The sequence below is a fragment of the Rosa chinensis genome, chromosome 1 (assembly GCF_002994745.2).
Source record: "Rosa chinensis cultivar Old Blush chromosome 1, RchiOBHm-V2, whole genome shotgun sequence".
NCBI classification, from domain to species: Eukaryota; Viridiplantae; Streptophyta; class Magnoliopsida; order Rosales; family Rosaceae; genus Rosa; species Rosa chinensis.
This window is the reverse complement of record NC_037088.1, coordinates 63571192-63690083: the sequence shown is the minus strand read 5'-3', so window position 1 is coordinate 63690083 and position 118892 is coordinate 63571192. Positions and strand designations below refer to the sequence as shown.

General features: G+C 36.9%; 5 protein-coding genes and 6 long non-coding RNA genes across 34 annotated transcripts; 8 read left to right on the top strand and 3 right to left on the bottom strand.

Moving 5' to 3' along the window:
• Positions 1-11051: 11051 nt before the first annotated feature.
• On the bottom strand, positions 11052-13648 carry LOC121050964. The gene is made up of 2 exons (XM_040512600.1): positions 12358-13648; positions 11052-11410 (listed from the first exon to the last, which is right to left on the bottom strand). Exons 1-2 carry the CDS (start codon positions 13609-13611, stop codon positions 11204-11206), a joined length of 1461 nt encoding a protein of 486 aa, XP_040368534.1. The 5' UTR covers positions 13612-13648; the 3' UTR covers positions 11052-11203.
• Positions 13649-19394: 5746 nt separating this feature from the next.
• Positions 19395-23944, top strand: LOC112171931 (DUF21 domain-containing protein At4g14240-like). Its single transcript, XM_040508208.1, has 5 exons — positions 19395-19399; positions 22384-22552; positions 22790-22855; positions 23178-23245; positions 23908-23944. Exons 1-5 carry the CDS (start codon positions 19395-19397, stop codon positions 23942-23944), a joined length of 345 nt encoding a protein of 114 aa, XP_040364142.1.
• A 2266-nt stretch (positions 23945-26210) lies between these two features.
• LOC112189131 lies at positions 26211-28824 on the bottom strand. 2 transcript variants are annotated; one of them, XR_002931740.2, is made up of 4 exons: positions 28798-28818; positions 28130-28240; positions 27787-27863; positions 27669-27683 (listed from the first exon to the last, which is right to left on the bottom strand). It is a non-coding gene; the product is annotated as an uncharacterized LOC112189131 (long non-coding RNA). The 2 variants fall into 2 exon arrangements; XR_005800457.1 differs by lacking the exons at positions 27669-27683; positions 27787-27863 and adding an exon at positions 26211-26248 and having other exon boundaries at positions 28798-28824.
• Positions 28825-29569: 745 nt separating this feature from the next.
• Positions 29570-31368, bottom strand: LOC121050971. The gene is made up of 3 exons (XR_005804587.1): positions 30961-31368; positions 30234-30402; positions 29570-29646 (listed from the first exon to the last, which is right to left on the bottom strand). It is a non-coding gene; the product is annotated as an uncharacterized LOC121050971 (long non-coding RNA).
• Positions 31369-48184: 16816 nt separating this feature from the next.
• Positions 48185-50948, top strand: LOC121051057. Its single transcript, XR_005804974.1, has 3 exons — positions 48185-48553; positions 49903-50032; positions 50843-50948. It is a non-coding gene; the product is annotated as an uncharacterized LOC121051057 (long non-coding RNA).
• A 15743-nt stretch (positions 50949-66691) lies between these two features.
• Positions 66692-67241, top strand: LOC121051079. The gene is made up of 2 exons (XR_005805060.1): positions 66692-66965; positions 67092-67241. It is a non-coding gene; the product is annotated as an uncharacterized LOC121051079 (long non-coding RNA).
• A 12607-nt stretch (positions 67242-79848) lies between these two features.
• On the top strand, positions 79849-81645 carry LOC121051122. The gene is made up of 2 exons (XM_040513125.1): positions 79849-79999; positions 81269-81645. Exons 1-2 carry the CDS (start codon positions 79910-79912, stop codon positions 81479-81481), a joined length of 303 nt encoding a protein of 100 aa, XP_040369059.1. The 5' UTR covers positions 79849-79909; the 3' UTR covers positions 81482-81645.
• A 1304-nt stretch (positions 81646-82949) lies between these two features.
• Positions 82950-89183, top strand: LOC112180488. Of its 12 annotated transcripts, XR_002928326.2 has the most exons (8): positions 82950-83096; positions 85685-85757; positions 86889-86974; positions 87245-87360; positions 88137-88182; positions 88265-88348; positions 88438-88521; positions 88883-89183. It is a non-coding gene; the product is annotated as an uncharacterized LOC112180488 (long non-coding RNA). The 12 variants fall into 12 exon arrangements; XR_005805361.1 differs by lacking the exon at positions 88137-88182 and having other exon boundaries at positions 88303-88348; XR_005805362.1 differs by lacking the exon at positions 88137-88182.
• A 6562-nt stretch (positions 89184-95745) lies between these two features.
• On the top strand, positions 95746-97672 carry LOC112171911 (putative F-box protein At3g25750). The gene is made up of 2 exons (XM_024309051.2): positions 95746-95840; positions 96531-97672. The coding sequence occupies exons 1-2, from the start codon at positions 95825-95827 to the stop codon at positions 97670-97672; spliced, it is 1158 nt and encodes a 385-aa protein (XP_024164819.1). The 5' UTR covers positions 95746-95824.
• A 2928-nt stretch (positions 97673-100600) lies between these two features.
• LOC121051159 lies at positions 100601-102389 on the top strand. Its single transcript, XM_040513197.1, has 2 exons — positions 100601-100744; positions 102013-102389. The coding sequence occupies exons 1-2, from the start codon at positions 100655-100657 to the stop codon at positions 102223-102225; spliced, it is 303 nt and encodes a 100-aa protein (XP_040369131.1). The 5' UTR covers positions 100601-100654; the 3' UTR covers positions 102226-102389.
• Positions 102390-103693: 1304 nt separating this feature from the next.
• On the top strand, positions 103694-109932 carry LOC112188310. Of its 12 annotated transcripts, XR_005805379.1 has the most exons (8): positions 103694-103840; positions 106427-106499; positions 107628-107713; positions 107984-108099; positions 108876-108921; positions 109004-109087; positions 109177-109260; positions 109622-109932. It is a non-coding gene; the product is annotated as an uncharacterized LOC112188310 (long non-coding RNA). The 12 variants fall into 12 exon arrangements; XR_005805378.1 differs by lacking the exon at positions 108876-108921 and having other exon boundaries at positions 109042-109087; XR_005805380.1 differs by lacking the exon at positions 108876-108921.
• The last annotated feature ends 8960 nt before the right edge of the window (positions 109933-118892 follow it).

Genomic DNA, 118892 nt, shown 5'->3' with positions numbered 1-118892 from the left:
ATATTCCAATATTTGCAGAAAATAAAAGGAATTTAAAATACATGAAAACAACAACTTTAATTCACAAAAACTTACGTGATGGTTCTTGGCTTGAGGACACTCGCGTGTTAGAGCAGACGTGTTTTTTTCTTTCTGGGCTGTCTGTTCTTTGGGCTTTCCTCTTTTTTTTTCTTTTTTTTTTCTTTCTCTCTCTTTTTTTTCTTCTTTCTTTCTCTTTTTTCTGGGCTCCCCGGGTCCCCTCTCCTTTTTTTTTTTCTTGGGCCGGGTCCCCTCATTTTTCTTTTTTTTCTTCTTTCTTTTCCTTCGGTCTTCCTCTTCTTTCTTTCTTTCCTCTGTTCTTTTCTGCTGCATGGGTGTGGGTGAGTTTTCTTCTTTTCTGCTGTGGACTGGATCGTTGTGCAGGCTGGTGCGTGGGCGTGGACTGGTGCGCAGGTGTGCAGCAGGTGGGGATGCTGGGCGAATGGCTACAGTGTACAGCAAGCAGAAGGTAGAGAGCGCAGGGGCGCGCGCAGGGAGCAGGTAGCGGTCTTGCGAGGAGTAGGCGAGCTGGGCAGGGCTGCGGTGCTGGGCAGCAGGGAGGTTGGCTGGCTGTTGAGATCTGCAAGGCGCGGGGCTGCTGGGCAGCAGGGGGAGATGTGCTGCACGGGCTGGAGGCCGGTGGAGTTGACGGCAGTTTTCTTGGTGAGGGTTTTTTTTTTTTTTTTCGGCTAGGGGCTGATAACGTATTGTAGGAGAATGGAATTGTGTCTATTATTGATAATAGGAGCCCTTTAAATAGGGAGTTACAAGGTACCTCAAAAGGTAATAGAATCTGATTACAATTGAATACCTAGAACACATTCCTATTACAACTCTAAACCCTAGTTTATAGAGGCACACATTATGTCGATATCTTTCAACAACTCTACTATTATTATTATTTTCTCGCTTCATTCCTGAATAGTCACTAGATTTTTCGGTTATGTATAACTTTAGTATAGCATGTAAGTTATATGATCTCAATCAGCTTGAAGTCACCTAAATCGATATTTACAGGCAATATAATCATTTTTAGACTCCACCATCTATTGGTACTAGGACAAAGAGACCAAGTTTTGTTATCTGACGGACTAGCACGGCGGGGGGAGTGTTTTTTTCTTTTTGGTACGAAAAGAGCACGGCCGCATAGTTATCATCATTGTTACATGTCTTCTTTTTGTTCATTTGGGCTGTAATGCACTTTTTAATGTATTGGGCCTCCAGTTTTGGATTCATTAGTCTCATGTATGTGGCCATCCAGGTACTTTATTGGGCTGTCAGTTTGCTTCAGTTGGAGCCGACCCATTATGCACTATGTAATATATTCATTATATGCTTCTATATTTCCTGTAGCCCCATTCACTATAGCCCTACATAATGTATAATGGGGACTGAAATTTGCACACCCAATTTTACATTCTACACACTCCTTGTGTTGCTTTTACCAAATCACTCCTATACTTTTATGTCTCATCCTCTCCCTTCCACAGCCTACAACTAAAACTCTCTCTCTCTCTCTTTCTCTCTCTCTCTCTAATCCAAATCTCAGACCCCACAGCAATGGCAGTTAGCCCACTCAACTCAACCCTCCTCCGATTACTCCAGCGTCGTTGACGTCGTTGGCCCCACCGTCTCCAAGTTTAAAGTCAGCGATGTTGTTTGCTCTGTCGCCCCCTCGGGTCTTTTGCTCAGTTCATCGTCGCCGATCAGTCAAAGTTTAACAATGGTGATTACAATTGAGTTGAATTTGATTGCGGAAATTTTAGGTGTTTGAAGGTTTGGAGTGCCTGAGGGGTATGTATATGTGTGCTGATTCATTATATACTTTTTGGTTAATGATTCCATCACAAAAATCAATTTCATACAAGACATCAGACACATGATATGTAGCTTGCAAGGATCAACAACAAGAAGCAAACAAATTGGTACGATAAAGAGAGAAAAGTATGTTTACTAACTGGTGTTTTTAGTTTTTTCAACACTCTCTGGAGCATATATTTCCTTTAGATTGGTTGTTGGTGCATCCAAGCCTACTTTAATTGTTGAAAGGCAATGACAGATCAGGATAAACTAATGTATACACATCTTGAGCTGGTAGTTTAAAGAGAGAAATCAAAAGCTAAAGATATTTACGTCTCTCAGAGCTCACACATTTTGTTTCAACTTGTTCCTTTACTTCACTGCAACCAGATGCCTGAATTGTGCCCTCAAACGCAGAATCAGTCGACCCAGGCACAACTACTGAACCTTCTACTGTCTGCTCCATAGCAGCCTTCTTCGAAACTTCAACTGACTCTACTGAAGCATCAAAAATCAGTTTCCAATAATGGAACAAGAAAGGTTCTTAGTTTGGGTGTCTTCTCTCCCTTATCCCAGCTCGTTTGCAACTCATTTGCACCTAATTCATCCACAAGCTCCTTCGAACGATCCATCTCCAAGGCGTTATCATTCTCATGATTGCCCAGAGGCTTCTCTTGTTCAAAGGTGGGAGTTGGAGGAGCCAATGGCTCTGTGGAGCTGTCAACAAATCCATCTGGTAATGAATCCACTTCAGGAAGCTGATTTGCTTATGGGATCTCCATTTTAACCTATAATCATCATCATTCTGGGTTACGCATGTGGATGGAGAGAGAGAGTCTGAGTGAGAGAGAGAGAGAGAGAGAGAGAGAGAGAGAGAGAGAGAGAGAGAGAGAAATATCATGAATTGATAAGAAATATTAAAAAAAAAAAAGGAAAACGGTGTGTAGAATGTAAAATTGGGTGTGCAAATTTCAACTCCCTATATAATATGGGAGTGAAATCTCCCTAATTTGTATTCCACACTTTCTTTTTCCTTCTTTGGTCAAAATTTTTAGAAAAAGAAAAAATTTAAGTTACCAAAAAATAAAACATAGTGTGGATTGTAAAACAAAGAATGTGAATTTCAATAAGCATAGATCAATAGTACTCGGCTAACTGAAGTTTCCTTACTGTAAAAGTTATTGAAATTTCTAATGAAGTTTAATTAATGACCAATAATTAGAATCTAAAAAAACACAAATACGTAATAATCTGAGATTACTGAATAAATTTTCATTAGTATAAACGCCACTTTACTTACTTTTAGTATTTCTATGCCTAGCTCAATTCAACTATATTCGTCTTCCACATCTTCAATTTTTCATGATTACTAAATTAAAAGTCAAAAGCCTTAACTTTATTGATTGCTAATTAACTTTATAATCACAATTTGAGAGAAACTCCTCTTTTGTTTTTTTTTTGTTTGCACAATGCAAAAGTGTTCCTTTTTCATTTTTTTTTAATTAAATAAACAACTCAAATGCTACAATTAGTTTCTCGTAAGTCGAACTCACAAACTCTCACTTACGAAGGAAAAACTACGTCACTAGACCAAATGGTAGTGAACCAGCGTTCTTCTTTTTTCTTATTCTATTTACATATATTTTAATTCGATATTCTACTATTTGCTACAATAAATGTCGACTATTTTTTAGACTAAATTTTGTTACTCTTATTAGTTTTTCAATACAGTTATATTATTGAGTTTTTCTATTGAGACCTCCATATTTGCTCATTTGACCTCTCATGCTCTTTATATCTGCTATTTACTTTTTAAAAAGTAAAATTTTCTATCTAAACCTCTTTCAAATACATAACTTAACGCTACTTATAAATGGAATGTTCCAAGCATTAAAGATGAGTTTGTTTAAGGAAAACTGAAATTGAAAGAGAATTGAGTCGTGCTTTCATTGATAATGGGGGCCTCTTTATGTAGAGGATTACAAGACATAGAATCAGAGTTGTACAAAGAAAGATAATCGTACAATTAATCGGATATCTATGAATATCTCCGACAATATATCTAATTCATAACCCTATTACAACTAGGTCAAGTAACCTAGAGTTTGGGCCAGACACATATTCTGGATTTACTTGAACACTCCCCCTTGTGTCCCCCAAACGTGGTGCTCCTCTCGTTGCCTCATTAAAAACCTTGCCGAGTAACAAAAACCCTGTGAGACAAAAATAACCTCGTTCGAAAGGGAAAAAGAGCACAACACACGCTTCACGTTTCAAGACCATACATGTAGATGTCTGCATCTCCCCCTGATGACTACGGTCATGGGAGTTCGGATAACTTCCGCAAACGATGCTACAAACATGTTTCTCGAAAGGGGAATTTAGGCAATGACTTAGTAAGCAAGTCTGTCATATTGTCCTCAGATCGAACCTAGTTCGCTTTGATCTTGAGGAGTGTCAGTTGTTGCTGATTATGCTTGGTGTTGTCGCTTTTGATGTAGCCTTGTTTCATTTGTTCAAAACAAGCAGCATTATCCTATACACTCGTAGGCTCATCTGTGGTAGACTTCAAACCACAATTGTTCGAACATACGTAACTATGGATCCAATCTATATACATTCACGAACCACTTCGTGAAGAGCAATAATCTCTGCATTGTTCGAAGATATAGCAACTAGAGTCTATTCTGTAGACCTCCAAGATATCACGGTCTTTACCCATGGTGAACACTTAACCAGTTTGTGAATGAACTTTGTATGGGTCCGAGAGATACCCAATATCAGCAAAATCTTCCAAAACATATGTCGTTTTGGAATGGGGATAGTGGACGCAGGCCACTATTGGCGGCATTCCTGGTGTGTGATGGGTCCGAATCCATCATCTTTCTGTAAAGATAGAACAAGCCCATATCAATCGTACATCTCAAGTACCAAAAGATATCTTTTACACAAATTTAATGGTGTCGCGTTGACGCAGAGTTATATCTTAGCTAACAAGTTTACTGCAAATGAGATGTCTGGTCTTATGCATTGAGCAAAGTACAATAATGCTCATATTGTACTTAAGTAAGACACTTCTGCCTCTAGCACATCTTCGTCATCATCCTTTGGACGAAGAATACCCTTTTCAGGATCAAGACTACTGACGATCATAGGGGTGCTAGAAGGCTTGACCTTGTCAAAATGCCTAAGCATCTATCAACACGATGCTCAAGTTTCAAACCAAGAAATAATCGTGTTCTCTCAAAATCCTTCATCTCAAACTCGGATTTCAAGTGTTCAGCGTTTTCCCTTAACTCTTTAAGGGCTTCCAATGAAAATCATGTCCAACATGAACCGCAATAGAATCCGAAACTTGTTATGGAAATGAGTGGGCATATCCCTTCCTAATCAAGTAGTCACTTTAGTGAGCGTGTCAACCTTATTGTAAATGCACTCCATGGTCTAGAGCCACTTGACTTGGGTAAATGAAGTTCACCATGAACCTTCATATATATTCTGTATCTATATCCTTATAAAGATACGTAGTGACCACATTTGTAAGTTGCATATTCAGTTATTCGGAAACTACCAAACTGACAAGGTAATGGAGTGCAACGACATCCATTACGAGAGAATATGTCTCATCTAGTCGATTCCAGGACGTTTTGTGAGAGCCTTGTGCCATAAGGCTAGATTACCATCTGTTTTTCTCATCACACTTTCTAACGAAGACCTATTAGTCTACAGGTTTTATATCAGGAAGTGTTGGCATCACCGGCTCAAAAACCGTCCTCTTCGTTAGAGAATTCAACTTAACCTATATCGCATCTTTCGATTTAGGCCAAATTTCTCTACGTTGGCATTCATTCATCAACGGAGTGTGGTTCGATATCATCGGACTCAACAAACTCATGCGCAACGAAATACGCAACTACATCATCAATTATGATAGAGTTTCTATCTCACGTCTCATGTACACTAGTGTAATTTTCAAAGAGCTCTATATTCTCAGGAATAGGTTATGACGTTGAGGCGTCCCCCAATGATAACCATAATCCGAAAGATACTCATGAGACGGATTTTGAGTTTTGATGATCAAATGATTGGAATGTGCCAAAGTACCATTCAAACCCACGGACCTCCCACTCATCCTAGCTGGGGCCATGGCCTATAACGCTAGAGTGTCACTCTCTTTGGCATTGGCGCCATGCCTACATCTGTGTAGGGTGGCGCTACGTCATCTCGTAAGGACGTCCTTCTTGTTGGCATATTTGCAGCAGATATGTGATTATGTGTGATCTCGTCACTTTAATAGGGATTGAGATGAGACATAGTGGGGACAGATCACGACAATTCCTGTCGTTCCTGCTGAACATTCCTGTTCTTATTTCCCCCTAACGACGGGAAGACTATCTCATCAAAATGACATCCGCAAATCTAGTGGTAAGGAGATCGCCTAGCAAGGGCATTAAGTGGCGGACGATTGTTGGAGTCTCAAATCCAACTGAGTTGCTCATTCGTCTGTAAGGACCCATCATGGAGCACTGTGGCAGCGCAATGGGCACATAACTGGCACATTCAAAGATGCGTAAGTACGATACTTGTACCCAGCCTCTAGCTGTAACACGGAGGTAGATTGAGTGGCGGTGGGTCGTGGATGAATTAGCATAGCTGCGTGCGATAACGCGTCACCCCAAACGAATATAAGGAGATTGGTGCGCATTACCAATGTCCAGACTACCATCGTAGTCATTTCAGTGAGACCATTTGGGTGTGTTCATGGGAATATGATGTCCAACATCAGTCCTAATGTAATAACCATCGAAAGTCTTCGATGTAAACTCTCTAGCATAGTCAAATTCAATTGACTGAATATGATGATTCGGGGAGTGGGCCCGTTGTCATATGATATGTTAGGAGTGTAATGTAAGCAGCATTTATAGGTGGACAATGGCACAATACGTGACTAGCGTGTTTGCATGTCAACCAACATCATGAGATATTTAAACGTCCGCAGGTTGGTTGAATCAGTCCACAGAATCCCCATGGATTCTATGTAAGAACAGAATGAGTATTTTCTTATCCTTTGCATAGGACGGTCTTAGTCCTAATTTCCCTAAGGAACGGGCTTTGTAAAACGAGCGAGAGGCTTTAGAAGCAACCAATGATAATTTTGGTTGGGCCTGAGCGTTTGAAACGCTATTTGAAGCAAAATTGGTAATTGCAACATCACCTAGGGCATCATCACCATGATGTACGCTATCTATGGCGTCATGGATAAGGACCCTGCCAGCCCTAGGCTGGTGGAGGATGGCGGTGGCGGTGACACTTAGTCTAGGAATATATCAACTTTTGATTATTACTTCATTTCGCTAAAAAGAAAGGATGTCCATGTGAAGTCTTTAGTAGACGGATCATCTTATCAGGACCAGAATGACTATCCTGTCGTAACAAAGCCAATATGTGTCTAAATCCATGAGATATTCTCTCATGACTTTATTAGATTTAATAGCTCGAATAATGATATAGAGTCCACTAGAGAGACACATAAAGTTCTCTAAGATGCGCCTTTATTCGTAATCATTAGAGGTATTGCAAAAGAACTCATTTCCGTTCTCTACATGCGTTTTCGCATGGAATCCGTTGGCTATTCATAGGTGCTATTTTCCCTATGAGCGTAGAGAGTTTTTTGTGACAGCAATCAAGTTGCCATTTGGCAGGGGGAACTTGGGTTATTCCGTGACCTTGAATTAATATTGATGACCCAGCCATCTTAGTCACAAAGTAATATGCTCATAATCAAAATGGAGTCATAATGAAAAGAACTTGAAAATTTTATTCATAAGCCAACGGAGCACATCATTGTCTCTTAACCATTAGAAGAATCTAATCCAAATGCTAGCTAATGCAAAACAAAGGTAGTCGTTTGACTTCTTTTGGTAACTCCAAAATAAATATGACCAGGTGAGTAGAGAGATGTCGGTGGAGCAAAGCTCACTTAAGTTCCACTTATCTCAAAATCTTCCTAGACATAATACTTATTTTGGATGAGCCTATGTGAAGAAAAACTAAACCAATGACATTTACTACAAAGTATATGGCAATTGCCTATTACATCTCTTGGAAAAATAAAGATTTAAACAGAATTGGCGATCTATTGCTCATTTAATTATTTTTATTTAACTTTATCTTATATGTCGGCCGCTTCATAAAAACATTTGGTTTAGTTTACACGATGACTCTCTATCCCTTGTTTCATGATCTTGTAATTCTAATGAGAAGACCATTATCTAATATTTGTTTTATTGCATCATAATTTTGTTCTTATATAATCCACAAGTAATTTTGACTGCATTATCTTTTGAATCTTTTTTTTTTTTCTTCAAAAGCCTTCATGAACAAATAAAATCATAAATGAGATTTGAAAATGGAAATGAATAATTAAAGTAATATAAAGCTGTGGAGAGAGAAAAAAAATTCTTCATATTTTATTGTCTGTAACAGTCTTTTCATATAAGAACATATAGGTCATTTAATAATTAAAAAATGATGGAGCTTTAGTAAGTAGATTAGGAGGTTCTAATAGAATCTCTCTATATTATCGCGTCAATGTAACCAAATGCTTTAATAATGAGCTAAAGCCGTAATATTAACTGTCAAATACGTTGACGATTTTTTATCATAATCTTTGTTTGTGAAATAAAATAAAGGGTTTATTCTCGCAGGTCCTGAAACTCTTGAAAACGGCGTCGTATGAGTTTATTGTATAGGCATCGGTCTCTTCTCTTCTTCCCAGCTGCACAAACAGGAATCATCAAAACAAATGGCACCATCTTCATCCATTTCTCTACTGCCATAACCTCCACGAAATTCAGATTACCCTATCTTTAGTATATCCTACAAGACTGGGAATCTCAAGACTGAGCTTCTTCATGGGGGCCATGAATCAGAGTTGAAATCTGCAATGAGAAGAAGAATGATGAGTTTTCTTAACATATTAGAAAATGATTACAGCATGGTTTTCACCGCCAAAAGAACATTAGCTTTCAAACTGGTAGCAGAATCTTACCAGTACAAAACTAGTAGAAAGCTTCTGTCAGTTTATGACTATGAGAGTGAGGTAGTGGAATCAATGATTAACAGCTCGGTAAAGAGAGGCGCTCAGGTCATGTCAGTAGAGTTTTCATGGCCAAGGCTGAGGATTCAGTCGGAAAAATTGAGGAAGATGATAGGGAGTAAGAAGAAGAAGAAAAAGAAAAGAGGGGTTTTTGTCTTCCCAGTACATTGCTACATTCTGGAGTTACAGGTTCTAGATATCCTTATATATGGATGATTATAGTTTATAGTGCACGAGAATGGGTGGCATGTCTTTGTTGATACTTGTGCTTTAAGACCGAAGGATATGGATCGCTTCGGCCCCTCTCTTTTTCAACCAGATTTCCTCACTTCTTTCTTCGACAAGGTACTTGACGGGGAAAACCTATCTGGCTTTGCATATGCCTCTTTTTTTCTCTTCTTCTTTTTTTTTCGTGATTATTATCATGTCCTAAAATCATGCTTGATTTTTCTCAAAGGTAAGAAAAATAACTAAATAAGACAATATATTCATTACATAATAATTGCGACCGTAACAAAGAGCCAAAGGACTTGGAAAAGCGCACCGAGGATATGAGGAATTTGCTACATTTTTTAGAGATGGTGAGTAATTGGAAGAAGATGAAAAAGCGAAACGAAGGAATCTCCTTTCTCTGTTAGGTATTCTTGGTAATTGACTACTTGTTATTCTTGGTAATTGATCGACTACTTGTATAGGGCTTCTTGATTACCACAAATTAGGGATTGATGTGATACACATTTATACAAGCGTAGATAGAGAATTATTATGTCCGAATTTATGGTATCACAGGGTTAGTGACTAACCCACAATCCTTGGTAATCGAAAATAAAAACACTTAGCATGTAAAAGAAAAATAAAATAAACAAAAATTCTACTCTAAGGCCCCATATACTACTACTCGTGTAGCAACTGAATGCATGTCCCTTTTCTGGAACCATCCTAGAGAATGAGCTGTAGGTTAGCCAGCTTCATTTTCTTCATTTCCAATTGGAGTTGAGGACCATTATCAATGAAGTCAACTCGAGAGCCTAAGTTGTAGGCTACCATGAGACAAAAGATCTTCTTTCTAAAAGATCTTCCTATAATTCTTCCATGCACCGCCGCACCGGTTGTACAAGTGAATTAGCAGATTTCAGTTTTTGATACTTATTGAAAATTCTTCTATACACTGACGGTCCAAGTGACCAAACACTGATGATCTCAAACCCTTGATATTTATAATCAACTTTTTTTGTATTTCATATAATCCAACCATCATTCATGTTGGTGAAAGTGCACGTTAGTATTCTGAATCATCTCCCGATATTCATAGACAACCTATTTTTCAATAACAAAAATATTTAATTGATGTTTTCTAGCCATTAATTTCTATAGTTAATATCTATTGGTAAATGTGCACGTTGGTGCAATGGATATTGTCTCAAGATCTTCTTTCTAAGAGATTTTATTTACTATTATATGTCCAAGGTCCAATATTGAAATAATTTCAGATGTTTTCCTTCAATTTGTCTGGAGAGGATTGTATGCACTGACAGTGCAAGTGCACTGACGGTTAATAACAATCACTCATCTAATCCACTCATTTATATATTTTAATATCAAAAAAATTACATCCATTCATATTACAAGTACCATGCACTGACAGTGCATGGAATACACTCCCTTGTCAGTGTCATCAAACAATTCGAAATGCCTCGACTTTTTTAGAACAAGTCCGATTCAAATAGCAATAATTCTAAGCACTTCTTTTTACATAGTTTCGGAAACCCAATGACTCGTATGGATATGTAGAATGCAGGATTTCCAATCCTAGCAGGAAAAGGAGGGAATAACGGATACTCAATTTAAAAAGTTAAAAACAAAGTTGAATTTGAGACTGTGACAACCACGGTCAGTATCACGGAGGTCGTCAATTTGGGTGGGTTGTTCACAGAAGTACTTAGTGTTGATTTACTCAGAGAAGGTCTATTGTACTCCACAAGATTATGCACCACGAGATCTAATTCTGAAGCTGATGTGATAATGATTCGAGGGCAAGTACAGATATTCAAATTTCATTGTGTGGTGTTGGTATGAGGAAGGATCGATCATGCAAAGTTATTGACCAAAAGCACAAGTACTGCAGCAAATTAAGTCAACATATAATGCAGAGATTCATACAATGATACATGATGGTTCATTAGGAGGGTGAGATGACAATTCTCTTCTTAAAAAGAGCAAAATAAATAAATGTCTTCTTCTAATTTAGATGAAGCCGTGAGTTCCTTGTGTTCCTCGTCTCTGCGGTCAGATGTTACCTGTAAATTTTGATTTACAACTCACACTGGTACTGAAGTGAGCAAACAATTCTTGCTTGGAAAAGTAGCATCCGCAGAATTTGCACTGGATGAGTTGCTGCTCAGATCTGCAACGAGGATTGATAGATAAGTGATGATTGAAGAGTTCTATATCGGGAAAGTAGCGTCCGCAGCTTTTGCAGATTGCACGCTCCTCCTGCCCAACAAACATACAAACTCATCATTAACCCACGAATAAAACCAAAAAACTAGAAAGGGATAACAGCAAGATTAATCAGAGAGCGTAATCTGCATCTGATAGTGTTAATAACTGTATTGACCACCACCAAAAGTGCATTGCTCATTCCTAAAATAAGATAGTTTTTTTCTCTCCATAGTTCAATGATAATTAGCAACAGCAGCTAAATGAATAGAGAATTCCCTTTCTAAAGATAAGGATCAATGAGGATAGATCAAGGTCGCCTCCCATGGATGTCCATAATCTACCATTAAACTAGCCCAAATGCCAATACTAAATAGCAATTGGAAGAATAAATAAAGCCATCAGAGCTAGGAAGACACTTCCCACAATCTTTACTATTGCTAGATGGAACCATTGTTGCAAAAGTCTGAGTAATCTCCGTCCTTCCTTAGAGCTGATAGTTTTAGTAATGGGCAATTAGGCAAACAAAGATTAGATAACAAATTCATATAGAGCTGTACAAGTCTTGAAAGAACTTGCTTACAGCAAGTGTTTCTTATTGCAAGGTACCCTATCATATTTTCGCTTACTTCTCTTCTTTTTAGGAGTATTTTCATATTAATCCCATAGTAACTATTTACTCTCAACTATTACATTTCATCTAACAACAGAGGCCCCCAGACCTAGCCTTCCTTCAATCAATATTCAAAAAGCTTAACTTAATTTGTTGACTACCTAACAAACTCAAACTACAAGGCAATGAAATAATGAAGAGAACAACTTCTAATTGAACCTGGTTTGACAAAGTTTTACTCTGCATAGTTACCCCAGAAAAATATATACCAACCACAGAACAATATATACCTAATGTAATGCTTGATTAAGATATTACTTACTCTTGTACAGAAAGTAAGACAAATCATGACACATGGAATGCGCATTATCAAGCATAGAGAACTTACACGATGCCGGTGATGGAGTGGAAGCACAGCTAAACCGCACACATATGTAGATATGGGAGAAGCTTCCTCAGACCAGTAGTGGTATTCAAAGGTGCGCCAACCCAGTGTTTTGGCAGAAAAGGATGTACCATTCGAGTTGGAGGGGTAAAACACACGGAAATATGGATCATCACCACAACTGCTGGTATGAGTGTCAGGACTAGCAGCAGATTTCGAAAAGGAATATTCGAATGTGAAGAAAACCCCACGCATCTTATCAAAAATCCACCAATCCAAGAACACAAAGCATACTTTTTGACCTCCAAGATGGATGAAGCTGACTGAGCAGTCATCAAATTTAATATCCACCTCTATGGTTGCTATAAGCTCGAGAGCGAGATCATTGGACAGGTTCATGTGGAAGACTAGTATATCGTTCCCACAGGAGGAAAATAATATCTTATGATTATCCACCTCCAAGTCCAAAACCAAAACCTGCAGAAAGGGAAGGGAATTGGGGTCATTATAATCGTACAGTTTAGGGCCGTCATGACGAAGACGAAGTTCATTCCATGGTCGGGTAGGCTCCGCCACGTCAAAGCAGTAGGCCGGAGTATCCCAAGCAGAGATCAAGAACTTGGTGCCCACAACTGCGCAGGAGAGGAGACCACCACATTCGATAATCGGATGATCCGGAAGAGCGGCCCATGATCCGGTTTGGGGGTCAAATACCTCAAAGGACGAGGAGCTGGGGAAGTCTTCTTCAGGCTTTAATTCGAGAGCGTACAGTTTACCCTCGATCTCCATCAGCTGGGGAAGATATTTTGGTGATTGAAATTCCGGAAAACCATGATCACGAGCTTTAGCTTTGGGTTTGTTGGCTTTGCGTTTGATGAACTTGGGCTTATCTCGCCAGGTGTCCAACACGTAGACCTTGGAAGTCGGATGTATTTGTGGAAGTTGAAGTCCGCCGGCCAAAACAATCTGAGATCCAAACACACCGAAACCCATCTCGTAGGGAACGTCGTTGCCTTGAAGAAAATCAACTTCTCGCAGGATATCGTCTTGGACTTTGGTTGGTGGAGATCCCATAGCTTTGGTTGGTGGAGATCTGGAGAAAGAGATGGTAATCGGAGTATCGGAAAAGGAGAGCAAGTCGGTCAAGTTGATGGCCTGGACACTGTAACACTGTGTAAGCACGCTCTCGTCCTTATATCTCTCCATGCTACATATGTACAGCGACTTGGTCGAGACCCAATCCGCCTCAGCCTCCATGGCTTTCGATAACCCCTTTCCTTACCCTAAATCTCGATTTTCCCTGCAATGCTAGTATTTATAACCATGCAAACGTTTTGCATTGGGCCGCCAGGTGTGGCCCAAACTTCACAATCCTTATTAAAAAAAGGCATTCTAATAAAAGCCTAAAACAAAGGAGGACAACAAGCTACTGTCATGATGCTTATACGATCAAGCATCTATTCATGAAAATGTACGCATACTAATTAGTTGTTAATTGATCAATTTCTGTCATGTGTTGTAGGTATGTGGGAGAAAGGATTTTTCATGAGAGATAACTATCCCGAAGATCAGAACAGAATAATTCATCGAGTACATAATGTCAGTGGCTATTGATCAAGTGCATGTCTCCAAGAGACCAAGACATTTGAATATACTGTAGATTTGAATATATAGAGTTAAATCTTATTTGAATGTCCTACGACTGTACGTGGATCATCCTTGTGAATCAAGCTGTTGCTGTAGAAATATGAGCAATGCTAGAAAGACCTTTTTCTTTTCTGTTACACTTGCATTATGTGTGATTTAAGGTCCCCTTATTACATTGTAAGCCATCTTTATTGATAGTTAATTCCCAGTTTGCTCCTATCGTGTTCATGAGTAAAGTAAGACACTAAAACTAAGACGTGTCTGCCTTGCAGTTCATTTTTTTTACTTTATCAGTTAAGGGCCTGATTAAGTACATCAAATAATGTAGTCGGGTTGCGACGATGAACGTACAACTGAATTGAATCCTAATGTTTCTCAACACTATGATTCATACTTTTCACCCACTTGAACAAAGCTAAAGAACTTTTCTAAAATTGATCAATCGGCGTAGCTTTAACATATCACAAATTTCCTCTGCTAGCTAGGTTTTATTTTTCTTCAGTTGTCATCATTTTGCTTACATGATCTGTAAAAGAAAGATTAATGCGAACGCAACAGAGAGCCTAAGGACTTGCAGGAATTACCATTAACCCTTTCCTGATCCAACTAGGAAACTGCTCTACATCCACTTGCATTACTGTCTTCTCCACTCAATTATCTAGATATTTTGTGTCTAAAGTACATTATAATCTAGTTAATTATCTCTTTGATTTTCAGCCACATGTTTGACTAGTTAGGTTAATATGGTACCCCAAATGTCGTGAAATTTTGATATATTTCTTTTATGCTAGTTAACAAGTGATCTGGAAAGTTTCACCTTGTTTCGATGTACAATATAGGGTTAACTAGTTGTAAAATCAAGAAACTAGATATGAAAATATCAAGCTGAAACGGTTTTTTCATCTGTTCTCGTTCATGCTTCATTGCCATTGCAATTCAATCTAAACAAATCAAGTTGTGTTTATGATTGTGGTGTGTTACAACTTACAAATCATGTCAGAAGCCCAAATTCTAACAACGAGGGCATCAAGAGTTTGCTAGATTTTCAGAAAGGTGAAAAATTGAGGAGAATGAAAAACAAGCTATGAACAAATTGTGAAGCAAAACAAATTGATCTAGTTTTCTCTGTTTGCTATCTTTGGTAATTGTACAGGCTTCTGATTACACAAATGTGGAAAATTCCCCCTTCTATACTACTCACTATTAAGCTAAGACTAACTGATTTCACTAACTACTCCTATAGCAATTTAGCAACAGAACGCGTGTCAACCAATCTGGAGAAGATGAGCTATAGGATTAGCCTTAGCTAGCTTCATCTTCTTTATTCCTTGTCTCTGCGGTCAAATATCACCTGTAAAATTGGATTACAACTCACGTTGCTTTCGAAGTGAGCATACAATTGTTGATGGGAAAAGTTGCATCCGCAGAATTTGCACTGGACGAGTCGTTGCTCAGATCTGCAACACTCACTGATAGATAATGAGAATTCAATTTTTTATTTATTGCTAAAGCAGAATTGGCAACTTTTGCAGCGGAAGGGTTCCTGCTGCTGCTCCTCCTGCTCAGCAAACATACATATTCATCATCAACCCACGAATAAAACCAACGACAACTAGAAAGTGATAACAGTAAGGTTAGTCAGAGAGCGCAATCTGCATCTGATAGTGTAATGTATTGACCACCACCAAAAGGGCATTGCTTATTCCTAAAACAAGATAGTTTGTTTCTCTCCATAGTTCGGTCATAAGCAGCAGCGGCAGCTAAATGGATAGAGAATACCCATTCCAATGATAAGGATCAATGAGGATGGATCAAGGTCGCTGATTCCAAGGATGTCCATAATCTACCATTAAACTAGCCCAAATGCCAATACTAAATAGCAATTGGAAGAATAAATAAAGCCATCAGAGCTAGGACGACACCTTCCACAGTCTTTACCATTGCTAAGAAGAACCATTTTTGCAAAAGTCTATATATGTGTGTGTGTGTGTGGAAGTCAGCTTGATTGATTCGAATCATGTAAAGTAGCTTTAGGATAGGGTTATCTCCATCTTTCCTTGGTGCTGATAGTTTTTGTAATGGGCAATTAGGCAAATGAAGATTAGATAACAGATTCATATAATTGAAACTGTACATGTCTTGAAAGAACTTGCATGCTTACGCCAAGTGTTTCTTATTGCAAGGTACCCTATCTTATTTTTGCTTAGTTGACTCTTCTTTTTAGGTATATTTTCATATTAATCCATAATAGTTATTTACTCTCAACTATTACATTTCATCTAACAACAGACCCTAGACCTAGCCTGCCTTCAATCAATATCCGAAAAGCTTAACTTTGCTGACTACCTAACAAACTCAAACTATAAGGTAATGAAATAATGAAGAGAACAACTTCTAATTGAACCTGGTTTGACAAAGTTTTACTCTGCATAGTTACCCCAGAAAAATATATACGAAGCACAGAACAATATATACCTGATGTAACGCTTCATTAAGACATTACTTACCCTTGAACAGAAAGTAAGACAAATCATGACACATCATGGAATGCGCATCATGCCATCATTAAGTACTAGAGAACTTACACGGTGACTGTGATGGAGTGGGAGCGCAGCTAACCCGCACAAGTCTGTACACATGGGAAAAGCTTCCTCAGACCAGTGGTATTCAAAGGTGCGCCAACCCAGGGTTTTGGCAGAGAAGGATCTCCCATTCGAGTTGGAGGGGTAAAACAGACGGAGATATGGATCATCACCACAACTGCTGGAACGAGTGTCAGGACTAGCAGCAGATTTCGAAAAAGAATATTCGAATGTAAAGAAAACCCCACGCATCTTATGAAAAATCCACCGATCCAGAACACAAAGCATACTTTTTAACCTCCAATATGGGCAAAACTGATTGAGGGGGGATCAAATTTAATATCCAACTTAATGGTTGCTACAAGCTCGAGAACAAGATCATTGGACAGGTTCATGTAAAAGACTCGTATAATGTTCCCACCACTGGAGAAAAACAATATCTTACCACTATCTTCCTCCAAAACATCCAAAAAGGGAAGGGCACCGGACTCATCATCAGAATTTGACAGTTGTTGATCGCGGTCATGATGAACCGAGAGTTCATTCCATGGTCGGCTAGGCTCCGCTACGTCAAAGCAGTAGACCGGAGTATCCAAGCCAGAGATCAAGATCTTGGTGCTGACAACTGCACAAGAGAGGATATCACCGCATTCGATAATAGGGGGAGGATGATCCGGAAGGGCGGCCCATGATCCGGTTTGGGGGTCAAATACCTCAAAGGACGAGGACGAGGAGCTGGGGAAGTCTTCTTCAGGCTGTAAGTCGAGAGCGTACAGTTTACCCTCAATCTCCATCAGCTGGGGAAGACGTTTTGGTGATTGAAATTCCGGAATTCCATTATCACGAGCTTTGGGTTTGTTGGCTTTGCGTTTGATGAACTTGGGCTTACCTCGCAAGGTGTCCAACCCGTAGACCTTGGAAGTCGGATGTCGATGTGGACGTTCTAGTCCGCCGGCCAAAACAATCTGAGATCCAAACACACACCAAAACCCATATCGTAGGGAACGTCGTTCCCTGGAAGAAAATAAACTTCTCGCAGAATATGGTCTTGGTCTTGGTCATGGCTCGTTGCTATTGGAGATCTCATAGATTCGGCTGGTGGAGATCTGGAAAAAGATATGGTAATCGGCGTATCGGAAAAGGAGAGCAAGTCGGTCAAGTTGAGGGCCTGGACACTGTAACAATGTGAAAACCCGAGCTCGTCCCTATATCTCTCCTTGCTACAAATATACAGCGACTTGGTCGAGACCCAATCCGCCTCAGCCGCCATGGCTTTCGAATTCCAACTCTCAGACCCTAAACCCCTTTCCTTACTCTAAATCTCGATTTTCCCTGCATGCTAGTAGCATTTCTAACCATGCAAACGTTTTTGGCTTACACATTACAAGTCATATAAGAGACCACATCATACCTTTTGAGATTAGTAATTGAGTATAACATTTTGATCATCTATAGCTAGCTACTTCACACCAAAGGCTCGAAGTCTTCCCGATCGCAATGAAGCCATTTTTTTGTTTTTCAATATACATATCTTTGCCTCTATTTCATAAAGTTGAAAGTCTTGGAACTATTTAAAGAACATGCCTTTTTAGTGAGGGATTTTTTTTTTTGGGTCATTTTAAGGGATTGCTTATTAGACCAACTTTTAATGTGATTTTCAGATTGATTAGAGTTGCCTAATCACCTATTGGATAAACTGACTAGAATTACTGGGAGATTATTTTCAGTTCAGTATTGTTTGTAAATCATAGTATTGCATATCAGAGGATAATAAAATCCACCGAGCTATAAGGCAGTGTTGTCATCCTCCTCCAAGAATTCCCCTTTTATGCATTTATATATGGAATACTATCATATGAGATAAAGACACATTTTGAAATGAAATTCATGTTTGCAAGAAACTAGTTTGTTTTCACATATGCAGCATAAAAGTTAAACGAACAATTATTTGTTAAACATCTTCTTGGAACATGCATATCTTATTGCTGAGTGGTGAGAAAGTAAGATCTGCTCATTAAACAAACTTTTGATGTTCAGCATTATACTCTTATTCTCAGTGACAGATTTTATGAGCATGTTCTAAATTGCTCAACCAATTCTCTCCTTCCCTCTCTGATCTCTCCCCGCCTGAGTTATGAACCTCTTCGAGTCTCTCCCGACTCGGCGACTCAAGCAGACCTGAAGTACTCCCACGGCACACAACTCACGCGCGCGCCTCTCCATCCAGCAGGTCATCGTCAATGCCGTCAGATCTGCCCCATTCCCGATTGATGTTTCTGTACCTTTAAAGGAGATCCTGCATGCGAGTTCCGCTTCAGTTTCAATTGTTCGATAGTTGGTGTTGGTCTTGCAGTTTGGGGTGATTGATTCGGTTGAAAGTCAAAAGTTAAGAAGGTGAAGTTCAGTCCTGGCAATGAAACCTTCTACTTTGAGGCAAAACTCTAAATTTTGTTTTTAATTTTTTATTATTTTTTTTATTGAATAGTTTTGCAATAATATGATTATTAAGGGTCAATAATATGATTATTATGGAGCAATAATATGATTATTGGGTATTAGTAGGGGCAATAAAATCGGACGACGGAATCCGGCATTTGGTAGCCTGATTTCGGTCACCTGTTGCCGTAGCCGGCCACCAGCCACCGGAGTTCGGCGAGGTCTCCAATGAGTTCTTTCTCTAAGTGACAAAGAAGGAGAGGGCAAAATTGTCCTAAAAATAAATAAATAATTAATTAATTGGGTATTAGGGCAAAATATATATAAACTATTTGGTAAGTGGGCAATCTCATAAGATGTGTGGGTAAACCGTAAATGAGGTTAGTATAGCTCAAAATTGGGTAAATGGACATTTTATTTTTCCAATTATTTAAGATTAGTTACTTAATTAGTCTGTAATTTCTGGTAATGTTTTATTTTTGAAATTATGAACCAGTTTTTTTGTTTTAATTATTTAAGGTTAGTTACTTAATTAGTCAGTAATTTTTGGTAATGTTTTATTTTTGAAATTATGAATGGATAAATTAATTATAAAAGATTTTCTTTATTTAATACATTCAAAAGATATTCTTTATTTAAAACATTGAAAAGAAAAATCAAATCTCACTGCAAGTTGATCATTGATTATTTGATTTCATTTAGAGAACATTTGATATTAATAATGTATGTCCCTAATAAGCTTAAAATTTTGGCTCCGCCCTGCTCATGTTGATCATAGAGGAGGGAAAAACCCTCACTTTTGGCGCGCGCACACACATATATATATATATATATATATATATATATATATATATATATTTTACATTTTTGCCACATCTTTGGTGGCATTGGCTCGGCCAACAATAATTAACGACCAGAAGCATTTGAGAGATACGCAAATTAGGAATTAGGAATAGAAAAGGGATGGGTCCATCATGTGATTCATGTCATGGATCTAATTACAGGAACGTACTCCTTGTGAGAATTGAAGAGATATATTACGTGATACAAACTAACCTATGTGATCATTGATCTCATAAAAAATATTTCAATTTCAGTTGTACGTATCGTCCAGCTAATTGAATGTCCGAATTCATCGAATTACAAGTAGTGATGTTATTTATTTAATTATTTTTGAGAAAAGGATTGCTAACATAGTAATGGGTTTGAATTAAATTTCCATGCCAACTTATTTGACCCTATTTGAGTGTAGATAATAGAGCTAGCAGTGTCCTACTAATCTCGTTTTTATTTCTTAACTATATTATGCATACTAAATAGATGGAGTTAGTGATAACATTAAATTCACTGCTACTAATCTCGTTTTTATTTCTTAACTATATTATGCATGCTAAATAGATGGAGTTAGTGATAACATTAAATTTTGATACTCTTCTGAATGTACATCATGTTACTTTAGCATACCAGACACGCTTTATAAAAATAAATTTTTTTATCAACATTAGTTTAGAATAACAGACATGTTTTTATTTCTTAACTTTGTCATGCATACTAAATAGATGGAGTTAGACAGTTAGTTATAACATTAAATATTGATTTTCTTCTTAACATACACCATGTTACTTTAGCATAACAGATACGTTGTATATAAATGAAAAGTTTAACGATGTTATAAAAGTAATGTTTTATTTATAAATAATACAAAAATATAGGTTTCATATAAGATAAAACAAAAAGATGGCATAAAAGGAAGGGATGCAAATTCTAAATGTGCTATTTCTGTTGAGTAACGGACACGATCAGTTATACATAATACATGTGACTCGTGTCTTTGGTTTAGTTAAACTTGACGGGACATCATCAAACTAAACAAATCTGACTTTAGAAAGGGAAGTGGCATCTTTTGTAATTATTGCTCACTTAAGAGTAGAGTCCTATAAAAAGACACTTCGCAGGTAGGGATTAAGAATGTGAGAGGGAGGACAACAGCGAATCACGTCTCGCGCGTTTGATTAAAACGACATTCAAACTGGGGGCCTTGGCTTTTCTATTACAACTTTATTAGCTCCATTAGAAAGCCACGTAACACCAGTTACCGCTAGTTGAAATTTAAACACCGTGCACTTCTCAGTGGAAACCAAGAATCCCAAATATATGTCCAAGCTCCCCATTATATTCATCCATTTGGAATGAATTGTAGACCTAATGGGCCCCACCGACGTGGCCAATTAACATCCTTCTCAAGAATTGCTTACTTTTTGTTGACCATGAATTGAACGTTAACGTAATTGTTTTGCCGCCATGGTGAAACAAGCCGGGTTTAATATTATTTTCGCTGTGAAAATATCTCCATACCCCAGGGCCCAGCTTCATTGAAGTCATCTGCCTCTCGATATCTCTTTCTCCTTACAGCTGATTAAAAGCAGAGAGAGCAAACCAATGCAATCCCGGCATCAATCTGGTATTTTGGCATCTGGGATGAGGCTTACAGCTAATAACTTGTATGGGTTGGCATCAATCAAAACCACGAAAAATAACTTGCTTGGGCTCCTTCTCTCTGGTCTTTTTATTTTTTTTATTACTGTTGTGCTACTGCTACTGGCTATCGTGCCGCTTCGAACCCATTCGATGAAACCCAATCGTCCCGTCGGTTTGATCGATTTTGAGTCCTTGATCTTACTCTGAAGAAGAAGAAGAAGAAGAAGAAGAAGAAGAAGAAGAAGAAGAAGAATCACCCAGACAGACACTGAGAAAGTTTTAAGTTTGCTTTGCTACCATTTGTGGACGCATGTCAATGTCATCTTCTTCGAAACCAAGCATCAATTCGATCTGAATTGGATCCTTCTGCTGTAAATTTAGGATCTTTGAATACCTGTTCATGAATTACATTGGATTTTATTTTTATTTTTCAGGCCCTTCCTTTGTACCTTGATGAAATCTTTCACCCTGTTGTTGCCGTTTTGATGTCTGTAACATTTGTTCTAATCTTCAGAGAGGTATCTCGATTGAGATGCAATGGGATATTATTGGGATTGCGATTGACTTGTGACTTGCCATTCACAAGCTATATGCTCAAGATATGTATGGGCTTTCTGTTGACTTGTTCGCATTCTGATGATCATCTGCTATCCAGTATCGCCTACCCAATTGCAAAAGTAATGCTCATAGCCTTGCACTAGCTAGACCTCAGTTTCTGCTTTATTAATTGATTTTTGGTTATTGGACATTTTAGTATTGCACCTAGTCACCTACACTCAAATTACTTGTTACAAGGCAATGATCTTTTTTTTTTCTTTTTCATTCTATATCCGGTGATAATTCTGTATTTGCACTCATAATTATGTTTCTTTATCACTAAAATCAGAGTAAGCTATCAGAGTAAGCAGTGTATTCATCTAGGCTCTAGGGTTTCAGATTATAATACTATTTCTTTAAATTCATGGTTTCAGGTTCTTGATCTTGTACTTGGACATGGAGATGATTTGTTCAGGCGAGCACAGTCGAAAGCCCTCGTCTCTATTCACGACCTTGAGGTGAGCAATTTAAATTGACAGTTTGGATGGCATGCCACCACTTGCAATTTCTCATATTTTGTTCATATTTCTAATTTCTTTTGGTGAAGAAAAATGTTTATGTAAATAGTCTACGACTGGTTGTTCGGGTTGAATGTGACTTCTGATTAGTGAGTGGCTGCTGAAAATGCCGGAACAGATATTCTGGTTCTCATGGTTTCCTATTCTTCCTTGACATACTATTTCTGTCCATTGTAGGCTGGAAAGGGAGGTGAACTAACACATGACAACGATTACAGTGGAGCGCTAGATTTAACTGAAAAGGTGCCTAATGATTTCAAACAAGTGTTCTATACTTGAGTGATTATAAATTCTTTATTGCATCTTCCATATCTATATTGGGTTGTTCATGCCTGTGGTCCTTAGTATTATACTATCAACCTTTTAGTTCCTTTCATGGTCAAGTGCATTCACGGTGTACTTTGTTTGTTTCTGATATTGCTTTGAACATATTTTAATGCTAGTTTCCAAGGTACCTTAGTTTTAATTACATGTTTCAGTTATCTTCATGCAATTTTAAGCATTGTGATAAACTCTCTTTAATCTGTGAAGTGTTCCTAATAATAAAGCATCTTTCAATTTACAGACTGCCAAGGAGGCTATGACACCTATTGAATCAAGATTGTGCTTGGATGTTGATTCAAATTTAGACTGGTACGTCTTTCGTTGGCCTTGTTTGGTTTTAATATATGCTGGAAGTGATCTGGTTTTCTTCCTTCCACTAATAAGGACATTTCTTAATTTTTATTGAGCAGAGTATAGTAGAAAGTTAAGAAATGAGAAGGAATTGTTATGTTCATATGGTAGCAGTTTAGATGTGTCTTTCTTTTCTGCTTTATAGGGAAAAGACTTTATAAGAGTGGTATAAAGAAAGACAAATATATATAATCACACTTGTCCACCTACACTTGCGCACATAATCAAGCAGAATGTGTAAGTAGATCACATTATATGCTGGAAGAATTAACATGACCTAAAAATCTGGACTTTAAGTGGGTTTTTTTATTCTATTTGATGTGCTACTGCTGGTCTTTGCATATTCTTCTTTCTCTTATTTGCTTATGCGCAATGGCCCTCGATTCCTGCACGCACCACAAACATCCTCTTCTTGTGCTCGATTCGATACCAGTAAAAGTTCAAGGATTTTCAGTTTTCAATTTGATTATCAGTTTTTGTTGAACTCGAATTGAATTTGCTTTTTTTTTTTTTTGCTGTTTTGTATAATTGGTCTTGTTCAATCTAGGTGGGTGGTTTTTAAATATATAGTTCCTTTTACTAATTTATAGTTTTTTTCTTTTTTCTTTTTGTGATCTAAGGCCGTGGAAAACTGAAGTTATCTTAAAGAAAAACTGAAGTTATCTTAAAGAAAGTAGTCATTGCACTTGGCAAGAGTGTAGCTGGAGGTATCAAAGAGTAAGGTTTGAGCTTCTTTTTCTTCTAATAACCTGAAATGGTTTATTTCAGTTGTGACTATGGATTTTGAGGGTCTGATTATTACAGAAGCTATTTGAAGAGTATAAGAAATTATAGAGGGATTTTATAGTAGGTTGGGAGAAGCCCAATGTGTTTATGAATGTCCCTATTTGACATCCAACTATATTGTTCTGTTGTCAAAGCTTGCTGTTCTTTTTTTTCTTTTTCATGTTGCATACATAAATATGCTACAAGGTGATCTACTGATCTACAATGTGATCTTTGGGTTGTCAAAGAATGCATCTAGGTCCTAGATTTGGCCCAGTCTAATCATTAAGAGTCGAGGACCTTAGGTGGGGATGCACACAAACATGATAGTTTATAGGTCCTAGATTTGGCCCAGTCGTATTCTTTTGTACATTTGGAAATGAAGTTCAGAGTATGGCATAGGAATGGAGGTGTCAACAAGTGGTGACATCTATAGCTATGAAATCCTGCTATTTGAGATGCTTATAGGCAAGAGATTGATATATGACGTGTTTAAAGACGGCCTGAACTTGCATAAATTTGTCAAATAAGGCTTTGGCCTCCTTATCCTATTGGATGGTGATCAGAGCTGAGTCTTCTAGCAATCCCAGGTAATCACTTCGTCTTGATTTTCTATCTCCAATAAAATACTATTCGTTCACCCAATTTTTAGGAGTTGTGTGTTTAATTTGTTGTCTTTTATCAGCCAGCTTTTGAGCAAGCAGCACTTGGAGCCTATTATTGAAGAGGAGCTTTTGAACAAGCACATGGACACTATTGAAGAGGACATGTAGAACAAGAAACTTTGAACTATGTCATTTTTTTTGTTTACTGATAATCTGATATTAGTGTGCTTTGTTTAGTGTACGACTGGCTTTGATTAACCAACAAGATGCTACCAGTCTACTTTGTTCTTGGAATTTTATGATCTGTACCTAAAATTATGCCTGACCGAAGACTCAGCTCTGATCAAGATGCTACCAGTGGACTTTGTTTGTGGGATTTTATGATTTATACCAATTTTGAATGCTATGGAAACTTTCTAAGTATATCAGTCTTTATTCATTTGAAATTCAGCTTCAGCCAACCATTCAATTACGCTGCTCAATCCCATCACCTCCTTGAGCTCCATATTATTGCCCCACATGAGCTATATGACTGACAAGTTGATGAAACCTGGTTCTGCCCATACCTTGAGAGTTTAAGTTTCAACATTTGGATGTGAGCATTAAATTTCAATTGCAAACTAGAATAATGATTTCAAATTTCTTTTCAACCAAGAAAAATCTATCAGTGCAAGTGAAGATTGAAAAACTAGCGCACAGTAGAATGAATCATTCATGACATATAACTCATAATACATACGAAGTAGTTAGTCCGCAAGGTACATAATGTATTAGAGACCTTCAAATGAACAAATACGGTTAGAAACTCACAAACAAGCCCTACACATGATATATCACAAAACAATGAATGACCATGCCACTATGACTGTTTGGTATGGCTGTGCAGATACAATGAAATAATTGTGTTACCGCATTGCAGGAAATGTGTAAAGGATGAATATACTAGACTCAATTTTAAGACGAAAGCATAAAAATGAAACAGAACAGATGGCATAGCAGCTCCTGTTAAACATCCAAACTACTATCTACTGCTAAGCACCCAAAACTATCCAACAGAACAAATGGCCAGTAGCAGCACTTGTCAAAAATATGCAATGACCTAAGTAATTACAAACTCGTACAGGATGGAGCTTAATTAGAATGCTAATCCCATTCCAGATATGCTAGTATTGCTTATATCAAATGAACATTTTAAGCGGAAATCTCTTCGGTAGGGCATGGTGAATTGAATTCATCTGATACAACAACAAACAATTATGCTCCACAGATGATACTAGCAGTCAAAAATGTGAATTCCCATCAACATTCTGGGTCAGTAGGGCATCAACCAAAGATCTGAATACTAGTGATTCTAACAGAAGGTTTCGAATAAAACAGTCTTGTGTTTTCATATCATGCCAGGAATGTCTTCAGTACTTGCTAGCTTTACAATTTTCCCTGTCTAGCAGTTGAGTTGGAGGCTCTTCCTCTTTTTGGACTTCATCAACATCTTTGGGGTTCAAGAAGCTCGGTTGGTTGGTTGGTTGAAGAAAGGAGCTGTGGCCCAGATCCTATCGGTAATCACAACCTGGTTCTGGCTCTCAGTAATATGCTGTATATCAAAGCAAAAAAAGATCAATATGTGAGTCTTAACTTCAAACTCTAAGAGCAACTTTTTGAATGAGATACATACTAAGACGATGAAGTTAAAGTAGAAGCTTCCACCATTCAAGTGTGACAATAAACAAACTTGTAAAGTTGTAAGAGAAAGGATAACTACAAACCTAACTAAAAAGCCTGTGAACCTTGCCATTGCTCCATGAAATGAACTTTGAGCAAGCAGCGTCCAGTATACATTTAACCTAGAAAAAAATTGCATGTATTGACTAGCTTCTTAGGTGAAATACCTATTCTTAGTACTTTTCTTGTGTTATTTTACGAGTATTCCCATCCACCTAGCTAACAATTAACCTACAATGAAATTCTGTAATGAAGAGAAAATATGCATCAATGTTTCTAGCTGCATATCTAAATGGAGATGATCATCACTTTTCTAAGTGCCTCGAACAAGAGGTGGTCTTTTCTAGTGTATTTTTTTCTGCACTAATCTCTTAATCTATTTAAAAGGTGGTCTTATCAAAACCAACATAGAAGTGCGCTGAACAGAAAGCAAAAAACTGAAAACAGACAAATGGTACCACAATTTTTTAGGAAATATTGCAATCCTAAGAGAATCCCTTTCCATGACCTCATTAAGTAGATTAAGCAATAGAATGAGAGAGCAGTAGCTACAATATGCGTGTATTGTGTACGCACTACATACTCTGAAATTATCAAACGAGTCAAAATGTCAACTTTTAAGAGCTCCTGGTGCAAAAGTTTCGCTTTTCAATTTCATTTTATTAGCAGCAGCAGTATAGAGCTAACTCCAAATTGGTAAAACAGAAAGTAAAGAACCCACAAGGCTACATGAAAAGCTTGATGAGATGATGCTGAATTCAAATATTGAATAGGGGATTTACTCACCCACTCAAGAGAAAGACGGGAAAATATACAATTACACTAATTGAAAAGAAAAATTAGAACAAATTATAAGAAGGATTAAACAAAGAAGCACCCACAAGGAAGTATAGAAACATTCAATAAAATGAAGCCAAATATAGAGTGTAGCTTACACTTGTACACATCTTGAATAGATGAAACCATTAGCACAACCTCTGTAGGACACATAAATCTTACCAAATTTTCTATCTCCTGTCAGTCTAATTTTGTTTGATATCACTGATATAAACAATTTGGTTCCACTGAGAAAATATATGACTTTCTGACAGCTACCACAATCTGTGCCTATCTACTATTATATAACTCGGACAGATTTTCAGTAAGAAACTATTGTAGACTTCTTTGCTTTCATTATCGCATATGTTCCTACCTATATGGGAAAACAAAACAAAAAATGATGGATCCAGGATTTCATACCTTGAGGGGATAACATTTCCAAAGCTTTCATGTATGAAATCCTCCATTTCCAAGTCTCTTACCATTCCCTGTTCTTTCAACCAAAATTGCCACAAAATCCATAAGAATACAAATCACAATTAAATTGAATACAACCAAATCTTAATAACAAAATGAAAGCTAAGTTCAAACCTGTGGTCCAAAATGCGCTTTTCTGCTTGTGAGGTGGAATTAGCAAGAGATTCTGATAATACTTTCAATTTTTCGACCTGGAATTTAAAAGAGGAGAGTTCAATAGTAATATGGAAAAAGAAGATTGTTCATTATTAACTAAGCACATGCAGTACCCCTCAAAGGAATCACTCAGTTTTCAGATAAATGAATAAAGTACAGCATTTAGATGAACTTTTATAGTATAATTCAAATTTTGTATCTTAATATTTGCCTATTTGGTACTATTTTTATCCATTGCAACCAAGAAATGCTTGTTCTAACGCCCTTTTACTGGATAGCTGAAATGACATCAAACTGGGACCTTTTCAGTGTGCAGCTCAGGTGAGTCCCCATTGTTCAAGGATTTCTTCTTTAGTAACAGAGACACCAACCTGGAACATAGTTGAATTTCTACGAGTGCTGCTTTTAAATTCTGAAAGGAAATTAGAGCTTTCAGTTTTGATGAGTCACAACTTCTTTAGTTAAATAAAGAAATAAATTTATATCAACACAACTGTATCAGGTACAAGTATCACTAATGGGCAAGTTCAACTGCCTGAACCGTACAGGTAGTTTAGCACAACTGAAACATACTGAACCCAAAGACTCCATTCACATTTTTTTCCTTCCTTGAAAAATTATCTGAGACCATGTTTGAGAAAACTGATTGAACATGGTCCACTATTAAAAAAAAAAGGACCAACAGAAGTGCTTAGTTGTGAATAAAGAGATAAAATACAGCAAGCAAAAATGTATGTTGTGCCTTTTGATGTGATAAATGGGAGCACCTAATATTAAATGGTTATTACAGAGGCATAGAAAAATCGGAAGACAAATTAGAACAAGCATGCACACAGAAATCGGGTGCCTTACTAAAATGGAAATTCAGTTAGATCATGTATAAAAATTATCTTAAACAACATTTGTGCAGTACGGATCTGTTTATATGGATTTTATGCTTATTTGCCTAAGCAGGAAAATCAAGTATACCTCTACCGTTGCATATTTTTGCTGTCTCCAATGAATTGTTACAACTTCCACTTAAAGGCTGCTGCAGTGTCATCAGTATATCAAGTTCCTCCCTTATGCTGCAGGCTTCAGCATCTATTCTGAGGGCATAAGGTCATAAAACCACGAGCAAAAGATTAGGCGAAAGGTTGACCAGAGCATATACCACACTCAAATATCAATGCAGACCGTTTAAGAATCAAAACATGTAGCTGGAAATGTCAAGCATTCATTAAAATGAGGTCAAATAGAGTATATCCAAACAAAGTTATTGATATACAATATATTCCATAATGAAGAACATAATAGCTAAACAGAGAAAAAGGCAAACCAAGAAACCATTAGCACAACCTCTGTAGGACACAAATCTTACCAAATTTTCTATCTCCTGTCAGTCTAATTTTGTTCGATATCACTGATATAAACAATTTGGTTCCACTGAGAAAATATATGACTTTCTGACAGCTACCACAATCTGTGCCTATCTACTGTTATATAACTCGGACAGTTTTTCAGTAAGAAACTATTGTAGACTTCTTTGCTTTCATTATCGCCTATGTTCCTACCTATATGGGAAAACAAAAACAAAAATGATGGATCCAGGATTTCATACCTTGAGGGGATAACATTTCCAAAGCTTTCATGTATGAAATCCTCCATTTCCAAGTCTCTTACCATTCCCTGTTCTTTCAACCAAAATTGCCACAAAATCCATAAGAATACAAATCACAATTAAATTGATTACAACCAAATCTTAATAACAAAATGAAAGCTAAGTTGAAAAAATTAACTTTGGAACAGTTTGAGCTGCTTTAGAAAAGCTTTATCAACCTGAAATCAGATTACACTGTTACTGACAACACAACCCTAACAAATTCTGAGAAACAACCCATATAGTAATAGTTAGTAAATGTTAAACTATGAATAAAATGAAAGTACAATTGAGTAACTAAAAAGAAGGACTCATGATTTCAGGTTTTTCCATTCAAAACCAAAAAATAAATAAGTGTATGACCAAAATGGCATTCAGTAGTAAGTTGAAAAAAAGAAAAAAAAGAAAAGAAGAAGGAGGTAATTTGATACCAGCGCTGCGTAAGTTACTCTATTTTTTAATCTATAATAAGAAAATACACTAGTGTATAGGGACACATCTTCTGTTTAACAACAATGAGGAAATTAAAACCCCCCCTATTTTTTTTTGCAGGTTGTTTTGAGGAATTGCAGGTATCTGAGGTGAAGTAGCAACCTGAAAACTTTGCCAATCGACCTGAAAGCTTAACATGCATAACCAGAGAATCTAACAAGCTCACTAAAAAAATTGGGAAAAAACTTCCCCTAAACCAGTTTCAGAAAATTAACCACCCCTGATATATGAAGATACAAGATACAACTAAAAGGAGCTTTCAACTATATCTTACAATCTCAAATTCTAATGCTCCAATCCAAGCCTCCAAGGCTATAAAACGTAAGTTGACCTTATTTTTACTGTCCTCCAAAGCTGCTTGCTACTGAATAACTTGAAACTTATTATAAGAAGTCCAAGAAGTCCATGCAATCAAAGTTCTAGATTAACCTAAAACTACCATCCTGCCAACAAATGAAAAACATTCAGTATCATCCATCATTTTTTCAAGTTTGAACTGATTTGGAGTCCAAATCATGACCTCTCAAGAAAACAAATATAATCCTAACACTTCAGCTAAGAACACTAGAATTCCAATGTGAGTAGAAGTATCAAAAATCATTACCAGTATCCCAATATAAATAATATGAAACCAAGATATCCTCTTTGCAAAATCAAACATATGAGCAAACCTGAAAGTTTCTTTAGAATGGAAATTTCATCATAATCAAGAATAGTTGAGAGCAAAATTGCACACCATAGTATAAAAGCACAAGCTCTTAACAATCTAATACCGGAATAACTAACTACAACCCACAGCAATCCAAACTTCAATTCTCAATAAAACTATGAGCAAGTGGATGAAATACAAGTAAATTGAAATTGGGTACTTGAGTGATCATGAGTTTTATATACATTGCCCAGCGAAATTAGAATTCAATGGAACTGAAGCAAGGGGCTTTCACAAACAAAATATTACAAAAACAGGTGATAATAGGAGAGGGAGAGAGAGAGAGAGGTACCTCGTGCAGAGTGTTGTAGTTTGCAGGATGAAAAAAAGTGGGTGGGGATTGTTTGAGAAAAGAACCAGACAGTTATTTGATTATCGTCGTCGGAGAACTCAGGCACCACGTATACGTAATTCTAATGTTGTCGGATTTTGTAACAACCCAGACTAAAAAGAAGAGAAAGTTTTGATTGAGAGAGAGGAGCAGTATTGGAGATGCACGCGGAGGTCGTTTGAGAGAGAGAGAGAGGCAGACTTGACTGGGTTTTGGATTGAGAGAGTGATTAGCACCCAACAACGTACAACCCATTTGCATTTGGATTGAATTGAATTATTGTTGGATAGGTAGAGGAAGAAGCGAAGCGCTCGGCTATAGTAGCCAAGTCCGATGAAAACCCGCTCTCTTCCTCGATGCACATGCCTTAATCCTTCTTCCTTAAAAGCCCCCTCTGGTAACAACAGGAATAACAGTTTCATCTTTCCTGTCCTATGCGAGTTGACGGGGTCAATCTAACAGAAAACCTGACGGCATTTGTTGGTCTACAAATGCATTGGTTCATTGCAGCCTACTCCGCTATGGAATTCAAGAAAACTTGAAGCTGGACTTTTGAAACGCTACTGGACGATTTCGAAGACGACGAGGTCTTGGTGCAACTTTTCTTGGGAAGCAAGTCCTGGAGTAATTAAGGATTCAAGATATGTTTGACGTATTTGATTAATCGTTTAAGTTTTAAACACTCGTGGTCATTTCTAAAAAAATTGGACGCATACGAGAATAATAGTGAGGATCGAGTAGATATATCTGTCATAATCAGAGCTCTATAACGTATACATTTCTTCATGGCCATATTAATCTGATTTAGGAGAAGAGAAGACGGAGGAGGCCATAGTCATATAGAAATTCATACAGGTTCGAGTAGATATATCTCTCCTAAATTAGTGTACGTATGTGACTTAAATTCACCTCGATCTATAACGTATACATTTCTTCTCAATCTCAGGCTGATCTAGTTAAGTTGTAAATATGATTATTTTGGGGCAGCAACCCACAGATGCAGGCTAGGCTAGCCGGTTCTGCCAACAGCAGACTCTCTATATATGTATGGGGTCCAATTTCTTTACTTTTTTTTTTAAAGACGTACAAATAAATATATCCTCAGCTTTACAGGATATCATGGAAGAGTCGCTATTATTAATTCCATAACAAGTGAAGCAGAGAGTGTGAGGGAGTCGGCACCCAGAAATTGCAGGGTTAATTTAGGAAACCATTTGAAAAGCACAAATTCTAAGACTGCAAAGCAATCTTTTCACTGTTACAAGATCAAAATGCCATAAATTAGGCCACCTCCAATAAGGAGGTCTAGAGGGCCAAAAGCTATAATTTAGCCCTTATTTAAGCTCCAATAGCAAGTTTTAGAAGGGCCATGAAAATGCCATCGGGCTGGTGAAAGGGCTATGTTTAGCCCTTTGGCTAGCCTAGTCCAGAATTTGTGGTCCCAGCAGCAGACCCAAGGAGCTAGCAAGACATATTTTGATGGGAAGAAGAGGGAAGCTCTTGAAAGGCTAAGGGCACGTGAGTTGTTTCTTAATTCCGCCACAACATCCAACTACTACTATCCACGTATGGCAACCGAAGACGACTATCATCCACGTATGACATCCGAAGATGACGAATAGTTTGGTTATTTTATCAATTCGGTCAATCTTTTCTTAATAAATTGTTCAAGTTATGTAGAAATGTAGAGACTCGGCTTCTCTGCTTGGATTCTCTTTGCTATAATCTGCTTGGATATCATTAAGTTGGATAAATCAAGTGGTAGGTACAGAGTTGTTTAATTTGAAGAAACTCACAGTCATGATCTTGTAATATAAGAGTGTGCTCACAGTTACTTGGTCAGTAACATGGTCAGTTACGTGACCAGTTACAGTTACTTGGTTAGTGACAGTGACATGGTCAGTTACGTGACCAGTTACATGACCAGTTACAGTTACTTGGTCAGTTACGTGATCAGTTACAGTTACTTGGTTAGTGACATGACCAGTTATATGACCAGTTACAGTTACTTGGTTAGTGACATGGTCAGTGACATAATTTAAAAATATAAAATACTTGAAAGTGCTAAAATTTAGCCCTTGCCTTACTAGAGATGGTTCACTATTTCAAGAATAAAAAATAATATTTCTGGGGCTAAATTATAGCCCTGGCCCCAATATAGCCCTTTCCTACTGGAGATAGCCTTAACTTTGTATCCTTGTTCATTACTTTTTCACCTTTTGGGATGAAGACAAGAAACAATATTAGAAAAAATCGGTTCCATTCAACTAAATGTGTAGTTCTAGAGGTCTAATCTATTACAATTTACAAACTAACAATATCAAGTTTGTCCAAAAAAAAAAAGATCAAGTAAACTATTTGACCAACTTGAAGTGAAATTTGCTTTTTACTATACGAAAGGGTTAATCTCTGATGAAGTATAACGAAGCACTTGCATTTCTGTACAATTTTTTTTTACCAGAATTTGATTTGTTAGATTTTCACTATGGAAGCTATAAAATTGGTAATTTAGTAACTTCTCATGACAAAAGAAGAGATATAAAGTTAAGGGCGGAATACTAAAAATCTCAGATCATGCCTTGAGAAGTGAATCATAATGATACTAACAAATTACTATAAGATTAATTTACAAACACCCCTACAACTCCCTAAATCAATTTTATCCCTCCAAAACCGAAGAAGTCGACCGTATAAATATATTGATCGCCTAAGATTGGTAGGTAAAGAGAAAGTATCTTTTTGAAGTACCTTTGTATTTTCTCCTTAAGCTCTTGATCCTACTAGAGTCTAGAGTAAACCCTAATCGTAGAAGCTCTTCTTTGTGGTCAGTCAGAGTTGACCTGCGCGCGCACCGAGCTTTCATGAAAGTAATACTACATACAGAGGTCAGGGGCGGATTCATATATAGGCCCACTTAGGCACTTGCCTAGGCTGTGTTTTTTGTTCTTTACCCTGAGTTATATATATTGGCTGAAGGAAGCCATGAAAAAATGGCAGAAAAAGGCAAAACCCAGAATTTGGGGAAGAATATGACTGAAACGTGATCATTTTTTTTTTATAACTTTGATACCAACTCAAAACGAGGTCGTTTTAAGACTAAATAAAGAAGAAGAAAAAAGGGCTAAATACTGGTTACTACCCTGTGGTTTAGGTCTAAAATCAATTCAGTCCTTGGACTTCTAATTTCATTAAAAACACCTCTGTACTTTCAATTTTGATTTAATAGGTCCAATTCATTAATATTCTGTTATGAGTTCAAGTTATAGTTGGATTATTTGTTCAAAAACTATTTATTTGATAGATTTCTAATAGTAGCACTCACTCCAAAATTGACTTTGCTGGCCTGTTGAGTCACAAATTACTTACGCAATTGTGCCCCATAATTATGAAAATTGATTTGTCTTCCATGCTATTTTACTTTTTTTAATCCATTTCCTTTTATTTGTAGGAAACCTTGCATTGAGAATAAAATGACTATTTGAGGCTTGAAATGTGGAGATTTGAAGCTAGGGGAAGAAGACATGGAGATTGGAAGAAAATTGCAAATCGACTTTTCCGGCGATTTTTCCGGCGACTTTTTCGGCAAACTTTTCCGGCGAGCCGCCACTCATGGAGGGTCTTTTCTCCAGCAAAGGAGGACCATGGTGGTGAGAATCTCCCATCACTTGAAATTCAAATATCTCCTTACACCTTGTCCTTTTATCACCTTGCCAATTTGGGACCATTTGGGGGACAATGGTGTAAGAGCATCTCTTGCACACTTGGGGACCAAAGATGACACACCTAGCTGATCAAAAAGAGGCCAAAGACCAATTATTCAGAATTCTTGACTCCATTCAATCATCTTCATCCTATCCAAGATCCATTTTTCTCTCTAGAGAAGACACCACCATTTCCACCACTAAAACCACCATCTCCACCTCTAAAACCTCCATTTCCACCACTACAACCTTCATTTCCTCCACCATTCAACACCACAACTCATCTTAGAGATCCCAAATTTCACTATTCTTACCGATATCAAGAGCTTGGAGCAAGGAGAAGGAGGTGACTACCACCACATCATGTTCTTGGAGACCCATCTCCACCACCTCTTCCGGCATCATCAATAGTCACCCTTTACTCTCTATCTCTTTATGTATTTGATGTTTAATAGAATGTTGAAGCTTGTGTATCTAGCTATGTGTGAGTAGTGAACTAGTTGGGGCTAGGGTTGAAAGCCCTAGCCAAACTTGCTTGGATTGATGCTTTTGTTTATAAATTGATGAAAATTCATGTTGTCATTCTCACATGCTAAGTCAATAGTTGAATGCATTACTTAGACCTAATCAATTTGAGTTATGTGTTTGCCATGACATGAAGTTTTTCCTAGAGATTGATTACCTCTAGGCAAAAAGGGAGCATGAAAGCACACCATGTGTGCATGTGAGGGTAGTGAGCTAAAATCACCTAGAGATAGGATTGGTTTGCTTGCTTGGTTACCTAAACTCTAAGCTTTATGCATTTAGGGGCAAATGATTGAGACCTATCCGGTAATTGAATTTGTCTCTAGATAGTTAGCTCTAGACTTATCCGGTTAGAGTTAATAAAATTAAAGGGGTTTAAGCCTTAGTAGTCCTATCCGGATGCTAAGAGGGTAGTTGGACAATTAGCTTTGCATCATTCATATTCAATTGCTTTAATGCTTGCAAGGGAGGCAAAAGGTGAAACCCGATGCCCTAACTCCCATCCATTTGATAACAACTTGTTTTGTTTAGGTTAGTTTATATTACTTGCTTTCATTGTTTCAATTTGAATAGAAACCAATCTCAAAATCAAAATCAAATCTCTACACACCATCTTGCACATACTCACCATGAACTTTGGTTCACTTGTGAGCCTTTGTTTGTGATTGTACATTTGCATATTCTTCTAGTTTTTCCTTAGGTTTTCCCTAGCTAGGAAAGGATTTACCAATCCTCGTGGGTTCGACATCCTTACTTAATCCCCTATTCTATAACTTGTACCTCTTGCACTTGAGGGTGGCTTTAATGCTAACATGGCCTCCTCAACATCACATCATAAATCATAGGCCATATATGAGCCACATTAACAAATCAAATAACTCAATTGTCGGAAGACTAACAAATTGGACCTATTAGAACAAAATTGAAGGTGCAGGGGTGTTCTTGATGAAATTAGAAGTTTAGGGATTGAATTGATTTTAGACCCAAACTACAGGGTAGTAGTCAGTATTTAGCCCAAAAAAAAATCTTACGCACAGTTCAAATAGGAGTACGAGTTAGAAGATGTCGATTAGTCTTCGACCGACATCGTTCTCCCAAGTCCCAAATTCCCAATGTTGGAGAAGAGCTTCCATATCTCTCTTTATATTGGCAATTGAAATTGAAAATTTGAAAGCAATTTTGTTCTTTCGATCATTGACAATCAAGTAAGTCTTCTTTTTTTTTTTTTTTTTTTTTGCCTTTCTTGGGTCGTGATGTTTGAATGTTTGATGATGAATCGATGATGCTTTGATTCCTATAATTACATAGGTACTGAAATACTGACCATATTTATGCTATTGAATTTGATTCATGTAATTATATAGCTACTGACCATGTTTGCTTTGATGATGAATCGATTTTGATTCCTATAATTACATACCGACTGACCATATTTTATATTTATGCTAGTGAATTTCATCAAATTATGCTACTAAACTTTGACACAATACATTTATGCTATTGATATTCATCAAATTAGAATTCGTTCATCCATTTGTATGTATTTTATTGTTTTATGGCAATATCTTTTATGCGTAAAATTCAATGATAACAGTTATGAAGAGATATTTTAAAAAAGTGTCGAGACCAGAGGAGACTTCAACTTCTACGAAGAACAATGTTGATAGTGAAAGCTCAAAGAAAAATGAACTTGAAGCAATTTTGGATAATCTTCCTTCAGACCCTGCACGTCAAAAACGTATCTTGGATTATGATCCAAATATTCGTGATCAAGTTCGACGGCGTTATTTGCTTAAGGGTCCTTGTCAGTCTCGAAACCATGAGTTTCCCCAAAAGGTAATAAGTGGAACAAAACGACGTTTTGTCCCTTCTTGGTTTGATGAACATCCATAATGGTTAGAGTATAGCATAGAAAATGATGCTGTGTTTTTTTTTATGGAGTTAGTATTTTCAAATGACTTCAATTCTTATTTATAAACATAATTTTTCACCTTTTTTTTCATATCTTATTAACTTTGTTTGAATCTTGCCTTACCTAAGAAAATTTTGTGGATCCGCCACTGACAGAGGGTACGATAGCATTCTGTTTAATGATAACATTAATATTTGAGCCTGGGATATGATGCGATAACACTATTCATTTACTTATCGGTGATAGCAGGCATGGGTTTAGCAAACCCAGAAACTGCCCAAATTATACATGTTATTGGTATCCAACATTAAGAAGCTTTTGAGAGTTTGGTCCAGACTCTATTGGTCCAGCATTAAGAAACTCTGGTAAAAGCTATGTACCAGGCACAGATTGCTTTCTAATACCCAACAACAAGGCTTAACTCTCAAAGTTGTTACCTTTCTAGCTTTTTTCTTCTCTGTATCTCTTACCCAGAAACAAGAATGACTTTTCCTTTCTCTACTTTCTAGCTCTCTCTCTCGCGCTCTCGTCGGGTACCTCTTTGGCATCAGTCCTGTTCCTTTGTCTGTGACTATTCAAGACTCTCAAAGGTAAAAGATCTCATCTGATCCTTAGGCTTGAATTCAGGGGCGGATTCATATATAGGCCAGCTTAGGCACTTGCCTAGGCTGTGTTTTTTGTTCTTTACCCTGAGTTATATATGTTGGCTGAAGGAAGCCATGAAAAAATGGCAGAAAAATGCAAAACCCAGAATTTGGGGAAGAATAGGACTGAAACGTGATCATTTATTTTTTTTAAAACTTTGATACCAACTCAAAACGAGGTCGTTTTAAGACTAAATCAGGAAGAAGAAAAAAACCTTACGCACAGTTCAAATAGGAGTACGAGTTAGAAGACGTCGATTAGTCTTCGACCTACATCGCTCTCCCAAGTCCCAAATTCCCAATGTTGGAGACAGGGCCGGTCTTGAGGTTTTTGATGCCCCGGGAAAAAAAAAATTTGGTGCCTAACTACCCATATATATATATATATATATTTATATGTAAAACAGTACAACTTTAAACGATAAACATTCGAGCACAGAACAATAAAACAAGGATTGCGATGTAGCAATTGTAAAGACGTATGCATTAACATATCAACCTGCAACTTCTGACTTCCAATTAATGCATCTAAAGATGCTATGTTTGTAGAGAAAGAGAGCAAAAAAGAAAATAAAATAAAGAAAAAAAAATTCCATTGTACGGGAAAAAAAGTCAATCTTCTAGTGTTCAGTATAGATTGAACCTGTAATTAACTGATTAAGAATGTTGAAAGCTGCAAATTGAACATCAGCGGTGATAGTATAGTCGAGATTTTGAGATTACAGGCTCAAAAATTTATAATAGTTGTTAGAATAATCAACAAATACCACAAAATGCCAGTAATAGAACTTATAATGTCCAAAATTTCAACGAATTTAAAAATTGAAGAACACCCACCATAAAACAAAAAAAATAATTTAAAGAACACCCAATTTAACTATACCTATTTTGATCGATCTCTATTGCAGCCTGAATCGATGCAATGCCAAAAATTGTGTCTGATCACCGTAGAAGAAGAGAAAAATATAGGAGAGAAAGATTGAGAGGAGGTGACAGATGATGAAAATAAATTGCTTGATTGAATAACCATTGAAACCCCAATATTTCAAGAGAAATTTGTTTGTTTTTAAAGTTTTAGAGAGAGTTAAGAGACTCTTGAAATTCGTCTGCTATAATTGTGTGTACAATTCTCAAAGTGAGGAGAGGAGAAGAGAAGACATTGCGTTTGGGAACAAAGCAATTTTTTTTTTTTGGTTTACCCGTCGACATATACTATATATAATTTTATATATATATAACCTTATTTAAAAAAAAAAATATTGTGCCCCCTTCTCACTTGGGCCCTGGGCCATCGCCAAGCCCGCCCTTGGGCCAGGCCGGCCCTAGTTGGAGAAGAGCTTCCATATCTCTCTTTCTATTGGCAATTGAAATTGAAAATTTGAAAGCAATTTTGTTCTTTCGATCATTGACAATCAAGTAAGTCTTCTTCTTCTTTTTTTTTTTTTTTTGCCTTTCTTGGGTCGTGATGTTTGAATGTTTGATGATGAATCGATGATGCTTTGATTCCTATAATTACATAGGTACTGAACTACTGACCATATTTATGCTATTGAATTTGATTCATATAATTATATAGCTACTGACCACGTTTGCTTTGATGATGAATTGATTTTGATTCCTATAATTACATACCTACTGACCATATTTTATATTTATGCTAGTGAATTTCATCAAATTATGCTACTAAACTTTGACACAATACATTTATGCTACTGATATTCATCAAATTAGAATTCGTTCATCCATTTGTATGTATTTTATTGTTTTATGGCAATATCTTTTATGCGTAAAATTCAATGATAACAGCTATGAAGAGATATTTTAAAAAAGTGTCGAGACCAGAGGAGACTTCAACTTCTACAAAGAACAATGTTGATAGTGAAAACTCAAAGAAAAATGAACTTGAAGCAATTTTGGATAATCTTCCTTCAGACCTTGCACGTCAAAAACGTATCTTGGATTATGATCCAAATATTCGTGATCAAGTTCGACGACGTTATTTGCTTAAGGGTCCTTGTCAGTCTCGAAACCATGAGTTTCCCCAAACGGTAATAAGTGGAACAAAACGACGTTTTGTCCCTTCTTGGTTTCATGAACATCCTGAATGGTTAGAGTATAGCATAGAAAATGATGCTGTGTTTTTTTTATGGAGTTAGTATTTTCAAATGACTTCAATTCTTATTTATAAACATAATTTTTCACCTTTTTTTGTCATATCTTATTAACTTAGTTTGAATATTACCTTACCTAAGAAAATTTTCTCGATCAGCCACTGACAGAGGGTACGATAGCGTTCTGTTTAATGATAACATTAATATTTGAGCCAGGGATTTGATGCGATAACACTATTCATTTCCCTATCGATGATAGCAGGCATGGGTTTAGCAAACCCAGAAACTGCCCAAGTTATACATGTTATTGGTATCCAGCATTCAGAAGCTTTTGAGAGTTTGGTCCAGACTCTATTGGTCCAGCATTAAGAAACTCTGGTAAAAGCTATGTACCAGGCACAGATTCCTTTCTAATACCCAACAACAAGGCTTAACTCTCAAAGTTGTTACCTTTCTAGCTTTTTTGTTCTCTGTATCTCTTACCCAGCAACAAGAATGGCTTTTCCTTTCTCTACTTTCTAGCTCTCTCTCTCGCGCTCTCGTCGGGTACCTCTTTGGCATCAGTCCTGTTCCTTTGTCTGTGACTATTCAAGACTCTCAAAGGTAAAAGATCTCATCTAATCCTTAGGCTTGAATTCAGGGGCGAATTCATATATAGGCCAGCTTAGGCACTTGCCTAGGCTGTGTTTTTTGTTCTTTACCCTGAGTTATATATGTTGGTTGAAGTAAGCCATGAAAAAATGGCAGAAAAATGCAAAACCCAGAATTTGGGGAAGAATATGACTGAAACGTGATCATTTTTTTTAAAAAACTTTGATACCAACTCAAAACGAGTTCGTTTTAAGACTAAATAAGGAAGAAAAAAAAAACCTTACACACAGTTCAAATAGGAGTACGAGTTAGAAGACGTCGATTAGTCTTCGACCTACATCGTTCTCACAAGTCCCAAATTCCCAATGTTGGAGAAGAGCTTCCATATCTCTCTTTATATTGGCAATTGAAATTGAAAATTTGAAAGCAATTTTGTTCTTTCGATCATTGATAATCAAGTAAGTCTTCTTCTTCTTCTTCTTTTTTTTTTTGCCTTTCTTGGGTCGTGATGTTTGAATGTTTGATGATGAATCGATGATGCTTTGATTCCTATAATTACATAGGTACTGAACTACTGACCATATTTATGCTATTGGATTTGATTCATATAATTATATAGCTACTGACCATGTTTGCTTTGATGATGAATCGATTTTGATTCCTATAATTACATACCTACTGACCATATTTTATATTTATGCTAGTGAATTTCATCAAATTATGCTACTAAACTTTGACACAATGCATTTATGCTACTGATATTCATCAAATTAGAATTCGTTCATCCATTGGTATGTATTTTATTGTTTTATGGCAATATCTTTTATGCGTAAAATTCAATGATAACAGTTATGAAGAGATATTTTAAAAAAGTGTCGAGACCATAGGAGACTTCAACTTCTACGAAGAACAATGTTCATAGTGAAAGCTCAAAGAAAAATGAACTTGAACAGTTTTGGATAATCTTCCTTCAGACCCTACACGTCAAAAACGTATCTTGGATTATGATCCAAATATTCGTAATCAAGTTCGACGGCGTTATTTGCTTAAGGGTCCTTGTCAGTCTCAAAACCATGAGTTTCCCCAAACGGTAATAAGTGGAACAAAACGACGTTTTGTCCCTTCTTGGTTTGATGAACATCCTGAATGGTTAGAGTATAGCATAGAAAATGATGCTGTGTTTTTTTTATGGAGTTAGTATTTTCAAATGACTTCAATTCTTATTTATAAACATAATTTTTCACCTTTTTTTTTTCATATCTTATTAACTTAGTTTGAATCTTGCCTTACCTAAGAAAATTTTGTGGATCTGCCACTGACAGAGGGTACGATAACACTCTGTTTAATGATAACATTAATATTTGAGCCTGGGATATGATGCGATAACACTATTCATTTCCTTATCGGTGATAGCAGGCATGGGTTTAGCAAACCCAGAAACTGCCCAAGTTATACATGTTATTGGTATCCAGCATTAAGAAGCTTTTGAGAGTTTGGTCGAAACTCTATTGGTCCAGCATTAAGAAACTCTGGTAAAAGCTATGTACCAGGCACAGACTGCTCTCTAATACCCAACAACAAGGCTTAACTCTCAAAGTTGTTACCTTTCTAGCTTTTTTGTTCTCTGTATCTCTTACCCAGCAACAAGAATGGCTTTTCCTTTCTCTACTTTCTAGCTCTCTCTCTCTCACTCTCGCCAGGTACCTCTTTGGCATCAGTCCTGTTCCTTTGTCTGTGACTATTCAAGACTCTCAAAGGTAAAAGATCTCATCTAATCCTTAGGCTTGGATTCAGGGGCGGATTCATATATAGGCCAGCTTAGGCACTTGCCTAGGCTGTGTTTTTTGTTCTTTACCCTGAGTTATATATGTTGGCTGAAGGAAGCCATGAAAAAATGGCAGAAAAAGGCCAAACCTTGGATTTGGGGAAGAATATGACTGAAACGTGATCATTTTTTTTAAAAAAAAACTTTGATACCAACTCAAAACGAGGTCGTTTTAAGACTAAATAAGGAAGAAAAAAAAAACCTTACGCGCAGTTCAAATAGGAGTACGAGTTAGAAGGCGTCGATTAGTCTTCGACCTACATCGTTCTCCCAAGTCCCAAATTCCCAATGTTGGAGAAGAGCTTCCATATCTCTCTTTATAGTGGCAATTGAAATTGAAAATTTGAAAGCAATTTTGTTCTTTCGATCATTGACAATCAAGTAAGTCTTCTTCTTCTTCTTCTTCTTTTTTACCTTTCTTGGTTCGTGATGTTTGAATGTTTGATGATGAATCGATAATGCTTTGATTCCTATAATTACATAGGTACTGAACTACTGACCATATTTATGCTATTGAATTTGATTCATATAATTATATAGCTACTGACCATGTTTGCTTTGATGATGAATCGATTTTGATTCCTATAATTACATACCTACTGACCATATTTTATATTTATGCTAGTGAATTTCATCAAATTATGCTACTAAACTTTGACACAATACATTTATGCTACTGATATTCATCAAATTAGAATTCGTTCATCCATTTGTATGTATTTTATTGTTTTATGGCAATATCTTTTCTGCGTAAAATTCAATGATAACAGTTATGAAGAGATATTTTAAAAAAGTGTCGAGACCGTAGGAGACTTCAACTTCTACGAAGAACAATGTTCATAGTGAAAGCTCAAAGAAAAATGAACTTGAACAGTTTTGGATAATCTTCCTTCAGACCCTACACGTCAAAAACGTATCTTGGATTATGATCCAAATATTCGTAATCAAGTTCGACGGCGTTATTTGCTTAAGGGTCCTTGTCAGTCTCAAAACCATGAGTTTCCCCAAACGGTAATAAGTGGAACAAAACGACGTTTTGTCCCTTCTTGGTTTGATGAACATCCTGAATGGTTAGAGTATAGCATAGAAAATGATGCTGTGTTTTTTTATGGAGTTAGTATTTTCAAATGACTTCAATTCTTATTTATAAACATAATTTTTCACCTTTTTTTTTCATATCTTATTAACTTAGTTTGAATCTTGCCTTACCTAAGAAAATTTTGTGGATCTGCCACTGACAGAGGGTACGATAACACTCTGTTTAATGATAACATTAATATTTGAGCCTGGGATATGATGCGATAACACTATTCATTTCCTTATCGGTGATAGCAGGCATGGGTTTAGCAAACCCAGAAACTGCCCAAGTTATACATGTTATTGGTATCCAGCATTAAGAAGCTTTTGAGAGTTTGGTCGAAACTCTATTGGTCCAGCATTAAGAAACTCTGGTAAAAGCTATGTACCAGGCACAGACTGCTCTCTAATACCCAACAACAAGGCTTAACTCTCAAAGTTGTTACCTTTCTAGCTTTTTTGTTCTCTGTATCTCTTACCCAGCAACAAGAATGGCTTTTCATTTCTCTACTTTCTAGCTCTCTCTCTCTCACTCTCGCCAGGTACCTCTTTGGCATCAGTCCTGTTCCTTTGTCTGTGACTATTCAAGACTCTCAAAGGTAAAAGATCTCATCTAATCCTTAGGCTTGGATTCAGGGGCGGATTCATATATAGGCCAGCTTAGGCACTTGCCTAGGCTGTGTTTTTTGTTCTTTACCCTGAGTTATATATGTTGGCTGAAGGAAGCCATGAAAAAATGGCAGAAAAAGGCCAAACCTTGGATTTGGGGAAGAATATGACTGAAACGTGATCATTTTTTTTTTTAAAAAACTTTGATACCAACTCAAAACGAGGTCGTTTTAAGACTAAATAAGGAAGAAAAAAAAAACCTTACGCGCAGTTCAAATAGGAGTACGAGTTAGAAGGCGTCGATTAGTCTTCGACCTACATCGTTCTCCCAAGTCCCAAATTCCCAATGTTGGAGAAGAGCTTCCATATCTCTCTTTATATTGGCAATTGAAATTGAAAATTTGAAAGCAATTTTGTTCTTTCGATCACTGACAATCAAGTAAGTCTTCTTCTTCTTCTTCTTCTTTTTTACCTTTCTTGGTTCGTGATGTTTGAATGTTTGATGATGAATCGATAATGCTTTGATTCCTATAATTACATAGGTACTGAACTACTGACCATATTTATGCTATTGAATTTGATTCATATAATTATATAGCTACTGACCATGTTTGCTTTGATGATGAATCGATTTTGATTCCTATAATTACATACCTACTGACCATATTTTATATTTATGCTAGTGAATTTCATCAAATTATGCTACTAAACTTTGACACAATACATTTATGCTACTGATATTCATCAAATTAGAATTTGTTCATCCATTTGTATGTATTTTATTGTTTTATGGCAATATCTTTTATGCGTAAAATTCAATGATAACAGTTATGAAGAGATATTTTAAAAAAGTGTCGAGACCAGAGGAGACTTCAACTTCTACGAAGAACAATGTTGATAGTTATAGCTCAAAGAAAAATGAACTTAAAGCAGTTTTGGATAATCTTCCTTCAGACCCTACACGGCAAAAACGTATCTTGGATTATGATCCAAATATTCGTGATCAAGTTCGACGGCGTTATTTGCTTAAGGGTCCTTGTCAGTCTCGAAACCATGAGTTTCCCCAAACGGTAATAAGTGGAACAAAACGACGTTTTGTCCCTTCTTGGTTTGATGAACATCCTGAATGGTTAGAGTATAGCATAGAAAATGATGCTCTGTTTTTTTTATGGAGTTAGTATTTTCAAATGACTTCAATTCTTATTTATAAACATAATTTTTCACCTTTTTTTTTCATATCTTATTAACTTAGTTTGAATCTTGCCTTACCTAAGAAAATTTTCTGGATCCGCCACTGACAGAGGGTACGATAACATTCTGTTTAATGATAACATTAATATTTGAGCCTGGGATTTGATGCGATAACACTATTCATTTCCTTATCGGTGATAGCAGGCATGGGTTTAGCAAACCCAGAAACTGCCCAAGTTATACATGTTATTGGTATCCAGCATTAAGAAGCTTTTGAGAGTTTGGTCGAAACTCTATTGGTCCAACATTAAGAAACTCTGGTAAAAGCTATGTACCAGGCACAGACTGCTCTCTAATACCCAACAACAAGGCTTAACTTTCAAAGTTGTTACGTTTCTAGCTTTTTTGTTCTCTGTATCTCTTACCCAGCAACAAGAATGGCTTTTCCTTTCTCTACTTTCTAGCTCTCTCTCTCGCTCTCGTCGGGTACCTCTTTGGCATCAGTCCTGTTCCTTTGTCTGTGACTATTCAAGACTCTCAAAGTTAAAAGATCTCATCTAATCCTTAGGCTTGGATTCAGGGGCGGATTCACATATAGGCCAGCTTAGGCACTTGCCTAGGCTGTGTTTTTTGTTCTTTACCCTGAGTTATATATGTTGGCTAAAGGAAGCCATGAAAAAATGGCAGAAAAAGGCAAAACCTTGGATTTGGGGAAGAATATGACTGAAACGTGATGATTTTTTTTTTAAACTTTGATACCAACTCAAAACGAGGTCGTTTTAAGACTAAATAAGGAAGAAAAAAAAACCTTACGCGCAGTTCAAATAGGAGTACCAGTTAGAAGGCGTCGATTAGTCTTCGACCTACATTGTTCTCCCAAGTCCCAAATTCCCAATGTTGGAGAAGAGCTTCCATATCTCTCTTTATATTGGCAATTGAAATTGAAAATTTGAAAGCAATTTTGTTCTTTCGATCATTGATAATCAAGTAAGTCTTCTTCTTTTTTTTTCTTCTTTTTTTTGCCTTTCTTGGGTCGTGATGTTTGAATGTTTGATGATGAATCGATGATGCTTTGATTCCTATAATTACATAGGTACTGAACTACTGACCATATTTATGCTATTGAATTTGATTCATATAATTATATAGCTACTGACCATGTTTGCTTTGATGATGAATCAATTTTGATTCCTATAATTACATACCTACTGACCATATTTTATATTTATGCTAGTGAATTTCATCAAATTATGCTACTAAACTTTGACACAATACATTTATGCTATTGATATTCATCAAATTAGAATTCGTTCATCCATTTGTATGTATTTTATTGTTTTATGGCAATATCTTTTATGCGTAAAATTCAATGATAACAGTTATGAAGAGATATTTTAAAAAAGTGTCGAGACCAGAGGAGACTTCAACTTCTACGAAGAACAATGTTGATAGTGAAAGCTCAAAGAAAAATGAACTTGAAGCAATTTTGGATAATCTTCCTTCAGACCCTGCACGTCAAAAACGTATCTTGGATTATGATCCAAATATTCGTGATCAAGTTCGACGGCGTTATTTGCTTAAGGGTCAGTCTCGAAACCATGAGTTTCCCCAAACGGTAATAAGTGGAACAAAACGACGTTTTGTTCCTTCTTGATTTGATGAACATCCTGAATGGTTAGAGTATAGCATAGAAAATGATGCTGTGTTTTTTTTTATGGAGTTAGTATTTTCAAATGACTTCAATTCTTATTTATAAACATAATTTTTCACCTTTTTTTTTTTCATATCTTATTAACTTAGTTGGAATCTTGCCTTACCTAAGAAAATTTTCTCGATCCGCCAGTGCTTGGATTGAGCTAATCTTGTTGGTCTGAATAGAAACTAAGAGCTAATCTGGTGTGAGAAATTGAGTAGCCTAGTATTTATCCTTATGCTTGGATTGAGCTAATCTTATTGGTCTGAATAGAAACTAAGCGCTAATCGATCAGGTGTGAGAAACTAAAAGCTTGTCAGCTGGCTCTAAACCAAAGTGGAGTCACCACTTGAATCTCTTATTTTACTTTTTACACCAAAGAGGCTAGGGAAAATTCTTTGAAAATAACTAAATTACCCATATTAACACGCCACTGAGCATGGTTGGCTCTAACATAAGGAGTATCACCAGAAGGCACCTTGTGAATAACATGATAAAGCTCATCCTTCTTCCACTATTACGTACCAACTGAAGAAATCAGTTTCATTCATATCTCTAATGTTGTGTGTTTGTTTTTCAGTTAAAAAATGTCGGGCAAGCAAAAAAGCTTCGAGACTGAAGAGACCCAACCGCGCTACACTCGATGCCCGAGTTTACTTGAGGTAAATTCTAAAAGGGTGATAGAATATATGGTCTGTAAATCTTATCCTTAAGTATGTTAAGGGCAGCATGGTAATAGTGCTTATTTTAGTATATAAAGAAAACTTTGCTGTATCAGATAATCCAGTCAAGTCAAAATGTAGGTCCTCAGAACGCAGAGGAAGTTCTTTTCCTTCTTCTTTCTTTTTCTTCTTCCATGGTTGTTAGCATGGCATCAGAGCCATGGCGGCCTGACCATTGCTCCACCGCTACTTCTCCGCTGTAATTCTCCCCATCTTTAGCCACTTTTTGGTTCAATTTAGGGAAATCTAATCAAATAAGCCCCAAAATCCCCCAATTTGTATTCTCAACCCTAGAATTTGCGACCACGGCTACAATCTGATCTGCAATGCCATGGCGACCTCTGACCTCCTGTACGAGCTCCTACGCCTCCCTCTTCGCACTTGACATGATCCAAACGGCGTCGTATTACATCGACACCCTCCATTTTCCACCATACCAGAAGAGAAGAGCTGCCTGGATTCCAATTTCATTTCAAATTCCTATTCCAGTTCCAGTTCCGATGAAGCAAAATCGAAGAGCTTCATAGAGAAATTGGAATCTCAGATCCATGAGCTTTAGATCTCCACACTCTCCATCTCCACCAAGCAAACTGAGCTCCAGACCTCACAGTCTCGCCTCCACAAGCTCATCGCCCTCGAAAACCTCCCCGTCACGGTGACGCGAGCCTCTGGATGTGCTGAGGTCGTGGAGGTACTCGGTGTAGACGCGGATGACCTCCGGTGCTTCGATCTTCTCGACTGAAACCTCGAGCACCATTTTTGCGAAGCTCTTTTCTCTGAAGTCGATGGCAGAAAAGAGAGCAGGAGAGTAGAGTGGTACTGGTGCGGTGAAGGTGGAGCGTTGGATGAGATGACCATTGACTGCTTTGTGCCTGAAGATGAGGATGGACTAGATGAGCTCAGTCTTCAGCATCTGGTTTGAGCTTTGGCTTAAACGCTGCGTTCCATTCTTGGTAAAAATTTTGACTGGTCTTCCTTGAAAGTTCAATTGGTTCAGTAACTTATGGAAAATTAAGTTGGGTATATTGAGTATTATTGTTGTGTGATCTACTCTGCTTATCGATTGCCCCTTATTACCTGATTATCAACTCAGTCTGGTTAGGTGATGGTATTTGGTGTTATAAGGTTGATATGTTGTGCTTTGGTGAAATCTTTTCATATGTTGGTTCGAGATATTCAATTGTCTTGGGTTGGCTGCTTTCTTGATTTGCTTTTTGCATTTCTTCAATCTTCTTTTGTACAATTACCATTGCAACCAATGATGTACAATTACCATTGAATACCATTGAAACCAAGTATGTACAATTACCAAGTCTCCTCTTGCTTTCCTTCAAGACTTTTCTTCCAATTCACTTCTGTACAATTACCAGTCAAAATACCAAGAGATTCCTTTGTTTTTCAGTTCATTATCAGCTTTTCTTTTCCTTCTGTGCAATTACCATTCACAACTTCAAGATCAGAATTCTGTACAATTACCAATCATTTTTCTGTTTGCCTTCTGCACTTTTCATCTTTTTCTTCCAGGCTGAGGCTGTAGACATTTCCTAGGATGGTACTGTCATAATTGTGGAAAGTGATAGAAGATGTAAAGATGTTGGGGTTGTTGAAGGTAAGAAGATGTGGTACAGATATATGGCAATATCTGCTTGTTCTGGAAGACTCTGTACACCTTGGCTGTCTATGGTGATATGGAAATGAAACTGAAGCACAGAATTCCTCTTGCTGATGGTATTTTCACACATGCCAAAGCCGTCAACCCTGCCTAAGCGTTGGTGAAACTGAATGATGATATGGTGATCATGCATTTTAGAATGAAATTGTTACTTGTCATGTGCAAGCAGAGAAGACTGATGTCATACATAGATACACATAAGCTGTGGGTTACATGGAAGAAGCACCAATTCTACCATTTTTCTTTCCAGAGTTCAAGACGCATATTGGTTGAAGATTAACTGTGCATATATTGCGGCTGTTATATCCAATTCTTCAGTATTGAGGTCTTTTAGATTTGGGATTCATGTGTTCCAACCATTATGCTTGGTATCCCAAGCATATGGTTGAGGGGGGATGTTAGGGGCAGCATAGTAATAGTGCTTATTTTAGTGTATAAAGAAAACTTTGCTGTAAAAACTGTAATCAGATAATCCAGTCAAAATGTAGTCCTCAACTTCCTCTGCGTTTTGTTTTCCTTCTTCCTCCTTCCTTCTTCTTTCTTTTTCTTCTTCCATGGTTGAAATTCTAGCAAAGTACACTATATATTGGTAGCTTCCTTTATAAACTAATTTTGTTTTGTTTTTACCAGATCTCTCATTAATGTGGTTGTCAAGGAGTTGGAAATTAGAGGGAGTCTGGCACAGAACCTTCAGCAATATCTCTTGCACGAGGCTAATCAGCGCTTGGACCAAGCATCAGACAAATACAATCGTATGGAGGTGAGGCATTTTTTGCATATGTTGAGTAAAAAGCTACCCATGTAAGCTTCCAATCCTTGTTTTTCATGAATTCGATGAATGATAGGGATACAATGCTTAGAACTACCAAATATACAATGATGTCTAATATTTTGTATTGTGTGTAATTCTTAAAACAATTACTGGAACCTAAGCAAATATACAATGCTAAGAACGACGATCATCAATTATTGTAACTCTTGCCATAGTCAAATTGAGGAAGAGGACAAGCATGGCCTGGGCTTGAAGTACATTTACTAGAGGGGTAACTTTTACAATTGGGTTTAGATGTAATTAGTAGTAATTGTCAAAGAGTATGTTAGGGTAGGTATTTTGTTAATTTTGGTAGTGATTAAAAGCTCAGATATATTAGTCCATGTAATTGGTAATTTTGCTTTTGGTTTTTTTCCTTCTTCCTTCCTTCTTCTACCTCTAGGAAGGTATTGTAAATTCAGGAATATATGCATCACTGCAGCTTACGGCTTCCATTTCCAAGCCAATTGTAAATTCTCAATAGACTCTTCTAGATGAACTATGATTAATCTGATTTTCTTCGAAAAAGAAAAACTATGATTGACCCATCAGGTTAGTTGATCAAATTTTTAAGGCAATTGTGAATTCTCAATAGACTCTTCTAGATGAACTATGATTATGACTATAGCAAGGATCACTGCTAAAAGAAACAAAGGAGAGGAAATTTTCACATTAGGATCATTGCATACTTTATATGTCTGCACAAGTTAGTAATTGATTATGAATGACAAAATTAATGTTTTTCTCTATTATGTGCAGACGTATTATGAAAAATATGAGAAACCATCATTGTTTACAATATGATCCGCAGAGGGCATTTACAGTGTACAATTTCTGGTTGAAGACTCATAAACGGCAGGAAATCATAGAGGGCCATTTCCTCAACCTTGACAGAGTTGTCCCTTGAGGTATTTAGTTATTGCATCGAGAATGACATTGATATGGATGAGTTTTTTAAATATTCAGAAACTCGTAATGAGGTAGAGATGGAAAGGAGAATTCGGAGTGTATTAGGAATCGATGTCGAGATTGGGAGAAGTGGAGATATTAGAAGGAAGTTTGAAAGCAAAAATATGTTTGATCTGTTGCAAGAAGGGGATGAACAGAATCAGGGAGGAGATGGGAATAGTGGTGGTAATGACAGCCACAAAGGGAGTGATCTTTCTATTGCTGTTGAAGAAGTCGGTGACAAATTCCGCAAATTCGTGGATGTAGCCAAAGATGGCAACAAGAACATTGGTTTTGGTGGCAGCGGCGGAGGCGGCAGGAGCAGCGGCGGAGAATTTGTCACTGGCTTCTTCAACAGCAGTAGAAAGATCACTCTCTTCCTGGCTGTTATTACCACCACTATTCCCATCTCCTCCCTGACTCTGTCCATCCCCTTCTTGCAACAGATCAAACATATTTTTCTTTCAAACTTCCCTCTAATATCTCCACTTCCTCCAATCTCGACATCGATTTCTAATACACTCTGAATTCTCCTCTCCATCTCTACCTCATTATGAGTTTCCGGATATTTAAAAAACTCATCCATATCAATGTCATTCTCGATGCAATAACTAAATACCTCAAGGGACAACTCTGTCAAGGTTGAGGAAATGGCAAACAGCAGCAGCGGTGATTTTGGTGGTGGTGGCGGCGGTAGCAGCAGCTGTTTTGGTGGTGGTGGCGGAGGCCCTGCTGTTGTTGGAGCAGACCTAGTGTTGGAGTAGGTTCTAGCAGCGGAGTCCTCAATTATGCCAGGGTCGTCAGAGATGGTGGGAGTGGCAGTGGAGGTTCCTATGAGATCAAGGAGACCAAAAGGGGCAGAAAAAAGCAACAAATATTGTTCAAGTAACTGACGAGAGCCTGCTCCAAAGGGGAAGAGAGAAAAGTGACGAGGAACAGAGAAGAAACGAGGAGGCAGAAGCAAGAGAGGGGCAGAGAAAAGTAATGAGGGAGAACAGGGAAGCTGCTTTGGTATTGGAAATAATGGCCGGCATTGTAGATGTGTCGATGCGATAATTAAGCTTTTCCACTTGTCAAGAGTCGTGCAATCATCCATTATGGACTCCCTATTCGAAATTGAAAGACTACTATTTTATATTTTTTGACCATCGAATGGAGCAAACGGTGCATATTGTATTTTGGTGAAAAACAGAGCATCTTATTATAACAGGTTATGTTGTCTCTCCTTCCCAATCAATTCATTTTCACAATGAATTTGGTTACAGGCCTTTTCAAATTATATAATTTTCCAAAAATTTTATAACCAAACTCTCCTTCATTATTATTGTTTGAACTTCGAATATTTTTTTGATTGAAAGAGGTCAGTCCACTATATTGATTCAGCAAGCAGTACAAAAACGAAACACTCCTATAGGGTCGACAGAAAGAATCGTTTTTCAGAGTACCTTGAGACTCCGATTCTAAAACAAGAACAAGAACCCAATATACCCTCAGTACACCCACCTTTTAGAACAAGTCGGTCAAGTTGATGGCCTGGAGACTGTACCACTGTGTAAACTGATCGAGTACATAATGTCAATGGCTATTGATCAAGTGCATGTCTCCAAGACATTTGAATGTTCTGTAGATTTGAATTTATAGAGTTAGATCTTATTTGAATGTTCTTTGACTGTACGTGGATCATCCTTGTGAATCAAGCTGTTGGAGTAGAAATATCAGCAGTGCTAGAAAGACCTTTTTCTTTTCTGTTATGTACACTTGCATTATGTGTGATTTAAGGCCATTATTACATTGTAAGCCATCTCTATTGATATTTAGTTCCCAGTTTGCTCCTGTCATGTTCATGAGTAAAGTAAGACACTAAAACTAAGACATGTCTGCCTTTCTTATTTTATTTTATTTTTGTTCAAGTAAATCCAGAATATGTGTCTGGCCCAAACTCTAGGTTACTTAACCTAGTTGTAATAGGATTTAGAATTAGAGATATTCTCGGAGATATTTATAGGTATCCGATTAATTGTACGATTATCTTTCCTTATACAACTCTGATTCTATGTCTTGTAATCCTCTATATAAAGAGGCCCCTATTATTAATAAAAGGATGACTCTATTCTTCCAATTTTAATTTTCCTTAAACACGTTATCAGCACGAAAGAAGCTAAAAACCCAAAAATCCTTTTTCCAGTTCGCTGCCATTCGCCGTGCACCTCTCCTGCGCGCTCATGCCCCTATTCCTGCTGCAAGCCTCTGCCGCTACTAGCCTACGCACAAGTTCAGTCGCTTTCCCTTGAAGCACCGCATCCACCTAGCACCTGCTTCGCCATCTGCCCAGACCAGGATTGCAAACCAGTTGCAATCCTAGCTTAGGATTGATAGCATATCTCTGTAGCCCAACATCGCAAGCTAGCGCAGCATACGCCGCAAGCCAGCACGCATGCCAGTAGCACACCGCACCTGCCAGGTACTCCCATAGCACTTGCCCAACGCGCAGCCTGTCAGCAGTAGCCCCGCGCGCCTCTCATCTGCCAGTTTCATCAACTAGGATTGATAGCAGTCTACAATCCTATAACAAGGATCGAAAACCATGGTGCAATCCTACAAATCAGTTCGCCTAAGACTGAAGCTCGTCTGCGATCCTACAAGTCTGTTCGCCTAAGACTGAAGCTCGTCTGCAATCCTACAACGAGGATCGAATACGCTTTACAATCCTAATAGGTATGTTTTACTAAAAGTTTCCGTTTTTGAGTTTTTCTTCTTTTTCTCGGGGACTTGCAAACTTCCTTCTTCTACCCCCCCCCCTTTCTTCATCATAGGGGAGACCTAATTAAGCCGAACTGTGGAGGTTTGTGCTCACTTCAAGCTTGGAGCTTGTTGAGATCTCTAAACTTAGAGTTTGTAGAGAATTTATGATCGACCACTTACGTCATTGTTTCGATCTAATCCAATACCTCTTGGAATTGAATTTCTTGGAAGCGATTACGCTAAGAAATTTTATATATTTTCGTGGTAGCTTTTTCGCTCCGAAACTAACCATTTTTCTTGTTCTCTTTCAGGATGAGTAAACTGAACAAATGTGACTTTGCTCCATTGGGAACAACTGGGTCTGGATATCACAGGTGGGTTCATGATGTCCGCCAGCAACTCTAGGCCGATGGAATTCTGGATACGATTTTCGAGCCTAGCCAAGACGTGCTAATGGTTGATGCCCAAGCTTTGGAAGCAAATAGAGCAGCCTTAGAGGCAAATAAGGCGAAAGCCATCATCCTAATGACTCGTCATATGGATAATTCGCTCCAATACGAGTGTATGAATGAAGAAGACCCGAGAAGGCTGTGGGTCTCACTCGATGAAAGATTTGGCAACGTCCGTGACTCCCTGCTTCCTGACCTAGAAGTGAGATGGCATAGCCTCCGCTTCTGTGATTTCAAGTGGGAAGAACTTCGCATTAAATCCTTAATGGAATTCTATGGTAAAGAGATCATAGATGTGATGTTGATTGAGAAGACTCTCTCTACCTTCTCTGTCTCTGCATTGATGGTTGCTAAGAACTATCGAATCGATGTTACTGCAGGACAGATCACAAGGTTTCATGAGCTTGTTAGACCTATGAATGTCGCTGAAAAGCATGACAAGATCCTTGTGAAGAACTATAATTTGAGATTCGTGGAAACAGAGCATATTCTGGAATCCAATTATAGTCGCGCCTCTAAGAGAGGGCCCCAAGAGAGAAACCCTAATCTTAGGGATACTTCTGGACGTTTTGGACCATATAATCACTCTACTTGGGAAGGTAACTGCCAAAATAGGCGAACACAGAACCGAAGAGGTCAACATGGAAAGAGAGAGGGGGGCAGCGCCTCTGGCCATGTTGGTGGCGCCACCAACACTAAGAGCCATCTAAATGACGTTTTCAAAGCGCCTCAATCAATGGAGTCTGAGCAAAGAGATGTATGTTCTCGATGTGGAGTATCCGGTCATTGGACACACATTTGTAGAGCTCATGAAGAAATTGTCACTGCCTACAAAACATATTGTGAAACAAGAGAAGCTCACTATGTGGAACAAGAAGATCAAGAAGATGATCTAGAGTGAAGGGTTGAAGACTACAAATCTGGCTGGGATCAATAGATCGCCAATTTTGTTTTAGTCTTTATTTTTCCAAGAGATGTAATTGGCAATTGCCATATACTTTGTAGTAAATGTCATTGGATTAGTTTTTCTTCACATAGGCTCATCCAAAATGAGTATGATGTCTAGGAAGGTTTTGAGATAAGTGTTACTTAAGCGAGCTTTACTCCACCGACATCTCTCTACTCACTTGGTCATATTTATTTTGGAGTTACCAAAAGAAGTCAAACGACTACCATTGTTTTTGCATTAGCTAGCATTTGGATTAGATTCTCCTAATGGTTAAGAGACAATGATGTAACTCCGTTTGATTATGAATAAAATTTTGAGTTCTTTTCATGACTCCATTCTGAGCATATTTCTTTGTGACTACGATGGCTGGGCCATCAGTATTAATTCAAATACATGGAATAGCCCAAGTTTCCCTTGCCAAATGACACCTTGATTACTGTCACAGAAACTCTCTGCGCTCCTAGGGCTAATCACACCTATGAATAGCCAAAGGATTCCATGCGTTTCCGGATGTAGAGAACAAAAATGAGTTCTTTTGCAATACCTCTAATGATTGCGAATAAAGGCGCATCTTAGAGAAGTTTATGTGTCTTTCTAGTGGACTCTATATCACTATTCGAGCTATTAAATCCAATAAAGTTATGAGAGATGATCTCTTGGATTTAGACACATAATGGCTTTGTCACGACAGGATAGGTCATCCTAGTGATGATAATCCGTCTACTAAAGACTTCAAACAAACATCCTTTCTTTCAAGCGAAACGAAGCATGAATCAAAAGTTGATTCCTGGACTAAGTGTGACCGCTGCAGCTGCCTTCGGAGCCACAGTTGTCCACCATCAGCCTAGGGCTGGCATAGTCCTTATCCATGACACCATGGATAGCGTACATCATGGTGATGACTCCCCAGGTGATGTTACAATCACCAACTTTGCTTCAAATTGCGTTTCAGACACTTAGGCCCAACCAAAATCCTCATTGGTTGATTCTAAGGCCTCTCGCTCATTTTACAAAGCCTGTTCCTTAGGGAAATTAGGACTGAGACCGTCTTATGCAAATGATATGAAAGTACTCATTCTGTTCTTACATAGAATCCATGGGAATTTGGATTCTATGGACTGATTCAACCAACTTGCGGACGTTTAAATATTTCATGATATTGGTTGACATTGTCCACTTGTAATGCTGCTTATGCTACACTCCTAGCATATATCATATGACAACGGGCTCACTCCCCAAATCATGTTATTCAATCAATTGAATTTGACTATGCTAGCGAGTTTATATCGAAGACTTTCGATGGTTATTACAATGGCACTGATGTTGGACATCATATTCCCATGTGCACACTCAAATGATCTCGCGGAAATGACTACGGTGGTAGTCAGGAAATTGGTAAGGCGCACCAATCTCCTTATACCCATTTGGGGTGATGTAATATCGCATGCAACTATGCTAATCTGTCTACGACCCACCGCCGCTCAATCTACCTTTGCATTACAGCTAGTGACTGGGTACAAGTATCGTACTTACGCATATTTGAATGTGCCATTTATGTGCCAATTGCGCCGCCACAATGCTCTATGATGGGTCCTTATAGAAGAATGGGCAACTACGTTGGATTTGAGACTCTAACAATCGTCAGCCACTTAATACTCTTGCAAGGAGATCTCCTTACCGCTAGATTTGCGGGTTGTCACTTTGATGAGACAGTCTTCCCGTCGTTAGGGGGAGATAAGAACACTGATGTTCAGTAGGAACAACAGGAATTGTAGTGGCCTGTCCCCACTATGTCTCATCTCGATCCCTGTTAAAGTGACGAGATCACACATCTGCTGCAAATATGCTTGCAAAGAAGGACGTCCCTACGAGAGGACGTAGAGCTACCCTACACGGAGGTAGGCATGGCGTCAACACCAAAGAGAGTGGCACTCTTGCGTTACTGGCCATGGCCCCCAGCTAGGATACATGGGAGGCCCGTGGGTTCAAATGATACTTTGGCACAACGCAATCCTTGGATCATCGACACTCATAATCCGTCTCATGAGTATCTTCCGGATTATGGTTATCATTGGGGGACGCCTCAACGTCAGAATCTATTTTTGAGAATATAGAGCTGGGTAAGAAAATTACCCAAAAATCCATCCAATTTTGGCGCGTAGCATGCGGGTTAACACAGTCATATACGGCTGGTACAAATATTGGGTCAGGCTGGCTATTTTGGGTACCATTGTGATAGTTTCAAAAACTTGGGTATAAAAATTTAGAATGAGCCTTACCTCAGGTATTGTTTATATTTTTTTTCCCACATTATAATCTAGTTAATTATCTCTTTGATTTTCAGCCACATGTTTGGCTAGTTAGGTTAATCTGGTACCCTATATAAGGATTAGGTTGTTGTAAAATCAAGAAACTAGATATGAAAATATCAAGCTGAAACTGTTCTTTCATCTGTTCTCATTCATGCTTCATTGCTACTGCAATTCAATCTAAACAAATCAAGTTGTGTTTATGATTGTGGTGTGTTACAAATACATATCAGAAGCCCAAATTCTAACACCAAGGGCATCAAGAGTTTTTGCACTGATTACCACAAATGAGGAAAATTCTGTCTTCTATACTACTCACTATTAAGCTAAGACCAACTGATTTTATTAACTACTCCTATAGCAATTTAGCAACTGAACGCGTGTCAGCCAACCTGTAGAAGATGAGCTATAGGATTAGCTTGTTGTGAATTTGGCTCGTTGATATGCCTAAATTGATTAGGATTCAAGGCAAAACCAGATGGGTAAATGAAGATTAGTGCGCACAGGAATTCTTCTAGTATCCTAATGGGTTTTGGAATAGGAAGAGTTATTCCTATTGATTTAGACCTGGAAGGTAAGTTCTATTCTAGTTAGGAATAGGAAAGCTAGCTCTCTTTCCTTGTTCTAATAGTTTTAGGAATCCTAATGTGACATGTTTGTAACCAGCACCTATAATCTATAAATAGGGTTGCAGGGAGGTCACAAAATGTGTCCTCAGATCAGAGAAGAGATCTCAGAGAGTTCTCAGCTACATATAAACACAGGGGCAGGGAGAGCCAAGGGTGATAGAGAGATCTAGCAAAGAGGTTGGGGATTAGCATAGGGATTTCAATAAGTACTTGTAATCAAGTTGTTATCTCCATAGTGCTAGTGATTCTCAAGAGAGATCACACAGAGGACGTAGGCAAAGTTTTTGTCGAACCTCTATAAAATTCTGTGTTGGTGTGTTGTGGTTTGTCTTGCTGTGATATTTTGCGTCATCATCCTATTACTGTTTGCAGTCATAAGTCTATAAAGAGAAACAAGGTTCTGGGTAAAAGGTGCATATTTACTACAAAGTGGTATCAGAGCTTAGGCTCAAGGTGTTTCTGAAATGGAAGATGACAAGGCAGACACAGGCAGCAATGTGATGCCCATTATGTTGAATGGGAAGGATAACTTCACATTATGGCAGAGGAAGATGAAAAGTGTCCTAATTCTTCAAGGTCTGTAAGAGGCTATTCTCGGGATAGAGAATAAGGCAGCTGATATGGCAGACAAGGTTTGGCAGAAGATGGACAAGAAGGCAAAGAGCTTTATAGAGCTACATCTTGCTGATCATGTATTGGTTCATGTATTGGCTAGTGCCGGTGGGAATATGAACAACAAGGAGACCTGGGATTATCTCGAGAAGGTTTATGCGGGTAAGGTTCATATTGCTGAGAATATGGACAGCAGTAAGACATTGGACAATGTCAAAGAGGTTGACGTGGATAAGCTCTTCTTGAAAGACGAACTCTATAGTCTTCGGATGGAAGAAGGCGGGGTTCTGCAGGGTCATCTAAATAAAATTCAGATTTGTGTTGCCAATTTATCAAAGGTGGATGTGAGGTATAAAGATGAGGAGAAAGCACTTATGCTGCTAAGATCTTTACCAGCTTCATTCAAGCACTTCATCACCAGACTCGTTTCCGGTAAGGATTCTCTCAAGTACGATGAGATTACCGAAGCTATTCAATCTTATTTTAAGATGAGTAGGGAGACCAAAAGCTCTCAAGGAGGCCTTCATGTCAAAGGCAAGGAGACAGGTCAGTTGACGAGTAAGGAGGATAAATTTGGTAACAAGGGTACATCAAAATCCAAGGAAAAATACAAGAAAGGTTGCTTCAAATGTGGTGCTACCAACCACTTGAAAAGAAACTGCAGAGAAGGGAAGATGAAAGCAGCTGCGATGGCAGGGAGTTCAAACACAGCCAATGTAGTCATCAAACAAGATAAAGATGACGGTGAACTCCTTGTGGTAGCAGCCAGCTCCAATGCTTTCAGAAATTGGATTTTGGATACCGGTTGTACATTCCACATGTGTGCAATCCGAGAATGGTTCGACACATATGAGGACAGTAGCAGCGGAGAGGTTTCTAGGGGAGATGACTCACCGTGTAGGATCATAGGTATTGGATCAATGAAAATCAGAATGCATGACGGAGTTGTTAGAACGCTGGAGAATGTCAGATATATTCCTAAGTTAAGGAAGATTTGGGTCTACTTTATGAGGGAGAAATCCGAGGTTTTCACCAAGTTTAAGGAATGGAAAACAGAAGTAGAAAATCTAACAGGCAGAAAAATCAAGTATTTGAGAAGTAATGGTGGTAGTGAATATAGAATGAAAAGGTTCTTACAATTTTGCATGGATGAAGGAATCACAAGACACTTCACGGTGAAGGAGAATCTCCAACAAAACGGAGCTGCTGGAAGGATGAATAAAACTCTCTTGGAGAGAGAAAGAAGCATGCGGTTGCATGCAGGATTACCGAACACATTTTGGGCAGATGCAGTTAACCATGCGTGTTATCGGTCACCATCAAAAGTCTTGGACTTAAAGTGTGCAGAGGAGGTATGGTCTGGAGAACCAGTTGACTATTCTAACGTAAGGGTGTTTGGTTGCAGCGCATATGCTCATATTTCCAACAATGAGCAAACCAAACTCAGGCCAAAGTCATGCAAGTGCATATTTCTCGGTATTGAGAAAGAAGTAGAGGGCTACAAGTTATGGGATATTGTCAGCAAGAAAAGGGTTCTAAGTAGACATGTCATTTTTGATGAGGAGACAATCCCGTTCAATGAAGTCAAGACAAGTGAGGTGATAAAGAAGACTAATGTTGTAGAGAAAGCAACCGAAGTTCCTCTAACCAAAGGGATCATGGAAGAAACTCCAGCTCAGGTGGAGCAAATTGAGCAAGTGGAGCATGATAAAGGGGTTATCGAGGAAGAAGTCTTAGAGCAACAACAACAGTCATTAATACAAGCTCAGGTGGAGCAATTAGCACTGCGAACCTACAACTCGGTTCGTCAGTCACTTGGGCAGGAGTTCCAGAAAAGCATAGCATTGGACAAGTATGCTCTAAGTTTCAGTCCAGAAGATCCAACCACATATCAGGAAGCTATAGCAAATGATGTACGAGAAAGTTGGAAGGGAGCTATTTTAGAACAGATGAAGAAGTCCATACAGAAAGACTTAGTTCAGGAGTCGGTTCCTAAGCCCAAAGAAAGAAATCAGATTGGCTGTAAGTGGGTTTATAGGAAAAAGGAAGGAATGCATGATGAGGAAGCCATGAGATTCAAAGCTCGGGTATTGACCAAGGAGTATTCGCAGAAAGTAAAGGTCGATTATGACCAAATCTCACCAGTGGATAGCTGCGTATATCATCATGTGTTCAAGGATAGTATGGTTTTACTATTACTACTTTATTTGGGTGACGTGTTGACTACATGTCAGGATATGTCTAGAATTCCAAAGTTAAAGACACAACTAGGGAAGGAATTTGACATAAAGGATCTAGAAGCTGCACAGCAGATCCTAGGAGTGAAGATAAGGAGGGACAGAGATGCGGGAAAAATATGGCTGTTATATGAACCCGTGTCTACTCCACCAATAGCACACTACCAGTTGAGTGTGCAGAGATCATCGACGAAGGAGTTAGATGAGATGATGAATGTGTCTTATGCAAGAGTAGTGGGATGTCTTATCTATGCTAGAATCTGCACAAGACCAGGTTTAGCTCAAGCATTGAGCATTGTGTTAAAGTATATGGTGAATCCGGGTAGACGGCATCAGCAAGCAGTAAAGTGTATTCTGTATTACTTGAGAGACACAAATGAGCATGAATCTGTGTTTGAAAGACAACAAGAACAAGCATGCATTGCTGGTCTTAAGGGTTCAGATTTGGCAGGAGACATAGACAAGACAAGACCTGCAACAAGTTATGTTTTTACTTGTGGTGAAGGTTTAGTGAGCTGTAGAGCAACTACGGAATCAGCTACGACGTTGTCTACCACTGAAGTAGATTGCATGGCACTAACAGAAGCTTCCGCAGAGGCATTATGGCTTAATGGATTAATGAGTGAGTTTGGAATTCAACAAGAAGCTGTGATGAAGAATAGGGTCATCAATTTGACAAGGAATCAAGTGTTTCAAGCAGAGACGAAACACGTTGATGTTCGTGGTCATCGCAACGAAGGTTGGGTCAACTCAAGGAAGATAACAAATGAGAAAGTTCATTCAAGGGAGAATGTCTCAGATTGTTTGACCAGGACCATTGCCATGGAGGAGTTCAAGTGTTACTTGAACCTGCTCGATCTTACAGTATGTTGAGATTGAGGTGGAGCACCTCCTCACTTGAGGTGTGTTGAGGCAAGAAGAGTCTTGCCAAGGTGAAGGTTCTTGAAGGTTTCAGGATTACTTCAAGAAGTACAAGATATCCTGGAGGTTGCAGCAATCAGTTTGGTATCAACTCACCAAGGTGGAGATTGTTGTGAATTTGGCTCGTTGATATGCCTAAATTGATTAGGATTCAAGGCAAAACCAGATGGGTAAATGAAGATTAGTGCGCACAGGAATTCTTCTAGTATCCTAAATGGGTTTTGGAATAGGAATAGTTATTCCTATTGATTTAGACCTGGAAGGTAAGTTCTATTCTAGTTAGGAATAGGAAATCTAGCTCTCTTTCCTTGTTCTAATAGTTTTAGGAATCCTAATGTGACATGTTTGTAACCAGCACCTATAATCTATAAATAGGGTTGCAGGGAGGTCACAAAATGTGTCCTCAGATCAGAGAAGAGATCTCAGAGAGTTCTCAGCTACATATAAACACAGGGGCAGGGAGAGCCAAGGGTGATAGAGAGATCTAGCAAAGAGGTTGGGGATTAGCATAGGGATTTCAATAAGTACTTGTAATCAAGTTGTTATCTCCATAGTGTTAGTGATTCTCAAGAGAGATCACACAGAGGACGTAGACAAAGTTTTTGTCGAACCTCTATAAAATTCTGTGTTGGTGTGTTGTGGTTTGTCTTGCTATGATATTTTGCGTCATCATCCAATTACTGTTTGCAGTCATAAGTCTATAAAGAGAAACAAGGTTTTGGGTAAAAGGTGCATATTTACTACATAGCCTTAGCTAGCTTCATCTTATATATTCCTTGTCTCTGCGGTCAAATATGACCTGTAAAATTGGATCTACAACTCAGGCTGCTATTGAAGTGAGCATACAATTCTTGATGGGAAAAGTTGCATCCACAGAATTTGCACTGGACGAGTCGTTGCTCAGATCTGCAACACTCACTGATAGATAAATGAGAATTCAATTTTTTTTTAGCGCTAAAGCAGAATTGGCAACTTTTGCAGCGGAAGGGTCCTTGCTGCTCCTCCTCCTGCTCAACAAACATACTCATCATCAACCCACGAATAAAACCAAAGACAACTAGAAAGGAATAACAGTAAGGTACTAAGGTTAGTCAGAGAGCGCAATCTGCATCTGATAGTGTTAATAATTGTATTGACCACCACAAAAAGGGCATTGCTTTCCTAAAACAAGATAGTTTGTTTCTCTCCATAGTTCGATCATAAGCAGGAGCAGCAGCTAAATGGATAGAGAATTCCCTTTCCAATGGTAATGATCAATGAGGATAGATCAAGGTCGCTGATTCCATGGATGTCCATAATCTACCATTAAACTAGCCCAAATGCCAATACTAAATTGCAATTGGAAGAATAAATAAAGCCATCAGAGCTAGGAAGACACTTCCCACAATCTTTACTATTGCTAGAAGGAACCATTTTTGCAAAAAACTGTGTGTATATACATACTTGTGTGTGTGTGTGTGAAAGTTAGCTTGATTGATTAGAATCATGTAAAATAGCTTTAGGATAGAGTTATGTCCATCTTTCCTTAGTGCTGATAGTTTTTGTAATGGGCAATTAGGCAAATGCAAATTAGATAACAAATTCATATAATTAAAACTGTACAAGTCTTGAAAGGACTTGCTTACGCCAAGTGTTTCTTATTGCAAGGTACGTACCTTATCTTATTGTTGCTTAATTGACTCTTCTCTTTAGGTATATTTTCATATTAATCCCGTAATAACTTTTTACTCTCAACTATTACATTTCATCTAACAACAGACCCTGGACCTAGCCTTCAATCAATATTCAAAAAGCTTAACTTTGTTGACTAGCTAAAACACTCAAACTATAAGGTAATAAAATAATGAAGAGAACAACTTCTAATTGAACCTGGTTTGACAAAGTTTTACTCTGCATAGTTACCCCAGAAAAATATATACGAAGCACAGAACAATATATACCTAATGTAACGCTTGATTAAGACATTATTTACCCTTGAACAGAAAGTAAGACAAATCATGACACATGGAATGCGCATCATCAAGTAAACCAGAGAACTTACACGGTGGCGGTGATGGAGTGGGAGCACAGCTAAACCGAACACTTCTGTAAAGATGGGAGAAGCGTCCTCAGACCAGTAGTGGTATTCAAAGGTGCGCCAACCCAGCTTTTTGGCGGAGAAGGATCTACCATTCGAGTTGGAGGGGTAAAATACACGGAAATATGGATCATCACCCTAAACCGAACACTTCTGTAAAGATGGGAGAAGCGTCCTCAGACCAGTAGTGGTATTCAAAGGTGCGCCAACCCAGCTTTTTGGCGGAGAAGGATCTACCATTCGAGTTGGAGGGGTAAAATACACGGAAATATGGATCATCACCACAACTGTTGGTACGAGTGTCACCACTAGCAGCAGATTTCGAAAAAGAATATTCGAATGTGATCGAAGTAAACCCCACGCATCTTATGAAAAATCCACCAATGCAAAAACACAAAGCATACTTTTTGACCTCCAAGATGGGTAAAACCGATTGAGGAGGGATCAAATTTAATATCCACCTCTATGCTCGCTACAAGCTCGAGAAAAAGATCATAGGACAGGTTCATGTACTAGTCTTCCCACTGGAGAAAAACAATATCTTACTATTATCCTCCTCCAAGTCCAAAACCAAAACCTGCGAAAAGGGAAGGGCAGTTCTTGACCGCGGTAATGACGAACCCAGAGTTCATTCCATGGTCGGGTAGGCTCCGCCACGTCAAAGCAGTAGACCGGAGTCTTACGGCCAGAGATCAAGATCTTGGTGCCCAAAACTGCACAAGAGAGGAGACCACCACATTCCATAGTCGAGGGAGGATGATCCGGAAGAGCGGCCCATGATCCGGTTTGGGGGTCAAATACCTCAAAGGACGAGAAGCAGGAGCAGGATCTGGGGCTGCAGCTGCAGCTGGAGAAGCCTTCTTGAGGCCGTAAGTCGAGAGCGTACAGTTTACCCTCGATCTCCATCAGCTGGGGAAAACGTTTTGGTGATTGAAATTCCGGAAAACCATGATCACGAGCTTTAGCTTTGGGTTTGTTGGCTTTGCGCTTGATGAACTTGGGCCTTACCTCGCAAGGTGTCCAACACATAGACCTTGGAAGTCCGATGTCGTTGCGGAAGTTGAAGTCCGCCGGCCAAAACAATCTGAGATCCAAACACACCGAAACCCATCTCGTGGGGAACGTCGTTGCCTTGAAGAAAATCAACTTCTCGCAGGATATGGTCTTGGACTTTGGTTGGTGGAGATCCCATAGCTTTGATTGGTGGAGATCTGGAAAAAGAGATGGTAATCGGAGTATCGGAAAAGGAGAGCAACTCGGTCAAGTTGATGGCCTGGACACTGTAACACTGTGTACGCACGCTCTTGTCCCTATATTTCTCCATGCAACATATATACAGCGACTTGGTCGAGACCCAATCCGCCTCAGCCTTCATGGCCTTCGAATTCCAACGCTCAGACCCTAAACCCCTTTCCTTATCCTGTGTCTCGATTTTCCCTGCATGCTAGTATTTATAACCATGCAAACGTTTTGCATTGGGCTTCCAGGTGTGGCCCAAACTTCACAATCATAGAAAAAAAGGGATTCAAATAGAGGCCCAAAACAGGACAAGGAGGACAACAAGGCTCAAGTATTCTCTTCCTCAACTTGGTCCTGGTCTTACAGTACTCTCTGCTTCTGGTTTCCGAGGCACAAGAAGTCTCCAAGTAAAACTTATATTTGCGTTTACTATAAGTTTCTACTAAGCTATTCTTCGTATTACAATATCTTTTGTATTATTTATACCTCATCATGCTGCACTAAATTATTGGTTCGCGTTTGGTTTCCAAGAAAAAAAAAAAAATCCTCAAGCTGTTGTCCTGTTGCTCGGAAGGCAAGTACATATGAAAAAAATATCTGTTCATGAAATCGTATACTAATTAGTTGATAATCAATTTCTTTACTGTGGTGCAGGTATGTGGGGGAAGGGTATATCCTATCCCGAAGTTTTCGTGTTTTGATTTGAATGAGTACATGATGTCAATAGCTATTGATCAAGTGCATGTCTCTAGACATTAAAATATCCTGTAGATTTGAATTCATAGAGTTAGATCTTATTTGAATGTTCTATGACTTGTGAATCAAGCTGTTGCTGTCGAAATATGAGCAATGCTAGATAGACCTTATTCTTTTCTGTTATCGATCACATAGTATTATGTGTGATTTAAGGTCACCTAATTACATATAAGCTTGCTATGTTTATTGATATTTAGTAAACTTAGACACTTTATAAAGATATTGACAGCAAAACTCAGTTGAACACATGTATAAGTACACCAGCAAATCAAAGTGAAAATATAAAATGATGGTTCATAATAATAGTGAGATTTATGGCTTTTTCTTCTGAATTAAAAAAAATTCCACACTGAAAGAAAAAGGAAGAGAAGGAACAAGAGGATATGCTGTTTATAAGGCTATTCAGCTCTTTATATAATAAGGAAAGGCATCTCCTTTCATCTGCTTTTTTTCTCCTTTCACCTTGAATGCATGGACAATAAGAGTGGAAGAATCTCTTATGCAAAGAAAGAGCGTTTTCAAGGATCAGATAAGGAGCTGAAAAATACATCTAGCAGCAGAATTGAATGTCCCCGGCCCCAATAAAAACCTGGAAAAGCAGCCGTTGAAGAATGTTCACAGCATAATCCTTTGGATATCCTATTTTCTAGTCACCTGGTTTATTCCATCTCCATCTCTTGAAGCCTTGACCCAAATGGAGCGCTTATATATACAGCTTGCGCCAGACCACCATTGAAACCAGAGGAGTACTATTACAAGCAAGTGAGCAACTGGCTTGAAAACTAGAAGTCGTCAATTAATAAGCAAACCAGTCATAAGGCTCCTCCCTATTGGCAGGCACTGGTGATTGGTGTAACATATAGAGGTTTACAATCACTTTCATTCATGACCTGCCAAAGGAGAGTTGCCCTGCGATTGCTTTAGCTTAATAACCTTGCAACCGCATTCAGTCCAGCAATCCTCGGGTCCTGCGTAATACCCTTCCGACATCGGTTATGTGCTAAGTAGATCCTGGTACTCCTATAATTAAGCATAGATCAATAACGCTTAGCTATTGAAGTTTTTTTTTATTTTTTTATTATTGCACTTATTTGTGACTAAAATGCAATGTAGCTTACCATGTGGTTTTGAACAATGCAGGACATAAGAACAGAAATGGTGTCATGGTGTAATAGATCTAGGAAGAACAAATTCTTATCTTCAACAGTTTGAGTACAAGTGGATAAACCTCATATGCTGTTTACAAAATTTCGGAATTTCCTAATGACATTTAATTAGTGACTGATATCATTTTTTTTTTTGGACTGATATCACTTTTGTAAGATTGTCAAGTAGATTTTTTGGCTTACACATTAAAAGTCATAAAAGTCATATAAGAGACCACATCATACCTTTTTTTTTTTTTTTGTTGAACCTCGATAAAACGAGGATAATTAAGTATAAAAGTCTTCAGGATAGCAATGAAGCCATTTTTTTGTTTTTCAAACATTAAAGTATAGGGGGTATATATTTTTGCCTCTAGTTCATAAAATTGGAACTATTTAATCAATGTGTCTTTTTAGTGAGGGATCTCTTTGTTTTGCCATTTTAAGAGACCGCTTATTAGACTAACTTTTCGATCACATAGCATCATCTCAACCGTTCAATTTTTAGGTCTACATGAGTAGATCACTTCTGTAAATTTTCAGTCCAATTGATAATTGTTGAGGCACCCATAAGTTTGATTTACAATAATAAACATGAACGGTTCATATTAGACAGATTTAGTTCGTCATTTGATTAATCTAATTCGATACCTTAACGGTCATCAATTTGGTTGAAAATTTACATAAGTGATCAATTTATGGAGTCCTAAGAATTGAACGGTCGAGATGTCCATATGTGATCGAAAAATGGGTCTCATAAAGGATCCCTTATAATGACAAAAAACAAAAGATCCCTTAGTGAAAGAGCCCCTTTTAAGAAATTAAGGGAATAATTTCGACAAAATGAATGAGGTACATTATGTTGAAACGTATTTCCACCACATTTTAACACTGTAGACTTTCTAAAGTGACATGCATTCTAGTAATGACGGGTTAAATACAAGATTCTACACGACAGTATGTCACAAATTTCCAGTCAAGATATAATTACCATCTATGCGGACGACCTAATTAAAGAGTGATGTAGTTGATAAATGATTAGAATTACATCCCTTAAATTTTTTTTTGCCCATTTTGTATGGTGGCTCTTAGTCTACCCGATGAAATTCTTGGAAGATAGTAATAGATGGAAATTAAAGAATTACATAATCTTAAGAGCAACTCCACCCGTAGTCAAGAAAAGTCGAGGCATCAACCAGTCAAGTTACTGTTCACTGCCACTAGACATGAGTTTCCACCTGTTTTTTTTCTTGACCTATCAAGACTATTCACTTTTCACTCACTACACCAAAAACCTTAACACACAACACTTTTTGCACAACAAAAAAAAAAAGTGTTGTGTGATGAAGGAAAGTGAATCAGACAACATGTTTACTAAACTTACGTTGTATAAGGTGGTTAAAATTCTGAAGTTTTTATCTAGAAAGTCATTGCACAACGGTTACAAGAATAATCTGTTGTGTGAATCAAAAAAAATATTGCGGCAGATTTCCCTCCTAGATGGACTCAAATTTGGCTCCAAATTGTACCCTAGATGCCACTAAATTGTACAACAGTTTAGTTATTTGTGTTGTAGGAGTATACTTGCAAATCATCATACAATGGTTTTTAATGTGCCGTTGTGCAAGTGAGTGGCAAAATTTGGAGAAGTCTCCAAAATGACATTCATTCTCCTCCCAAAATGAGCAAATTTGGATTCAATGGTTTATCATGCTTGTGAGTTCCTACAACGTAATAAACTATTTCTGTTGTGTGATTAAGAAATGCCTAGCCTCAGCGCCAAAATTGAAATTTTGATTGCACAGGCGGGAAATTTCCATCTTTGTTCCCTCGGCTTTGCTACACTTCAGACAACATATAGAACTTGATATGTTGTCTGAGTAATTAAAAAAAAAATATTAATTCGTGGTGCCTTATACAACTCGAGGGCACCATTACACACACTTCTGTTTTTCAAGTCTAAGAGCAAAACCCCGAGCCTTTCTTCACTTCGAGCAAAATCCCGAGCCTTGCATCTCTCAATCCCACTTTGGCCTTGAGTTTTCAGCTAAAAAACTTCCACACTTCCCCTCTCTCTCATTTCACTTCCCTCTCTGCAATTCTCTGAGTTGCAACCCCTAACCCTCTCTTTTCTTCGATTTCTGATTTTCAAACTTCAAAGAGGTGTGTAATTCTCCTTTCTCCATTATCTCGACTTGAGATTAGGGTTCTTCATACTGGAAAAAGAAAGAAGAGGTTCTTCGATCTGCTAGTTCTGGGTATTGGGAAGAAGAAGTTCATCAAGGAATGTGAAGGCTGGGTTTTCGAAACCTCTAATAGATCTCACGGTTGTCGCTTCTGTCCGGTAAACACCTCTCCATCTTCCTCTCTTTCTATTTATGTGACTCGAGTGATTCTAGGACTAAGGTCGTGAAGTTACAGTTACAATAGGGAGATTTGGATAATTGATTTCTGTTGCTTTGATTCAATTATAGGGTTGAGGCTTCTGGGTAAGTGTTAAGGCTTTAAGTGGAGTCGATTAATTAGTGTTTGATTGATAGATTTATATGGTTTAGTGTTAAAATCTTTTGCTTCTGTGCTAAGCTTGTTTACATTTCTTGATTTGGTCGAAAATTGGGTCTTGAACCCTTTATTGCTTGTTTTTATTCCGAGCCCATAAGACTGAAAAGTTTTCGATTCTGTGCTCAGCTTGTTTACGTTTTCTTGGCCTAGCCTTCTTCTCTCCAATTGCAAAATTCCTTCTCCTTTTAGTGTGAAATTGTGTTATTAAGTCGATTGGGTTCTTGGTTTCAACTGCTTTAGGCTTGAATTTGATTGAATGAACGATTATAGAATTGTATTATCTATGTGATTACTATAATGGAAAGTTTCTTTCTTTTAGCAATTGGGTTCATATATTAGTGGAATATTGACTTGCTTTTCTTGATGACAATGTCATATTGTATTGACCGGTGCAGGTACTGTAGTTGTATGAACTTTCATTTGGAAACTTAGTTTCCAGTAACTAAAGAATTACTTCTTCAAAATTGTTGTGTTTGTGCTGGAACCAAAGTTTAGCTTTTACTGATAATAAGCAAAGGCTTGGAGGAAATGCTATGCTTGTTGATGCAGAACATGCCTTTGATCCAGCATATTCAAAAGCATTGGGAGTAGATGTAGAAAATCTGATTGTCTGCCAGCCTGATCATGGCGAAATGGCACTTGATCGAGAGTAAGATATCTTTAACTATGTGTGTATCCAATGGGAACTATTTAAGTATTTTGGAAGTATTCTTGACGTACTAATTGATTTTGTATCACCTCAGTTGCAGATCGTATGAGCAGATCTGGTGCCATTGATCTTATCAGTGTCTATTCTGTCTCGGCTCTCACTCCACGAGCAGAAATTGAAGTAACTTTTTTTTTTTTTCTGCTGGTAGTTTTGAATGTCAGATATGCGATTGCTCATATAAGTCAAATGACTTTCTGGTCTTTTACATAGGGTGAGATCGGGATGCAACAAATGGGTTTGCAAGCATGCTTTATGAGCCAAGCTTTGCGCAAGAAATGCATCTAAAGCTGGATGTACTCTCATATTCTTGAATCAAATAAGATATAAGGTAGTTTTACTTAGCATTGTTTGTATGACTTCTTTTGCCAATCATACACCTTGGATTTGTTGCCGAGTATGAGTGCCTGGGTCTAGGCACTTGTATCTGAGCCTTGAATTTCAGATATACATGATACATACTTGGATCCATTGCAATCCTTTAGATTGAGTGTCTGGATCCAAGCAATTGAACTCAAGTAGGAAACATCTGTATTTATATATGGGGGCAATTGTTATGATAGGATCCATGGTAATTTTTGCCCCCTAATCACAAGTACTACACTTCCAAAATAATTACCATCATTCATTCATTTTGCAAGATTGGTGTGTATTATGGGAATCCAGAAGTGACATCTAGAGGAATTGCATTAAAGTTCTTTGCCTCAGTTCGCCTGGAAATACGTTCTACAGGGAAAATAAAATCTGTAAGCTTCTCATGCATTAGTTATTTTATAGATCAATGAATTATCTGTTTTGATCTCTTTTCAATTTTGATCTATGCTATTTGTTATCTGAGTTTACTTTTCTATATTAATTAGGTAAAAGGAGACGAGGAAATTGGGGTTCAGGTCCGTGTACGAGTGCAAAAGAGTAAGCTACTTTTAAAAACATCAGAATAATTTCTGCCTCTTTGAGGGATTTTCAAATTTTCTCTGATAGTAAAGCCACACATTGATTGCACTCTTGCTAGAAATTTGAAACTGGTAAAAGGTATCTAGACATCTATTACTGGTATAAAGTTTGATAAATTGTAGTGCCATTCTTAATCGCTTTTGACTAATTTCTCAAATTTCTTTGTCCTGCATCTATACGCTAGTCTAACCGCAGTTGCGAACATGAAAAACCATTGATATAACAGTCAATAATCACTAGATTGCACTAGCATTTCTGACTGAAGTGCAGAGTTTTTGGGCAAAACCTATTGATCCCTTTTGATTCTTCAGATTTGTGAGAACTGCTTTCATCTTTTTTGAAGATATTTTTTTTATCAACTGCAATATCCTGATCTACAGATTTGGTGTGTAGTAAATATTCATGATGCATTTAATCATGTCCATCATTTTAGTAGTTTAGTCAATATTTGTTATGGTTCTAATTGATTCCATGTATAGCAATTCCACGAATGACATTTGTGTTCCCACCTAAATATACTCACTCAAGATATTGGCTTTGGGCAGCAGGTAGGTCATTCTCATCATTTTTCTCCTAAAAAATTATATATATATATATATATATATAGTTGTTTACTAGCTGGTGTGCAATAGAAAATGAATGGGGTTAATCAAACAAGGTGGACTTAATTAAAGAAGTTGAGGCCTATGACATGGAAACTTTTGTGAATGATAAAGTTTGATGAAAATGCACAATCATTCTCAGCTAATGTCACTTTTCTCATCTTCTATAGCCAACTATTCGGTACTTGACCATTAGCCTCCTAAATACATGTTTGCATGCAGGAATCCTCGATGGCCACAGTTTCTCTAAGTCTATCCCTCACACTATAGGATCTTGTTGAAGCATCTATATCTGTAAGGATCTCTAAAGCTGCATTTTTTTTTTATTAAACTATTTTTATTATAACTAGTTTTGGTTTTAATGATGTTATCGCTGGGCCAAAATATGCACTAAAATCTGGAATTTTCTTCATATATATATATATACTCTACTGTAGAGATTTGAATAACAATAGATTGAGTAGGCAAATTCCGCCTTCAATTGGTAGTCTTTCTAATTTTTTCTATCTGGACCTAATTGGCAACAAACTTCAAGGATACATCCCAATCTATAGTGAGGCTACACCGGGTCTTGATATGTTACCATTATGAAGCATTTGTATGTCAACTCTTAGTAGTTTAGAGTTGGTTAGTCAACATTTTCCCATCTGATAAGTTGTTTTCTTTAAATGCAGTCATATAGGAGACAATGCTCTCAGGCGGAATTCAACTCAACTTTTCAGCTCAAAGATGGTTTTGGTGCACTTGTAAGTTTTGTTAAATCGCCTACTTGCTAGAGGGTATTCGCTTTGCTAATTTGTATGGGGAAGTTTATATCTATATGAACTCCTTAGTACACATTTCTTCTTCAAAAAGTATCGCCTTTTCTGCATCTTTTTGTATGGAATACTGGATGATATATTATTGATGTGTAATTGAGTCATGACTCAAGGTAAAACATTAACTTTCTTCCCAATGTTCTTTGTGCTATTTTAATTGTTCATTTATAAATTAGATAGTTCACAATAGTCTTCTAAGTACACCAGAAACTACCTTCTTGAAACTAACAAAAAGCAAAAGCACCTAAGGTGGACAATAGGTACAAAAGAAAGAAATACACTAAAGAAGTAAACAAGAAATATCAAAATGCCAACAACTCAAACTGTTTGCGCGTGTAAGACACATATTAATTATGGCAACTAAAAGACATTTAGTAATACATGTAATGTTGGTGATGAGTTCCATGGCATCTGAAGTCCCACAACTTCTCAATTTGCTCATCATGAATATATCTTCTTTTTCCCTGCAATAAATATGGCTGTTTTGTTTGAATATTATTTATTGGAATAATTGTTGAAGCATGAGTTACAAGTTGTAATTATTTGGCTCTCTGAACTACCATTCATTTGGCAAGTCTTTATTATGTGTGATTTTATTGCAATCTTTATGTGTTTTGGAATCACAAGGTAAATACACTTTGTTTAATCCATTCAGCAGATGCACTCAACTAATGGAAAGTGTTTTATATAAGATTCCATTGAGTTTGGGATAGTTACATGAACTCTATTTTCATTGAATAACTGAATAGTGCTGCTTTGTCTGAATTAATTCATATGGTATTGCTGGTAGAAGTGAGAACAGGAGCAAGGGTAGAAGTTTGGGAGCTTTGGAAAGATTATGAAGTCTCTGCTCGGAAGAACAGTTAAGCGCACCAGATGGTTTGGCATTTTCATATGTGGAATGAGGGGGCTAAGTTTGTCATCAATACATATATCCAGGAGATATTAGAATTATTTTTTGTGTCTTAATGTGTGGATGATTGGGAAATACATCCTTTGTAGTACATTTGATTGTTTAATGTATGAATCAGAGTACTTCAATTGATGAATTGGATTCAAATTTCTTTTCAATATTGATCAGTACCATTATTTAGGTAATAATGGAGCATTAATTTTGCCCAATTATGATCACACAATGATCAGGTAACAATCATACCACACTAGTACTCTATAAGCTGTTGTGTGAGGAGTGATGAAACAACAGAATAATTCTAACTCATGTTGTCTGACAAGCAATCAAACAACAGACCAAACAAGAACTCAGTTGTCCTAATCTAAATCAGACAACAGACAAAATAAAAAAATGCTGTCTGACACACTTAACATACAACAGCTTAAAACTGTAACTGTTGTCTGAAGACAGCGCCTCAACTGCTGCGCAGCTGCGCTTGGCATCTGCCGAGTCATCTGCCGAGCTATCACACAACAGTTATAACACATACCTGTTGTCTGTGTGTTTATCACACAACTGTGTTCCACCGTTGTCTGATTTTTCATCAGACAACGGCTCACTCTACAACGGTGGGTCTCCAAATCCCACAACGGTTTTCTGCCGTTGTCTGATAAGATTTTTGGTGTAGTGACTGTTCATCGATTTTTATTGTTCACTTTTTTCTTGCCATTACAACCCAATATATGCACGTCACGACGAGTTCGTGAAATTTTCGGAGAATTATTCGGATCACCGGGCTATTTTCCGTGGTTGTTCGAACTTTTGGAATTTTGGGAAATTAATTTAAGAAAGAGAAACAGGTGGCGCGATGCTAGCCATCCACCTTTTCCCACCGATTGATCCTAGCCATCATTCATTAATGGGACACATCTATTCACTTTAAACTATGGGAAGAGACAGGAAAATTCAAGAGAGAGAGAGAACTCAGTGCTCTCTGACCAGAGACGCAGGGCGACCCGGCAGGAAACCCGACTGGAAATCGCTCCTCCGGCCACTCTCGCTCAGCTCGCAGACACCATCATCTTCGTCTCGCCGTCGCCAGCAACCCCTTGACCTTGGATCATCCATGCACTGAACGGAAATGGAGAATCGACGGCAAGAAGCAACGACTGCTACGGCTGTTCTGTGGTGTTTTTCGGCGACTCCGGTCACCGATTTGCTTGCATGTGGTATGGAAATTCATCCCCTCGTCATTCTCTACACGTCTGTATAATTAGTTTTTCAATTCGATCGAGTTTTGACGAATGTGTTTCTGGGTTTCTGTTTCCGTTAAGGTTCCTCGCTGCCGGCGACTTCTCCAGCTGCTTCTCCGACTGTGAAGCTTCCTGGTGCTGATGTCACCCACGTTCAGGGCTGGGCCGAGCTGGCAGATGGGTTGGCTGGGCAAGAAAAATGTCAAGCCTTTGGCTTTTTTCTTGGCTTCGGTCAAGAAAGTCAGGATTTTGCCCGGTCAAGAAGCTACCAGTGGAGTTGCGTTTTTCTCCTCCATGGTCACCACCTCAGCTTTTCCTAGCTGGTGACCGGTCAAGAAGCAACCGGTGGACTTGCTCCAAGGTGATACCAACCTATAGGTTAAGATTACAGAGATTATGTCGTCATTACTTACGACAACGCGACAAGTAACGAAGTAACTATTACTCTGGTTATACTTTTCCTCACAATAATTTTTCTATTTTGATATACGAGGGAGAATTACCCTTCTAGTTTATAGCATATTGGCATACACCCTAGCCATAAATCCTTAATCAACAAACTTTAGTAGAATAATAGTAGGGGTGGGGAGATAGTTTTTTTCTCAATGGTAAAGTAGTGGGAAGTTTTTTTGTTCCTCCATGTATATAGCCATTTGATTTTTTTATGTATATTTATCTTCTATTTTATGTATTGATGCTATTGTCCTTGATAATTAATTTTATGTAAAATTTTATAAATATTTCAGGGCTATAATTGAAAAACAAATTAGTTACGAAGAGCAAGCTCTCTTTCCTAAATAATAGTACTAGCGTTGTACCCGTTCGATGGCCGGAGTAATATAATAAGAACTACTTGTGTTTTGTCTCAAAATTCAGCAGCTAAAGAGAATAAAAGTTTGAAAACTATTCTGAGTAATTTTTAGAGTGAAATATATTGTGTTTTTAACCCACATTTTTTTCTTTTCTAATTTTCTTTTATTTGATTTTAGTATTTTACCATAATGACATTTTGGATCATTTTATATGTATTAAATTTATTTTATTTAAAGGGCATATATGACAATCTAAAATTTGCTGAAGCATTTGACATCAAAATTTGACTTCCATTTACAGTAGTAAATTAAGATAAATGAAGTTCTAATATTTTCTATTAGAATGAAAAAAGAAAAAATGCCATGTAGTGAATGAAACGGCCATATGTTTGTCACAGTGGAGGAGCCAAAATTTCATATCAAGCGGGACACTCAGAAGTTGTAGAAAAAAAAAATTGAAATTTAAAATATATACCAACACTTTAATATAAAAATATAAAAAATAAGAATAAAATTGCTGTAAGATTAATATTTTTCTTAAAATTACGTATTTTATTACTAAAATTTATAGCTTTAGATATTTAGACAATGTTTATCATGTTTACACAATTTAATTTTAACTTCTAAAACTATAGAGGAAAGGTGTGTTAATGTTCTCAAAAAGAAAAAAGAAAAAAATAGAAAAACCAACCCTCCTATCTTGCTGACTTTTATCTCTTGAAATTACTAGATTCAATTTCAATCGAAAATTAGCTGCACGCAGCCTTCGACGATATCACACCATAAAGAGTTATCTTGTGTATTCAAATAAGAAAGAATTGTTGATGGTTGAAAGACACATTAGCTTTGATCAGAAGAATGACATGCGTACAACATCAAAATTCATAATTTACAAATTGAATTTTGATGAGTGTAAGTGGACCAAGAAAAACAGTTTAGGTGGTGAAACACTCTTCCTAGGTGATAACTCTTCGTTTTCGGTAATCTCTTCAAGTTTTCCAGGATGTCTACGGAATTGCATATACTTTATTCATGATTATGATTGTTTTAAAAGTACATATGGGCCTCGTGGTCCTAATGATTTTGGTGTGTATGATGTAGAAGATGAAAGCTTTCTATCTATTGACAGCACAAAGGCTTCAATGCTAGTGAAGATGAGTCTTCAACCATCAATCTGGATTTTGCCAACGTTTCAGCTGTGAACTATAAAATTTCTTTGTTTAATCCTACGACCTTACTACTTTCGTTATCAACAATTGTAAACTTTTTCTTTCAACATTGTTTATAACAGACTTTGCATTCATTTTGTTCTTACTTATTTATTGTTTACTACGAAAGTTCAATTCTTTTGTATATAAAGATACTAAGATATTTTGATCATATTCTTGACCCTCCATGATAGAATTTCTAGTTACACCACTTGCCTGAAGTGGCTGCCTCACTTGGCACCCCTCAGAGGCGGCCCTAAGTAACAACTAACAAGAGAGCAATGATAAAGGTAAGAGCCTCTTGAAAGAGGGAAAAAAAAAATCCAACCCGCTTAGGAGGCAATCTGAAACGATCCCTACTTTAACTGAGAAACCCCAACTCAAAATCTTCAAAGGGCGTGGAGAAGAGAAAAGTTTGGCCACCAAAAACACAGAAGGCAAAGAATCTGAAGACCAACACAAGACCAGGCCCAAATCAGGAAAAGAAACAGTGGTCCACCTGTGACAGAAACTGTTTTTCTATAAATAGCCAAGTTGGGATCTAAATCTGACTCCCTCTGCCGGCGGTACTAAAAACTTGCACGACGAGCTAGCAAGCAAGACCTAGTTGAGTTCTAGGGCACAACCTGTTCAACTTTCTGAGGTTTCCAATTATGGATCCACTTCTAGGTATCTTTTTTTTTTTCAACATCTCTTTTCTCATAGATTTTCAAGTCTTTGTTTTGCTCGGGCTCTTCTATTGCAGATAATACATGTTCTAGTTTGTGTTTGCTCTCCAGTGTTATTCCATCTTGATATTGTAAACACACACACACGCACTATTAATTTGAAGAGGATATAGCATATGTTCATCCTTAAGACTGTTCTCGATTGTTTGATTTCCAGTTGCTTGTCTACTTTAGATTGTTTTTGGTTAGTTTACCTATATGCAGGCTGTATTAATTTTTTTTTTTCCATTTCTTCCAGGAGAGGGATTTTGGGTAATAATGTTTTATAAGTTGGCTCACATGAAATTCATTAGTTATATATTTATATGATAAACTCTGGTCAGTGATCTCTTTAATTTTTGTTTACCTTTATTTTGGTTTGTTAGAATGGTTAGAGTTGCCAGCAAGGGCCGACTAGAGTTACTGGGAGATTACTTGCGATTTAGTATTGTCTGTGAATCTTTTTTTTTTTTTTTTTTTTTGAATCAAATCAAAACGATTTCATTAGCTCAAGCTAGAATGGTACATTATATACTTTTTCACTGCCTTGATACAGAGGGCAGATAAGAAAATGTGGTATACATAGGCACCACTCATTAAAGACATCTCATGCTCACTTGTTAAAGCGAGCCTATAAAATATGAAAACTAAGCATAGTAAATAGGCAAAGTTCTAAAACAAAAGACTTAAATTTTCTCCTTGCCCTTTAAACTATGGCTTGGAGGCTTGATAAGATATGCCAGGCAGAGTTCTTGTGCTTCCGCTATTTTCTTTGCTTTGGATGGATTCTTGTTCTTGGAACAAAGAGGCCTTCCGCTTTCCTTCTTTGGTTCAGTTTTCCCTCTTGCATTGCTTCTTTGGGTACCAAAATACTACCCGGAGCCTCCACCATCCCAAGTGATTTAGCAGAGAACTTGGTAGTGAATTCTGACATCTTCAGCTTCTTGTAGGCATGTCTATGCATGTCAGTGTTGTAAACAAGTCAGGTAGCAGTACCTTCAATTTATTCGGGGATGAATACGGGGAGGCTGGCCTGTCCCTTTTGGTGAGCACCACATTGTCAGCTGGCACATTATCCATGTGCAAGAGAGTCATCAGCACTGGAGGAGAACCGGGCCTTTGGATCACGCACCAGGATTGTTTTGTGTCCAGTAGCCAGTTCATTAGAGCCAAAGAAAGCTTTGCTTACAGGAGGTAGGACTGGGGTTTGGAGGCCTTGGAATTTGAATGCTCCATTGACAAACCTGCAATTAGCAAAACCGAAAGAAAGGCTAGGGATTTTTGGCCTTGATAATTAATTTTATGTTAAATTTTATAAATATTTCACGGCTATAATTGTAAAACAAATTAGTTACAAAGAGTTAGCTCTCTTATCTTAATAATAGTACTAGCGTTATACTCGTTCGATGTCTGGAGCAATATGATAGGAACTTGTTGTTTTTTGTCTCAAAATTCACCAACTAAAGAGAATAAAAGTTTGTGCATTTGTTTCTTTTCTAATTTTCTTTTATTTGATTTAGTATTTTAGCATAATGACATTTTGGATCATTTTATATGTATTAAATTTATTTTATTTAAAGGGCATATATGACAATCTAAAATTTGCTGAAGCATTTGACATCAAAATTTGACTTCCATTTACAGTAGTAAATTAAGATAAATGAAGTTCTAATATTTTCTATTAGAATGAAAAAAGAAAAAATGCCATGTAGTGAATGAAACGGCCATATGTTTGTCACAGTGAAGGAGCCAAAATTTCATATCAAGCGGGACACTCAGAAGTTGTAGAAAAAAAAAATTGAAATTTAAAATATATACCAACACTTTAATAAAAAATATATATAAAAAAAGAATAAAATTGCTGTAAGATTAATATTTTTCTTAAAATTACGTATTTTATTACTAAAATTTATAGCTTTAGATATTTAGACAATGTTTATCATGTTGTCATAATTTAATTTTAACTTCTAAAACTATAGAGGAAAGGTGTGTTAAACTGTTAATGTTCTCATAAAGAAAAAAGAAAAAAATAGAAAAACCAATCCTCCTATCTTGCTGATTCGAACCTGGGACCAGTTGCAAAATACTTGCACGCCTTGCCACTCCGCCAAGTTGGCTGGCTTTAAGAGTGGCCAAGTCTAACAAACTTATTCTTTTTTTCATAGAAAAAGCCCATAGAAATCGCATGAACCCAAGCCGAGACGGGAGTCTCTTCATTTTCTTCTTCGTCAAGATTTCTTCAGTAGCAGAGAGTAGCTTCTAGAAGGAAAAAGACCCAGAGCAAATCTTAATTCTGAAAATGGCGGATGGGAAGAAGAAGAAGAAGAACAAGAACAAGAAGGGCAAGAAGGGCAAGAAGCTTCAGACCAAGCAACCCAAAGACTCACAGGTAATTTCAGTTCTTTTGCCCCTGTAAATTCCAGTTGATATTCTTAGTTTTGTTCATCCATGGCATGACATGTGTATATCTGTTTTGAAATGTGGGTGGGTCTTTGCTTCGAGTGGTCTGGGTTGACACATTTCTTTCCATCTTTAAGCATGTAAATGGCTTCTAGAGCTCTGCTACAGTGGGTTAATGGTGTGTAATTTTGATGTTTGGGTGAAATGCTAGAGTAAAATTTGAGTGTGCAGCAATTTCTTTATATTTTGGTAACATAATTCTTGCTAGAGTAGAGCAATCTTGTAAAGTAGAGCGAGATTGACATAATAATGCTATGAACAAGAGCTCTGCTAGTGAATAAGATTGCTCTGATGGGTAATAGATACTGACATGACTCTTGCAAAAGGTGATTAAGGTGAGCTTAATTGTCTCTTGTGTTCACATCCTTGTAAGTCATTGGGGCATCGATCTATGACAAGAAAAAAAATTTCTTGAAGCTCCTCCATTTCATTTTCATGTGAGAGTTACTACTTGTTTGTTGGTAAGGAATGATTGCTAGCTATAGAAAGAGCAAATACTATGCCAAAACAGACTCTTGAACAATTACTAATGATGCTTTGGGCTCTTTGGTGCAACAGAATTGATAAGCTTCGATCTAATGTGTCTAAATCTTCACTGGAGATTGTGGCTCAAACAATGAGCTGGTATGATGAGTTTGTGAAAGCCAATGGGAAGGCTAAAATTCCATCTCTTTAGACAAGGCGTCATTAAGTGGGAGGCTCTGCTGCCAGAAACACTTAAACTGAATGTGGATGGGGCTTCTGTGTGCTGATACTCTAGGAGGGTCTGGAGGCATTGTGGATATTAGAACTAAGCTGGCTCACCATGTCCTTGTGGATATTAGAACTAAGCTAGGTCAACTTCCTCAGGTCACCCTTTGCTATGAACCAAGGCAATCTAACAAGGTTGCTCATTGTTTAGCTATTGTGGTCTTTGAAGCCCATTAAGCCAAGTTTGGTTCATAGCTTTTTTTTCTAATTGCATTTGATCGAAATAAAATTCAGGATGCCATAGCTTTTTATTCTAATTACATTTGATCGAAATAAAATTCAGCTTTGTCTAGCTATTGTATTATATAAACTCTTATTGTGGATTATCCAAAAAAATATAAATTCTTATTGTGGATGTGGGAATTTGGTCCTTGTGTTCTGTAAGGGGAAGCCCTGTTCTTGCTTTTACTTGATATTTATATGTTGATGAGGTACACTTTTTTGACAGGTTAACCAGATACTTTGCAAGCATTGCAGACGCGGGTTCATAACAAGGGAAGACTATGACAATCATTCCGGAGAAGACAACACTTGCACGATGCTTAATGGAGCTGGGTACAACCAGTACAAGAAGAAAGCTAACATGTCACTCGAAAGGAAGAAGAGGCTGGCTGACAAGCAGTTTCAGAAGTCAAAGAAGCTTGAGAGGAACAACATCTAAGTTTGGTGATAGCAGAAATTGAAAAATGTAGTTCAGAGAAGAACATGTCTAGACTATGTTACTTTCTTCAAGGTTTCCAAAGATATGGGTGGATGACCAAGTGTATTAAGAATTTAGTCGCACTTGAGTCCCTGCTGAACTAATATGTTGATTGCATGGCTAAAGGAAATGAATGTTAATTAGGTAGTTCAGTAGCAAATCTTACTTTTTTCTATTCATTTCAAAAGAGTTGTTTGCTACCTATATAAATATAGGCATAGTGAGTATGGTAGGCAACTAAATAAGAGCTGAACAAAATGAATTTCTTTATAAACTCATACATGTCCAGCTTGATATTATTTTTGTGTCATTACGGGAGGATGACCTGCAACTTGTTGTACATTAGCATGAAGATAGAACATGCTGATACAAATGTGGTTAGAAATGTAAAGAAAGACATGCATGAATAGAGAGGTGACGCGCGACTCGCTGAACCAGCCTTTGGATTGGTGTTTGAGTGTTTCCTTTTCTTTGTTGCAGGTAAGCAGACAGAGTTATGTCACCATCTAGTATGGCCTCTAAGGTCATAAGGAGGGGTGTTCAGTTCAAGATGAGTTGGGGAAGGAGGGACGAGAGAGTGGTGTTGGCGATGTTACTGAATTCAATTCTAGTGATCCATTTGCCCCTCAATTGTTGCAACAACCAAGGAGGAGGATGATCCTCATGGGGCTTGGATGGAGGAGCAGCCTAGAAGAAGTCCTAAGAAACAAGAGAGACTAGTTGGTGCCCCTGTAATAATTAATATGAAGCTTGATACATTAGTTTCAAGCACAACCTCAATTGCTCGATCAGTTTTGCTATGAATTTGTTATTGCCTGATTATTTATCCACTGTTCCATACATATTTGCCTTTTCTGACTTGTCAGTGGATCTTTAATTGCTGCAGATGACGTATTATAGTTGTAGCTCATGCCACTCATGGGAACGTTGGGCGATAATTGCAAAGCGCAGAAAACATATAGGATGAAGATTGTTCACACAAGACAAGGCCGGTTGAAATACAAGAAAAATGAACCTAAATGAAGATAATCTATGACTGAGAAACCCGGTTTCCTAGTCTTTAACTATATACAGAGGGGAAGAGGCACAAAAGATTAATGGCTTCAATTGCTCGATCAGTTTTGCTATCAGAAAACATATAGGATGAAGATTGTTCATACAAGACAAGGCCGGTTGAAATACAAGAAAAATGAACCTAAATCAAGAAAATCTATGACTAAGAAACCCCGTTTAAAGACTTACTATAAACAGAGGGGAGGAAGAGTCCTTGTGAATATAGGAATTGACAATCCTAGTATTTCAAGGAATATAAAGGGCCAATTCAAGTCGTGAGAGGAATTGGACTGACAGCCCAAAACAAACTTAAAGCTTTTCCGAAGAAAAGAAGGAGAGTCACAAGATTAGGCCCAAATCGGAAAAGAAAGAGTCATAAAAGGTCTTTATATATAAATAGCTAAATTGAGAATTTGAGATCTAAAAACCCCGACTCCATCTGCCGGCCGTACTCAAGAGCAACCATGACCTAGGGCAGAAACTGTTCAATTTTTCAGGTTTCAAATTATGGATCCACTTCCAGGTATGTTGTCTTAGAGATGTCTCAATATAATTTGTGAAATCCCAATTATTTCGCTTCCATGATCAAAATTATACATGTTCTAATATCTGTGTGCCCTCCAGTAATGAAAGCTGCATCTTCTTCTTCCTGTTTTGAAGGGTAATGCCAAAAAAAAAAAATAAAGAAGGAGATTGCCACAGTGTCTAGTCAAACTAACAAAATTGCTAGGTTTTTTTTTTTTTTTAGAATGTGAAATTACCATTTAACAAACAATAAACTTAAGAGTCTACAAACGGGCCAAATAGGAATATCATTGACTCCAACATGAAAGTTAGAAACCATAAGCGCATATCTAACACAATTACAAGTTAAATAACAGACTCTTGCTAAATCATTGTCTTTTCAGAATTCTACTTTTATCTTTAGAATTTCTTTACTCTTTACTCGTTCTCGACTAAATGATTTCTACTTACTTATTTACTTCCGATTGTTATTGGGAAATTTACATTTATGGAGGTTATTGTGTTTATTTTATTCTTTATTTTTTGCATGACATTTTGATTGTTTTCTGGTGAATTATATTCTTACACATTTATCTAGGAGGTTTTGGTTTTGGTCCCCCTCCTTTGTACTTTGGTTTTCCTTTTCTTAATTTAAGTGAATAGGTAGGATCTTTCCTCACCTATCCAAGCCTTTAAAAAAAAAATATTCTTACACATTTAGAAGAAAAATCTGGGGATCTACCTGGTCCGTTCAAACTAGTGCTTCACCTATTCCATATTATTCATATTGGAGGCATAAAAGGTTACTGCTTGATGTTAATTTTTGGGTCAATTTTGTTGGGTACGGTTTTTTGGGATTATTCGATTAAGGGTTTTGTGTAAAATTTCATCAGCATGAGCTTTGTTTCTCTGATTGTATCTGAATTGCAAAGCTCCTCAACTGTTTAACAAAAAGAAGCCAAACACTAAACCAACTTTAAACAATATAGAAAAAATAATAATGAATGCAAACAAAAACTTTAGTGTTTATAAGGATAGTGCCTACATGTTCTAGACTACTTTGATTGAAGTGAAATGTTTGATTCATTGGTGGTGGTGAGAGGCTTTCTTTACTTTGGGATGAGTTATTCTTTATCTGTTCCTGCACCCCATCAAGTACTTGATATTTTATTTGCACAGTTTGTTTCGGTGGTACTGGTTTGAACTCTGAGCTCTTGGTTCTCCTACATGCATCAATTTTTGTGATTATGGCTATAGAAATAAGTCCTATTTATTGGTAACTCACATTGGCATGTTTTGAAGATGCTTGACTAGCACCATCATACCTGCGTAAATATAAAATGTCAATTTCTCTTTCATGTTGAACTTTTCTCAATAATATAGTCAAAGATCATGAAAATTGTAAAATTCTGTACTTGCCAGAAAATTGAGAGTGACATATTGGTTAGTTAAGTTAGAGTGAAACTAGAGAAATCATTCATCTGGTTTATGGATTTTTCTATAAACAAACTGATGGTTGCAACAATCATTTATGGTGTGAATAATTTAAAGAGAAACTGAAATACCTATTTATGAGCCATGGTTGGGGTTTTTAAGTCTAAATTTTGGACCATTATGTCAAAGCTGTGCGTTTGCAGCGACCCAACATTAATTTATGCAGTTACTAATAGATGAACTCATTAGACGAACATTTGGAATGAATGGTCAACTGTCTCTCTAATCCTTGATGCTCTCAACTTCGCTCCTCGCAGCTCAGTTCTCTCAGTAATTTCAGCTTTTCAATTTTATTTTTTATTTTTTATTTTTTATTTTTTTAATCTCATCTCAACATTTCTTCAATTCAATCAATAAGGAAAGCTTTTGCTGGTGTAAAATTTGTTCTTAGTTTGTTACACTATTCTGCTAACTGTTATTCCATTGCTAAAGTTTAGTAACAACAGCCGCAATAGAAACTACTTTTGGAGGTTATTTCAGTTTATAAACAGTGAACTTTATCGGTTCTTGGAATTCTGTAGAGATTGATTGTCCTCTCAGTTGGAGCAGATCTTATTATGTATAGTAAGTTTAACTTGGGTTTGGACTACTGTGCTGAAATGAGTACTTGGAACAATAAGTTTGGCTTTGAGTGCATATGTTAATAAAAGTTTTTATGATGTTCCGAGTTTTTACCGTGTTTTAAATAGATTATTGCCTATCTCTATAGACATACCAATGTCGGCGAGAAAAGTTAGAGCATCAAAATAGAGTAAAGAACAAAAATGAAAAAAACAGTGACTAATCACGAATGTAGATCTAACGAGTGTGTCAACTTTGTGTTTTTTTTTTTTTTGGCTTTTCATTCTGGTTCCAGTAGTTTTGTGTTAAAGTGAGTTTTGACAGTTGTATAATTAATTATCAAATTTCATCGCCTTTTTTTTGTTTTTCAATTTTCTAGATTCTATGCAAAAAAGTCTACATAGTTTTTATACATTTTTCTGCTGCTGTTCCTCTGTGCATTGGTATTCATTATTGGTCATAATGCAAACTGATTGATTCACTTATTATGTGTTTGGAGGTACTCTTCGGTTTATATTATTTGCACTGTAATCATGATGATGTTGCATGTAGGAAGGAGCAGGGATTTGCTTAAGAATCATAAGCAGCTGTGTCTTCGTTCATTTCTAGGTTCAGAGATTTGAAGGTACGTTTGGGTTGATTTTTTTATACCAATATGTTTATAATTAACTGTTATAATTGTCTGTTGGATTATTGTATGGAATTGATCAAAGGTCTTTTGCTGTAATTAGCTGAGTTGTTTCTGTTTTGCCAATTGCCTATTGACTGGTTGTTTGTTTCATCTGCATTCTTTGTTTCCTGAAAAAGGAAGAACTTTGCTTGCACTTTGTTAATTGAAACCTTTTTTGTCTTATGCATAGGTTAATTAAACTATTAGAACGTTTTTTTTTTTTTTTTTTTGGTTTATCAGGAAAAAGTTCTTTCTTTTTCTTTTTCTTATTTCTAAAGTGGATCTTGAAAGACTTTTGGTCCAGTTTCCTAATTCCAAACTCCATGGTTAGTTTGGAAGACTACCAACAGTTCAAATGAATCTAATTTGGCCACTAAACTTACTTTTCTTCTTCTTCTTCTTCTTCTTTTTTTTTTCCTAGGACGTCCTTCCAGTTCTATAAAAGTTCAAGGAAAGCCAGAATGAAAGTATATATATTTGAAAATTACAATATATATTGGAGATGTTGAACTCTACTTTGGTGCGACAAGATATAGATTGGTAAAACAAATTAAGATATAGATGCCTAGATGCCAAATTAAGACATATCAAGATATCAAGATATAGATGCCGAGAATGAAAGTTAAGACATATCAAGAAATAGATCGGCATCAATATATAAGACATAATTATTTATCTGTATTTACCAACCTAATGAAAATTACCTTCTATTCTATAAGAATAGCAATTGTAATTAAACTTATGTTTTTGTTCAATTAGTATTCTTGCTTCTCTGTTTAAATGAATTTTCGTTTTGTTTTACTTGATATGTTTATCTTTTGTTTTTTCCATCATTCCAATTGCCATGTTCTTTCCATTTCATATGATTATGATAAGCTTTCACAATTTTCTTCAAGCATAGTAGGTTTCTTCAAATGGTCTGGTTTCCTCTTATTCCATTAGGTTGTATTTACAACTAATAATGGTAGAATTTTTAATTATTTTCCCTTTATGATCATTTGTAGAATCTGTTGGGGGTGAGTTTTGTTTTTTAGTTTTGGTTGTCATTGGTTCTCAAAGTCTCCAATTTGCCTAATTTATGTTCAGGATTGGCTCCGTCTGCTTTATTATTGCAGTGTTCCAATAGAAGAAGAACAAGAAGAGGAGTGATAGATTTCAGTTTGGTTTGAAAAGTAAGGATTGCATCTTTGCTGTTATGTTTTTGTTGTCATAGTATTGTTTGATTAGAACTGTCAAAACATAGCTGCATTTTATTGTAATGGAACCAATTGTAAGTTCCTGTTCTTGCTTCTTTTTTTATTTAGTTGGTTACATATTATAACAGGTTTTGTAAGTTCATGTTCTTGCTTCTCTTTTTATTCAGTTGGTTCCATATAATAACAGGTTTTGTAGGTTCCTGTTCTTGCTTCTTTTTTTATTCAGTTGGTTGCATATAATAACAGGTTCAATTACTTACGAGGACTATGTTGCCTGTTTTGCTTGATTCACGCTGCCCATTTCAGAAGCGTATGCCTTTGTGATGGGGGATAACCGCAACAACAGTTGACTCTCATAACTGGTAATTTCAACTCTCAGTATTATTTTTGATTATCCCCACTAAACATTTTTGCTTCTGGGTCAGAGGTATTTCCTTTGTATTTTACTACCAGTCTCTGTGCATTGAATTGATCTGTTTACTGTGTTTTGTTTGGTAAGTGTTGTAGTTTGTTCTAGAGTGAAAGGTGCTAATTAGAGGTTTAGACTGATCTGTATGTACCCAGCTTGAATTCCATGTGGCATCTTCTGCAACATAAGTTACTTCAACTTTGAAAAGCTGTCGAATTTACTGAACCATATGTGAAAATTGGTTTTCCAAGCTCTTAAAAGTGTTTAAACTTTGTTCTGTTGGATTTGTTGGCTTATAGGATCATCATTCAATTACTGCTTTTGGCTGAATAGTCTTTGAGTTGATCTTCGGCAAATAAATGCCCAAAGTTGAATAACTCTAACCACTAATATGAGTGATTCTTATCAATGTGCTCAGTTACTTTACTGATAAGTAAAACCATGAAACTTATGTGAATTAACTTTTCTACAATTCTGTAAATAAATATTACAAGCAACTTCTCTGCCTCTCTTGAACCTTTATAGGATAGCAGAGGTCTAGGAATAGTTCCAAAACTATTTTGAAGTATGAAAATATGAATGCAGTATTCCCCTTCATCATTGCTGATAACCCTCCTAAATTTTTAATTCTTAATCATATAGTTCAAAAATTTAAAATGTTAAAAAAATGAGATTGGAAAGACACATTATGAGTTTTACATATCTTATGCTTTGCTCATGGAATCCAAGAACAAGGTGAAAGCTGCCAATGAATTTCAAATCTTGGGATATCAAGGTCTCCATATGTTCATTTTTCGTCTGTTTCTTACTCATTGTAGACAACTAGACATGCATTAAGCGATTATGATTTTGTTCAGAGTGTTCAACCCATAGAAATATTTAATGATGCATTTAGGAAATTTCTTGCACACTCAATAAGAAGACAGCCAAAAGCTCCTGAGGTATGCAACCCTTACACTCTTTGTGCTGGATTTATTTTAGTATTGGTTGTGTACAAGTCACTTGCAGTTTAATCTTTTTGAACTGTCAGGAGGATTCAGAGGTTGGTAATAGGTGTTAAAAAGATGTTTGTATCATGCAAATGAGACATGTAGCATATATACTTGCTTTCAAGGTAGATAATGACTTTCAATGTTTGGAATTTCTTTCAGTTTGCTAATGTAAAAGTGAAGCAAAGTGTGTAGAATGATCAAGAGAGATCAATGTCTGAATTAGGCGTCATTTCCTGTTCTTCGTTTCTATCAAGTGTTTTATAAATGGAAGAATCAGAGATGACATTTGTGCACGTATAAAGAAATTGAAATTGTTAATGGACGCTAAAATTGCTATGCTGTGATGGAAATAAAATTGTTGACATTTCCTTGATCAAATGAAAAGAAAAGAAAAAAAAAAAGATTAAGAAAAATGTACTGCAGTAGCCTTTGAAGCAGCCCCATTATGCATCAGCTTAAGTTTTTTTCCACTGCACTGTACAGGTTTGCTGACTGTGGTGCAGAAGGACTTTAGACTTCTACATTATCAACAGTTGCATTTCGATGATTGTGGAGATCGTGTTTCTCAGTTGTTACATGTTGAATTAGCTGCCCCAGCTTTACACTTTCAAAACAATGATATTCTAGAAGACCTCATGATTCAAATTTGTGTATAGTAATTAGCTAAAGTACCAGATTTTGGATCATGTAAAACAATGTTTGATGTGTATGTACAACGCATTTATACAGTGTACCTAATATTTGTAAATTCAATACTGTTGAATTCAATAATGTCCATGATATATCTCGCTATACATTAAGTAGTTTCTCCTCTTTCTTTTTCCTTTCTTTTTCCCTCATTCATTCTCTATTCCGTAGATACAATAAAAACACATCTTTCTGTTACATATGAATCTAAAGCTAAATTGGCTCAAAGAAGGTCTACATGGAAAGATTTTATAAAGATTAGCTGCAGGTAAAAACTTGCTTTCATATTACAAAATATATTAAACTTTGTACATTTAACCTGTTCTTTTCATTTTCATTTTTTCTGTTTATTCATTATTTCATGTGCCACTCATCACACATGAACCTGCAACCAGTTTTTCTAAAATCTTTCAATGTCGACCCTCTTTCATTCCCTCTACCTCGAGATTCACACATAGAACACAAAACCATTCACATACTATTACTTCAGGTATAGTTTATATTTTCATTTTTATCGATTTTTTTTTTTTACTTATATTGTCATTTTGGTCTATTCCATTCTCAAACTATACATATTCAGTATTGTTTTGTTATTATTGAACACTGCCAGATGATCACAGCACCATTTTTGCTCACTCCCTTCATACTCATTCCTATCCTTTTTCTCCATTACATTTAGCTTTACTATCAATCCCTCAAATCTGTACTCGATGGTCCTTCAACTCATTGTTAATCCTCATTCATCTCAATGACGATAACTTAGAAGAAAATAGGGTGTTTTAACTTCTGTTTCAAAAACAGAAGTAGTGTCTAGGGTTGGACTTTCTGCTTAGTTTCTTACAATTGTCTTTATCTTTTTTGATGCTGGATCTACTTGCTATACATTAATGACTATTTCTTGCATCTTTGATTCCTGAGTTTGTTTCTCAAATCTGAACACTTCTGAATAGTAAAGTCTGTTATGCATCTTTGCTTTATCAGTTTATCAGTTTGCTTCTCATATATATATATATATATATATATATATATATAATGCACCATAAAAATAATCAAGGGAAGGAAATATTAGACATTATAATATGTAGCTTTTTGTCATTAATCAAAATGAAATTATTTCTATTACTCAAAAACAAACTTAATGATTCAAATGATATATACTTGAGTATCATTAATCATACAGTTCTGCCATCAGTTTTCATCTTCTCTGAATTTATTCTTCATTTCAGATTTGTGTGCTCAATTCGGATTGAAGTTTATTATTCTTCTCAAAACTGATTTTGATGTCTAGATCTATTGTCCTGAGCTTTGATTTCTGCTCTGAAATCGAATCAATCTTATGTTGCTTTGATTTTGATTTTATACTTGCTATGCATTAATGGTTATTTCTTGCAACTTTGATTCATTCTGGATCCAATTTGTTTCTGGAATTTCAACAGTTGTTAGCAGTAAATTCCGTTACAAACTTATATTATATTATGCATCTCTATTATATTCGTTTGCTTCTCAAATATGCTATTAAGTCAGATTATGGTTTTAAGTTATAGTCTTGACATATTTTTCCTCCAAAATTTTACTTTGATTATTTCTACACAACCTCATTTATGTACCCGAAATAATTTCACTTGGAAATGAAATTTTGGTGAGTCGGTAATTTTGATTGAGATCTGACAGTTTTGCAGTTTTCTAAGGTTGAATTGCTCTGACAAGGCTTGGAAATCCAGTTTCTTTCGCAGAAGGTATGACCTTGAGCTATTTTTCTGAGTTCAAAGTTTCAAACTAGCATAGAATAGTGGATATGAAGTGGTTACAGGCTTATGAGAACTTAACAATGAAAGTGCATAAGAGTAGAAGCATTGCTAGAAAGTCAAGTACAGGCCAGGTAATTGGAATGGATATAGACTACATGCTGTTCATTTTCTCCTGATTAAAATCTCGAGGTATGACCTTGAGCTATTTTCTGAGTGCATAAGAGTAGAAGCATTGCTAGAAAGTCAAGTACAGGCCAGGTAATTGGAATGGATATAGACTACATGCTGATCATTTTCTCCTGATTAAAATCTCGAAAGAAAAGCTAGGATTCAAGGTTAACAACTGGATAATGTGAAATTTTTTTTTCTTTTGGTGAACAATATGAACCGAAGACATTACTCATACCATTGTACAAGAAATTACATCCGACAGTATTCTAAATTTAGTTTTATGCACACATTTACTGAAATACAATCAATGGTTCAGTTGAGAAGAAGATTTTAGATGCAATATTCTACTGGAAGAAAATAGAAACAGAGCAACTAATATTGTTAAAGATCGGACAGTTACTTGCGCTGGATTAGTAATCATTTCCCGAAGATTTAATAATCAATAAGGCTATATGCATTATGTTCATAATAATATCACATTTGTGCCATGTCTGGCTGAATTGAAATTTTACTGTAAGTTTTCTCTTTCAAGTTACTCCTAACTCATCTCTTCTCTGCATTCACTCTACACCAAAAATGGTTTTCTACCAGCAAGCAACAGCAACACCAAATGAATATTCTATTGTATCTCTCTTCACAATACCCTTTCAAATCAAATATCCTTTCAAATCAAATATATCTTACCTAAATTTTTGCACCACCATCAAACAATTGAAAGCAAACCAAATGTACAAACCAACAATACAAAATCAATGATATTCTTTTGTATACAATCATTTACTTTTCTAAGCAATTCACTAGCCACCATAACTCCCGCAGCAACGCGCGGGCAACTAAAGCTCGTATAGATAATACCCTGGTCAGTAATGTCTTTAATTTTGTATGTTTTTTTTGTTTGTCTTGGCAGATTGGTCAGAGTTGCCTAATCAAATATTGGAATCAGTTTTAGAGAGACTAGATTTGCTAGCAGATTATGTGAGATTCAGTGTTGTTTGTAGATCATGGAATTTCATAGCTAAGGATAATCGAAAGAAACGAGTTAAAATGCCATGTTGTCATCCCCCTCCAATGCTCTTGATTAACACCGACATTGGAGATATATGGAAGGTCTACAACGTCACGGATGACAAGCTTCTTGATTTGCAAGTAAGAGTGCCCAATACTCGATTTTGTGGGTCTTCAAAAGGATGGTTGATATTTGTGGAGAATGATTTTACAGTAACTCTAATAAATCCGTTCTTTAGGGTTAGAGGGAGGGTAGAAAAAGAAAATTCTATCATTCATCTTCCTCCGTTGCGACTCATCAAAGAGATAGATATGTCTAGAGTAATATTACTGTAAGATTAATATTTGCTGTAAGATTAATATTTTTCTTAAAATTACGTATTTCATCAAAGGGTAGAAAAAGAAAATTCTACCATAATTGCTGTAAGATTAATATTTTTCTTCAAATTACGTATTTTATTACTAAAATTTATAGCTTTAGATATTTAGACAATGTTTATCATGTTGTCATAATTTAATTTTAACTTCTAAAACTATAGAGGAAAGGTGTGTTAAACTGTTAATGTTCTCATAAAGAAAAAAGAAAAAAATAGAAAAACCAATCCTCCTATCTTGCTGATTCGAACCTGGGACCAGTTGCAAAATACTTGCACGCCTTGCCACTCCGCCAAGTTGGCTGGCTTTAAGAGTGGCCAAGTCTAACAAACTTATTCTTTTTTTCATAGAAAAAGCCCATAGAAATCGCATGAACCCAAGCCGAGACGGGAGTCTCTTCATTTTCTTCTTCGTCAAGATTTCTTCAGTAGCAGAGAGTAGCTTCTAGAAGGAAAAAGACCCAGAGCAAATCTTAATTCTGAAAATGGCGGATGGGAAGAAGAAGAAGAAAACAAGAACAAGAAGGGCAAGAAGGGCAAGAAGCTTCAGACCAAGCAACCCAAAGACTCACAGGTAATTTCAGTTCTTTTGCCCCTGTAAATTCCAGTTGATATTCTTAGTTTTGTTCATCCATGGCATGACATGTGTATATCTGTTTTGAAATGTGGGTGGGTCTTTGCTTCGAGTGGTCTGGGTTGACACATTTCTTTCCATCTTTAAGCATGTAAATGGCTTCTAGAGCTCTGCTACAGTGGGTTAATGGTGTGTAATTTTGATGTTTGGGTGAAATGCTAGAGTAAAATTTGAGTGTGCAGCAATTTCTTTATATTTTGGTAACATAATTCTTGCTAGAGTAGAGCAATCTTGTAAAGTAGAGCGAGATTGACATAATAATGCTATGAACAAGAGCTCTGCTAGTGAATAAGATTGCTCTGATGGGTAATAGATACTGACATGACTCTTGCAAAAGGTGATTAAGGTGAGCTTAATTGTCTCTTGTGTTCACATCCTTGTAAGTCATTGGGGCATCGATCTATGACAAGAAAAAAAAATTCTTGAAGCTCCTCCATTTCATTTTCATGTGAGAGTTACTACTTGTTTGTTGGTAAGGAATGATTGCTAGCTATAGAAAGAGCAATACTATGCCAAAACAGACTCTTGAACAATTACTAATGATGCTTTGGGCTCTTTGGTGCAACAGAATTGATAAGCTTCGATCTAATGTGTCTAAATCTTCACTGGAGATTGTGGCTCAAACAATGAGCTGGTATGATGAGTTTGTGAAAGCCAATGGGAAGGCTAAAATTCCATCTCTTTAGACAAGGCGTCATTAAGTGGGAGGCCCTGCTGCCAGAAACACTTAAACTGAATGTGGATGGGGCTTTCTGTGTGCTGATACTCTAGGAGGGTCTGGAGGCATTGTGGATATTAGAACTAAGCTAGGTCAACTTCCTCAGGTCACCCTTTGCTATGAACCAAGTCAATCTAACAAGGTTGCTCATTGTTTAGCTATTGTGGTCTTTGAAGCCCCATTAAGCCAAGTTTGGTTCATAGCTTTTTATTCTGATTGCATTTGATCGAAATAAAATTCAGGATGCCATAGCTTTTTAATCTAATTACATTTGATCGAAATAAAATTCAGCTTTGTCTAGCTATTGTATTATATAAACTCTTATTGTGGATTATCCAAAAAAATATAAATTCTTACTGTGGATGTGGGAATTTGGTCCTTGTGTTCTGTAAGGGGAAGCCCTGTTCTTGGTTTTACTTGAGATTTATATGTTGATGAGGTACACTTTTTTGACAGGTTAACCAGATACTTTGCAAGCATTGCAGACGCTGGTTCATAACAAGGGAAGGCTATGACGAACATTTCGGAGAAGACAACACTTGCACGATGCTTTATGGAGCTGGGTACAACCAGTACAAGAAGAAAGCTAACATGTCACTCGAAAGGAAGAAGAGGCTGGCTGACAAGCAGTTTCAGAAGTCAAAGAAGCTTGAGAGGAACAACATCTAAGTTTGGTGATAGCAGAAATTGAAAAATGTAGTTCAGAGAAGAACATGTCTAGACTATGTTACTTTCTTCAAGGTTTCCAAAGATATGGGTGGATGACCAAGTGTATTAAGAATTTAGTCGCACTTGAGTCCCTGCTGAACTAATATGTTGATTGCATGGCTAAAGGAAATGAATGTTAATTAGGTAGTTCACTAACAAATCTTACTTTTTTCTATTCATTTCAAAAGAGTTGTTTGCTACCTATATAAATATAGGCATAGTGAGTATGGTAGGCAACTAAATAAGAGCTGAACAAAATGAATTTCTTTATAAACTCATACATGTCCTGCTTGATATTATTTTTGTGTTATTACGGGAGGATGAACTGCAACTTGTTGTACATTAGCATGAAGATAGAACATGCTGATACAAGTGTGGTTAGAAATGTAAAGAAAGACATGAATGAATAGAGAGGTGATGCGCGACTCGCTGAACTAGCCCTTGGATTGGTGTTTGAGTGTTTCCTTTTCTTTGTTGCAGGTAAGCAGACAGAGTTATGTCACCATCTAGTATGGCCTCTAAGGTCATAAGGAGGTCAAGATGAGTTGGGGAAGGAGGGACGAGAGAGTGGTGTTGGCGATGTTACTGAATTCAATTCTAGTGATCCATTTTCCCCTCAATTGTTGCAACAACCAAGGAGGAGGATGATCCTCACGGGGCTTGGATGGAGGAGCAGCCTAGAAGAAGTCCTAAGAAACAAGAGACACTAGTTGGTGCCCCTGTGATAATTAATATGAAGCTTGATACATTAGTTTCAAGCACAAAAGATTAACGGCTTCAATTGCTCGATCAGTTTTGCTATGAATTTGTTATTGCCTGATTATTTATCCATTGTTCCATACATATTTGCCTTTTCTGACTTGTCAGTGGATCTTTAATTGCTGCAGATGACGTATTATAGTTGTAGCTCATGCCACTCATGGGAACGTTGGGCGATAATTGCAAAGCTCAGAAAACATATAGGATGAAGATTGTTCATACAAGACAAGGCCGGTTGAAATACAAGAAAAATTAACCTAAATCAAGATAATCTATGACTAAGAAACCCCGTTTAAAGACTACTATAAACAGAGGGGAGGAAGAGTCCTTGTAAATATAGGAATTGACAATCCTAGTATTTCAAGGAATATAAAGGGCCAATTCAAGTCGTGAGAGGAATTGGACTGACAGCCCAAAACAAACTTAAAGCTTTTCCAAAGAAAAGAAGGAGAGTCACAAGATTAGGCCCAAATCGGAATAGAAAGTGTCATAAAAGCTCTTTATATATAAATAGCTAAATTGAGAATTTGAGATCTAAAAACCCCGACTCCATCTGCCGGCCGTACTCAAGAGCAACCAAGACCTAGGGCAGAAACTGTTCAATTTTTCAGGTTTCAAATTATGGATCCACTTCCAGGTATGTTGTCTTAGAGATGTCTCAATATAATTTGTGAAATCCCAACTATTTCGCTTCCATGATCAAAATTATACATGTTCTAATATCTGTGTGCCCTCCAGTAATGAAAGCTGCATCTTCTTCTTCTTGTTTTGAAGGGCGTTGCCAAAAAAAAAAAATAAAGAAGGAGATTGCCACAGTGTCTAGTCAAACTAACAAAATTGCTAGTTTTTTTTTTTTTTTTTGAATGTGAAATTACCATTTAACAAACAATAAACTTAAGAGTCTACAAACGGGCCAAATAGGAATATCATTGACTCCAACATGAAAGTTAGAAACCATAAACGCATATCTAACACAATTGCAAGTTAAATAACAGACTCTTGCTAAACCATTGTCTTTTCAGAATTCTACTTTCATCTTTAGAATTTCTTTACTCGTTCTCGACTAAATGATTTCTACATACTTATGTACTTCCGATTGTTATTGGGAAATTTACATTTATGGAGGTTATTGTGTTTATTTTATTCTTTATTTTTTGCATGACATTTTGATTGTTTTCTGGTGAATTATATTCTTACACATTTAGAAGAAAAATCTGGGGATCTACCTGGTCCGTTCAAACTAGTTCTTTCACCTATTCCATATATAGATAATACCCTGGTCAGTAATGTCTTTAATTTTGTATGTTTTTTTTGTTTGTCTTGGCAGATTGGTCAGAGTTGCCTAATCAAATATTGGAATCAGTTTTAGAGAGACTAGATTTGCTAGCAGATTATGTGAGATTCAGTGTTGTTTGTAGATCATGGAATTTCATAGCTAAGGATAATCGAAAGAAAAGAGTTAAAATGCCATGTTGTCATCCCCCTCCAATGCTCTTGATTAACACCGACATTGGAGATATATGGAAGGTCTACAACGTCACGGATGACAAGCTTCTTGATTTGCAAGTAAGAGTGCCCAATACTCGATTTTGTGGGTCTTCAAAAGGATGGTTGATATTTGTGGAGAATGATTTTACAGTAACTCTAATAAATCCGTTCTTTAGGGTTAGAGGGAGGGTAGAAAAAGAAAATTCTATCATTCATCTTCCTCCGTTGCGACTCATCAAAGAGATAGATATGTCTAGAGTGAGACATGAGCGTTATGTTTACAAGGCTACGATTTCAGCAGACCCAGTATTAAATGCAAATGAGTGCATTGTTGTTGTCATCACTCAACCGGGCTATCAGTTGGCTTTTATTAGACTTGGTAAAGATAGAGCTTGGAGTTATATTGATGGACGCGCACGTGGTCGTGGATTTGATGAAGTCATTTTTCTGGGAGGTAAGTTTTATGGTGTTCGAAATAATGGCAGACTTTTATCGCTCGAAATTACTAGGTTCAGTTTTAATCGAAAATTAGCTGCACGCAGCCTTCGACGCGATCACACCATAAAGAGTTATCTTGTGTATTCAAATAAGAAAGAATTGTTGATGGTTGAAAGACACATTAGCTTTGATCGGAAGAATGACATGCGTACAACATCAAAATTCATAATTTACAAATTGAATTTTGATGAGTGTAAGTGGACCAAGAAAAACAGTTTAGGTGGTGAAACACTCTTCCTAGGTGATAACTCTTCGTTTTCGGTAATCTCTTCAAGTTTTCCAGGATGTCTACGGAATTGCATATACTTTACTCATGATTATGATTGGTTTAGAAGTAAATTTGGGCCTCGTGGTCCTAATGATTTTGGTGTGTATGATGTAGAAGATGAAAGCTTTCTATCTATTGACAGCACAAAGGCTTCAATGCTAGTGAAGATGAGTCTTCAACCATCAATCTGGATTTTGCCAACGTTTCAGCTGTGAACTATAAAATTTCTTTGTTTAATCCTATGTCCTTACTACTTTCGTTATCAACAATTGTAAACTTTTTCTTTCAACATTGTTTATAACAGACCTTTCATTCGTTTTGTTCTTACTTATTTAGTGTTTACTATAAGAATTCAGTTCTTTTGTATATAAAGATATTTTGATCATATTCTTGACCCTCCGTGATAGAATTTCTAGTTACACCACTTGCCTGAAGTGGCTGCCTCACTTGGCACCCCTCAGAGGCGGCCCTAAGTAACAACTAACAAGAGAGCAATGATAAAGGTAACAGCCTCTTGAAAGAGGGAAAAAAAAAATCCAACCCGCTTAAGGAGGCAATCTGAATCGATCCCTACTTTAACTGAGAAACCCCGACTCAAAATCTTCAAAGGGCGTGGAGAAGAGAAATTACACAGAAGGCAAAGAATCTGAAGACCAACACAAGACCAGGCCCAAATCAGGTAAAGAAACAGTGGTCCACCTGTGACAGAAACTGTTTTTCTATAAATAGCCAAGTTGGGATCTAAATCTGACTCCCTCTGCCGGCGGTACTGAAAAATTGCATGACGAGCTAGCAAGCAAGACCTAGTTAAGTTCTAGGGCACAACCTGTTCAACTTTCTGAGGTTTCCAATTATGGATCCACTTCTAGGTATCGTTTTTTTTTTTTTCAACATCTCTTTTCTCATAGATTTTCAAGTCTTTGTTTTGCTCGGGCTCTTCTATTGCAGATAATAAATGTTCTAGTTTGTGTTTGCTCTCCAGTGTTATTCCATCTTGATGCGTGTGTGTGTATTAATTTGAAGAGGATATAGCATATGTTCATCCTTAAGACTGTTCTCGATTGTTTGATTTCCAGTTGCTTGTCTACTTTAGATTTTTTTGGTTAGTTTACCTATATGCAGGCTGCATTAATTTTTTTTTTTTTTCCATTTCTTCCAGGAGAGGGATTTTGGGTAATAATGTTTTATAAGTTGGCTCACATGAAATTCATTAGTTATATATTTATATGATAAACTCTGGTCAGTGATCTCTTTAATTTTTGTTTACCTTTATTTTGGTTTGTTAGAATGGTTAGAGTTGCCAGCAAGGGCCGACTAGAGTTACTGGGAGATTACTTGCGATTTAGTATTGTCTGTGAATCTTTTTTTTTTTTTTTTTTTTGAATCAAATCAAAACGATTTCATTAGCTCAAGCTAGAATGGTACATTATATACTTTTTCACTGCCTTGATACAGAGGGCAGATAAGAAAATGTGGTATACATAGGCACCACTCATTAAAGACATCTCATGCTCACTTGTTAAAGCGAGCCTATAAAATATGAAAACTAAGCATAGTAAATAGGCAAAGTTCTAAAACAAAAGACTTAAATTTTCTCCTTGCCCTTTAAACTATGGCTTGGAGGCTTGATAAGATATGCCAGGCAGAGTTCTTGTGCTTCCGCTATTTTCTTTGCTTTGGATGGATTCTTGTTCTTGGAACAAAGAGGCCTTCCGCTTTCCTTCTTTGGTTCAGTTTTCCCTCTTGCATTGCTTCTTTGGGTACCAAAATACTACCCGGAGCCTCCACCATCCCAAGTGATTTAGCAGAGAACTTGGTAGTGAATTCTGACATCTTCAGCTTCTTGTAGGCATGTCTATGCATGTCAGTGTTGTAAACAAGTCAGGTAGCAGTACCTTCAATTTATTCGGGGATGAATACGGGGAGGCTGGCCTGTCCCTTTTGGTGAGCACCACATTGTCAGCTGGCACATTATCCATGTGCAAGAGAGTCATCAGCACTGGAGGAGAACCAGGCCTTTGGATCACGCACCAGGATTGTTTTGTGTCCAGTAGCCAGTTCATTAGAGCCAAAGAAAGCTTTGCTTACAGGAGGTAGGACTGGGGTTTGGAGGCCTTGGAATTTGAATGCTCCATTGACAAACCTACAATTAGCAAAACCGAAAGAAAGGCTAGGGATTTTTGGCCTTGATAATTAATTTTATGTTAAATTTTATAAATATTTCACGGCTATAATTGTAAAACAAATTAGTTACAAAGAGTTAGCTCTCTTATCTTAATAATAGTACTAGCGTTATACTCGTTCGATGTCTGGAGCAATATGATAGGAACTTGTTGTTTTTTGTCTCAAAATTCACCAACTAAAGAGAATAAAAGTTTGTGCATTTGTTTCTTTTCTAATTTTCTTTTATTTGATTTAGTATTTTAGCATAATGACATTTTGGATCATTTTATATGTATTAAATTTATTTTATTTAAAGGGCATATATGACAATCTAAAATTTGCTGAAGCATTTGACATCAAAATTTGACTTCCATTTACAGTAGTAAATTAAGATAAATGAAGTTCTAATATTTTCTATTAGAATGAAAAAAGAAAAAATGCCATGTAGTGAATGAAACGGCCATATGTTTGTCACAGTGGAGGAGCCAAAATTTCATATCAAGCGGGACACTCAGAAGTTGTAGAAAAAAAAAATTGAAATTTAAAATATATACCAACACTTTAATAAAAAATATATATAAAAAAGAATAAAATTGCTGTAAGATTAATATTTTTCTTAAAATTACGTATTTTATTACTAAAATTTATAGCTTTAGATATTTAGACAATGTTTATCATGTTGTCATAATTTAATTTTAACTTCTAAAACTATAGAGGAAAGGTGTGTTAAACTGTTAATGTTCTCATAAAGAAAAAAGAAAAAAATAGAAAAACCAATCCTCCTATCTTGCTGATTCGAACCTGGGACCAGTTGCAAAATACTTGCACGCCTTGCCACTCCGCCAAGTTGGCTGGCTTTAAGAGTGGCCAAGTCTAACAAACTTATTCTTTTTTTCATAGAAAAAGCCCATAGAAATCGCATGAACCCAAGCCGAGACGGGAGTCTCTTCATTTTCTTCTTCGTCAAGATTTCTTCAGTAGCAGAGAGTAGCTTCTAGAAGGAAAAAGACCCAGAGCAAATCTTAATTCTGAAAATGGCGGATGGGAAGAAGAAGAAGAAGAACAAGAACAAGAAGGGCAAGAAGGGCAAGAAGCTTCAGACCAAGCAACCCAAAGACTCACAGGTAATTTCAGTTCTTTTGCCCCTGTAAATTCCAGTTGATATTCTTAGTTTTGTTCATCCATGGCATGACATGTGTATATCTGTTTTGAAATGTGGGTGGGTCTTTGCTTCGAGTGGTCTGGGTTGACACATTTCTTTCCATCTTTAAGCATGTAAATGGCTTCTAGAGCTCTGCTACAGTGGGTTAATGGTGTGTAATTTTGATGTTTGGGTGAAATGCTAGAGTAAAATTTGAGTGTGCAGCAATTTCTTTATATTTTGGTAACATAATTCTTGCTAGAGTAGAGCAATCTTGTAAAGTAGAGCGAGATTGACATAATAATGCTATGAACAAGAGCTCTGCTAGTGAATAAGATTGCTCTGATGGGTAATAGATACTGACATGACTCTTGCAAAAGGTGATTAAGGTGAGCTTAATTGTCTCTTGTGTTCACATCCTTGTAAGTCATTGGGGCATCGATCTATGACAAGAAAAAAATTTCTTGAAGCTCCTCCATTTCATTTTCATGTGAGAGTTACTACTTGTTTGTTGGTAAGGAATGATTGCTAGCTATAGAAAGAGCAAATACTATGCCAAAACAGACTCTTGAACAATTACTAATGATGCTTTGGGCTCTTTGGTGCAACAGAATTGATAAGCTTCGATCTAATGTGTCTAAATCTTCACTGGAGATTGTGGCTCAAACAATGAGCTGGTATGATGAGTTTGTGAAAGCCAATGGGAAGGCTAAAATTCCATCTCTTTAGACAAGGCGTCATTAAGTGGGAGGCTCTGCTGCCAGAAACACTTAAACTGAATGTGGATGGGGCTTCTGTGTGCTGATACTCTAGGAGGGTCTGGAGGCATTGTGGATATTAGAACTAAGCTGGCTCACCATGTCCTTGTGGATATTAGAACTAAGCTAGGTCAACTTCCTCAGGTCACCCTTTGCTATGAACCAAGGCAATCTAACAAGGTTGCTCATTGTTTAGCTATTGTGGTCTTTGAAGCCCATTAAGCCAAGTTTGGTTCATAGCTTTTTTTTCTAATTGCATTTGATCGAAATAAAATTCAGGATGCCATAGCTTTTTATTCTAATTACATTTGATCGAAATAAAATTCAGCTTTGTCTAGCTATTGTATTATATAAACTCTTATTGTGGATTATCCAAAAAAATATAAATTCTTATTGTGGATGTGGGAATTTGGTCCTTGTGTTCTGTAAGGGGAAGCCCTGTTCTTGCTTTTACTTGATATTTATATGTTGATGAGGTACACTTTTTTGACAGGTTAACCAGATACTTTGCAAGCATTGCAGACGCGGGTTCATAACAAGGGAAGACTATGACAATCATTCCGGAGAAGACAACACTTGCACGATGCTTAATGGAGCTGGGTACAACCAGTACAAGAAGAAAGCTAACATGTCACTCGAAAGGAAGAAGAGGCTGGCTGACAAGCAGTTTCAGAAGTCAAAGAAGCTTGAGAGGAACAACATCTAAGTTTGGTGATAGCAGAAATTGAAAAATGTAGTTCAGAGAAGAACATGTCTAGACTATGTTACTTTCTTCAAGGTTTCCAAAGATATGGGTGGATGACCAAGTGTATTAAGAATTTAGTCGCACTTGAGTCCCTGCTGAACTAATATGTTGATTGCATGGCTAAAGGAAATGAATGTTAATTAGGTAGTTCAGTAGCAAATCTTACTTTTTTCTATTCATTTCAAAAGAGTTGTTTGCTACCTATATAAATATAGGCATAGTGAGTATGGTAGGCAACTAAATAAGAGCTGAACAAAATGAATTTCTTTATAAACTCATACATGTCCAGCTTGATATTATTTTTGTGTCATTACGGGAGGATGACCTGCAACTTGTTGTACATTAGCATGAAGATAGAACATGCTGATACAAATGTGGTTAGAAATGTAAAGAAAGACATGCATGAATAGAGAGGTGACGCGCGACTCGCTGAACCAGCCTTTGGATTGGTGTTTGAGTGTTTCCTTTTCTTTGTTGCAGGTAAGCAGACAGAGTTATGTCACCATCTAGTATGGCCTCTAAGGTCATAAGGAGGGGTGTTCAGTTCAAGATGAGTTGGGGAAGGAGGGACGAGAGAGTGGTGTTGGCGATGTTACTGAATTCAATTCTAGTGATCCATTTGCCCCTCAATTGTTGCAACAACCAAGGAGGAGGATGATCCTCATGGGGCTTGGATGGAGGAGCAGCCTAGAAGAAGTCCTAAGAAACAAGAGAGACTAGTTGGTGCCCCTGTAATAATTAATATGAAGCTTGATACATTAGTTTCAAGCACAACCTCAATTGCTCGATCAGTTTTGCTATGAATTTGTTATTGCCTGATTATTTATCCACTGTTCCATACATATTTGCCTTTTCTGACTTGTCAGTGGATCTTTAATTGCTGCAGATGACGTATTATAGTTGTAGCTCATGCCACTCATGGGAACGTTGGGCGATAATTGCAAAGCGCAGAAAACATATAGGATGAAGATTGTTCACACAAGACAAGGCCGGTTGAAATACAAGAAAAATGAACCTAAATGAAGATAATCTATGACTGAGAAACCCGGTTTCCTAGTCTTTAACTATATACAGAGGGGAAGAGGCACAAAAGATTAATGGCTTCAATTGCTCGATCAGTTTTGCTATCAGAAAACATATAGGATGAAGATTGTTCATACAAGACAAGGCCGGTTGAAATACAAGAAAAATGAACCTAAATCAAGAAAATCTATGACTAAGAAACCCCGTTTAAAGACTTACTATAAACAGAGGGGAGGAAGAGTCCTTGTGAATATAGGAATTGACAATCCTAGTATTTCAAGGAATATAAAGGGCCAATTCAAGTCGTGAGAGGAATTGGACTGACAGCCCAAAACAAACTTAAAGCTTTTCCGAAGAAAAGAAGGAGAGTCACAAGATTAGGCCCAAATCGGAAAAGAAAGAGTCATAAAAGGTCTTTATATATAAATAGCTAAATTGAGAATTTGAGATCTAAAAACCCCGACTCCATCTGCCGGCCGTACTCAAGAGCAACCATGACCTAGGGCAGAAACTGTTCAATTTTTCAGGTTTCAAATTATGGATCCACTTCCAGGTATGTTGTCTTAGAGATGTCTCAATATAATTTGTGAAATCCCAATTATTTCGCTTCCATGATCAAAATTATACATGTTCTAATATCTGTGTGCCCTCCAGTAATGAAAGCTGCATCTTCTTCTTCCTGTTTTGAAGGGTAATGCCAAAAAAAAAAATAAAGAAGGAGATTGCCACAGTGTCTAGTCAAACTAACAAAATTGCTAGGTTTTTTTTTTTTTTTAGAATGTGAAATTACCATTTAACAAACAATAAACTTAAGAGTCTACAAACGGGCCAAATAGGAATATCATTGACTCCAACATGAAAGTTAGAAACCATAAGCGCATATCTAACACAATTACAAGTTAAATAACAGACTCTTGCTAAATCATTGTCTTTTCAGAATTCTACTTTTATCTTTAGAATTTCTTTACTCTTTACTCGTTCTCGACTAAATGATTTCTACTTACTTATTTACTTCCGATTGTTATTGGGAAATTTACATTTATGGAGGTTATTGTGTTTATTTTATTCTTTATTTTTTGCATGACATTTTGATTGTTTTCTGGTGAATTATATTCTTACACATTTATCTAGGAGGTTTTGGTTTTGGTCCCCCTCCTTTGTACTTTGGTTTTCCTTTTCTTAATTTAAGTGAATAGGTAGGATCTTTCCTCACCTATCCAAGCCTTTAAAAAAAAAATATTCTTACACATTTAGAAGAAAAATCTGGGGATCTACCTGGTCCGTTCAAACTAGTGCTTCACCTATTCCATATTATTCATATTGGAGGCATAAAAGGTTACTGCTTGATGTTAATTTTTGGGTCAATTTTGTTGGGTACGGTTTTTTGGGATTATTCGATTAAGGGTTTTGTGTAAAATTTCATCAGCATGAGCTTTGTTTCTCTGATTGTATCTGAATTGCAAAGCTCCTCAACTGTTTAACAAAAAGAAGCCAAACACTAAACCAACTTTAAACAATATAGAAAAAATAATAATGAATGCAAACAAAAACTTTAGTGTTTATAAGGATAGTGCCTACATGTTCTAGACTACTTTGATTGAAGTGAAATGTTTGATTCATTGGTGGTGGTGAGAGGCTTTCTTTACTTTGGGATGAGTTATTCTTTATCTGTTCCTGCACCCCATCAAGTACTTGATATTTTATTTGCACAGTTTGTTTCGGTGGTACTGGTTTGAACTCTGAGCTCTTGGTTCTCCTACATGCATCAATTTTTGTGATTATGGCTATAGAAATAAGTCCTATTTATTGGTAACTCACATTGGCATGTTTTGAAGATGCTTGACTAGCACCATCATACCTGCGTAAATATAAAATGTCAATTTCTCTTTCATGTTGAACTTTTCTCAATAATATAGTCAAAGATCATGAAAATTGTAAAATTCTGTACTTGCCAGAAAATTGAGAGTGACATATTGGTTAGTTAAGTTAGAGTGAAACTAGAGAAATCATTCATCTGGTTTATGGATTTTTCTATAAACAAACTGATGGTTGCAACAATCATTTATGGTGTGAATAATTTAAAGAGAAACTGAAATACCTATTTATGAGCCATGGTTGGGGTTTTTAAGTCTAAATTTTGGACCATTATGTCAAAGCTGTGCGTTTGCAGCGACCCAACATTAATTTATGCAGTTACTAATAGATGAACTCATTAGACGAACATTTGGAATGAATGGTCAACTGTCTCTCTAATCCTTGATGCTCTCAACTTCGCTCCTCGCAGCTCATTCTCTCAGTAATTTCAGCTTTTCAATTTTATTTTTTATTTTTTATTTTTTATTTTTTTAATCTCATCTCAACATTTCTTCAATTCAATCAATAAGGAAAGCTTTTGCTGGTGTAAAATTTGTTCTTAGTTTGTTACACTATTCTGCTAACTGTTATTCCATTGCTAAAGTTTAGTAACAACAGCCGCAATAGAAACTACTTTTGGAGGTTATTTCAGTTTATAAACAGTGAACTTTATCGGTTCTTGGAATTCTGTAGAGATTGATTGTCCTCTCAGTTGGAGCAGATCTTATTATGTATAGTAAGTTTAACTTGGGTTTGGACTACTGTGCTGAAATGAGTACTTGGAACAATAAGTTTGGCTTTGAGTGCATATGTTAATAAAAGTTTTTATGATGTTCCGAGTTTTTACCGTGTTTTAAATAGATTATTGCCTATCTCTATAGACATACCAATGTCGGCGAGAAAAGTTAGAGCATCAAAATAGAGTAAAGAACAAAAATGAAAAAAACAGTGACTAATCACGAATGTAGATCTAACGAGTGTGTCAACTTTGTGTTTTTTTTTTTTTTGGCTTTTCATTCTGGTTCCAGTAGTTTTGTGTTAAAGTGAGTTTTGACAGTTGTATAATTAATTATCAAATTTCATCGCCTTTTTTTTGTTTTTCAATTTTCTAGATTCTATGCAAAAAAGTCTACATAGTTTTTATACATTTTTCTGCTGCTGTTCCTCTGTGCATTGGTATTCATTATTGGTCATAATGCAAACTGATTGATTCACTTATTATGTGTTTGGAGGTACTCTTCGGTTTATATTATTTGCACTGTAATCATGATGATGTTGCATGTAGGAAGGAGCAGGGATTTGCTTAAGAATCATAAGCAGCTGTGTCTTCGTTCATTTCTAGGTTCAGAGATTTGAAGGTACGTTTGGGTTGATTTTTTTATACCAATATGTTTATAATTAACTGTTATAATTGTCTGTTGGATTATTGTATGGAATTGATCAAAGGTCTTTTGCTGTAATTAGCTGAGTTGTTTCTGTTTTGCCAATTGCCTATTGACTGGTTGTTTGTTTCATCTGCATTCTTTGTTTCCTGAAAAAGGAAGAACTTTGCTTGCACTTTGTTAATTGAAACCTTTTTTGTCTTATGCATAGGTTAATTAAACTATTAGAACGTTTTTTTTTTTTTTTTTTGGTTTATCAGGAAAAAGTTCTTTCTTTTTCTTTTCTTATTTCTAAAGTGGATCTTGAAAGACTTTTGGTCCAGTTTCCTAATTCCAAACTCCATGGTTAGTTTGGAAGACTACCAACAGTTCAAATGAATCTAATTTGGCCACTAAACTTACTTTTCTTCTTCTTCTTCTTCTTCTTTTTTTTTCCTAGGACGTCCTTCCAGTTCTATAAAAGTTCAAGGAAAGCCAGAATGAAAGTATATATATTTGAAAATTACAATATATATTGGAGATGTTGAACTCTACTTTGGTGCGACAAGATATAGATTGGTAAAACAAATTAAGATATAGATGCCTAGATGCCAAATTAAGACATATCAAGATATCAAGATATAGATGCCGAGAATGAAAGTTAAGACATATCAAGAAATAGATCGGCATCAATATATAAGACATAATTATTTATCTGTATTTACCAACCTAATGAAAATTACCTTCTATTCTATAAGAATAGCAATTGTAATTAAACTTATGTTTTTGTTCAATTAGTATTCTTGCTTCTCTGTTTAAATGAATTTTCGTTTTGTTTTACTTGATATGTTTATCTTTTGTTTTTTCCATCATTCCAATTGCCATGTTCTTTCCATTTCATATGATTATGATAAGCTTTCACAATTTTCTTCAAGCATAGTAGGTTTCTTCAAATGGTCTGGTTTCCTCTTATTCCATTAGGTTGTATTTACAACTAATAATGGTAGAATTTTTAATTATTTTCCCTTTATGATCATTTGTAGAATCTGTTGGGGGTGAGTTTTGTTTTTTAGTTTTGGTTGTCATTGGTTCTCAAAGTCTCCAATTTGCCTAATTTATGTTCAGGATTGGCTCCGTCTGCTTTATTATTGCAGTGTTCCAATAGAAGAAGAACAAGAAGAGGAGTGATAGATTTCAGTTTGGTTTGAAAAGTAAGGATTGCATCTTTGCTGTTATGTTTTTGTTGTCATAGTATTGTTTGATTAGAACTGTCAAAACATAGCTGCATTTTATTGTAATGGAACCAATTGTAAGTTCCTGTTCTTGCTTCTTTTTTTATTTAGTTGGTTACATATTATAACAGGTTTTGTAAGTTCATGTTCTTGCTTCTCTTTTTATTCAGTTGGTTCCATATAATAACAGGTTTTGTAGGTTCCTGTTCTTGCTTCTTTTTTTATTCAGTTGGTTGCATATAATAACAGGTTCAATTACTTACGAGGACTATGTTGCCTGTTTTGCTTGATTCACGCTGCCCATTTCAGAAGCGTATGCCTTTGTGATGGGGGATAACCGCAACAACAGTTGACTCTCATAACTGGTAATTTCAACTCTCAGTATTATTTTTGATTATCCCCACTAAACATTTTTGCTTCTGGGTCAGAGGTATTTCCTTTGTATTTTACTACCAGTCTCTGTGCATTGAATTGATCTGTTTACTGTGTTTTGTTTGGTAAGTGTTGTAGTTTGTTCTAGAGTGAAAGGTGCTAATTAGAGGTTTAGACTGATCTGTATGTACCCAGCTTGAATTCCATGTGGCATCTTCTGCAACATAAGTTACTTCAACTTTGAAAAGCTGTCGAATTTACTGAACCATATGTGAAAATTGGTTTTCCAAGCTCTTAAAAGTGTTTAAACTTTGTTCTGTTGGATTTGTTGGCTTATAGGATCATCATTCAATTACTGCTTTTGGCTGAATAGTCTTTGAGTTGATCTTCGGCAAATAAATGCCCAAAGTTGAATAACTCTAACCACTAATATGAGTGATTCTTATCAATGTGCTCAGTTACTTTACTGATAAGTAAAACCATGAAACTTATGTGAATTAACTTTTCTACAATTCTTTAAATAAATATTACAAGCAACTTCTCTGCCTCTCTTGAACCTTTATAGGATAGCAGAGGTCTAGGAATAGTTCCAAAACTATTTTGAAGTATGAAAATATGAATGCAGTATTCCCCTTCATCATTGCTGATAACCCTCCTAAATTTTTAATTCTTAATCATATAGTTCAAAAATTTAAAATGTTTAAATAATGAGATTGGAAAGACACATTATGAGTTTTACATATCTTATGCTTTGCTCATGGAATCCAAGAACAAGGTGAAAGCTGCCAATGAATTTCAAATCTTGGGATATCAAGGTCTCCATATGTTCATTTTTCGTCTGTTTCTTACTCATTGTAGACAACTAGACATGCATTAAGCGATTATGATTTTGTTCAGAGTGTTCAACCCATAGAAATATTTAATGATGCATTTAGGAAATTTCTTGCACACTCAATAAGAAGACAGCCAAAAGCTCCTGAGGTATGCAACCCTTACACTCTTTGTGCTGGATTTATTTTAGTATTGGTTGTGTACAAGTCACTTGCAGTTTAATCTTTTTGAACTGTCAGGAGGATTCAGAGGTTGGTAATAGGTGTTAAAAAGATGTTTGTCTCATGCAAATGAGACATGTAGCATATATACTTGCTTTCAAGGTAGATAATGACTTTCAATGTTTGGAATTTCTTTCAGTTTGCTAATGTAAAAGTGAAGCAAAGTGTGTAGAATGATCAAGAGAGATCAATGTCTGAATTAGGCTTCATTTCCTGTTCTTCATTTCCATCAAGTGTTTTATAAATGGAAGAATCAGAGATGACATTTGTGCACGTATAAAGAAATTGAAATTGTTAATGGACGCTAAAATTGCTATGCTGTGATGGAAATAAAATTGTTGACATGTCCTTGATCAAATGAAAAGAAAAGAAAAAAAAAAAGATTAAGAAAAATGTACTGCAGTAGCCTTTGAAGCAGCCCCATTATGCATCAGCTTAAGTTTTTTTCCACTGCACTGTACAGGTTTGCTGACTGTGGTGCAGAAGGACTTTAGACTTCTACATTATCAACAGTTGCATTTCGATGATTGTGGAGATCGTGTTTCTCAGTTGTTACATGTTGAATTAGCTGCCCCAGCTTTACACTTTCAAAACAATGATATTCTAGAAGACCTCATTATTCAAATTTGTGTATAGTAATTAGCTAAAGTACCAGATTTTGGATCATGTAAAACAATGTTTGATGTGTATGTACAACGCATTTATATAGTGTACCTAATATTTGTAAATTCAATACTGTTGAATTCAATAATGTCCATGATATATCTTGCTATACATTAAGTAGTTTCTCCTCTTTCTTTTTCCTTTCTTTTTCCCTCATTCATTCTCTATTCCGTAGATACAATAAAAACACATCTTTTTCTGTTACATATGAATCTAAAGCTAAATTGGCTCAAAGAAGGTCTACATGGAAAGATTTTATAAAGATTAGCTGCAGGTAAAAACTTGCTTTCATATTACAAAATATATTAAACTTTGTACATTTAACCTGTTCTTTTCATTTTCATTTTTTCTGTTTATTCATTATTTCATGTGCCACTCATCACACATGAACCTGCAACCAGTTTTTCTAAAATCTTTCAATGTCGACCCTCTTTCAGTCCCTCTACCTCGAGATTCACACATAGAACACAAAACCATTCACATACTATTACTTCAGGTATAGTTTTTATTTTCATTTTTATCGATTTTTTTTTTTTACTTATATTGTCATTTTGGTCTATTCCATTCTCAAACTATACATATTCAGTATTGTTTTGTTATTATTGAACACTGCCAGATGATCACAGCACCATTTTTGCTCACTCCCTTCATACTCATTCCTATCCTTTTTCTCCATTACATTTAGCTTTACTATCAATCCCTCAAATCTGTACTCGATGGTCCTTCAACTCATTGTTAATCCTCATTCATCTCAATGACGATAACTTAGAAGAAAATAGGGTGTTTTAACTTCTGTTTCAAAAACAGAAGTAGTGTCTAGGGTTGGACTTTCTGCTTAGTTTCTTACAATTGTCTTTATCTTTTTTGATGCTGGATCCACTTGCTATACATTAATGACTATTTCTTGCATCTTTGATTCCTGAGTTTGTTTCTCAAATCTGAACACTTCTGAATAGTAAAGTCTGTTATGCATCTTTGCTTTATCAGTTTATCAGTTTGCTTCTCATATATATATATATATATATATATATATATATATATAATGCACCATAAAAATAATCAAGGGAAGGAAATATTAGACATTATAATATGTAGCTTTTTGTCATTAATCAAAATGAAATTATTTCTATTACTCAAAAACAAACTTAATGATTCAAATGATATATACTTGAGTATCATTAATCATACAGTTCTGCCATCAGTTTTCATCTTCTCTGAATTTATTCTTCATTTCAGATTTGTGTGCTCAATTCGGATTGAAGTTTATTATTCTTCTCAAAACTGATTTTGATGTCTAGATCTATTGTCCTGAGCTTTGATTTCTGCTCTGAAATCGAATCAATCTTATGTTGCTTTGATTTTGATTTTATACTTGCTATGCATTAATGGTTATTTCTTGCAACTTTGATTCATTCTGGATCCAATTTGTTTCTGGAATTTCAACAGTTGTTAGCAGTAAATTCCGTTACAAACTTATATTATATTATGCATCTCTATTATATTCGTTTGCTTCTCAAATATGCTATTAAGTCAGATTATGGTTTTAAGTTATAGTCTTGACATATTTTTCCTCCAAAATTTTACTTTGATTATTTCTACACAACCTCATTTATGTACCCGAAATAATTTCACTTGGAAATGAAATTTTGGTGAGTCGGTAATTTTGATTGAGATCTGACAGTTTTGCAGTTTTCTAAGGTTGAATTGCTCTGACAAGGCTTGGAAATCCGGTTTCTTTCGCAGAAGGTATGACCTTGAGCTATTTTTCTGAGTTCAAAGTTTCAAACTAGCATAGAATAGTGGATATGAAGTGGTTACAGGCTTATGAGAACTTAACAATGAAAGTGCATAAGAGTAGAAGCATTGCTAGAAAGTCAAGTACAGGCCAGGTAATTGGAATGGATATAGACTACATGCTGTTCATTTTCTCCTGATTAAAATCTCGAGGTATGACCTTGAGCTATTTTCTGAGTGCATAAGAGTAGAAGCATTGCTAGAAAGTCAAGTACAGGCCAGGTAATTGGAATGGATATAGACTACATGCTGATCATTTTCTCCTGATTAAAATCTCGAAAGAAAAGCTAGGATTCAAGGTTAGCAACTGGATAATGTGAAATTTTTTTTTCTTTTGGTGAACAATATGAACCGAAGACATTACTCATACCATTGTACAAGAAATTACATCCGACAGTATTCTAAATTTAGTTTTATGCACACATTTACTGAAATACAATCAATGGTTCAGTTGAGAAGAAGATTTTAGATGCAATATTCTACTGGAAGAAAATAGAAACAGAGCAACTAATATTGTTAAAGATCGGACAGTTACTTGCGCTGGATTAGTAATCATTTCCCGAAGATTTAATAATCAATAAGGCTATATGCATTATGTTCATAATAATATCACATTTGTGCCATGTCTGGCTGAATTGAAATTTTACTGTAAGTTTTCTCTTTCAAGTTACTCCTAACTCATCTCTTCTCTGCATTCACTCTACACCAAAAATGGTTTTCTACCAGCAAGCAACAGCAACACCAAATGAATATTCTATTGTATCTCTCTTCACAATACCCTTTCAAATCAAATATCCTTTCAAATCAAATATATCTTACCTGTTTTAGGACAAGCACAAAATAAAAGAGAGAGGAGAGAGTAATGTTTCAGAGAGAATGAAGATTCATGTGTGTATTTCATTTCATTCAAAGGAGGTATTTATAGGGATACATTTGAAGTAAATAATGATACAACTTGATGGCATCTTCATTTGTAGCCTCATTTTGTGGCATCTCCATTTGCAGCTCCACATTGTGGTTGTGATGATGATGATTGCCACACTTGTTCCCCATTGGCATAAAGCTTGACTCACAAGTCATTATACCTAAAATACCTATCTTTATACATGACATAGACATTTTATACTATGAACAATACAACATGTTTCATATATACTACAACACTCCCCCTTGGATATTTCATGTTGATAGTATTTGTCTAAGCCGTGCGCTTCGAAATTGCCTCGTTAAAAACCTTGCCAAGTAATAAAACCCTGTGGGAAAAAACAACCTTGGTCGAAGGAGAAAAAGAGCACAATGCGCATTGAGTGTGGAGTATGTATCTGGATACTCCCCCTGATTTATACTCCCCCTGGAGATCATGGGAGTTCGGATAATCTTCTCAATCCGATACTCCTCACATGTTTCTCGAAAGGGGATTTTGGTAACGACTTAGTAAATAAGTCAGCTACATTTTCCTCTGATCGGACTTGATTTACTTCAATATTTAGAAGTGTTTGTTGTTGCTGATTGTAGAAGAATTTTGGCGATATATGCTTGGTATTGTCCCCCTTGATGAAGCCTAATTTCATTTGCTCAATACAAGCTGCATTATCTTCGTAAATGCATGTAGGTTCTTCTGTGGTAGACTTCAAACCACAGGTTCCTCGAATGTGTCTATTTACAGACCTTAGCCATATGCATTCACGCACAGCTTCATTTAGAGCAATAATCTCTGCATGATTTGAGGAAGTAGCAACAAGAGTCTGTTTTGTGGATCTCCAAGATATCGCGGTGCTTCCCATGGTAAAGACATAACCAGTTTGGGAGCGACCTTTGTGAGGGTCAGAGAGATACCCTGCATCAGCAAAACCCATCAAAACATCATTATCATTTTGATGGAGGGGAGGGAAGGTGGCTTTTTGCTTTGTGGGATCTAGTCTCATAATTCCTTCTTTCCTTTTCTCCCTGTAGGGATAAAACAAGCCCATATCAATCGTACCTTTTAAGTATCGAAAGATTTTCTTTATACCTATCCAATGGCGGCGTGTTGGCGAGGAACTATGTCGAGCCAACAAGTTCACTGCGAATGAGATATCCGGTCTTGTGCATTGAGCTAAGTACAATAATGCACCTATTGCACTTAGATATGGCACTTCAGCCTCTAATAAGCCTTCGTCCTCATCCTTTGGACGAAATGGATCTTTTCTGGGCTCAAGGCTACGGTTGATCATGGGAGTACTCACAGGCTTTGCTTTATCTTCATTAAAGCGCCTTAGTAATTTTTGAGTATATGCTGACTGATGGATCATAATCCCATCACTACGGTGCTCGAGTTCTATTCCGAGACAAAACCGTGTTTTCCCAAGATCTTTCATCTCAAATTCGGATTTCAAATATTTAGCAGTTTCTTTTAACTCATTTAGAGTTCCAATTAGATTCATGTCATCGACATAAACTGCTATAATTGCAAATCCGGAACTTGTCTTTTTAATGAACACGCATGGGCATATTTCATTGTTAATATATCCCTTCCTAATCAAGTAGTCACTTAGACGGTTATACCACATCCGTCCGGATTGTTTCAATCCATATAGTGAGCGTTTCAATCTTATTGAAAACGAACTCCGTGGTTTAGAGCCATTTGATTTGGGTAATTGAAGTCCATCTGGAACCTTCATATATATCTCTGAATCTAGATCCCCATAGAGATATGTTGTAACCACATCCATAAGCTGCATGTCAAGTTTTTCGGAAACTACCAAACTGACAAGGTAGCGGAACGTTATAACGTCCATTACGGGAGAATATGTCTCCTCGTCGTTGATTCCAGGGCGTTGTGAGAAACCTTGCGCCACAAGGCGGGCTTTGTATCTAACAACCTCATTTTTCTCATTACGCTTTCTAACAAAGACCCATTTATGGCCAACAGGTTTTATATTTGGTGGTGTCAGTGTTATAGACCCAAATACCTGTCTCTTTGTTAGTGAATCCAATTCAGTCTGGATCGCATCTTTCCATTTAGACCAATCTGCTCTTCGTTGACATTCTTCAACGGAGCGAGGTTTGATATCATCGTATTCTATAATTTCTTTTGCAATGTGATATGCAAAAGTATCATTAATAGTCATAGAATTTCTATCCATCATCACATGTATACTAGTGTAACTCATGGAGATCTCTCTATTCTCTGGAATTGGTTCTGTTATTGGAGCGTCCTCCAATGATGTCTCTTTGACATAACTATAATCCGGAATATTTTCATGAGATGGATTAATTATATCGATGATTAATGGATTATTTTGTGCCAAACTCGCTTTCTTTCTTGGGCGAGAATCCATCGAACCTATGGGCCTCCCGCGCTTCCTGGCGGGAGCCGTGGGTCTAGCCACTACGTCACCCATATGGGGGACGTTGGCGCCATTCTCATGTACTCTTGAGATGGCATCATGTCTTCTAGTGTTAGGGACATCAATCCTTGCAGGCACATTTGCAGCAGGTATATGTGATCTTGTCACTTTAGCGATATCGGAAAACGCATCAGGCATTGATTCTGCTACGTTCTGAAGATCGAGAATTCTCCGCACTTCTATTTCAGATTGTGCTATTCGGGGATCAAGATGAGACAGAGTGGGGACAAACCACGACAATTCCTGTCTTTTCTGTTGAACATTACCGTTCATGTCTCCCCCTAATGACGGGAAGACTGTCTCATCAAAGTGACAATCCGCAAATCTTGCGGTAAATAGATCGCCTGTCAAGGGTTCTATATAGCGGATAATGGTGGGAGAGTCATACCCAGTATAAAGACCTAATCGTCTTTGAGGACCCATTTTGGTGCGCTGTGGCGGCGCAATTGGCACATAGACTGCACACCCGAATATGCGTAAGTGTGAGACATCGGGCTCATACCCAGTTACCATCTGGGAGGCAGAAAATGGTTGGGTGGCAGTGGGCCTAAGACGAATAAGCACAGCTGCGTGCAATATTGCATATCCCCAAGCAGAAATAGGGAGATTGGTGCGCATAACCAATGCTCGAGCAGCCATTTGAAGTCTTTTAATGGCAGCTTCTGCGAGACCATTTTGGGTGTGTATATGAGGTACAGGGTGTTCAACCTCAATCCCAATGGACATGCAATAATCATCAAAAGTTTTTGATGTAAACTCTCCAGCATTGTCAAGACGAATTGACTTAATAGGATGATCAGGGTGGTGAGCCCTCAATTTAATGATTTGTGCTAGGAGTTTAGCAAATGCAGCATTTCTCGTGGATAATAGCATGACATGCGACCAGCGTGTCGATGCATCAACCAACACCATAAAATATCTAAATGGTCCGCAGGTTGGTTGAATAGGTCCACAAATATCACCTTGTATTCTTTGCAAGAATGGTATATTTTCTTTAGTGTCCTTTGCATAGGACGGTTTTGATCCTACCTTTGCTAAAGTGCAAGCCTTGCAAAACGAATGATATGAAGTAGTTCTTTCGACCACTTTTTGGTTCGTACTTCTTTTCGTTTTGAAGAATGGATGTCCGTGTGAAGTTTTTAATATACGGAGCATCATATCTCGACCTGGGTGACCTAAACGGTCGTGCCAAAGTCTATATGTGTCAGAATCCCATAAATTTTCATTCATAACATGGTTGGATTCAATTACTCTGATAGTGGTTGCATATAATCCACTAGAGCGGCACATAAGTTTCTCTAATATTCGTTTATTTCCGTAGTTATTAGAGATAATGCACAGAAACTCTTGTCCATTCTCACAATGTGTTTCCACATGAAAGTTATTGGCTCTTATATCTTTAAAACTCAATAGGGTTCTTCCAGCCCTAGGAGCGTATAGAGCTTCAGTGATATTAATATTCGTGCCATTTGGCAACAAGAATTGAGCTGGTCCTCGACCATGAATCAATTGTGATGATCCTGCCATCGTAGTTATTGAAGACCGACTAGGCGTCATCCATAAAAATAATTGTCTATGTCGTAATATAGTATGTGTGGTGCCACTATCAAGAAGGCATTCCATTTCTCCGGAAAACATACTGAAAAGGAATAAAGTTCGGGATATTAACACATGTCCATGACATTGAATGCGATACTTTATTAATAAGGAAAATAACCAATGATTACATCAAGGTTTCCCAAAGTCTATTACAAAACATAATCAAACATATACAAATTGTAATTGCTCAATCCGTTTGGTAATTCCAATGAGATATGACCAGGAAAGTAGAGAGATGTTGGTGGAGCGAGGCCCGCTTAAATACCATGATCTCAATTACTTTCCTAGACATCATACTTCATTGGGTACGCCACATGAGAAAGAGTTAATACAATTTGATTAAGGCACGTTTGCCATTATTGGGAAATAGAAAAGACTATTCTAATCAAAGTCTGCTGCATCCTCGTGCACTTGTTTAGCTTTGAAGTCTTCTATGGTGAGATTGACATCTTCACACTCTTTATCTTCGGCAAGGTTGGCTTCTTGCTCCCTGAATTGCCTATACTCTTTGTAGCTTGCAGCTAGTTGAGTACTTGCATTGCATTGCTTGAACCAATGCTCGATTGATCCGCACCGATGACATACGTCATTATGGTTGCCTCCTTTCATTGGAGGTGCAGTTTGTCCACGTTGTGGATATTCCCTAGGAGGGTTACTGCTACTACCACGTCTTATGATGCGACCTCCACGGCCCTTATTGTTATCGTATCCACCTCTCCCACGTGTGGAGTTGCCACCACGTGTGAAGCCACCACGTGTGGAGTTACCACCACGTGTGTCCGCTTTAAAGTTGCGGTTTTCTCTTTATTGGAGTGGTTATATGGGCCCGTACGCCTTTCATGTCCCCTGTTATTAGGGTATTGTTGCTTGCGCCCTCTTTTGGGTGCATTATAATTTGCCTCACGAACGCTCTTGGTTCCAATGGACCTTGAATGATAATTCTTTACAAGGATGTTGTCGTGCTTTTCAGCTACTGACAAAAGATTAATAAGCTCATTAAATCTTGTAATTCGTCCAGCATTGACTTCGGTGCGATATTGCTTTGATATCACAATTGCTGAGACGGGAATGGTGGAGAGAGTCTTCTCAATTAGCTCCTCTTCTGTGAGAGGCTTTGCACAGAACCTCAACATGGCTTTGAGGCGAAGGGCTTCCGAGTTATATTCAACAACAGACTTAAAGTCGGAGAAGCGTATATTATTCCACTGAACCTTCAAGTCAGGGAGGAGGGTATCTTGGATATTACCAAAACGCTCTTCTAGCGCTACCCATAGGTCTCTAGCATCTTTGATTGACATGTACTCTAATCTGAGTGCTTTATCCATATGGCGCCGCATCAAGATAATTGCTTGTGCATGCTTTGTAGGTGTTCGTTGGAACACAAGGCCTAGATCAGGAGCTTGAATTATGGGCAATATTCCCTTTGAAGTGAGGTGGTTCTCAACGTCGGTTACCCAACTATGGTATTCCGAACCCCTTGAGTCAAGTATTTGAAAGTCGAGTCTAGGTTCATTCGACATCCTGAAGATAATAAGAGAAGATACATTAGTTTCGGAGTTTAAAACTTCCACGAAAGCTAAAATCAATAATATTTAGACCAAAACAATGATGTTTTGCGGACGCTCTTAGTCCGAATATTATGAACACTCTTAGTTCATGATTACGAACGCTCTTAGTTCGTTTAGCGTGAATTACGGTAATTCCGCTTTTAATTGTAAGTTCCCGAGAAAAAGAAAGAGAGGAAAAATGAAGTAAAAACTCAAAAACGGGAACTTTAATCTTTAAAACTTACTTGTTGAAATTCAGAGCAAATTCGCTTCTGAACAGATCCCCACTTCAAATGGTGTACAGGTCTCAAAACGACTCCAACAGGGCTGAAATTTGGAGATCAGATATAAGAGACAGAGATGAACAACTTTGATGAAGAAATGATTTTGATTAGATGTCCCGAAAAGGACGTTGCTCGGCATGCAAGCAGGCTGATCTGCACAGGAATGAGCGTGCTGAACAGCTCCCACTTCGGATGATGTACAGGTCTCAAAACGACTTCAACAGGGCTGAAATTTTGAGGTCAGATAGAAGAGACATAGATGAACAACTTTGATGAAGAAAGTATTTTGATCAGAGGTCCTGAACAAGATGTTTCGGGGCGTGCAAGCAGGCTGATCTGCACAGGAACGAGCGCAGGGGCAGCGCACGGTATGGCTAGCAAGGGCTAGGAGCTCGTGCTGATAACGTGTTTTAGGACAAGCACAAAATAAAAAAGAGAGGAGAGAGTAATGTTTCAGA

Bases quoted from the DNA above. Each gene is read 5' to 3' on its own strand.
- LOC121051122 (XM_040513125.1), top strand. From the start codon at position 79,910: ATGGCGGATGGGAAGAAGAAGAAGAAGAACAAGAACAAGAAGGGCAAG. The intron at 80,000-81,268 runs GTAATTTCAGTT...CTTTTTTGACAG, and splicing joins AGCAACCCAAAGACTCACAG to GTTAACCAGATACTTTGCAA.
- LOC121051159 (XM_040513197.1), top strand. From the start codon at position 100,655: ATGGCGGATGGGAAGAAGAAGAAGAAGAACAAGAACAAGAAGGGCAAG. The intron at 100,745-102,012 runs GTAATTTCAGTT...CTTTTTTGACAG, and splicing joins AGCAACCCAAAGACTCACAG to GTTAACCAGATACTTTGCAA.
- LOC121050964 (XM_040512600.1), bottom strand. From the start codon at position 13,611: ATGGAGGCTGAGGCGGATTGGGTCTCGACCAAGTCGCTGTACATATGT. The intron at 11,411-12,357 runs GTAAGTTCTCTA...TTTGTTGGGCAG, and splicing joins CACTCCATCACCGGCATCGT to GAGGAGCGTGCAATCTGCAA.
- LOC112171931 (XM_040508208.1), top strand. The intron at 22,553-22,789 runs GTGAGCAATTTA...TGTCCATTGTAG, and splicing joins TCTCTATTCACGACCTTGAG to GCTGGAAAGGGAGGTGAACT. The intron at 23,246-23,907 runs GTACGTCTTTCG...TTGTGATCTAAG, and splicing joins GTTGATTCAAATTTAGACTG to GCCGTGGAAAACTGAAGTTA.